The sequence below is a fragment of the Eurosta solidaginis genome, chromosome 5 (assembly GCF_040869045.1).
Source record: "Eurosta solidaginis isolate ZX-2024a chromosome 5, ASM4086904v1, whole genome shotgun sequence".
In the NCBI taxonomy this organism is placed as follows: domain Eukaryota; kingdom Metazoa; phylum Arthropoda; class Insecta; order Diptera; family Tephritidae; genus Eurosta; species Eurosta solidaginis.
In genome coordinates, this window is record NC_090323.1 from 51,697,565 (window position 1) to 51,841,743 (window position 144,179).

A 144,179-nucleotide genomic window follows, 5' to 3' on the forward strand; every position below is an offset into this window, starting at 1 on the left:
CTTGGCTTCAATTGAGGTTTCCAAATGAGACCAATTATAGTTAAGAAGAGGTAACTTATCCTGTCGAAATTTCTGTTGGGGTTTACGTTCTATTTTCGGTTTCATCTTCAGATCTGTGTTGGATCCTTTTTTTCCGATTTACATCCTATTTTCAGTTCCAGATTCAGATCCGACTTCGGTTAAGGTGTCGTTGCAGAATTCGTTTTCGCATTCGAGTTCGCTCGTTACTGATTTCGTGAAGATTTTCGGTCCGGGTTTCGGTCAGAAAATGGTAATGGTTTTGGTACCGGTTTAAAAATTATTTGCTAGCATCGGTAACTGTTTTGGTCCGATTATGATCAGGTTCCGAGGTGGGTCCTCTTCACGGTTATAAATTCGGATCCGGTTTCAGTCTTGATTTTTTCCCTATTTATTACTAGATTTCAGGACTGGTTTCTGTAATGGTTTAACTACTATTTTCGGTTCCATATATGGATCCGCCACCGCGGGGTGTGGTACCTTCCTCCACCTATCACATCGAAGTTCCTGCGCTAAATACGCGGGCAAAGCAACATCAAATATTTAGAAAAAAAAGCTTTTTAATTAGTAAAATAAAAGTCTCTAAGCGAGGTCCCAATTCGGCAGTGGTTTGACAAACGCTTCGAGTGTATTTCTGCCATGTGAAGCTATAGGTCCTGTCCCGCTAATTTTTAAGAAAAATTTGAAAGGAGCACGACGCTAATTTGAAGAGAAGCTCGGCCTAATTCTTTACGAAAGTAGATCGCGCCAAGTATTTATTTTTATACTCAGTTGAGCAGAGCTCACAGAGTATATTAACTTTGATTGGATAACGATTGGTTGTGCAGCTATAAAGGAATCGAGATAGATATAGACTTCCATATATCAAAATCATCAGTATCGAAAAAAAATTCGACTGAGCCATGTCCGTCCGTCCGTCCGTCCGTCGGCCCGTTAACACGATAACTTGAGTAAATTTTGAGGTATCTTGATGAAATTTAGTATGTAGGTTCCTGGGCACTCATCTCAGATCGCTATTTAAAATGAACGATATCGGATAATAACCACGCCCACTTTTTCGATATCGAAAATGCGATAATTCATTACCAAATACGGATTAAGCGATGAAACTTTATAGGTGAGTTGAACTTATGACACCGAATGGAAAAATAGTAAAATTTTGGACAATGGGCGTGGCACCGCCCACTTTTAAAAGAAGGTAATTTAGAATTTTTGCAAGCTGCAATTTGGCAGTCGTTGAAGATATCATGATGAAATTTGGCAGGAACGTTACTCTTATTACTATATGTCTGCTTAATAAAAATTGGCAAAATCGGAGAACGACTACGCCCACTTTTTAAAAAAATTTGTTTTTAAATTCAAATTTTAAAAGAAAAGTTACAAGATTTATATGAATTATTTCAGGCTTGGCTGATCCATTTATTTTGGTGCAAATGAAAGAATTCAATTCACCATTCTGCCCAACGTTTCGCTGACAAATTTCAGCATCATCAGGGGCAATTCTGTTTATTTTTAAAAAACAAAAGACATATATCAATTATACATTCGCACAAACAGAAGAAATAAATGCACTTGCATTTTCGCAATACTCACTACAATATTAAACAATTATATTAGAGCTTAAAACTAGTACCATCAGTACCACTTCTTGTGGTAGTCTTGTCTAAACTAAATTGCTGTTCATTTTCTTATGCATAACAAATAAGCTGAAGCTATATTATCGGTGTCCTCTTTTTTGTTTATCGTCTCCTTCCTTCTTTGTAATATTCTTAGACTCTCTAATGTGTATCGCGTTATTTCTCTCTTTTCTTTGTCGATGATTCTGGTGTTGGTAAAGTCAGCTGCGTGGCCACTACTTAAAATGTGTTGAGCTAAGGCTGTGCTTTGTTTTTGCTTCTTTATATCCGATTCATGTTCGGCTAAGCGGACGCCTAATGCTCTTTTTGTTGTTCCGATATACACTTTATCACAGTGTTCGTCGTCGTTGCCTTTGCATTTTATTTCATAAACAACGTTGCTTTGTTGTTGTTTTTCTATTGGGCTTTTCATTTTCGTATAAATGCTGGATATTGTTGCATTCGATTTGTATGCAAGCGTAATATTTTGTTGCTTTAATATTTTCTGATCAAAGTTCTCGCTGAGTTTTGGTATGTATGTGACGCTATAATATTTTTTTGACACATTAGATGTTTCTGGGTTTTGTTGCTTCGTTTTCTGTTCTCCTGTTATTATTTTCTCTTGTGTGATCAGTTCGCGTATCAATTGCACTGGGTAGTTGTTGCTTTTTAATATGTTGTATATTTTTTCTATGTTAGTTTCGTGGAATTTTCTATGGCTTATTGTCAATATTTTACTAATTAAATTTTCGCTGTGTTGATTTTATATTTCCTAGGTTGGGAAGAGAAATAGTTGATCAGACGTCCAGAGGAGGTGGGTTTAGAGTACCAGTTCAGAATTATATTGTTTTTGTCTCTATGTATACGGACATCAATAAAGGGGATGCTTTCGTTTTCCTCCATTTCTATTGTAAACTTGAGTTTTGGATGCTATTTGTTAAGTGTCTCTAGAATCTTGTTCGTGTCGCTTCGTTTTGTTATTGCAAAAATGTCGTCTACATATTTGTTGATAAATTTGATGTCAATATTGTAGTGTTGTTTCAGCTCCGAGATGGTGTTGTCAAGTAGTTCGTCCATAACAATGTCCGCAATGGTTGGGGAGAGGGGATTGCCCATTGGCATTCCAAATGTGAATTGAATTCTTTCATTTGCACCAAAATAAATGGATCAGCCAAGCCTGAAATAATTCATATAAATCTTAATTCGAACTGATCGAAAAAATTACAAAAAAAAAAAAAAAAAAAAAGTTACAATTTTTACAGTAAATTATGTCAACATTCAACTCCAGTAATGATATGGTGCAACAGAATACAAAAATAAAAGAAAATTTCAAAATGGGCGTGGCTCCGCCCTTTTTCATTTAATTTGTCTAGGATACTTTTAATGCCATAAGTTGAACAAAAATTTACCAATCCTTGTGAAATTAGGTAGAGGCTTAGATTCTAGGACGATAACTGTTTTCTGTGAAAAAGGGCGACATCGGTTGAAGCCACGCCCAGTTTTTATACACAGTCGACCGTCTGTCCTTCCGCTCGGCCGTTAACACGATAACTTGAGCAAAAATCGATATATCTTTACTAAACTCAGTTCACGTACTTATCTGAACTCTCTTTGTATTGGTGTAAAAAATGGCCGAAATCCGACTATGACCACGCCCACTTTTTCGGTATAGAAAATTACGAAAAATGAAAAAAACGCCAAAATTATTTACCAAATGCGAAAAAAGGGATGAAACATGGTAATTGTATTGGTCTATTGACGAAAAATATAACTTTAGAAAAAAACTTGGTCAAATGGGTGTGACACCTACCATATTAAGTAGAAGAAAATGAAAAAGTTTTGCAGGGCGAAATCAAAAGCCCTTGAAATCTTGGAAGGAATACTGTTCGTGGTATTACATATATAAATAAATTAGCGGTACCCGACAGATGATGTTCTGAATCACACTGGTCCACATTTTGGTCGATATCTCGAAAATGCCTTCACATATACAACTAAGGGCCACTCCCTTTTAAAACCCTCATTAATACCTTTAATTTGATACCCATATTGTACAAACACATTCTAGAGTCACGCCTGGTCCACGTTTATGGCGATATCTCGAAAAGGCGTCCACCTATTGAACTAAGGCCCAAGCTCTTTTAAGATACTTATTAACACCTTTCATTTGATACCCATATCCTACAAAAAAAGTCTAGAGTCACCCCTGGTCCACGTTTATGGCAATATCCCGAAAAGGCGTCCACCTATAGAACTAAGGCCCAAGCTCTTTTAAAATACTCATTAATACCTTTCATTTGATACCCATATTGTACAAACGCATTCTAGAGTCACCCCTGGTCCACCTTTATGGCGATATCTCGAAAAGGCGTCCACCTATTGAACTAAGGCCCACGCCCTTTTAAAATACTCATTAACACCTTTCATTTGATACTCATATCGTACAAACAAATTCTAGAGTCACGCCTGGTCCACCTTTATGGCGATATCCCTAAATGGCGTCCATCTATAGAACTATGGCCCACTTCCTCTTAAAATACTCTTTAAAACCTTCCATTTGATACACATGTCATACAAACACATTCCAGGGTTGCCCTAGGTTCTTTTTACAACATGGTGATTTTCCCTTACTTTGTCTCCACAGCTCTCAACTGAGTATGTAATGTTCGGTTACACCCGAACTTAGCCTTCCTTACTTTTTATTTTTTTATTTGGATAAGTTTACGGATTCGTCTCCGGATTCGGACTACTGTTAGTTTCAGGTTTTGGTTTCACGTTTGTTTTTAGTTCTATTTTCATTTCAGCTTTCGTTTTCGGTCTCCCGTCAATTTCCAATATGGTTTGCTTTAACTTTCTTTTTTGGTTCCAGATTTATTACAGCTTTCGTTTCTGGTTCTCCCTCCAATTTTTGGAATCAATTCGGTTTAAATTTCTCTTTTGGTTTCAGTTTCATTTCAGTATTCATTTGCGGTCTCCTTTCGATTTTCGGTACCGTTCCGGTTCGACTTTCATTACAGCATTTGCTTCCGCTCTATGTACTATTTCTAGTACCGTTTCGGTTTAGCTTTGGTTTTTGAATTCAGTTTCATTTCAGCATTCCTTTCCGGTCTCCGTACTATTTCCGGTACCATTTCTATTAAATTTCGTTATTGGTTTCAATTTCTTTTAAGGATTCATTTCCGGTCTTCACACAGATTCCGGTGCGGTTTCGGTTTCAGTCTGGGTACGAGTTTCGGCGACGGTTTGGTCTCCAGTTTCAGTACAGGTTTCTGTTGCGAATACGGCTACAGCTTCGGTCTGTATTGCATTTTCGGTTTTGGTGGATCCGGAATTCGTTTCTGGTTGTGGTTTTTGTTTGTTTTCAATTTCTATCCAGAATTCCTTGCCAATTATAATTGCGACTCCATTTGCGGTCCAGCATTCGTTTCAGGTTTCTGCACACTTTTTAACATTCTTTTCAGCGTAGGTTTCTGTGCCGGTGGCGGAAACGGAAGTCCCTGAAAGTAAAAAATAAAACCTTAAATATAATAAGGATAATTTACTGGAAGGATGTCAGCACTCGATGTGTCCCTTTGTCCCGAATCCCATGTTAAGTTGATATGGAAGTACTGACCAGAAAGCTTAACCTACCGAATCAGTGGACGATTTTTCGCTGTCAATGTGTGACATTAAGGTTTAGTTAGACCGTAATACCTTTACGCAAAAACGAAAGCATATAAAATGGGCAGAAAGGTCGAAATCTGTCTATATTCCAGGTTCAGGTGCGCCCTTACATCATGCGATCAATCTTAGAGTAGTCGATGACCATACTGAAGTCACGGTAAGCATACCGATGAGACTATAGGAAACCTACTAGTCAAATCTTCTGGCCACAATGAGACTCTGACTTCTGATTTTTCACCTCATATAGCAGCTGTTATACCAAATTTCTCAAAAATAGAATTCCGCCCTTCATATAAGGGAAAGAGCGGACCACGACCACATTTTTACTTTTCCAATTTGCTGAACAAAAAAATAAAATTTCGAAATGTAGAATTTCGAACTTCGAAAGCCGATATCTATTTTTTGGAGGCTAACTTGGTAAAACGGATATAGTACTTTGTTTACTTAAGCATCAATATCTACAAAAAAGTGGGGTTTGTCCAATACCCAGAAAAAAGTTGATTTTGTCTCATAGTGTTATTATTATAAATACTGTAACGAATATAGTGCAATTCCGCTTATTTGCAACCTTCTACTAACGTCCGAATCACTAAGCTGTTGAATAAATAACTCCACTATTCAATAATGCAAAATGGTCTTTATTAAAATACTTCACAATAACACTTATACTTCGCAACTGATAGCTTGCTTAAATCAAACTGAATTTATGATTGCTCAGCAGGCGATCTTTTATACTCTGTGCTCTGTCGCTCGCATATTTCTAGGCGTTTCTGTTTCTAGATTCTACTACTTATTTATCAGCTATAAACTTATCAGCTATAACTGCAGATGCAGGCCTATAGCCTCTCATATGCGCGTGTATATGTGAGTGATACTTGCACAAATGATTGCCTACTTTTGGGAGTATCTCAGATTTCTGCATGTGGTTGTGCGTTGTTCTCAGCTGCTTGTATGGACACATGGGTAGACATAATGGTTGATTTGTTGATGTGCATACAAGTCACTGCTTAGTATCGGCTTAGAGATGGGAGTATCACATAGTGTTACTAATATTCGTCACAATACGAAACAAAAGGTTGGACTCACTTATTTACATTGACTTCCCCTATTTGTGATATTTGGCATATCCTTATTAACTTTTCAATGCAAGCCCTAATAATAATTTTTCCTCCAAAAATATCATGAGTTTCAGGTCAAAGTATAATAAGAATCAGGTAATATAACAGTTGAAATAAATATTGAAAGTGCTAGAACTTCTTTGCTTATTGTTTTAGTAATATAGTTTAAAATCACCATTTTCTTGAATTTTTAAGTACTTTCGTTTGGTAAGGAAAAAATGATACATTAGGGGGTACAATTTTGTTAGCTGACCTAATCATGTGAAAACGACTATATAGCTTAAAAAGACATTAAACGGAAATGTGAAGCTTCTCAAGGCCAAAATAATGACATATCAATTTGAAAAATTGGACGTCAAATAACCAGGTTACAACGAAAAAACCCTTTCGGCTGTATTTCGAAGGATCAAAAAAAAATAAAAAAAATGAACTCCGAAACCCTCTCAACATAATCTTTAAATTTAGAGGCGGACATTATCAACTTTTTGTTTCGACCCAGTCTAGTGGGCATGCTGAATGGGTCGTTTCATATGAAAGCACGGCATTACTGTTCAAAGTCCCACCCACTTAGTAAATTTGTCAAAAATACACAGCCGGTTATATACCTTTCGATCTAACACCCAACCAAGAGGTTCTGATTTATATTTTTGTTGAACTAAACTACAATTTGTGTTTAGATGTGTTTGTTTTAGAATTACCATACATTGGCTCTAATGCGTGTTTATTTATTGGCCTCTAATGCGTATTTGCATAGATTTGCCGCCGGTGAGCTGCTAATATGACAAACAAAAACAAAAAAAGGAGTAAAAACTAAATAATTTCTGACCGCAAAGCATCATTTCAAATTTGAAATTTCAACGCATTTAGTTCAGCATTACCCACTTTGCTCCTCTCACTTTGCTTTAATCACTTGCAACGGTATAATTAGCTACTGCGCGTAGCACACAAGTCTGCATTGTGCTTAATGATAATCACCTCGTTAACCCTTTGAGCGCCGGTGCTACTTTTAGTAGTTTGAGTTGAAATGTCATTGTTTATTGCTTCGTATATAAATAACTTTGTTTATATTCCTTTTTTTTTCTGCACTTAGCTTGCAATTTACTTGCTAATTTTTAATTTGCATATTTTTTAAAATAGCAATATGGCAACTCTAAATAAGCGTCGGCAGACTAATTAAAGCTAATTTATTTTCAACGATTTAATTAGTTTTCAATGATGTTAGCAGAATATCAGAAACAGATAAAATTCGAACGTAAATGACACTTTGATATTTTAAATGGTAATAAAGTTTGATATTTTAACATATGTGACTTTTATTCATGTAGTATAAAAGATCTAAAAAAAATTTAAAATTTCAATTAAGGCACTACCTTATCTATATATATATAAAATAAAGTGGTGTTAGTTACACTATTTATACCTCAAGAACGGATGAAACTATTTGGCTGAAAATTGGTGAAGAGGTAGGTTAGAAGCAGGAGAGGGACATAGGATACATTTTATCCCGTTCTGGGTAGGGTCTTGAGATCAAAATGTGGGTATGTGTAATCCTGGGATGCGTTTGTACAATATGGGTATCAAATGGAAGCTGTTTATGAATCCTTTGATGTGGGGTATTTTTCGTACCCCTGGATGACTAGGGTCTCAAGATATAGGCCAAAACATGTGCCCGTGTACCCCAGACAGTGTTTATACAATATGGATATCAACTGAAAGCTGTTGATGAGTGCTTTAGTACAGGGAAGTTTCCATGCCTATTTGTGACTAGGGTCTGGAGATATAGGCCAAAACGTAGATCAGGGTAATACTAGGATGTGTTTTTACATTATGGGTATCAAATTGAAGCTGTTGATCAGTGCTTTAGAACAGCGAATTTTTCATACCTTTTGGTGACTAGGGTCTCGAGATATAGGCCAAAACGTGAACCCGGATACCCGTAGAACATGCGTGTAATATGGATATCAAATGAAAGCTGTTGCTGAGGGCTTTAAATTATATTTCATTGTGATATCCGCAAAACTGATAAATATGCATGCGAAGCCGAAATAAAGACGGGAATTAATAACACCCACATACCTATTTACATACGTCCTATTCGATTTTCCTGAAATTTGGTATATAAATTTGCCTATATTAGTACTTACGATCCTTTTTTCCGGGATGTAGACCAGAGACGGATTGGGACTGGGATTAGGGCTAGGACTGGGGCTGAGACTCGGAGTGGGACTGGGACTGGAACAAAATACATAACATCCTCCGGGTCTGGCAATGAGGGATGATGAAGAATGAGAAGAACTTGAGGGAAGAGAAAAGAGGGAAGGATAGAGTGAGACGAAGATAGAGATATATGAATCGAAAAAGACGGAGGGAGGAGTGAATAAAAGGATTAAGAAAAGGTGAAGACGGGGGGAGGGCAGAGTTAGACGGAAAAAGCTTATTAAAATGTATGCAGATAGACCAAATTTAGGGCAGAACAACGTCTGCCGGGTCTGCTAGTTAAAATTGGAAATTTTTTTTCCAAAATTGAAACGGGGTTGTCCTACGACCCGCTTAGAAAAACTTGTTTCTTATTTAAAAAACTTCCTTTTACCCTGTAATTTAACCCAGGACCTTTGGCGTCGTAGGCGGATTACCTACGGACCACAACACGGCCGCCGCCGCCCTTTCTATTTCGAATTTATGACTGTCAGTAGTGGCGTGGTTGGTACGATGCAAGGGCGCCTACCCATTGCTTCATGACAGCAGGTACATCGTTTTGTCCTCTTCATCCTATACTGTTCCAAAGTGGTTAAGTTGTGCAACTAGTATAATTTTTCCCAGCATCAAATAAGTGCACGATAGGGTATCTGAAACTTCGTTAAGTTTCGAACGGCTCGGAAAGGTGAGGCAAGTAAAAGGGAAACGAAAATCAGATATAGCGGCATATAGAAAGGAGCTTTTCGTGGTGTCCAAGTTGGCTTTAAATTGGACGCAGTTGTGATGTGTGTCATTTATTTTTTCACGCGTTCTTTCCATGATTTGGCGCAGGGTGAAAATTTGGGCGATAGTTAATTTACCAGAATTGCAGCCGCATTGATAAGATCAAATCAGTCGATTAACAAGCGGCTTCAGTTTTTCGCATAATAGAACTGACAGGACCTTATATGTGATACTAAGAAGGCTGATTCCGCAATAGTTTGAGCAGTTTGCAGGATCTCCTTCTTGTGGACTGGGCAAATCACAACTAGATTCCAATCATCAGGCATGTACTCATCCTACCGTGTTTTATATACAACCTAATGCCTTGCCAACCCTTGCCGCGGCAGGAGACGCTTAAACGCCCGTGAACTTACTATTTATCCTATACAAATATAAATGTTGTTTTAAGGCTTCTCATATTTCTATGTGGTGCACATTCTGCAACAGCAATAAAATCTGCTCCCGAGCAATCAAATCTTAAGTCATGCCAACATTAGACATACCAAATAACTGCACAATATAATAGCACTAACATTAACAAGCAAATACCAAAAGCTATACAAAAAATGCGTCCCGCTGCATTTGAACTTACATGCGTAACACTGACGCGCAAATTCCAAGAACCGAGTTTAATGAATTAAAACTCATTTCCAAAAAATGTAACAGGCCAATAAAAGGTTCAAAAGAAAGAATTAAAAAAATTTCACAAAATCATACCTAGTATCGAAGTGACAAATAAAGAAGACCTATTACTATCACGGCCACCGTGGTGTGATGGTAGCGTGCTCCGCCTGCCACACCGTATGCCCTGGGTTCGCACCCCGGGCAAAGCAACATCAAAATTTTAGAAATAAGGTTTTTAAGCAAATTTTTCTAAGCGGGGTCGCCCCTCGGCAGTGTTTGTCAAGCGCTCTGGGTGTATTTCTGCCATGAAAAGCTCTCAGTGAAAACCCATCTGCTTTGCAGATGCCGTTCGGAGTCGGCTTAAAACATGTAGGTCCTGTCCGGCCAATTTGTAGGGAAAATCAAGAGGAGCACGACGCAAATTGGAAGAGAAGAGGTTATCGGAGGTTATCGCGTCAAGTAGCTTTATTATTTTTTTTATCGGAATGGTTATAAGGAGATTCTTAAGTATGGGACATGATTTTATTTTGCCGAGAGAGTACTTTATTTTACAGTTTCCTACTAAATCCAAAGAAGCCCTTTTCGGCGTTGCATTTCTAGGTTGATATTGCTTTTCTTTCCTCCTCTACGTCCCAGTCTCACTCCCTTTATCTCTTCCCCTTCCTCTGCGTCACACTATCCCTTTCTTTTCGCTGTCTCTTTACCCATCCCGCTCTTGTCTGCCTAGCGTCCTGTACATCTTCCTTTCCATTTACCTCTCAGTATCTCTATCCCATCCCGTACATTCTGCTTAATCACGATTGCGTTCCTGGTCCACTTCTTCGTCTCTAGATCCCATTCAACCTCTTAAAGCACTCTTTCTCTCTGTGTCCGCCCGCTCTCTTAACCTCTCCCGCTCTCTGTCTCAGTCGCTCTTTCGTTACCACTTCCTCTTCCCCTTTCTCTCCTTCTTCTTAAAAACCAAATGGTACAAACACATTTAGGTCAATATTTTTAATTAACTGGAAGTGGTTCAAATATCCGGTTTCGCTTGAAGCACGATTTGACAAAAACCGATTCCATAAATACGGCTAACTATACACAACTATGCACACTGGGTTTTATCGATAGTTCCATAGCTAGTAATGGCAGTAAAAACTTCTACACCAAATGCAAGCGCAAACGATTATAACCAAACAATAAGAGAATAATTCGAATAAGAAATACATTGAATTTGAATGTATTTGGTAAGTAAGCAGGGCAAAGAGGGAGTTTAGGGCATACATACATGTATTTATTCTTCAAGTGGGTGGCACAGCAAGAAGCTTTCATTAAAATTCGTGTACTCTGATGTTGAAGCAATCAAGATTCTTACGACCATCACTACTATTCACTACCACTACTACAACTAAAACTACAACAAAGGTATTGTCAATAGTATTCATCATAGTAAGCTATTACTTTTGTACACGCTTTTTGAAATCTATTCATAAGGATATTATGGCACGATATGAGTAATTTGCTTTTGGCCTTAACGGTCAAGCGAACTGAAATGAGCTATGTTTGGCCAAACTCACATTCATCCAAAGGAGGGCGAGTGAAAGAAGACCGTGACAGTTTTGCTATGATGAGCAATTTGCAGTTGAATGTTATGCTTGAATTTTTAGGGTGATGGTTGAGCTGATGAATAGCATTTAGATATGTTAAGAGCTTGACGAGAGTTTCAAGTACACTGTTTGAAATGGAAAAGTGTAGGCATGTAAAAGGTAGTATGGCAGAAGGTAGATAGAACATGTGTAAAATAAAAATAAAATAGTATAAACCCAGTAAACATGCAATAAATGTCATAGTTTCGGAAAAAGTCATATTTTGAGCTTTAAGGAACTAGAAGTGGTTTCCAACAGATATGGCCCTTAAACTAAATACTCATTTCTGATATCGCTCATGCCAGCGCTCACACATTGTTTCACATTTCTACAATTGACTTCCCTTGTAATTAATATAGCCCCTAGGGAGTTCTGTACACATCAAAAGGTTCTCGTGGTAAAAAACTAATAATGACTTGGTGTGGTTTACCTATGCTGAGATTAAGGCCGAGCTTCTCTTCTTATTTGAGTCTTACTCCCCTTTTATTTTTCTTACAAATCAAAGGCACGGTACCTAGAGATCTTATGCCGACTCCAAACGGCAGCTGCAATGCAAATAAATTTTCACTGAGAAGCTTTTCATCTCAGAAATATACTCGGAGTGTTTGCCAAATAACTGCCGAAGGATTATGTAGCTTAGAACAACTTTTCTCTGTTTGAAAAAACGTTTATCTAAATTTTTGATTTTGCTTTGCTTGGACTTAACCCCAGGATGTTCTAGCTGACAGGCGGAGCACGCTATCACCACCACGGCGCACAGTGGCATTTTTTGCTTGGTTTAGACGCGAAATTTGAATACAGTTTCTTTTTAAAATAATCACAGTATATAACGGTAATTATCGTTTCTTATTATTATCGTTCTTCATTGAATAATCTGCTGTCAAACTGTGAGTTGTTGATGACGCGCTAAGTAGTGTAATTTACAGAAGTGATATAACGCGTGGTTTAAAATTAAATAAAACTTTGTGGTGAAACAAAAGCTGAAATATTTTTTGGTTATTTAAATTCTAAACGTAATTATATTACTTTGCAAGTGTTCAAACGTTTGTTAAGTATTTTTTACGAAATTATGAGTTTTTTATGCGTATTATTTTTGTGCTGGAAATATGTAAAACTGTGAAAAGAAAAGCCTGCCTGTTTGAACCACGCTGTACCACAATAATTTTTGAATGTCTACAATAATTCAATATTCTTGCATATAACTCAAATGATTCTTCATCCCCGTATGTCCCCCTTTTGATATAATGACGATCACAAAGACGGTGTTGTATGAGGTGTGGGTTGCAGAACGTGGCGAAAATCAAAAAGATAAAGCCGTTTTAGACCACGTGTGTACTGTTTTAGGGAGGGAGTAAATAGAGACAAGGGATTGTTTGATGAACGCTGCAGTAAAGCTAAATTTTTTTTATCAAACTCTTTATGAGATGGATTCAAGTGAATTACACCAAAGTTAATTTTCTTGGAAAGTTTGCTTCATGGTGCGAAGAAGATAAGAAATTTAAATATAGGTATGTTCAATTGTTAACAAAAGAACAAGATAAGGCTGTAAGAAAGTTTTTGTTTGGGGTAAATTCAATCTTTTTTGGAGGGGGTTCCGACCCCCCAAACTCACACCCTCCTCACTGATAGGCATACAAATATATTAATTTTTCAGTGAGTTATTAATTTTTCGCGTCTAAATCATGCAAAAATGACACTGTGCGGTAGCTTCAAACAAATAACTTCAAAAAGAATATACCGATTAATTAGATATATACTCCCAAAGTATAAATGTCGTTATTCGAGACTTCCATTCAAGTTGATTGCTGAGTGGAATATTACCCTAACTCGGCGATCAGTTCGAAAACGTCCTATCGAGAGCATTTTCCAAAAACGTGCTATCTTAAATTTTTTTTTTTCATAAATACCCCATCCCAATATGTATTGAATTAATGCTCAGATAGGGAGTAATCGGTAGGGCGTTCATCAAACGAATTCTGCCGCTTTCGCACCGGCAGCCGAGGTGTGATTATATTGCACTCAGCAGTCGATGTAGTCAGTTGGGTAAACTTTTGCTTTGACAAAGCTAATTTGACATAATCGGTTAAGGAAGTTTGGAGGAAGTTTCGGGGGCATAAGTACCAGGATTTGAAGGCATTTACCTGAAATTTCTGCATTCAGAAAAAACTTGAATGAAATGGCACTTAAGAAAGTTTTTCCTCTTCGCATGGCCAAAATAAGGAAAAATTCCTCAATTTAAAGAATTTTCCTCATGTAGAAGAAATTTGGCCATGCGAATGAGGAAAGCATTTTTTAAGTGCCATTTCATTCCCATTTTTCTGCAATCGGCAGGCATTTTTTTCTAAGTGTGGTCTCATTATGAGCAGTTTGTTGATTTCGTCTTGACTGAAAAAACTAACATCACCACCATTCATTTGAGGAAACATGGAAACAAGACTGTCAAAACGTGTGAGAAGTCTGGCAGAACAGCGCATACTCAGCATAGGTTACGTGGAGGGAAAGTGATTGACCCGCAAAGTTCTATCGAGGCTGTATTATCGGTTAACGATATTATAGCACTGGAACTTGGCGCTAACACGACTTAAGTATGCCGCTAGTATTAGTGCGCATGTATGGCAGGGATACGCTTGTGTATGCCATTGAACTCCACCTAAGCGGCTGGACAAATTTTAATGCAATTTTGTTGTATATTGAAAGGGATTTGAGAATGGTTTAGGTTTAAAATATGATTTTATTTCTTGGAAGTGGACCAGGGAACCTTTTTTACATAGCTTAATATCTGAAAAACTTTTCTTTCCAGGAAATGGAGCAAGGCCCGGCCTATTATTGTTGTTTTGAGATTTGTTTTAATGCATTACTTTTACTTTACTTTTCGAATTATTTGGAATACTTTTCATTTCTTATGTACTATGCGAAGCTCTTGAAATTCATTAAATCGATAGCGTTTTTCCTGGGTTAATATTGATAAATTTTTTTTCTGCATCAAGGATCGACCTCATTTAAAGAAAAGCAAGATGGTGAGGTAAATGGACAACTCGAGGACAGAGAGACGGAGAGGTAAAGGGAAAGGAACATATACAGGTATGGGGTAGGATCATGTTCAACGACGAAGAGAGGGACAAGCAATGTGTAGTAAGGACGCAGATGTTGTGGAGGGAAAAGCAAGGGTGGGGATAGTGACTGGGAGAGAAGAGTTTAGACGAAGGAGAAGAGGAGCTGAAGGAGAGAGGTGTAGGAAAAAATAAAGAGAAGTCTTGGGAGAAAAATGGTAGAGTACAGATAGTGGAGACAAAATTGAAAGGACAGAACTAGAGTTACAACTAAACAAAATGAACTTTTCAAATAGCAAACGATACATGAAATTGGGTTTTTTGTGGCAAAAATGCGCCTGGCAAAGCTATTAATAAGCATATGTAAGGAGAAACCCCTTCCTAAGTAAGCCTCTATTAGTTGTACACTTTCTTTGGTCGGACAGTTTTTCATGCACCAAGTTTTAAATACAATTTTTACAACAAATCCCCCTCTACTAGGCGGATACACCCTTGGCCGGACGCGAACAGTTATTTGCTATAAAATGGGATGAAAAAGTTCTACTGAGCAGACATGAACCTCTTATTTGCGGACACTATTCTCACAGGAAATCAATTAAAAAGCACTTTTGCTTTAGACAAATATGTACTCAAGTTTAAGAAGTGGCATAGTTTATCACTACTTAGTATCGATTTTATGTAAATGAAAAGTAAGGCTTCCAGATTGGCTGAAGTTATTTTAGGTTGAACTGGTCAGCCCTAAAGGACTTCACATAAATTGAACGTGTCCATGGAGCTACAAGAAGCTTATTGGACGACCAAACTGAAAAATTCTTCAAAAACCACTACCTATGTTATGAAATAAGTACGTCCTTAACAATATTAACTCATTCAATCTATGTGCGGACTGACCAATTTAACCTAACTTTGAAAAATGCTAGAAACCGCGCAGCCCCACTTGCTTTCACAACAATACTACTGGGTTGATCATGTGCAGCTATTGTCTCCATTCCCAGTTTATCCACTTTATCGTTACCATCAATGTCCTCTCGGGTCCTATAGTAAGCTTTTCCCTGTTCCAAATCTTTAAAATGCTTATTTGTGCCCTAGTTCACTTCAAGTAGTCTGGCTATGCGAGATTATCGGCCCAACAACCGCCTGGTTGTCAATACAAATGTTAAGGTGACTGAGGTTCGCGGAATTTTTTTAAAGTTTCTCTGCCAGTTTCTACAATGTTTTTTACCGGAACGACACAGTATGCCATAGACCATGTCGGTTCCATTTGTTTGGTTTCATTTTCGTATCGAGTATCGTATCTTACAACGTTTCGGAGCCCTGGCCCTAACTTTCCAACTCTATCGGAGTTCTAAATCTCAACTGAAGCAGGAGGCTAAATAATATTTAGAACAGAATAAAGTTGTGAGTACTTCATCTAGTCATTTATTAAAAGAAGTGAAATGTAGCTGCCTATTCCATTGAGCGGACACCTCTCTTCAGCAACAAAAGTTAGCTTTAACTGGGTGTACTTCAAATTTAATCTTACGACCAGACTGGTAGTTTTCCAGTATGTACTACTCTTGAAGTAATGATGTTTGCAACCACATAGGTAAAACTTTTTTAGAAGAATTCAACTTAACAAATCCTATGCAAACAAGGGCTCATCCACTTTGGAGCCAAAAACGGAAGCGAATGCGTTTATTTGTTATGCTATAAGTCGCCAAAGGATGCCTGCAATTTGTCATTGAGCCAAAGCGTAAAGTAATAAATTCCTGCACAGAAACATAAAAACATGTCGGCAGTGAGGTGGTGGGGTTGGCTTAATAAAATAAAGCTGCGTAAGACACTCTGAGTAGGAGGGTCTATCTGACCATTCATCAGTTGGCTATTATATAGTATGGTCACTATTACATTCAGCTATAATTTATTTATATATCACTCATATACGGAGAGAAATTATTTGACAGGACGACAGGAGATATGAAACATCATGTGTGCACAATAAAGGATTTTCAGTGCGCTCTTTTAGTCATGTTTAAGTACTAACTATTTTTGTGTTATTGCATTTTTGCTATGCAATACACTCATAAAGTAAATATGAATCAGCTCTAACCAATGCGTTTCAAGCTGGTCAAATGTGATTTCTCTGATCTATTTTTTTTATTTTTTTTTGGTAAATTTTTCTTTTTGCTATATTTCATAATAATATGAAATATGTGGGATTTTGTATGTATGTATATGTGCTTTTCAAACATTATGCCATGTTAAGCAATGTTGCATGCCAACAGGCTTTTAATAATAATTTAAATATCCTCCTCATATCACTTTCGCAATGAATAAATACTCTTGTGTCTATGTAATACACATGTATTAATAACACTTGCAACGCATATTAAATGATGCAACATGCAACATCATAGAAGTAGAAAAAGCAGAGCAGTAAATTCTTGTATCTAGGATTATAAGTATGGGAAAAGCACTTAGTTTTATGTTGTGAGCAGGTGGTACTCAACAGGACATTTATGCCAGGATATCAAACTCTTGCTACTAAATTTAATATTTAGCTTAGAGTGTCACAATCATAAAGGAGGTTATTCATAGACGGAAACTGATATACACTTACTTATCTACGTATCTAGCTACATATGCAGTTGCGGCCACAATTATAGTAGTGCTTATCGCTCATTTCCTTTAAATGGCCAATCATTTTTTATTACAACAGTTTTTTGGTATCCACTGTAAAATACATTAGACCTAGAAGTTGGCTGCCAAACATGCAATCACTTCAACGGATTAACCTGTTGCTTTTGTTAAATTTTTATGAAATTTTAGTTTTAACGGTTTTTAAGTCAGTCAATGTCTTAGTAGTACGTGAAAAAGTACATAAAAAATTAATATTGTAACGAATTTAGGAAATGCTGCTTATTATGCACCTTCTGGTAATGTTCGAATCGCTTAACTGTCGAATAAATAACTCCAATATTCAGTATTGCAAACTGGTCTTTATTTAGATTATTTTGGGAGTACTTCACAATTATACTTCACTTCACAACTAATAGCGTGTTTAAATCAAACTGATGCGTCATCCTCAGCTTGCGCTGCTTTTATACTCTCTGTTGCCTCGTCCGCATATTTCTCCTAAAGTCTAGACGTTTCACCTTCTAGAACTGTTGTATCTCCTGCTTGGTAATTTAGCTATATGCGTGCGTATATGTGAGTAACAGCTTCTGCTCTTCTGATGATTACATATGTGCATGTGAGATAATTTCTCTGTTCTAAGCCCCTGGTTATGTGTACGAAATATTCTTCATCGCCTTGTTTGTGTACATATACAAAAGATTTTTGAAGAATAAAGATGCTGCATGCACAAACTTCAGTGGAAAGCAGCGGAGCTTCATTAATAACAAATCTAATAGGTCTCTTTCAGCACGCCACAAACTATAACACAATTTTTAACATAACTTAAGCACACAAAATACACTGATTGTAGTTTTGAGTGTAAAAGTATACATTTTGAACACATTAGCTAAATAAAAAGTGTACAAATAATTGTTTAACACATTCTGCTATGGTGACTGGTGAATGTGACCTACTAGAGTTTTTTGTAGGTTGCTTCACACTATTTTTCGCGCATGCAACATCTTTATTCTTTAAAACTCTTTGCATGTACATAAGTTTGGATGCTTGCGGTATTTGTTGTTGTGATTACTTACTAACAGCATAGTGATGCTAATATTCGCCACAATATTATCGCGATTATCTGTGTGAACAATTTAATAGGAATGGTGAGGTTAGTTTTTTTTAGCTTTTACTATATAGCTTATGGTCTAATTCTTTTTACTCTTTATTCAGTAATTTAGAGAAATATGAGCAGCGCGCCCACACAAAAAAAACTTGATTGCCATAGAAAAACTTATGTGGAGGTGCAAAATATCATTGGTTGCTCACCAACAATGGTACTTAGTACCAACCTAGTGGAAAAAAGCGTGGAAGAAAGTCAGCAATGTAGGTAAGAGAAGTTAAGTCTGTCGTCAGATACTTAAAGAAGTTTCCATTTGCGGCTGCTACTGAGATCAAAGATGCTTTAAAAGTGTCTTCAAGCGTTGAGACTGTTCGATGTTGAAAAATACTGTTGTTGACTAAAACGCATGTAAAAAGAAAACTTTGAATTGCCAAAGAACATTCGAATTGGCCTTCGGCCAAATGACGCAACATTTAATGGTCGAAGGAGTGGCAGATTTTTTTGTGTGGTGCGATCACGCAAATATGTACGACGGCTACCTATTATCGAATACTATTCAAGGTATACGACAAAAACCGTAAAATATGGAGGTTCCAGTATTAATGTGTGGACATGCTTTTCTGGGCTACGCATGGGACCCATTCATTGGGTTGGGGAAATTATGACTGGCGCTTCATATGTTGATATTTTCAAGGACATCATGCTACCAGATGAAACGACACTTATTTGGACGTTCCAGCAAGACAGCGACCTGAAATACAGGAGCAAAATAGCAAAAATATGGCTTGAGGAAAGCCAGATCAACGTCGTAGAATGGCCGATACAGTCACCAGACATAAACCTTATTGAAAATTTGTGGGTTGATGTCAAGGAGGCACTAGCCCAATGGAAGTCAACATCAAAAAATGCACAACTATGAGAAGCTGTTGAAATCGCACGGGAGTCGATTTCAGTTAAAAGATGCCAAAAACTTTTTGACGCAATGCCAAGTCGCTGTGCTGCAATTCTAAAGAATAAGACTCAAGCCACTAAATACAAATTTAAACTTTAGCCCAAAAAAGAAAACTACTTATATATAAATGTTATGTCAAAATTTCACTTACAATTGTTACATTACTAACTTTTTGACCGCGCCAAGTTCGCTGCAGTTTTTCTAAATATTTGTTTAGTTTATTAAAAAAAATGTTTACGATTTCATTTGTTAGATGTTTGGATTATAGGAGGGAAAATAATTAATTTTTTTTTTTATTGAAGCGATACAGGTACTATTTTAATCCATTCGTTTTTAAGTATGTCCACTACTAAGATTATGACCGCAGCTGTAAATATGCACACGAACTAAAAGACATATCTTCATCACATTTGAGTGTCCAGTTATCGGTGTCAGTTTAATGTGCAGCTACTACTACATACAACCAAACTTATAACTCGATGTTTCAGTAAATTCTTGTTGTTCTTGAAATTTCGCATTTTCAAATAAATGCATGCTTTTCATGCATTATTAAAATATGTACTATTTTAGCTGTTTATGTCTATGCTCATTAATTTTGTAATTGTAAAATATCCATAGTTTCACATAAAGTTTTGGTCAAAGCTACTAGAATCGTGTCGTTGAATTAATATGAATGTATACGTACTAAGGATGACTATTTTCGGTATTTTTCACTTTTCGGGATATGAAAGTAAAAGCCAGGAATATTGGAATTGTCCCGAAAATTTGCTTTAATGGATTTCTTTATGGTTTTTGACAAAAATAGCTATACATACTATCTTTCTACATATCTAGATTAGACTGAGTCGCTTTATTAACCGATATCGCGCCATCGATTTTTCGATAGGGCTCAGGAAAAAAAAGTTCCACTACGCATACCCAAAAAATAATAATTTTCGAGCCTGCAAAATTTATTATACTCAGTTGAGCAGAGCTCAGAGAGTATATTAAGTTTGATTGGATAACGGTTGGTTGTACATATATAAAGGAATCGAGATAGATATAGACTTCCATATATCAAAATAATCAGGATCGAAAAAAAAGTTTGATTGAGCCATGTCCGTCCGTCCGTCCGTCCGTCCGTCCCTTAACACGATAACTTGAGTCAATTTTGAGGTATCTTGATGAAATTTGGTATGTAGGTTCCTGAGCCCTCATCTCAGATCGCTATTTAAAATGAACGATATCGGACTATAACCACGCCCACTTTTTAAATATCGAAAATTTCGAAAAACCGAAAAAGTGCGATAATTCATTACAAAAGACCGATAAAGCGACGAAACTTGGTAGATGAGTTGAACTTATGACGCAAAATAGAAAATTAGTAAAATTTTGGACAATGGGCGTGGCACCGCCCACTTTTAAAAGAAGGTAATTTAAAATTTTGCAAGCTGTAATTTGGCAGTCGTTGAAGATATCATGATGAAATTTAGCAGGGACGTTACTCTTATTACTATATGTACGCTTAATAAAAATTAGCAAAATCGAGGAAGGACCACGCCCACTTTTAAAAAAAAAATTTTGTTTAAAGTAAAATTTTAACAAAAAATTTAATATCTTTACAGTATATAAGTAAATTATGTCAAGATTCAACTCCAGTAATGATATGGTGCAACAAAACAGAAAAATAAAAGAAAATTTAAAAATGGGCGTGGCTCCGCCCTTTTTCATTTAATTTGTCTAGGATACTTTTAACGCCATAAGTCGAACAAAAATTAACCAATCCTTTTGAAATTTGGTAGTGGCATAGATTTTATGGCGTTAACTGTTTTCTGTGAAAATGAGCGAAATCGTTTGATGCCACACCCAGTATTTATACACAGTCGTCCGTCTGTCCTTCCGCATGGCCGTTAACACGATAACTTGAGCAAAAATCGATATATATTTACTAAACTCAGTTCACGTACTTATCTGAACCCACTTTATCTTGGTATGAAAAATGAACGAAATCCGACTATAACCACGCCCACTTTTTCGATATCGAAAATTGCGAAAAATGAAAAAAATGCCATAATTCTATACCAAATACGAAAAAAGGGATGAAACATGGTAAGGTAAGGATTGTTTTATTGACGCGAAATATAACTTTAGAAAAAACTTTATAAAATGGTTGTGACACCTACCATATTAAGTAGAAGAAAATGAAAAAGTTCTGCAGGGCGAAATAAAAAATCCTTAAAATCTTGGCAGGTATTACATATATAAATAAATTAGCGGTATCCAACAGATGATGTTCTGTGTCACCCTGGTCCACATTTTGGTCGATATCTGGAAAACGCCTTCACATATACAACTACCACCACTTTTAAAACTCACATTAATACCTTTAATTTGATACCCATATCGTACAAACTCATTCTATAGTCACCCCTGGTCCACCTTTATGGCGATATTTCGAAAAGGCGAACACCTATAGAACGAAGGCCCACTCCCTTTTAAAAATACTCATTAACACCTTTCATTTGATACCCATTTCGTACAAACAAAGTCTAAAGTCACCCCTTGTCCAGAAAGGCCCACTCCCTCTTAAAATACTCATTAACTCCTTTCATTTGATACCCATATTGCACAAACGAATTCTAGAGTCACCCCTGGTCCACCTTTATGGGGATATCTCGAAAAGGGGTCCACCTATAGAACTAAGGCCCACTCCCTCTTAAAATACTCATTAACTCCTTTCGTTTGATACCCATATTGCACAAACGAATTCTAGAGTCACCCCTGGTCCACCTTTATGGGGATATCTCGAAAAGGGGTCCACCTATAGAACTAAGCCCCACGCCCTTTTAAAATAATCATTAACACCTTTCATTTGATATCCATATCATACAAACAAATTCTAAAGTCACCCCTGGTCCCCCTTTATGGCGATATCTCGAACTGGAACTAAGGATTACTCCCTTTTAAAATATTCATTAATACCTTTCATTTGATACCCATGTCGTACAAACGCATTCTAGAGTCACACATGGTCCATCTTTATGGCGATATCTCGAAAAGGCGTCCACCTATAGAACTAAGGCCCACTCCCTCTTAAAATACTCATTAACTCCTTTCGTTTGATACCCATATTGCACAAACGAATTCTAGAGTCACCCCTGGTCCACCTTTATGGGGATATCTCGAAAAGGGGTCCACCTATAGAACTAAGCCCCACGCCCTTTTAAAATAATCATTAACACCTTTCATTTGATATCCATATCATACAAACAAATTCTAAAGTCACCCCTGGTCCACCTTTATGGCGATATCTCGAAAAGGCGAACACCTATAAAACGACGGCCCACTCCCTTTTAAAAATACTCATTAACACCTTTCATTTGATACCCATATCGTACAAACAAAGTCTAGAGTCACCCCTGGTCCACCTTTATTGCGATACCTCGAAAATGCGTCCACCTATAGAACTAAGGCCCACTCCCTCTTAAAATACTCATTAACTCCTTTCGTTTGATACCCATATTGCACAAACGAATTCTAGAGTCACCCCTGGCCCACCTTTATGGCGATATCTCGAAACGGCGTCCACCTATAGAACTAAGGCCCACTCCCTTTTAAAATACTCATTAACACCTTTCGTTTGATGCCCATATTGTGCAAACAAATTCTAGGGTCACCCATGGGCCACCGTTATGGCGATATCTCGAAACGGTGTCCACCTATCGAACTAAGGATTACTCCCTTTTAAAATGCTCATTAACACCTTTCATTTGATACCCATATCGTACAAACGCATTCTAGAGTCACCCCTAGTCCATTTTTACGGCGATATCTCGAAAAGGCGTCCATCTATAGAACTTAGGTCCACGCCCTTTTAAAATACTCATTAATACCTTTCATTTGATACCCATATCGTACAAACGCATTCTAGAGTCAACCCTGATCCACCTTTATGGCTATATCCCTAAATGGCGTCCACCTATAGAACTATGGCCCACTCCCTCATAAAATACTCTTTAATGCCTTTCATTTGATACACATGTCATACAAACACATTCCAGGGTTTCCCTCGGTTCATTTTCCTACATGGTTATTTTCCCTTATGTTGTCACCTTAGCTCTCAACTGAGTATGTAATGTTCGGTTACACCCGAACTTAACCTTCCTTACTTGTTTTTTTTTTTACTTTTTTTCGATTTTGATTTTTAAGGTTTTTTCATGACCTACTAAACAATTTTTCATTTGATTGTAAAATTTTCATGTATACCCTGTCCGACCCAAAAATATCCGCTAAAAACGTTGACGATAACGGTATTTTGAAAAAAAAAAATGAAAATTTTTTAGTAGGTCATGAAAAAAATCTTAAAAATCAAAGTCGGAAAAAGTCACAAAAATGAAATTTCGCGGGCTCGAAAATAATTTTTTTGGGTATGTTTAGTGGAACTTTTTTTCATGAGCCCAAATCCTATCGAAAAATCGATGGCGCGATATCGGTTAACTTTCGTCCGTACAACCCTAATGTATATTTAATACAAATACACAAGTCATAGTTAACATGTTTTTTTTTTCATTACAAATTAAATTTTCCGTTGAAGATAAAATCACAACAACGTTGTGAACGTTTAAAAGTAGCAATGGATAACAATAATTCTGTGGCTAAATACGAAAGCAATACCATTTTTGTCAAATTGGTTCTAGTTTTTTGAAATACTCGAACTTAAAAACGCAAACAAATCCGTTCTTTAGGTACATTTGAGGTCATGTCACTTCTAGAATTTGTTTTTAAGATAGTCGTTGTACCTGAAAGTACGCCTGATACTCTTCAAAATGCATACCTTTGTGTACAAGAGCAAGCTCTATTGTAGAATAACGATTGTACGTAATGGCATAAAGGAATCGATGTAGACATAAACTTCCTTATATCAAAACAAGTGACAACGGGACTTTCTTCGGCTGTCTCGAGGGCTTCATGATTTTCAGATTGGAGCTGAGAAACAATCTGATACCATTCTTAATAATCGTGAGTAATCGTCTGTAAAAAATTTGACATATATAGAGAACAGATTTACATACTTAAGCGACATTTTTGATAAATCTATACATTAGAGTGACCACAAATGCAAAAGTGTTGACTTTTTTTGCTCCCCGCGCATTTTCTGATAGTTTGACAATAGAAAATAAGATCTGCATAAAAATCTGACCACCTGTAGTGGGAAATAGCCACGCGCATTTGACCTAAAGTTCAAAAATTGACCTAAAAATTATGCATGGCTTTAGAGACCTATATCTCTTTAAACAATGATTTTCCGAGAAATAATGTAATAATCATTTTTATACAAAATGAAACTGGGAACATATACTCCATATGATGTTTATACCTACCGTTATCCTTTCAGGACATATTGAGTCCTTAAAATCAAATTTAAATTTTTTGTTTGTTAAAAAGGCAAAAATAAATATTTAAAAAGCAGAGAATTGCATAAGCTATACATCATTTAATAGGTTATTTAAAGTAGTTTTACACATCATAAATTTTTTTAATTTACATGCACTATTATAGTCAAGAAAATGATTTAAAATAAGAAATCCGCATTTTTTCAAACTTTTTTTTTACCAAACTGAAAATATCGTAGTAGGCTTTGCAATTAAAAAAAATGTGGTATAGTTTCATTCTTAAGGTACGTACTCACCTAGCGTCGCGGCATGTAACAGCAGCGTCGCGTCACTGTACGTCATAATTTGGTATATCGCACTAAAGCGGCAGTAGAGCGGCACGTCGCGGCAAAATAGTTCTTGTTGTTTAAGCATATAGTGGTTTAAAAACGACATAACATGCCGCGAAGTGTGATATACCAAGCAGCACCTGAGCGGCTGCAGCGCGTCAGTTTCGCCTAGTTGCTCAAATTCGTCGCTACGTGACGCGACGCGCAGTTCCGCTGCCGCTAAGTGTGACACGCTGCATAAGAATACATGCAAAGTATATTTGGTCGTGACGTGCTGCTACGCTGCTGTTACGTGACGCGACGCTAGGTGTGATCTTACCTTTAGTAGGTTATTAAAATATTTCAGCTCATTCAATAGTGTGTTGAACCTTCTTTAAAGTGAAATTGTAGCGGTAGTGCTCATAAGTGTGTTATATTCAGTTCAAAAAAGTTTTGTTAAAATTTTTTTAAAACAATTATTGTTATGGCATTAAGATCCAGATGCATTCCCTTAATTAGTAATTATTTAATAATATCTTACGAGCTAAGTGCTATGTAAGGCTTTTCTATTGTATAATGTAAGAGTATCTTTTTTAAACACAGGCTGGAAAAAATCTTTGAATGGAAATATGCTTCTAAGCAGAAGAGAACGTACAAAATAATGTTATGGCTATGTGCTTCCCCACCACTGCAAAATCGGATGAAGAATATGCCCACTTTAAAAAAAAAAAAAACTTTTTAAAAGTCAAATTTTAACAAAAAAAGAAACTTAATATCTTTACAGTATACTAGCAGACCCGGCAGACGTTGTTCTGCCCTAAATTTGGCCTATCTGCATACATTTTAATAATATTTTTCCGTCTAACTCTGCCCTACCCCCCTACACTTTTTCCTAATCTTTTTATTCACTCCTCCCTCCGTCTTTTTCGCTTCATCTCCATCTTCGTCTCATTCTATCTCTTTCTGAGTCTCCATCTCTCTTTTCTCTTCTCTCAAGTTTTCTCCTTCTTCTTCATCTCTTATTGCCAGCCCCAGAGGGTGGTATGTATTTTGTTCCAGTCCCATTCCGAGTCTCAGTCCCAGTCCCACTCCGAGTCTCAGTCTCAGTCCCAGTCCTAGTCCTAATCCCAGCCCCAGTCCGTCTCTGGTATACTTCCCGGAAAAAAGCATCGTAAATACTTATATAGGCATATGTATATACGAAATTTCAGGCAAATGGAATAGGACGTATGTAAATAGGTATGTGGGCATTATTAATTCTTCTCTTTATTTCGGCTTCGCATGCATATTTATCAGTTTTGCCAGGTTGATGTGACTAAATCGAATATCACAATGAACTTTAGAGCTCTCAGCAACAGCTTTCATTTGATATCCACAATACACACACATTCTAGGGGAATCCAGGTCCATGTTTTGGCCTATATCTCGAGACCCTAGCCTCCCAGTTGAATGAAAATTATCCTGTACTATTGCACTCATCCACAGTTTTTATTTGATATCCATATTGTATAAACACATCCTAGGGGTAATCTTTTCCACGTTTTGGGATATATCTCGAGACCCTAGCCTCCCAGTTGTATGAAAATTATCCTGTACTGTAGCACTCATCAACAGTTTTCATTTGATATCCATATTGTATAAACACATTCTAGGGGTACCCGGATCCACGTTTTGATCTCAAGACGCCAAGCACGTAGCGAAAAAAAGGTAGACGTTGGCCGATTTTCAGACCTACCCAATATGCTCACAAAATTTAATGAGAATCGGTTCAGCCGTTTCGAAGGAGTTAAGCCTCTAAAACCGTGACAGAAGCATTTTATATATTAGATATAATTCTAACATGTAATGTCTGTGCATTGACGATAATTCAGAAATTGATACAAGTGGTCCTTATTGGACCCCTGAACCCAAATCAGCAATTTTTAAAATTTTTGTTTAACAAAAGTTCAGATTCTCTATTCAAAGTATCATCCTTACAAAGTGGCGGGTATTCGCTTTAATTCATCTTTAATAAAAAAGATTCGAAACCCGTGAAGCTGCCACTAATGTTTTTATACTCAGCGTGCTTTGCACACAGAGTATATTAATTTTGATTGGATAACGGTTGGTTGTACAGGTATAAAGGAATCGAGATAGATATAGACTTCCATATATCAAAATCATCAGTATCGAAAAAAAATTTGATTGAGCCATGTCCGTCCGTCCGTCTCCCCTTACCACGATAATTTGAGTAAATTTTGAAGTATCCTGATGAAATTTGGCGCGTAGGTTCCCGGGCACTCATCTCACATAGCCATTTAAAATAAACGAAGTCGGACAATAACCACGCCCACTTTTTCGATATCGAAAATTTCGAAAAACCGAAAAAGTGCTATAATTCATTACCAATGACGGATAAAGCGATGAAACTTGGTAGGTGGGTTGACCTTATGACGCAGAACAGAAAATTAGTAAAATTTTGGACAATGGGCGTGACACCTCCCACTTTTAAAAGAAGGTAATTTAAAAGTTTTGCAAGCTGTAATTTGGCAGTCGTTGAAGATATCATGATGAAATTCGGCGGGAACGTTGCCACTATTACTGTATGTGTGCTAAATAAAAATTAGCAAAATCGGATGAAGAACATGCCCACTTTTTAAAAAAAAATTTTTTAAAGTCAACTTTTAACAAAAAATGTGCGTTGCTCCGCCCTTTTTTATTTAATTCGTCTAGAATACTTTTAATGCTATAAGTCGAACAAAAATTTACCAATCCTTGTGAAATTTGGTAGAGTCATAGACTGTATGACGATTGCTGTTTTCTGTGAAATCGGTGGAAGCCACGCCCAGTTGTTATACACAGTCGACCGTCTGTACTTCTGCTCGGCCGTTAACACGATAACTTGAGCAAAAATCGATATATCTTTACTAAACTTAGTTCACGTACTTATCTGAACTCACCATATCTTGGTATAAAAAATTTCGAAATTTCGATATCTAAAATTACGAAAAATGAAAAAAATGCTATAATTCTATACCAAATATGAAAAAAGGGATGAAACATGGTAATTGGATTGGTTTATTGACGCAAAATATAACTCTAGAAAAAACTTTGTAAAATGGGTGTGACACCTACTATATTAAGTAGAAGAAAATGAAAAAGTTGTGCAGGGCGAAGTCAAAAACCCTTGGAATCTTGGCAGGAATACTGTTCGTCGTATTACATATATAAATAAATTAGCGGTAACCGACAGATGATGTTCTGGGTGACCCTGGTCCACATTTCGGTCGATATCTCGAAAACGCCTTCACATGTGCAACTACCACCACTCCCATTTAAAAAACACTTATTCCTTTAATTTGATACCCATATCGTACAAACACATTCTAGAGTCACCCCTGGTCCAGCTTTATGACGATATCTCGAAAAGACGTCCACCTGAAGAAATAAGGCCCCCTCCCTTTTAAAATACCCATTAACACCTTTCATTTGAAACCCATATCGTACAAACACATTCTAGAGTCACCCCTGGTTCACCTTTATGGCGATATCTCGAAAAGGCGTCCACCTATTTTAAAATACTCATTAACACCTTTCATTTGAAACCCATATCGTACAAACACATTCTAGAGTCACCCCTGGTCCACCTTTATGGCGACATCTCGAAAAGGCGTCTACCTGTAAAACTATGGCCCACTCCATTTTAAAATACTCACCAACACCTTTCATTTGAAACCCATATCGTACAAACACATTCTAGAGTCACCCCTGGTCCACCTTTATGGCGATATCTCGAAAAGGCGTACACATATAGAACTAAGACCCACTCCCTTTTAAATAATCATTAACACCTTTCATTTGATCTCCATATCGTACAAACGCATTCTAGAGTCACCCCTGGTCCACCTTTATGGCGATATCTCGAAATGTCATCCACCTATAAAACTATGGCCACTCCCTTTTAAAATAATCTTTAATACCTTCCATTTGATACCTATGTCATACACATAATACACATTCCAGGGTTACCCTAGGTTCATTTTCCTATATGATGATTTTCCCTTATTTTGTCTCCAAAGCTCTCAGCTGAGTATGTAATGTTCGGTTACACCCGAACTTAGCCTCCCTTACTTGTTTCTTTTAATTAATAGACCGTTCGCGGCCGCCGCACATAGGTAGATTTTCAAGTGTTTATTGCCTATATCTTCTTAAAACTGTTTAATAAATGAAAAAGTATAATAATTTGTGTAATTAAGCGGTTATATTAAAAAAAATAGATATTACGCTGTGTAACACTAAAAAATACCTGCGCAGTAAGGCTATTTTTCTTGTTGTATATCAACAAGGGTTGTATCAAACCCTCTATCTAACCCCCTATCTGCAAGTATCTGCAGCCAAATTTAATGCAGTTGGCAAGCTAATTGTGCCAAGTACCATGTTCAAAATCAATTTTCACTTGGACGGACTTGGAAACATAACAAAACTGGTTTTGAACACCAAAAATAAAAAAATTTTTTAACATCCTAAATAAAATAGGTTCTTTATCAATTTATAACTTTTAAAAATCACAAACACAATTAGCAATGTTAGTGTTTACCTGAAATATCAGAACCCATCAGAATTACTCAATTCAATTGGCTTAAAACTTAAAATATTCACGTTAAAAAATGCGATTTCACATAGGTTAAAAAAAACTATAACATGCGTTTTAGAAATAGCTAAATTCCGATTACTTGACAGCTAACGCCAGATATGCAATGGATGGGAAGGGCTAGAATTATTGTCCCCTGTCTATTCTTAAGCTATGGGAGTGCTTTTTGTAACTTTCAGAAATTCAATTATGGCCGCCTAAATGTCTAAAATCTACCTATGTGCGTCGTGGTCTGATGTTAGTGAGCTTCGTCTATCACATCGAAGATCCTGGGTTCACGCCCCAGGCAAAGTAACATCGAAAATTTGGAAAAAAAATTTGTTCTATTAGAAAAAAGTTTTTCTAGGCGGGACCGACCCTCGGCAGTGATTTGGCAAACACTCCGAGTGTATTTCTGCCATGAAAAGATTCTCAGTGAAAACTTATCTGCCTTGTAGAGGCCGTTCGGAGTCGGTATAAAACATGTAGGTCCCAAATTTTAGGTAAAATTGATAAGAGTAGACGTTTAACGTGACTCACGTTCTATTGCTGAGATTTAAAGAATGCAAACATCTTACACGCCGTGACGCAAAACAGGATGTTGTACCTGAAGTTTAGCTTACTTTAGCTGATCCCCAAAGCTTTAAAAGCCCGAAAATCAAAAAATTATATGTTACAAATTGTACTTTTTCTTTTAGCAAATAAAAAAGCAAATAAGATACTTATTTATGTGATAAATTTTGAACGTAGTGGGAGGAAGAACAAAGGCGATGTAGCGATTTTATGGAATATTATATCTTAGAAGCACGTGTTTCCCCTTTCATATTAGCAGACATCATATAGTTGACTTCGAAATCGCTACTAATACATGATTACCCGTATGAGGTTTTTGCTCAACGCTACAATTAACATCATTAAACATGGAGAAAGTTGACTAAAATACATCGTTTGCCGCTAGTTAATGTGACTTTATTATATTTTTTACTATTTTTGCTGCTTCCAGAGCCAAAGTGTTATGGCCTTTTTGGCCTTCAATATAGAAGTACGCATGCAAACATTAAAACATGCGAACTATGTGTACAAATAGAATGTGTGATATGCGAGTTCCCAAATATTAAGTACTTAATACAATGAGTAAGAAGCGACCAACCAAATTACACATCATATGTCTACAGTCCTCTCTTTTTAATGATAGGAGTAACTTTGATAGTATAAGGTTGTAAGAGCCACGCATGATCTTCGACACTCTGCAGCCCTGTGCTTGACTCCACGCCTTTTTGCTTGCTCGATCATGTGCACCTCTCGCCTTCTCTTAATTTCATCCTATCTAATTAGCACATCTACAGAGAAAGCTTCTAGGGATGCACCATTTTTAGCTTTCCAGGGATTGCTTACACTCTAACACACTTTTAGATGCTGTGTTTGGCGAGATTATTACCTTAATTGCTGCTTGGATGTCAATATATAATCTGACACAGCTGCAGTTGAAGTTATTTTCATCCAGTGTCACTACTACTTTGGTGACGGTTACTACTTCCACCTGAAAAACGCTAAAGTGATCTCGCAGGTTGTATGATCTTAACCGACGTTGCACACGTGGCTATCCTCTTTGCCACCAAGTCTAGAGGTGGAATGCGCAGAATGGCATACAGTGCAATCATCGGGGTTGTTTTCAGGGCTCCCGTAATGCTAAGTATTGATAGCGCATGCAAACCCGTGAATTAGGTTCATTTTTGTGTGGCTGTCAACCCAACAAGGATTCCATAGTATAGGATAGGCTCTAAAATCGCTGTAAAAATCCAATAATATAGAGAGAGCAATAAACAACACGTACACTCCAGCATTATTTTTCTTCCAAAGTACCTTCGGGGTGATCTTAAGGCCGCAATAGAGGTGTACGGTTGGCGCAAGGGTGCTGAAATGGCGGACGAAGCGATACATGTGTACACAGATGGTTCCAGAGTAGTAGAAGGAGTAGGGTCTGCGATATACTGTGATTAAATAGATCCTACAGGCTCCCAGATTACTGTAGCGTTTTTCAAGCGGAAATAGTAGCAATAACCAAAGCGGTAGAAACCCTGGTAAAGAATAGCTTAAGCTGCAACCGTGTTAACTTTTATATTGACAGTCAAGCAGCAATTAAGGCAATAATCTCGCATAGCACAGCATATAAATTCGTGTTAGAGTGTAAGCAGTCCTTGGAGAGAATTGGGACAGGGAGAAGCATACATCTATATTGGGTCCCAGGACATATGGGAATAGATGGGAATGAAAAAGCGGATGAACTAGCTAAAAGGGGCGCATCCCTTGAAGCTTGCTCTGTAGACGTCCCAATTAGACTGGGTGAGATTTAGAGAAGGCGAGAGGTACACATGTTAACCAAGCAGAAAAGGCGTGGGTTCAAGCGCGGGGCTGTAAAATGTCGAAGATTATGTGTAGGTCTTACAACCTTAGACTAACAAAGTTGCTTCTATCATTAAAAAGAGAGGACTGTAGAGTCATGAATGGTATTCTGGCTGGACACTGCCTTCTGGCGTCACATGCTTTAAATTAGACTTGGTCAGTGATATCAGATGTAGGAAGTGCGTGTTGGAGGAGGAAACGATCGAGCACGTTCTGTGCTCGTGTACTGCACTTGCCAGGCTAAGACTCCAGCTATTAGTAGTGATACAGCTGTCAGATCTAGAAGCAGCAAGTGGATTAAGTCCTAGGAAGCTTCTAGTGTTTGCCAAGAGGACGGAGTTATTTTATAACAAAGGTCCTGGTTTTTGATAGGGTTTTTAAGTTTGGTCGTTAAAACAAACTTCTGGTAAAACCGTGGACTAATTCAGTCTATGTGAGGTCCTCATGCACCGGCCAGTTCAACCTAACCTAACCTAACCGTCGAGGTCTTCTTCACTCTCTCCTCCACTTTGAGCTTCCATGACAACGTACTGTCTAGAATAGTTCTTAGATTGTGCAAGGTTTCTCCAATTTAGTTTATCGAAATTATCAGAATAATAAGCTAAAGCATTTAATAAAAGAAGTAGTGTAAATTTTTATAGTTATGTTAGGTTTAAGTTACTAGCCAATGAAGTTCATACATCGACTGAATGCGCTCATATTCATCAGATAATATTTGAAACCCAAATGGGAGAATCCAATTATGTGCCAGATCTTATAAAATAAAATAACTTAACCTTTCTTCTGACTTTCTATTCGATAAAACTTTTGCAAAACGACTTTTTCAGATATTTGTTAAGTTCAAAACATTTCGACTTTAGCTAGGGGGTTTATGAAAAAGAAATATATATGGGACATTCTTTAATCGAATTCTGAGAAAAAAATATTAGAACTCAAAACCGAAGTTAGAACCGAAACCGGCAGGTGTGTTAACATTTTGTTATAGGAGTGGTAACGTTTTGTTATGGATATATTATCGTTTGTAACAGGCGGAATAAATGCGTGTTATCTTTTTTCATGGACGATATATCAATTTCTTATGGGCGATAGAAAAGTTGAGGATATTTCAACGGAAAGTTATCGATTTGTTGTTGATTCGTCATCGGCGTATTATCGATTCGTCGACGAAAATTTGTAGATTTTTTCCGAAAAGTTATAATTTTTTATCAAAAGGTTATCGGTTTGCTATCGATTTGTTATCGGAGAAATACAATCTTGTTATCTGCTGCTTATCTGTTTATATGAAACAGATACCGATAAAACTTCAATATAAAATATATGACACATCTGTAGCCTGTTGATAAGAAGCCAATAATAAACCAATAAGGAGCCGATAGCTCGAAGATAAAAAGCTGCCAATAAACCGATAATTTCGACGATAATTTTGCTAACGATATTAAGCCGGTATCGGTTAATACCGATAAGAAGCAGATGCAGCTCTTCTCAAATAGCACCAAACTATTTGTTTGTGGTAAAGTTGCTTTTGTTGCGGTTTAACTCCATCCCTGGGTGAGCTCTAATAAACTAAGTTATCTAGAAAAAAACTGTATGTTTGCACATCGAAACTCCAGCAATGTGCTTGGAAAGGATTTTTTTATGCATGCGAAATCTTTAAATATATAATGTAATGCATCCAGATGTGGTATAACACCTTCATCCAACTCGTTTTTATATTACAAAATAGTTTTCTTCATTTCTTCACTTTCGTTTATTTCTCAATTCGTTTTAATTGTGTCGTAGTATTAATAGTGTCAATAACTAAATTTATATTTAATTATGTATATGGCACAATGACTGCGCTTGACATTTTAGTAGTTTGTGTTTGATCCCATTAACATCATCATCCGCGATACTATTCAGTTGCCATAATAAATGTATTACGTAAATTTGACTCGCCTGTTTTGGTTGATGTTTCGCAAATCATGTTATTGTTTTCTTATTTTGCAATTTTCGGTTTATTGATTTTGTAGTTAGCAATAATGCAAAATCGAAGTTCCGTTAAAATATTTTTTGGATATATTATGTGTTTGCTTAGTGAGATACTTTACTGATATATAAATTCTTAATGTTGCAATTTGAAATGGTCACTTTAATAATACCTACATCACAGCAAGACTGAAACACCAGCATTTTTTTTTTTCGAAATCACGCTTATGAAAATAATACCGGAAGATCATTCCCAAAACATCTTACCCAAAAGAACCAGAGAAAACCAAGAGGAGCTAAATTGGCTGATCTCACTCAATGTTTAAAAAATGGTTTTATTGAACCCTTTATAAGGACGGTTGTGATTACTGGCTGAAGCTTTCCTGTCCCCGATTTTCGGGTATTGGACTATGAGACTTAACCGTGCGTGTGTTTTTTTATAGTGGTTAAGGAGATGTGCCCTTATATTACTGAGAAGCGAGTTCGCAAGATTCAGTTGTCTGTAAGGATATCCAGGTCTCCAGGTAGAAACTGTTTGTTCAGGATTTCATTTACCTATTTACATTTATCATGTTTGGGTACATGATAAATGCTAGCATAGTGCCATAGACGTGGATGTCCAATAGTACCGTAATACTGGCATTTGCTTCGTCCACGTCGTAAAAAAAATATCTGTGTACTTAAAAAAACATTAACAAATATTCCATACTTATTGGTGGCAGGGACCTACATATGTTTCATGCCGACTCCGAACGGAAGCTGCATATCAGATGCATTTTCAGTGAGAAGCTGTTCATGGCAGAAATACACTCACAGTGTTAGCTAAACAATTGCAGATAGGCGCCCGCTTAAAAAACTTGTATCTAATGGTAACCAATTCTTTCTAAATTTGTGATACTGCTCTATCCGGGACTTCACCCCAGAACCTTCGGTGTGATTAATAATGACATTTACAAAATTTGATTTAATATTTGAGTGAAAACGTGATTTCGATACGAATCGTAACACACGGACCCTGTGCTATTTCAAGCAGTGTTGGCGCTGAAAATTTTTAAAAAGCCGTACAGAAAAGGGGCCTACTGAAAAAAGGGGCCTCTAGTTTTTTTTCATTTGCAATGTTATCGCATATCCTTTAACTCATATTTTGTCAAGGAAGGGCAGTTTATCTTTTTTTATTCGATAAAATAGAAATACATACAAGAAGTTCAGTAAGAATGCATTTAGTAACATATTTTTGGTAAAACTAATGCTATCATCTATTATTCACTGGCTAAACATTTTTTCATTTCCATTTTCTGAGCTTCACATACATATATCCTTTATGTTTCTTACATGCTTTTTTGTTTTCTCGTGGCATTTTAATTGATTTTTTTGATTCATGAGGAGCTGATTGCATACCATACAAATCGGCCGCCTCGTGTCTGCATGCAATTTGAGCCAACTAAACGTAGATTCCCACTCCTTTAAAAATGTTCGCTCTTTTTCTTTTGGTTTATTTGAAGATGAACATGGTTCCACATCTGAATCATTCCATTCTGAACAAGTGCCCGCGGCTACGTCCGAAGAGGAATCCAAGTTCTCTGTACGCTTTCTGTTTATAACGTACCTGAAAGTAATAATAAGGGTTAAGTCCAAATTCGTTTATTATATTGATTAGTTAAGTACCTGCTGTCATCGAGCAAAGAGTCAGCGCATATGCGCCTTGGCAACCACGCTACTGTTGGCAGCCATAATTTCGAAATAGTAAAAGACTTCGTTTATTTGGGAACCAGCATCAACACTAGCAACAACATCAGCACTGAAATCCAGCGAAGAATCAATCTTGCCAATAAATGCTACTTTGGACTAGGTAGGCAATTGAAAAGTAAAGTCCTCTCTCGGCGAACGAAAATCATACTCTACAAGTCACTTATCGTACCCGTCCTGCTATATGGGGCAGAAGCATGGACCATGACAACAGCAGATGAAGCGGCTTTGGGAGTGTTCGAGAGAAAAGTTCTTCGAAAGATTTATGGACCTCTACGCGTTGGCGATGGCGAGTACCGAAGAAGATTTAATGATGAGCTGTACGAGCTATACGCAGATATCAACATAGTCCAGCGAATTAAAACGCAGCGGCTGCGCTGGCTTGGCCATGTTATGCGAATGAAAGATGATGCTCCGGCCAAGAAAGTGTTTCTATCGGAACCCGCCTATGGAAGCAGAGGTAGAGGGCGGCCCCCACTCCGTTGGAAGGACCAGGTGGAAAACGATTTAAACTCCCTTGGTGTGACCAATTGGCGCCGGTTGGCGGAGCGAAGGAGCGACTGGCGCGCCTTGTTGGACGGCCATAACCGTTTAGACGGTTAAGCGCCAATTAAGTAAGTAAGTAAGTTAATTAAAAGAATACTTAAACACACCTATCTATGCGAAATGCTTAGCAAACGATTTCGAAAGGCGAAAGTAAATCAATATTTTCTATACTAACGCCGTATGTCAAAGTGATCAAATTTTACAGGGTTGCAGTTACAGTGATGACGAGAGTGATAATTTGGATTCCTTAAGTGTTGCCGATGCAATAGTTAAGTAATGAGAAGGAGTATTACAAAAGCTTTACTTAAAAACTTAAAAATAATGCATCATAGTTTTGAAAGGGAAAAGGGGTCAAAAAGGTTCAAATATTGCATATTTTAAAAAAGTCCGTGTTCGGGGGATTGGCTTTCAGAAAGGGTCAAATTGCGATTAAAGTCGGCCCAACGGCAACACTGATTTCAAGGTCTCAAATGCTCTTACTTTACTTACTTGCCATTTGCTCATCTCTCTGAAATTTTGCTCAAAACAAAAACACTCAAAAGTTAAGTTCTGCAATTGATTTGACACTCACTTTCAATTTCATTGAGCATGAGTAGATACATGCAATGGGGAAATGATTACCCAATTACAGCAAACAAAATAGTCAACAAAACGAAAACAAAACAAGTAAGGAAGGCTAAGTTCGGGTGTAACGAATATTACATACTCAGCTGAGAGCTTTGGAGACAAAATAAGGGAAAATCACTTTGTAGTAAAATGAACCTACGGAAAACCTGGAATATATTTGTATGACATGGGTATCAAATGGAAGGTATTAAAGAGTATTTTAAAAGGGAGTGAGCCTTAGTTCTATAGGTGGACGCCTTTTCGAGATATCGCTATAAGGGTTAACCAGGGGTGACTCTATAATGTATTTGTACGATATGGGTATCAAATTAAAGGTATTAATGAGGGTTTTTAAAGGGGGTGTTGTAGTTGTTTATGTGAAGGCGTTTCGTTTTCGAGATATCGAACAAAATGTGGGCCAGGGTGACCCAGAACATCATCTGTCGGATACCGCTAGTTTATTTATATATGTAATACCACGAACAGTATTCCTGCCAAGATTCCAACGACTTTTGATTTCGCCCTGCAAAACTTTTTCATTTTCTTCTACTTAATATGGTAGGAGTCACACCCATTTAACAAAGTTTTTTCTAAAGTTATATTTTTTGCGTCAATAAACCAATCCAATTACCGTGTTTCATCCCTTTTTTAATATTTGTTATAGAATTATAGCATTTTTTTAATTTTTCGTAATTTTCGATATCGAAAAAGTGGGTGTGGTCATAGTCGGATTGCGGCCATTTTTTATACCAAGATAAAGTGAGTTCTGATAAGTACGTGAACTAAGTTTAGTAAAGATATATCGATTTTTGCTCAAGTTGTCATGTTAAAAGCCGAGCGGAAGGACAGGCCGTCGACTGTGTATAAAAACTGGGCGCGACTTCAACCGATTTCCCATTTGCCCATTTTCACAGAAAACAGTTATCGTCATAGAATCTATGCCCCTACAAAATTTCACAAGTATTGGTAAATTTTTGTTCGACCTATGGCATTTAAAGTATTCTAGACAAATTCTATTCTATTCTAGACGCCTATTTTGAAATTTTCTTTTATTTTTGTATTTTGTTGCACCATATCATAACTGGAGTTGAATGTTGACATAATTTACTTATATACTGTAAAGATATTAAATTTTTTGTTAAAACTTGACTTTTAAAACATTTTTTTTTTTAAAGTTGTAGTATTCGTCAACCGATTTTGCTAATTTTTATTTAGCACACATATAGTAATAGGAATAACGTGCCTGCCAAATTTGATCATGATATCTTCAACGACTGCCAAATTACAGCTTGCAAAACTTTTAAATTATCTTCTTTTAAAAGTGGGAGGTGCCACGCCCATTGTCCAAAATTAATTTTATATTCTGCGTCATAAGTTCAACCCACCTACCAAATTTCAGCGCTTTATCCGTCTTTGGTAATGAATTATCGCACTTTTTCCGTTCTTCGAAATTTTCGGTATCGAAAAAGTGGGCGTGATTTTAGTCCGATCTCGGCCATTTTAAATAGCGATCTGAGATGAGTGCCCAGGGACCTACGTACCGAATTTCATCAAGATACCTCAAAATTTCCTCAAGTTATCGTGTTAACGAACAGACGGACAGACGGGCATGGCTCAATCAACTTTTTTTCGATACTAATGATTTTGATATATGGAAGTCTATATTTATCTCGATTCCTTTATACCTGTACAATCAACCGTTATCCAATCAATGTTAATATACTCTGTGTGCAAAGCACGCTGAGTATAAAAATAATAACAAAAATTGAGTGAGCCGTGAAAAAAGTCCACGAGCACCAAAAAAGTGGCAACAACCTCGAATCAACAAGCCAAGCAAGCCAACAAATCTAAAACAACCGTGAACCGGCGCGGACGTATACGACTTGAAAGAGCGCGTGCGCAACAGCCAACGATCGGTTATAACCAAAAAGAAAAAAAAGCAACACCAGAAATGTAGAGACGAAACAAGCGTGAAGTGAAACTTGAAAAGTAAACCACAATGAAATGAAAGCAAAAGTGAAATATTGTTTAAAAAGCTGTAGCAACAATAATCGCATTGTCTGTGCAGAAGTTACGTGAACAACGCTTACCAGGCGCGCTCCGGCAAACGCTGGTTTTCGATGTAAATACGAGTATACAAAAGCATTTGTGGTACGTTTTAATAAAAAAAATGTAGTAAATAAAGTGTGTGAGTAAATGAAATATAATTGAATAGAAGAACTGTGTGTGAAAATTTATTAGGAGTTATAACTTTGGTTGCATATGGTTCATTAGTTGGTGATACATTGAAAATTATATGGAGGACCATAAATGTCATAACATACGAGATACAATTTCCCATAGGAAATTTGTACAAGAATTGAAAAATATGTATAGAAAAATGCAAAATTTTTTTTGTAGGTATTAAAACCATTTGATGCGGCAAACCGTTGCTCGGTTTACATCATTTATCTAAATAATTATAAAAGATCAACGAGGCTCGAAGGTGCTAGGTCAGCGTCATGTCCGTTCCTTCAATATACACAAGTCGCACATTGTCATGAATGAAACCAACCTTGATGTATCTATGCATTAAACGTAATCAACCTTAAAATATGATCAACAGGCGCACAAATTTCCTTAGACCCATACCAGCGCTAGAATTTCCCAAGACCAAAATCGTGGTTAATAGTAAAATAACGTATTCTTTGGAAAAATCGGATAAAAAGCTCGCCCAATGAGTTCTTTCCCAAATAAGAAATATTCATTCAACTAAAAGTTTAGAAAAATTTTAATAAAAATCGGGCGAATTTTGGCTTAAAATTTTTCGGAGTGGCACTTCTTGTCCTACATTCCGGTCTCAGTTTAAGTAACAAATTAGATTTAAAACTGCCCAGCGTGAAGTTCTAACACTTTAAAATAAGAAGAAGGAATTCTAGTAAATGTCCTATCAATCCTGCAGAAGGTTCCTGCTTTTCTGCTAATCAGAAATTGCTGTAACGATATTTTTGCTGCTTTTCAAATGGCCATAAAGTCAAATAAAGTAAGGTTACAAAGTTAATTGACCTTATGACCATTTTTGGTGGCCATAACGTCAAATGAACACTTGACCCTTTGTCATCCCACCGAGTAAGCTTTCCATAGCAAGCATAAAACTGAGGGTTAACTTTTGTTTTAAATTAATGCGTTCCTCTAGAGTTTTGAAACTCTTCAAAAAATTAACGCGATTCCAAATTTTGAAAAAAAAAACACCCAAGTTTGTGTGATCCCGTGCCTGAGCTGTGAAAGAGTATTATACACCTGTATGCCGATGGTTCAAAATTAACGGAAGGGGTCGGGTCTTCTTTTTACTGTGTCGATCCAAAAATATGTAGATCCTACAGGCTACCAGATTACTGCAGGGTCTTTCAGTCGAAAAATATAACCGCGAAGAAAGTGGCAGAAATTCTGGGGAGCGACCGAAACTCAAACGGTCGCGTCAATATATGTTACCCGGCCTATGAAAAGGTGGCTTATGACTAAAAAAAAAAAGAAGAGCACAAACGTCTTGAAGAAATGCATTGTTTATCTTTAACAGCTGTTTCTTACAATTTCTTTTTGAGCCATAAGCCACCTTTTCATAGGCCGGGTCACATATATATTGACACTGCCTACTGCCATAACATGTTTATAAGTTAGGCCTCGCCTGTAAGAGCAAGTGTAGAAAGTCCGAGATGCAGGAAGAAACGGTTGAGCACGTTCTGTGTTCATTTCCTGTTCTCTCCCGTTCAAGGCTACAGTTATTAGGGGCGGCAGAGTTTCTAGGTCTTGAGGCAGCAATTAGGCTAGAAAACTTCTAGTATTTACTAACATGATATAAAATAAGTCTTGGAAACTGATTGGGCTTCTACCGTTTGGAGATCAAATAAATGCTGGTAACACTATGGACACATTCAATTTATGTGAGGTCTTATTGACTGGCCAGTTCAACCTTACCTTGTCCATATCAATGAAAGCCACCTCCAATACAACTTCAGATGAGTTTGCCCTTCGTTCTGATTACAATGTAGCAATTCTGGTTAAAAAGTAAGCACGACAATTGCCAACAGTACGACATATATGACATTAAAACTTCATTTGCAACCCATTAGGTCTGACTACATTCACGACGGCGATGTAGCCGCCACATCTGTCATATTATTTTTGCACTTGTTCGTATGAGCGTCGCTATTTTCAGCGCGACAGAGCAGCACGGCAATCAATCACGACAGCTGTTGTAGCCAGATTAAACCTAATTCTATTTTTGGGAAGCGACAGTGAGTGGCGTCCTTTTTATTTTATTAATAAAAACTAAAATAGAAGTAAATAACAGATAATAAAAACTAAAATCATTCTTTTGGGTGTTTTTTAAACATAATTAATATTTTTTAATAAATTTTTCGCTACTATTTGCTGTAATTTATATTAGTGGCTGCCGCCAATGCTTGGCCACGGTTGTCGTCAAGCTTTGCTTTATTGTGGTTATGAACTCTAGACGCCGTGTTGAATGTAATCAGCCCTATTGACAATATATTTTCGTTTGTCAACTGGCATGCCATTTAAAAATATTGACATACTGCCACAGGGTGTATAATAACACGAAATATTGAAACTGTAACTAATGATTGGCTTTCACTATCCAAATTTGACCACAAACTTGACTTTATCCATGAAAATGACCTGCCATACAACATCAAATGTGTTTGTCGTCCGGTTTGACAGCAAAAAGTCAAATAAATTTAACCAAGAAGTGAAAACGGCAGTTTCCCAACTGTATTTGACATAAAAATTTCATTTCCTAACATGTTGGCAATTTTTTTTCTTTGCCAGCTGGCGTCCCAACAATAAATAAAGCCCCAGCATGTGAAAAAACACGGAATAGTGTAACAACTTCGCACAGCTAGTCAGTAATGTCACACAATGGAAACGCCTTTGGTCCCAACTGACCACAGCGTCAGCTTAAGGCAATTCTTGATGTCTGTAAATTTGACCTTATGAAACCAAGCATACCACGCCCTGCTTTATCGACTTCGAGTCAGTAATGTATCATAATGAAGCGCCTTTGATCCCAACTGACCACAGGGTCAGCTTGAGGCAGTTTCTGATGTCAGTAAATTTGACCTTATGAAACCAATCATACCTGCTTTATCGACTTCGAGTCAGTAATATGTCATAATGGAAACGCCTTTGACCCCAACTAGCCAGTGGGTAAGCTTGAGGCAGTTTTTGATGTCACTAAATTTGACCTTATGAAACCAAGCATACTACCCCCTGCTTCATCAACTTCGAGTCAGTAATGTTACATAACGGAAACGCCTTTGATCCCAAATAGCCAGTGGGTCAGCTTGAAACAGTTTTTGATGGCAGCCATTTGAATCTTATAAAAAGCATAAGGGATCTGCATGACAAATAATTTTTATAATATTTTTTTTTTTCTTTTTCAATTTTGTAAATGTTGAATTTTGGTGTGCACCTCCACATGTAAGTTAGTATTGAGCGGCAACAGAAAATCACTTAGTGTAATTACTTTAACACTTTAAATTTATACCGGCCGTGGCGCACGCTTCATGGTTACAGCGACCAAAAATTGGCATCCCTAATGTGAAGCTCATCGAACACCAAGGCTTTCAGTTTTTCTGAAATGCATAACTCTTCCCTCTTAGCTACACGCAATATAGTCAAATAAGCAGTGTCTTTCCTTTTATAGTACAGTCACACTCCTCAATTTGCTTAATATACCAAAATTGTTATTGCATAAACATTAGTCACGCTCGTAACAGCGTAAAATTGCTGTAAAATACCGCCAAAGTCTTTTTAAGTCATTTCATACGAAAAGTCACAACTTGCACCACAAAATTGAACTTGAGTAGCTAAACTTACATTGCCTTGAGCCGCACAACTGCATACTACAACAATAAATACAAGCACGTTCCTAATAAAAGCACACGCGTGGTAAAAATGAGTGATATTAGCGGCATTTTGTAATCGAAAGCAACGATACGCGTAACGAGTAGTGGAGATTTGCTCATTTGGAGAGTTGTGGCGACAGAGTGAGCAACAAACGCGTATCAAATTTCATTACAGGTGGCAACGCCACTCAGCGTAAGCTGTAAAGTAGAATCACGTCTTCTAGTGGATGTAATACAATTTTAAATGTCCCTGTGCATTGGTACTTCTTAACGGTAAATTGGGAAGTAGTAATTGCAAGCAAGCAAACAAGCAAACTAGCAATTGATGCATGAACCGTCAGTGAGATGTGACATTAGCCATTGACATAGAAGTGGGGCAACAACACTACCACTTTGACATGCGACACACGTACAGTATTCACATTAACCCTTTCGCGAAATTGATGCCATATGGCAACAGTCAACTTTGAGGCGCTGTGGAACCAAGACCGACTCAAATATTAAATATTTTTATTGAAAATTCATTTTATTAAACCCTTAGGATTATTCAGTTTTCTTAGTTTTATTTTTTTGAGCAGTTTAGAGCAAAAAAAATTTTTTTTCGGTGATGCCCACCACATCACTAAAATCTTTCGTGGAAACATCCTTGTAGAAATTCCCCTTTTTTTCCAAACGTCAAATATTTTCCGACGCAATTAAATGCAATAATATAACTAAGGAATTGTGGAAACTTTTTGCATAATTAATATTTTTTTAAAAAAATTCTGTAGCCTTGTAAAATTTTTCAAACTTTACTTGATGCCATATGGCATCAATTTCGTTTAGAGGTACACAAAAATGTAACATTGGCATGCACAAGAATGACGCATTTAGTTCGGCAGAAACATTTGTCGTTATAAGTTGAACTGTTGATGGTAAAGATTACTTTTGCGAAAATGGCAAGAAAAATTAAAGATTCCGAAATAGAAAAAATTCTAAATAACTTTGATGAGTCTGATATCTCTGATTTAGAAGAAGAACCTGATTTGTTATTAGATTTGTTTGATGCTCTTGAAGGAAATCAAAGCTTCGTAGAAGAAGAGTTATCTCGACCAGGGCCTTACGAAATAAATGTCGGAAATCTTGAAGAAGATAATCTGGAAGCTTGTACAGCAAGTGTAGATTATCACGATTCTGACGGGCCTTTCAAAAAAATTGATGTGTTCCGTTGGAAAAAAGAGACATGGCATGTTCCAGATGTAAGTTTTACGGAATATATTCCCAAAAAAATGCCTAAAACACCTGTAGAATATTTTTTGGAGTATTTCACAGAGGACTTCGTTGAAAAAGTGGTTGACACAACGAACCAGGTCTTGCTTTTAAACAATGGGAAATCAGTTAATTTAAAAAAAGAAGAGTTTTATAAATTTTTAGCGCTCGAAATTATGATTGGTACAATTAGCTACCCTCGATTAGAGATGTATTGGTCAAAAACGACGGAGATTCCCTGTTTTCGTGAAAGTATGTCAAGAGTAAGATTTCATTTTCTGCGTCACAACCTCAAATTTGTTCCCGATCAGACTTCAGATGATAAATTGCACAGAATTCGCCCCCTATTAGAAGTGTTCTATAAAAAATTGTATGCGATTCCTAAAGATGAAAATGTTTGCGTTGATGAGATGATGGTTCCATTCAAAGGAAAAACTATGCTTCGACAATATATGCCAAAGAAACCCATTAAATGGGGAATAAAAATTTTTTGTCTTTGTAGCTCAAAAGGTGTGATCTATGATTTGGAGATTTATCAAGGGAAAAATACAATTGTAGGAGACTTAAAACTGGGCTTTTGTTCAGACATAGTTATTCATTTATCAACGATTCCTAAAAACAAAAATTTTAAAATTTACTTTGATAATTATTTCACAACTCTGAATTTGATCAAATTTTTGCAGCAACAGGGAATTTGGGCAACTGGCACAATTCGGGGTAATAGGATGTGCAAAGCTCCTCTTTCTTCCGAAAAAGATCTTAAAAAAATAGGCCGTGGCGGTTGTGACTACAGAATAGAACGAAATAACAACATTTTTGTTTTAAAATGGCTTGATGGAGGAGTTGTTACACTTGCCTCAGCTATTTATGGAACGGAATGTATAAATAAAGTTCCAAGATTTTGTAGTGAAGAAAAAAAAAAAAATTGAGATACAGCAGCCAAACATCGTTGCTATGTACAACAAAATCATGGGTGGCGTAGATAAGATGGACTTTCTAGTCTCGCTATACCGAATTTCTATTCGTTCTAGAAAATGGACTCTCAAAGTTTTTGATCATTTTATTGACCTTGCGGTTTGTAATGCCTGGTTAGAATACAAAATGGACTGTGAAAACAACCATATCGCATCGAAAGAGTGGATGGATCTTTTGGCATTCCGAAATGACATCGCAGATGGTCTCCTGGCGCTATCAGCTCAGCAAACGTATCAACGAAAGCGCGGGCGTCCCAAATCAACTGTTATAGAGGATAATGAATTTAGTCCATCTTTATCAGCAACAAGCAGTCCAACGACTTCCAGACAACAATATGAAACAGCTCCATCTCTTTCTCTACGATATGATGGATTTCATCATTGGCCGGAGCATACCGTGGAAAAGCGGAGGTGTAAAATCAAGGAGTGTACAGGATATTCGAGATTTATGTGTTCAAAATGCAACGTTCACTTATGCATGCCCAACGGAACACGAAACTGCTTTAAAACGTTTCACAGTTGTTAAGTTAAGTAATAGAATAGGAAAGTAAGTATCTAGTACCAGTAGCAGTTTTTCAATAATATGTTTTTTAGTTCTGAATGAATTTTTCTTATTTATTTACTTTTTATGTATGTATGTATACATATTTTATATATTATTTATGTATATACATATGTTTCTAAATTGAATTTTTATATAATTCCATTTTTTTTTAAGTTTGTTAATGTAAAAACTGAAATGTAAACTTAAAAAATACTTTTTGAAAAAATAAAAACACTTCCCAAAAAAATTTATTTATTTTTATGTATATATACATATTTTATATATTATTTATGTATGTACCTATGTTTTTAAATTGAATTTTTATATAATTGCATTTTACTTTAAGTTTGTTAATGTAAAAACTGAAATGTAAACATAGAAAATATTTTTTGAATAAATATAAACACTTGTAAAAAAATATTTACTGTGGAACTTTTTTCTCCCCTTAAGGAAATTGATGCCATATGGCATCATGCTCAAAAACCTATTTCGAAAAAAAAAAAATTTAACTTGCGATTGCTTATGACTATTGAGGTCAAATAAGGCAGTTATTTGATTAAATTGGATTTTTAGAACCAAAAACAAAAAAGATGAAGTGAAAGGGTTAACAAACGAAATGCATTCCGTTACAAGCCAATTTCCGCTTGTCAAATGTACGATTGCTGGCAATGCAATTGATGCTTTTGCTGGCTTGTAGTGTAGCTCAAAGGGCTGCAGGGATCGCCGTAATACTACTTGGATCCTTGTTGCATCCTTTTTAACGATTATTGTCTAAGGAAGCATGGTGTGCGTATGTGTGTGTGTGTTCAAAGTGTGCATATTTAAGTTGAATTTCATGTGGCTGTGACACTCCTTTGCACTCTAAAATCGCTTGCATTTCGATGTTTGCCAAAGCTGTAATTGCAAACAGAAACAACACCAAAAGTATTTGTGTCACCACAGCTGGCCAAGCAATAAAAACTATTGCTACTCTTATTTAGTGCTGCACTTTTTAATGCACGCTGCAACTACACTTCTCATACACGCCCCACTTTTGGATTGTGCAACCAATATCAGCAAAAACAAAAAGTGCCACAGCAAGTTCAATAACAAGTGTCTTGTTGTGGGACGTGCCAAGTTTCATCTGCCTTTTATCAAACTCTAAAATACTTGCACATAATCATAGGCACCGAATGGGGTGTGGAGTTTTGATAAATGGGGCAAGACGTCGCTGGTATTTCTGGATATCGACGAGGCCTTCAGTGATGATTTCTTGTCAGTAAACGCATGTTGAGAGGATTAGCTGTAGGTTTATTTTTAAATGCCCACCTTTTCGATATGGAAAATTTCCATAAACGGAAAAAATGCTATAATTCGCTACCAAACACCGGTAAATTTATTCTTGACACGTGGGTTGACCTTATGAGAAAGAGATATATTAAAAAAAATTGAAAAATGGGCGTGGCACCAACCACCTCTAGAAAAAGGATACTTGAAAGTTTTCAAGCCGTAAATCAAAAGCGGTTGAAGATATCGTTTTGAAATTTAACTGGAGGCTGCCCTTGATATTATGCACACTATTAAGGAAAATGAACAAAGTTGTGGGACTAAGCCCACTTTAAAACAAAATCGACACTGAAATTTCGACAAATAGAAAAATGCGATAAAATATGGCCAAAGACCGATAAAGCTGTGAAATTTGATACGTGGGTTGACTTTATGACGAAAAATGGAAGTGTGGTAAAATTTTGGAAATTGGGCGTGGCTCCGTAAATCAAAAGCCGTTGAAGGTATCATGTTGAAAGTTGGCATGCATTTTATTCTTCCTTCTATATAGAGTGTAAAAGTTGATATGTGGATTCAATTTGTTACAAAAAACAAAAAATTAAGTAAAACCTTAGAAATCGGACACAAGCGAGATTTTCGAGACCCGAGAAATCAATAACTCGACTTCTCGCGAGATCCTCGTGTCTCGAAGTACTCGTAATTCTCGCGAGCTTCTCGACATAAACTTAATTGCTGTATGGACAGTATTTATACACTTGGTTTTTTTACTTGTGATTTATTTTTTTTTATTATATTACTTTCCAATGAGATTTAACTCAAAACATATTTATTATAAATATAATTTTGTTCACAATATTTTATTTTTTTAACGAGGCATCGAAAACACGACTTCTCGCGAGATTCTCGAATCTCGAAATACTCGTAATACTCGCGAGCTTCTCGACTTTCAATTCTCGAAAGATTCTCGAATCTCGATGTACTCGTAATACTCGCGAGCTTCTCGACTTTCAACTCAGTCGCTGCATTGGCAGTACTCTATATACATACATATTTCGGTGTTTTTTGGTTGTGGTTTTGTAGAAATTTTCGCTTGTGCTCCAGAAGAAATCGTAAGCTCTATATAAAACTGCCAATGAATCGAGTAAATTGAATGTCGAGAAGTTCGCGAGCCTTATGAGTAATTCGAGATTCGAGAATCTCGCGAGAAGGCGAGACTCACGAAAAATCTCTTCTCGAACAAGTTAGAGAAATCGTAAGCTCTAATCGGGCGTGAAAAGACCCACATTTAAAAGAAGAAAAATTTAATATTTTGCAAATTATATTGTTAAAATTTAGCATTGATGTTGTTCTTGGTAATATATAAACACTGTGTGGAGATAAAAAAAAATGATATCAAAACTTCGAAAAATTGAAAATATGCGATAATTTCATACCAAACACCGATAAAAAGGTTAAACTTGAAATTTGGTTTGACTTTATGGCGCAAAATAGAAATTTGGTAAAATCGAACAAAAATCGACTTTTCCTAACGAATATCAATATAAGGACTGTTTTGATGAAAAAGACTGCCTTCCATTCCAGCCTTCCGTCTGTCCTTCCGTTCTTTTGTTAACACGACAAGCAAAAATGTAGATATCTTCACAAAATTCGGTACACGGACTTTTATGAACTCAAAACATATTTGTTTTGAAAATGTTTGCAATCACATAATAACCACGGCTAGTACCTCGGTATTGAAAATTTCAAATAGACGGATAGAAAAATTATTTTACAAAAATTGATGAAACTTTTCGAGCGCATTAACTTTATTTATTTATTTATTTATAACAATTTAGTAAAATTTTGGACAATTTGCGTGGCACTGCCCACAATTCGGATAGGAAAATTTAAAAGTTTTTTCCAGTCGTACATCGGAAGCCATTAGTATCAGTTTTAATTTTGCAGAGTTGTGTGTTATATTTGTACTATATGGATGCTAACGACTACGTCAACATTTTTTTAAAAAGTTTCTTAAACCTTAAACCGAAGAATGAAGAAAATCTGTTATCTGAAAAATCGGTTGTATGCGAGATATATGCTATAGCGGTTCCATCCAGCCGTTTCCGATAAATGTTTTATCGGCCACCAAAATATATCCGCTCACAAAATTTCATTGAGATATCTCAATAATAAAGTTACTGTTGAAAAGGAGTAAGGGTAGACTTATTATCAATTCAAAAGCCATAACAGTGGTTCATGGTACGGACTTAGGAACAATAATAGCATCCATAGTTTCAACTGAATCATTGGCAATAGGATAAAAACTTATCGAAATCTAGATGGAACGGTTTCCGATAGACAGCCTTTTTGCTATGAAAACATTTTTAAAAGCGATTTTTAAAATTCATTTAATGATTTCGAATGGAATGCGGGTTCAATACCCAGTCCCTGGAAATAAGCTGCGGCGAATTTTACATGCTATAATTGAAACAGCTTTCACCTTGTCCGTCCACATGTTTGTTTTTTTTTTGGCTGCGCGTATATGTATCTATACTACGACCCTATACCTGATCGAAATGTATCTACGCCCATGCAATAAAGTCTAATGCTCTCCAATGTAAGAGTTCCTAACTCAAATTACGTTTGTGATTTTACGATTGTTGTAAGTTTTGTTACTTTGCCACCTGCTGTTGCAGCTAATAATTCTGTTGTTGCTTCTCCAACGCCGACTACAGTTAAGTAGTGCTTATATAGTTCATCCATGTAATTGAATAATCGTTGTTGAGGAAAGTACTGTGAAGTTACGAGTATGGTACAGTTTCATACGATATACGTTAAGGTTGTTGTTAGTGTAAATATCATTGCAATTATTGCAAGTTGTAGCTATTTTTATACTCAGTGCGCTTTGCAAACTTTGATTGGATAACGGTTGGTTGTATAGGTATAAAGGAATAGAGATAGATATAGACTTCCATATATCAAAATCATCAGTATCGAAAAAAAATTTGATTGAGACATGTCCGTCCGTCTGTCTGTCTGTCCGTTAACAAGATAACTTAAGAAATATTGAGATATCTTCACCATATTTGATACACGATCTTACCTGGACCCATAATAGATTGGTATTTAAAATGAGTGAAATCGGATGATAACCACGCCCACTTTTTATGTATATAACATTTTGGAAAACACAAAAAGCCTGATTATTTAGTAAATATTACACCTAGAATATTGAAATTTTACGTGCGGACTGATATTGAGACTCTTGATAAAAATTTGAAAAAAATCTTAAAATGGGCGTGGCACCGCCCACTTGTGATAAAATCAATTTTACAAATATTATTAATCATAAATCAAAAATCGTTAAACCTATCGTAACAAAATTCGGCAGAGAGTTTTCCTTTACTATCAGGAATGCTTTGAAGAAAAATTAAAAGGGTTGCGGACGAATAAAATGAGCTATATCTTTGCAAAAAGAGCTTTAATCAATGGTATTTAATTTCCCAAGTGGATTTATAACAATAAATAGGAAAAAATTCAGATTTAAAAAAATGGGCGTCGCACCGCCTCTTTTAAGACTAAGCAATTTTCTATGTTTCGGGAGCCATAACGCGAAAAAATATTTACATATCGTAACAAAATTGAGTCCACATATTTTCCTTATAGCAGAAAATATTTCTAGTAAAAATGGACGGGATCAGTTAAAAACCACGTCAACTTTTATATAAAACAAGTTTAAAAGGGTCGTAGACTAGAATAATAAGCTATGATTTAGCAAAAAATAGTTTTGAATCAATGATATTTCACTTATCAAGTTTTACTGTAAGAGGAAATGGGGAGACATTTTTCTTTTAAACGGGCGGTGCCACGTGTTATGTAGAAAAGTAATTTATCTGAAATGAAATGTACAATTGAAGCTCACGCTGAGTATATAATGTTCGGTTACACCCGAAATTAGACACCTTTACTTGTTAAGCTTGCAGAGTTTTACATATAAGTTTTTCGAATCGGCTTGTTTTGCACTGATCGGATTTTCTAAGAAATTATAAAGGAGTTCAGAATTTAATGATTTATTTTCTTGTAATCTGCGATCTAGTATTATTTGCTAGGATATATAATTGGGCGGGTCGATTTACAAATCGCTCATTGCTCTGTGAAAATCGTATTCTAGGGATCAAAGTAAGAAACTTTGCCGAAGGAACCATACCTATAAAACGAATTCTGATGTCCCCCCCCCCCCCCCCCCCTTGGGTCGAACTTTTGGGTAGGGGCAATTTCAATTCTACCTGCTTTGCCTTGTGGTGGCTTAAAAAAACAACACAAGCAATTTTACGATCTGCAATTGTGTCCAGTGATACCTTCATTTTTTAAAACGGTTGAATAAAAAACCCACACAACTATGTTTCCGACATGCAAATGCATCACAGTGATGCCTTGGTTTTAAAAGGGGGTTGTAAAAACGCTAATTTCTAATAATTTTTTTAAATTTATTTTCAATTACTAATTTAAATTCATTTTTTCATTTACATATGTTCTGACTAAATAAATTTCTAAAGAGAAAAATAAACTCCACAAAGAAAAAACATAGGCATTTCAAAGTGGGATTTTACAAAATTTGCCCCTACGACCCAAAGAGGGGACATCAGAATTCGTTTTCCTTCGGCAAGGTTTCTTATTTTGATCCCTAGAATATGATTTTCATAGAGCAATGGGCGATTTTTTGCCTCCCCACAAATCGACCTGGCCTAATATATAAGGTCCCTGTTTGGACAAAGCCTAAGCTGTGAGGGGTAACCCTACCAGAAAAATGTAGCACAAAATATCTAGGAATCATCCTAGACAGTAAATGGTCGTGGAAACTCCATGCGGAAGAGAGAGCGGAGAATGTCTCCGCGATACTGTATGCATGCAAAAGGATGCTATTATATAAGTGGGATCTATCACCCAAACTCTCTCATTGTGTATTTATGGTAATTGTGAAACCCATACTTTGCTATGGGGTCCTTGTTTGGAGGACAGCCACACAAAAAATTGCGTATACCAAAAAACTAGAGAAGTTATGAAGGTTATCAATGATTAGCATAACAGGAGCCCTAAAAACTATCCCGACAACAGCATTGCATGCCATTCTGCAAATCCCGCCTACCGACATAATGGCCAAAAATAACGCGTTTGCCACTGCAATAACGCTTGAAGCCTCGGGGCAGCTTGAGTGCATGCGGTATGGCCATAGCAGTATAGCGCTATCTAATATCGGGCAAACGGCATATATGGCCCCGTGCCTGAGCTCCGAAAGAGTTTTGGGGCCACAATTGAATCGGAGGGTTGGAGCCAGTGTGCGAAACTACAGAACATACAATTCACGTATACACAGATGGCTCCAAGTTAACGGAAGAAGTCGGGTCTGCAGTTTACTGTGGTGATCCAGAAATAAGAAGGTCCTTCAGGCTGCCAGATTACTGCAGCGTATTTCAGGGGAAATTATAGCCATGAAGAAGGAAGCAAAAGTCCTGGAGGAAGCGTGCTTAAGCTGCAGTCGCGTCAATATATATATTGATAGTGGGGCGGCGATTAAGGCAATAATCTCACAAAGTACTTCATTAAAAAAGGGTTCTGGAATGCAAAGAAGCAATGGAACAACTTCGCTCAGGTTAAATCATGGATCTGTACTGGGTTCCCGGTAATAAAGGAATAGAAGGTAGCAAAAATACAGATGTGTTGGCAAAGGATGGTGCAACACTCGCTGAAATGACAAAGTTGTCCCAAACCGTCTGGGAGAAATCTCGAGGCAGCAATAAAGCTAGGTCCTAGAAAACTTTTATGGTTATTACGTACAAATGGCTACCACCAGGAGATATACAAAGCTGAACTTATATCATCAGTTCATGCTTGCTCAAAACCAGAATACAATGGACAACTATGCTGCAGCATACGGTAGACCGACGCAGACAAGCCCTTACTTTACACGGACCGACTTACGAGCCATGCATCGTGAATCGTAGAGTGAAATTAACCGTCCCGTCTTAATTTAAAATACTGCATCATCACTGTTACAACGTAGAGATCACAGATTAATCGTATTCATAACTTGACACAATGTGCGCATTGCTGTGATCCAAGACACAAAACGGAGTGCCAAATTGGATTTCCTAACTTCTCTCTTCCAAGCTTCCTGTGGACTTAAAATATACCAGATGAGATAACTTCACTTTCAGTACACCAGACGATCAAGCGGTCGTAATTGGTTACGTCAGATCTCATCGCGGTGTTTTAGAATATGTTACTTAATCACATGGGAAGTGGGTTCATATCAAACAGTGGTCTGAGCAAGAAATACCGTTGCATGCCATTGCACTCTTTGTGCCAAAGTGTCTCTGGAAATAGCCGGCAAATGTCCTGATCGCCATACGGAGGATAAGTGCCGCCACTACAATCAAGTGACCGTTAAAGCCATAGTCGTACATAGTACAGCAATTTGTTTAAGTGTAAGTATTAGAACAGGAAGAAACTGACATTTATATTGCGTTCCTGGTCATACGAGCATAGCAGGCTCTGCTAACCAGCTGATGAAGTGTTTGTTCAGACATTCAAAACGTGGCCTGGCTAAAACCACGAATTTGTAGAGGAAATGTTCAACACTTTCTATACCCTCATTCCTTCGACAGTATCTCGTTAATATCTAGATCAAAAGATCTAAGTTGATACGATTGCGATTGCTATGTGACCTAGTTCGGTTCTAATTTATGTTTTACCGCTTTCAGTTCGGTAGTTTTTTTCGCTAGTTCATCGGCAAGACAGTTACCAGGAAGACCACTGTGAACTGGGTCCCATATCACCATTGTGGATAGTTTGTTTAGCAACTGTCTGCAATCTGTTGATACCTTTGACGAAGTTTGACTTCCTTGAAGAGCTTTGATTGCTGCTTGACTGTCGGTGTAAATTGCAACAGACGTAAGACTCTTATAAAGGTGTAGTCAATGACAGCAAACTTGGTAAATGCTGACTGAAGGATAAATCGATTGAGCATATTTTAAGTTCCTGTATAGCGCTCGTCAGATTTTGTAATACAATTTTCAGATATAGAAGTAGCAAGTGTGTTCTATATAATTTTTGGTGGTGGGTCCAATTTTTGGTAGTGGGTCCTATATAATTTTTGGTACGCTTTTTCGACCAAGTTATTGGTTTGTTCGTTGAAAAAGCTCCTAGTAACACAATGGAGACTCTTTGGATCATCAAGTTCAATGAAACCTAGCAATGTTCCGCCTTTGTGAAGAGATAATTGCAAGCAATACCAAAACAGTACTCATGAATCATGACTAGCTAACATACCCTAAATTGCATCACTTTAATTACTCATACGCCATGGCTACTACGTAGATAGTATTTTCAGCTTCAAACGCTCATAGCGAAGTATAAAAAAAATTGTTCTGAATATTTAGTTGCTAACATTAAAAATATCCTAGCAATACTTTTTCACACTTCTCCATTTTCATTCAAATACCTCACGTACAATCAGTCATCACAGCACTCATAAGGCAACTCAATCAACATAATTTGAATAATTTGCATGCAATAATTTCTATGCCACTAGACGCATTCAACACTCAGCTTACACTTCTTTAGGCTCCACAATTTTCATTATTCAACATCTTAACTATTAAACTGACTTTTTCCATTTATTATGCTGCCAACTTTGCAGGCAAATCACACCAAAGTCTTCGCCAGCATAAACAAATACAAATACAAAATCATCATAATCCACTAAAGACGCACCAAAGCAGTCAAGGAATGTTGTGACGTTGCATAATCAGGGAAAATTTAATTTGCGCTAAAGTAGTAGCGGTAAAAGAGGATAAAAGAACCAAAGCGCAAATACGCAGCAGAGAAAGCAGAAAAATAAAACTTCAAGCAAATACGACGAAGCCGGTGGGTGAATCGACTGAAGTATTTATTGTCCCCGATGAGCACGTGAGAATTGTCAAGAAAGTGCGCTAAAGGTGATATAGGAAAAAGGTAGAGATAGGGAGGACAGAATATAAATAAAGAGGCAGAGAAAACGGCAGTATATGGTAGCGCAAACTAAATCCAACGCAAAGGCGGCGCTGCTGCTGCGATTCCCTAAGGAACAGCCGAGGATAACAAGAAAAATTGCAATTTTTCTGCATTTCAAGATATGTAAAAGCAAAATCGTATATAAATAAAAGAGAAAAAGCGGCAGCAAGGTGACAAGGGTGACAACGCGTCGCAGACGCATAACCTGTATTCAACACAGTTTTCATTTATTCCACTCCACACTTCGGCAATACCAGCCCGCTTGTTGGTAGCTTATAAGCACATTAGTTAAAGACACCGCTTGTCTCAGTGCAATTGCTGTTGGCTTATGTTTATGAATTGCTAACGTCGGCAAAGTTGACATTTGCTGCAAACATATTGTACACAACAACAACAAATATACTAAACTACTCAACTAAATAAAAGTGTTTGGCAACATAAGCAAGTCGGTGGATGACAAGTGCGAATTACTTTGGCGCGTGCTTCTAAATGTGAGTATATGTTTTCTAAATGTTGCAGGAGGTGAAAAGGGCAAAGAGTTGCTGCTATCTGATTGCCTGGAATAATTCAAATACAAATGTTTGCAAGTGCTGCATGAGTCCACCCCTCAAGCATTCTCGGAGCGATCATAATTTAGGAATCCGATATGAGTCCAAAATATCGGAAAAATAAGAGCCTAAGAAATATGATCATTTAAGAGTCTTTTGTGACTCTAATATAGTGAAAATTATGAGCTATATGCCAAGAGTGTTTAGCAAACAAAGCAACTTTGGAACAAATACATATTCATATTTTATTTTGGAAAAATTTTCTTTCATATTCAGTTTGAATAAAATTATTTCTTATAATATGTCTTGCTGCTCCCGTTTTAAATTGGCATGGATGCTTCTATTCAATAATTTCCTTTATGATGGGCATTTTCCTAACCTTTAACTTACGAGGTGAAATTTGTCAACATATACGTGGAGGTGGTGGTAGTAAACCTAACACCACTTCATTTATTTAAAATAATTATCGGTTACTATAGTGGTTGCATATTGAAGAAAACCTATATGAATTGCTTCGAGCTATAGTATTTTGAAAGAAAAATGCATAACTTTTTAGTGATGTTAGAAAAATTGGTAGTTCATTATAATCTCCTTTTCTACACAAGCAAAATATATAGTTATTTTTAACATGTCCAAAGGAAAATAAATAAAAACTTAACGAAAAATTAAATGGCATTTTTTCACAAACCAAAACATATAATTTAATAAAAAAATTCTTTTTGCACTTGTAATAATTGAATGTATGAGAACCAATTATCGGCAGTAATGTTCCTGTTACTCCCTTCTATAACACTGCATAATTTCAATACCGATTGAGTAGGAACTGCAAGCCTTTTTTCGGAGTTTGAAATGTTTAAGCCATCTGAGTTCTTTCCAAAATAAATATAGGCATTTAAAAGGTAGTGTGTACGTGCATCTGTTAAAGCCGTTATTTTTATTCCATACTTTGCCGGCTTTTGTGGCATATAAACTTAAACTTACATCTGCCACGGAATGGTACTAGCATTTCGTCAATACAGGAGTGACTGCCTATGCAATAACTCTTTTAACAATTCTCAGTAATTTTTTTAAGGACTTCTGAAATTGCTGCTAATGGATCGTTTGGCAATATTTCTTTTTGATTAAAAGAAATGTCAAAATGTAAGCACAGAAGAAATCGAAGACGTTACATGATAACCCTAAAAATACCTCTGCCTAAAAATGCCCGGAATTCAATTTTATCCAAAGGTTTCATTTCAAGTGAATTTGTAGACTCAAACTTTGATGCCAGTTTTCTTTGGTGCCTTCAATGATTCTATTTTCGACATCTTCATAAAAAAACTGCGACCAGTATTGAAACATCATATTCTCTTGTCCATCTAGACAGCGTGTACCACCCACTGAATTTGGAAACCTTACAATGTTATCTAAAGGAGTCCTATTACATCATTGTGGTTCTTTGGCGGACTAACTAAAGCAATTTTTTTCGTAATAGTAAGCACGTTCAGAATTATTATTACTTCCTTTAACTTCAATCAGTTCAATGCCATCAACATTTTGCACTTCTCCTTCTGAAGAGGCTTCCTCTATTTCTTCCTCATTATCCATTTCGGATACTTCTGAGTCACCATCACTGCATATCTCAGATACAAAATTTTGATCAACAGCGCCGTCATCAAAGTCGCTTGCATCATCATAAATTTCGTCATCGTAAAACTCGTCATCCTCTAACAGTCTAGTAACATCATGTATGCTCAAATTTTTTGAACTCGCCATTTTTAACTTATTAATTAAAGTTTACCTAGAAATTACCAAAATACTAAGAGCTGTTTTTTGATTTTCTGTTTTTTTCTTACCAAAAATAACGCTAACGCAGACGTGTAGTGATTTGGTTTCTATGAATAACTTACGATAACTCCGACGTGGTAGTAAAAAATTGTCTATGAAAAGATTCCACTAATGATGATGCGTGGTTAATTTTACACCGCCACTATAACTTCTACGCGTTACTCTTCCTCACCACAAGCGAAACAACACTGACTATAAAAGTGTAATAAAATATGAGGGTACTGAGAATATAAAGTTATGCTAGCGAAAAAGAGAGCGTTTATGAGAGAAAGAAAAGAGAGAGTGTAACATTTACTACCACGTCGTTAGTTAAAGGCTAATATAAGTATTTCGAGCAAAAATGCCGCCATGGAATGCCCTGGTTAGGCTGTCTAACCTGTCTTAAATTAGAGCTGACGTCGGTATGCCATACATGGGTTTCCTGTGAAATTCTTGTTTTCAACAAATATTGAGGATATGCTTTCCCATTTTGATGTCATGTGTCCAAAATCCGTCACGATCTAGCCAATCTAATCCTTTATATGAAGCACATAAATGACTCCAAAAAGAGTCATATAAAAAACAAATTATGAGCGATTTATGAGCCTATTATGAGTCGTATCGGACTTTTATTTGGGCTCATATAATGTATGAAATTAAGCTCATATCGGTCAACCATCGCAAGAAGGGAAATATGTACATTCATTCCGCACTCATAAACGATCAGAATTATGGCTCCTTTCTGACTCCTCTTTGACTCCGAATGTTTGCTGTGCAACGATTTTTTTCTCAATATACTATATTTCTTTTTTCTTTCTTTTTTCAATAATTTTTTGCCTTAGCAATTTTACTCGCCTCTGAAGCAAATAAGCAAGGTTTTTTTCAAAAATGTTATTCATCCCGCCAAAATGTATGCAACAAATTGCAACTCTAATTATAACATTTGCCGTATACGTGTCGGGCATACGTAATGCGGGCAACAATGGTGGCGGCAGCAACGTTGGTGCAATTGCTGATTATGAGAGGTAAGTTTTTTTCTTAAGGAGTATGGTTGATGGTGTACGTACATAATGACTAATGAGAAAACTTGTTTGAGGAAATTATTGCAGATACTTATGCTGATTAAAGTTCAAGAGCATGTGGGATCAATGAACGTATACGTGCTCTTGAAAACACTATTTCAAATGAGGTAGATCACAGAATATTTCCGTTGGCATAGCGTAAGGGTCCATAAAGTTTTGCTTTAACTGGCAGGTCAGTGAGGGGACCGCACATAGATTGAAAATGTGCACAGTGTTTCCGGTGGTTTCCTATCCTATCAAAAACCATAACCTTAGGCTTTCACAGAAACTTTATTCCAAATGCTCTAGTAGTCTCAGCTTGTATTGACAACATCCATAATTTGGAGCTATGTATGAGACAGGACATAACAAGACACAGATTTAGGCGGAGCTTCTTTTCCAATTTGCGTCGTGCCGCTCTTAAATTTTTCCACCAAATGGTGGGACGATACCTACAAGCTTTATGTTGGGAAACTTTTCACACAACTTTTCAACAAGCAACTACTCCCCTTGTCCCCATTCACCACATGTCCTAAGTTTTTTGTTTTTATCCAATCCAGAGAAGAATGAACTTACGTTGAACTTGCTAGCGCCAACGATATCAATATCATCAGAATACACCAGAAATTTTGGGCTCATATAATAGGTTGAACCATCGTGGTTTAAATAGGTAGCCAAAATAAACTTCTCCAGCATTAAGAAAAAAAAGACGCACACTTGGAAACCAATTTACCTGAAGCCTCGTTCGGGTGCTAATGGGTCGGGCTAACCGTTTTTTGTGGGATAGCTATTTTACAGGTTTGCTTATTTCGGGAATTATAGGGTAGTTGAGGTCTTGCATTAAATAGATCACTTCAACACAAACAAGTTTTGAATGACATTCTTAACTTCTCAGACGAGAAAAATAAGATATAAGGTATTAGCTTTTTATTGTTCTGCCTGAAGCAATAAGAACTGTCGACAAAAAGAGCTTGCGTTTACTTTCAGTTCAGGCTCCAACTTTTTAAGAAAAATTATTCATAATTTTTTGTTTTATTGTGTCGCGTTAGACAGCCTTCATGGTTTATAACTTGTCTATACCGACAGCGCACTTGTAGGTCGTTGAATGCTCTTCCCAACTGTTCTGCTTATTGTCATCAATCACTCTATTAATTAGCAAAAGAGTCCTTGATTTTTCCCAAAGATGGCTCCCTCAGCAGAAATTTTAGTGGTATTATTTTTATCGGTATAAATCAGAAGCCAACCCGATGACCACAATGATAAATGTAGTATTTAAGTTCTTTACTAGATATTTTTTTAAAGGCTTGAGGCTTCCTAAAATTCAGCTTTCATATATCACCTTTCGCACTACCGGTGTTTAAGTCTAGAGCTTAATTTTGTAGGTGATTTATTCCGCTTCTTGTAATTGGTAATCATTTTAACTTTATTGGACAATCCGGTCCTCGACTGATGGAAGTGGGAGCCAGGTGGAAGCATTATGATAGATGCCACACGGCAAAACTCACATGGCCGGAATGGAATGAGAAGAGATCGCGAGAGCTTCTCACCCTCCGTAAGAGGGATATTTCCTAAGTTGTAGGTCTTCTCACTGGCCACGTTTGTATTGGACCGCATGCGGAAAGGATTGACGCTCCATTTAATGATTATTGTAGAAGCTGCAGCAACGAAGAAGAAGACACTGAAACTGTCAGGCATCTGCTCTGTGAATATCCAGCGCTCGGTAGAAGAAGGCAACGTTTTATGGGCAAGATGTTTCTCGTAGATCTGACTGATATAGCTGAGGTCAATACACGATGCTTAGTTAGCTTCACAAAATCAACGAAGTGGTTTGGTTAGGAGAGCAGGAACAAATCCGTGTGGTTTCACCATGGACTAATAAAGGCCTAGGTGTGCCGCTCCGATGCGGACGGCAGCCATTTAAACCTAACCTAACCTAATGCAGCTAGCTGTACTATTTCTAACCTCAATGGGGATGTTAACGTCACTTTGGTTAGTTGGTTGGATGCTGTGCTACCCATTCAGAGGACCAAATAGGGCTCTAGTTACTATTTGATGCACTTTTTTCTGCTATGTATAATTAATTTAACTACCCTTGCACATGCTCTTACACAAACTATTTCATTCCATCACTAAACGTAAAAACTGCCTAACGTTCGGTGCCCTTTAGTCGTGAGGGCTGGACCGTCGCAGAGGAAATAGGGGAAATTTTCCTTGTGTCCTGTTATGGTGGCCGCGATCCTTAATATTTCTTTCCTATAATTTTTTTCTTCTATCAGGCCAGGATTGTTTTTTAATCCCATAGAAGTCCGTAGAAAACAATTTCAAATATCGTATAGGTTAATTTATCTCTTTTAATTGATTTAATTGGCTGATGCCCCGGTCAAGATCCATATCGGCTGTAGTAGCGTTATCTTAAAGTTCTTGCCAATGTTTAATGTGGGTGGAAGATAATCTGCTGTTGTATCCACAACCGTGGCAATGTTCTAAGAAGATAACCGTTCCCATACTCTCGTACCAGCAGATTTTTTCTTCGTATAGCGATAAGTAGACTCCTTGAAGTTTTTTTCCAGTTTCATTAGTTTTCATGGTTCTTTGCCTGATAGTAATCCGATACGTTCCCGAAAACAACAATATTAAAGTACTAGCACAACCATCTCGGGAACTATTTGATATGACCACGTTCAACCTTCAAGGTCATCAAGCCCCCTCCTTTAGTGAGGAACTTGGGATTACCAGAGCATCGCCTGATAAACGAACAACTCTCGCCATGGGTAGATGAGATCGGCAATTGTGTTGGAGAATACTGCATCATAAAGCCCCTTCAATTTCAATTAATCCCCGTGAGTGGAATGAATGTGCCAGTGGCAACTGGTTAATGATAAAACTTTACGCGTCCGTTGGACATGACCTAAATATTAAACCTTCATGGGCTCTCCGCTATATATAGTTAAGTTTTTTAATGTTGTATTTCTTATTAACTACTGGCCATCATGCTATAGCTCGGTACGCTAGGATCGGCTTTCATTAATGGCGGTGTAAAATTACATCACAAGATTTGGTCTCAGGCCCCAGTTTCTGCGCAGTATTCTCTTTCGCGAGTAGTTTGAAATGTATGCCTTCTCTACTCCCCATAGAATATTGCTTTCGAGACTACCTTGTTGTCTATTTCGACGCCGAGGTGTTAAAATCTCTTTGGTAGCGAGAGTTCTATGCCACATAGTGAAAGCATTTGAAATTTAGGTATTGTGTTCAATTACTGTAGAATATCTATCAATTCTGTGTTATTTGAGTTTACATTAAGGCAACTCGATGTGGCCAAGCTAAGTGCACTTTGTGGGATTTCGTTTAACATTGAGGTAAAAGGTCCTAAAACTGCGTTAACAACGTATTCCGCATATGCTACTACCTTTATTATCCACTGCTGCGTATGCCTGAGGAAGAATTGCTGCACTTATGGTTAAAAGGAATGTGAGTTTTTCAGCATGTTGAGCCCATTTCGAGTAGTTCTATTTTTGTTGATAGACAGCACTGAAGAGACTTTCATTCGAGGCGTTCGTCTTTCTTGTATGACGATGAGATCAACTACTCATACAGGTTCAACGATTTCCAGGTGTATATTCTCAAATTTTAATCATTCGATTTGTCGCTATTTTTAACAGAAGAGTCTGCCTCGTGAGGCCGTTCAAAATAGATAAGAGTACCATAATCGGGAATACAATCAATTTTTTTTAGCTCTAGCTCCGAAAAATATAGGACAATTCAATGTCTTTCTCGCGCCTTAAATTGTTTTTATTAACTAGAATATTTTTATTTTTCAGCTACTCAACTCCTTATAACGGACCAAATTTTCGTCCTTCCCAACTACTCTCCGAATCAATAGAATTAGTTTCAACTGACAGCAGCACTGATGAACATCAACAAAATTTCAATAGTAGCAGAGATTTTCAACCATCACATATCGTATCCTTCACAAACTCAGATGCACAATCAGCACTCAAACAATATCCCCCTAGTTATCTTGAGTCATACCGTCATACACAGCATATCAGTAAAGCTGGACCGTATGGTTTAGTTTCCTATAATAAGGATGAGAAACAATTTGTCTTCCCCCACGAAACACAACAACAAGCAACAATACTGCCAGCTTTAGTTAGTACGGACACTAACCTAGAAAAGTATCTCTTCAACAGCGCGCAACAACAACAAACCTCCACACAGCAAACATTTGTACCGTCGCAGCTACATACAACGCCAATACATATTTATCGCGATACTTACACTAATAAGATCAATACAAGTCAACACAAACAAAACTATCGTCCAGTAGCAGGACCAGCACCAGAACCAATTTATCAAGCACAATATGCTGAAGGAAGCGGACCGCAGGAATATACAGTGCAATCTATGTTGGTTGTGGGTGCACACACACATCCGGCCAGTACATATAATCAACAAAGGCCACAATATGCTAGTGGGGTCGGAGGACATACCAAGCGGCCGGGGTATGTGTTTGATGAGCAATTTAAGCCTTCTTACAATCGGACACTTACACACACGAACACAAAACCAAACTACGTCGACTATAAGCGACGTGCTGGTGACACACAAACTGAACGTCCTTATCAAGGTAAATTGGGTGTAACACCTACAACAACCATGGCGACAACAAAGATTTCTTACGATTCGCATGATTACCCCCCGCCTACGTATTACAAACAGCAAACATCGAATTTCCAATCACCACAACTACAAGACAACACACCAAATTACCAGCAATCAGCATATGCAACAACATCAACAAATATAGCAACGGCGACAGCTATTAACTCTGGTAGACCAGAGTTGACGTCTTCTAATTATATAAACAAGTTTGGTAATTATTTGAAGGATGGCGGTGGTAGTAACGGTGGTAAGTCGGGCCATGATGGCTATTACAAACGTCCATCTCCCAACTACAGCAATTACATTTTATATGTAACACCAGCGCCGCTGACGGCACCTACACGTCCATCTACATTTTACTACACGGAAGCCAATGAAGCGATAAGACGTCCACCAACTTACAACAATAATTACTATCAATATCAAATTGGAGAAATACCACCTCCTGCACAACCATCTCGATTTGCTGAAGGTGCAGCGCAAAGACAGCCTCCTGAAGAATATTACACGACACCGCAGCGTTACCCACAATCAGAAATTTACTCACCTTCACACAATTATGCAGCTCCACCGAGCTACACATCTTCACAGCACTTCCCACCGCCACCCAGCTATCCACCATCAGCGAGTTACGCACCTTCATCAAGTTACCCTCCTTTCCAATATTACCCATCTTCTCAATATTATCCATCTTCACAAAATTACAGACCACCACCACCTAACTATCGTCCACCATATCCGCAACACCAAGTACAGCAACCAACAGGTCCAAGTGGTGGTGGTGGCATGAGCGGTTTAGCTACCTTGGCTTCTCTTTTTACCGGCACACAACAATATGCACCACAATTCGCCAATCTTCTCTTGGGCGGCAATGGCGTTGGAGGTGGTGGTGGTGGCCTATTACAAGCATTAACTGGTACACGTCCTTCTACCGCCAGCAGCAGTGGACGTCCCCCAAATATGCAACTCATAAAAGCTTTAGAGAATATTGCACGTAATGATGATTTGGAATGTGTGCCGAAGGTGCTATGCAATATGATTGCTAGTCAAACACAACGTGGACAATTGCCTAACTTTATCACATCACCGGCGATAACGAAGTAAGTATTTAAATGTACAGTGATGTACAATAGAATTAAGTTATTCCATCCTGATTTTACATCATCATTATCAATTCACGCCATCTAGTTCTGTTTTGTGATAACTGACGCCAATTGGGAGCACCAAGGTAAGACAAGTGTTTCTTCACATGAGTCTCTGAACTCTGCATCTAAATGCTGGTATCGATTGAAACTTTCTTGCACGGAGCATCTTCGTCCAATCACATAACAAAACTTAACCAGAGAAGCCTTTAAAGTTTTTATTCGTAGCACTATTTTCGTATCTGTGTAAAGCTCATAAAGCTAAACACTATACCTCCTTCGCTTCTCGCCATCGGCGTTAAGGACAGGAAAAATAATATTCCGGAAAAACTTTTTATCGAGCACTCCAAGAGTCATATTATTTTCTTTCGATGCCGTCCATGATTTTGAGTTATAAATCAAGATTGGTACGAGTATGAAGAGCGACTTTTAGATCATGAATTTTGTTGGTCGAGAGAGGATTTTACTTTTCAATGGCCTACTCAGTCTATAATAGCACCTATTGGCAAGAGTTATCCTCCATTGGTTCCCAGATAGATGTAGTCCTTCACAGCCTCGAACTTGTATCCGTCAGCTGTAACGGAGCTGCCAAGGCACGAGTATGCCAACTCTTTCTTGAATGACAACAAGAATTTTGTGTTGTTCTCATTTACTGCAAAAGCGACCTCTTGTCTCTTTAGTATAGATATACTTTTCGTTTTCCAGAGAATAAAAGATGGTGTGTCGTATGAGTATGAGCAAGCTTAAGACTTTCCTTCAATTACTGCGAAAACGAACGAGCAAACAACCTAACTTAAATCGGATTAACATAAACCCTTTTGTCGCGTTGCTTTACTTTGAAGCTTTCACAACGACATAAGTTAACAACGAAACGCTCTTCAGGTTGCTTCCCTTTGAAGCTGCCAAAGCATTAATGTAAATGCGCCTTTAGTCATTGATTCATTCCAATTCCGGTACCGCTTATGTGGAAGCCAAAGTCGTTCCGTTGAAAAGTTTATATTAATAGTTAGCTCGAATAAAATATTTTTTAACAAATTTTTCCCCACAACATCAACGTGATTCACATCTGGGTCATTAATTCGTTAGCCTGTCGCTTTTAGATTTTTAATATTTTTTTTTAAGGTCGTGAGGTACAAATTTTGCGTTGGAGGCTCATCTAGAAGACTAGCACGATTTTACTGCTTCTAACACCATCATCGTGACGTATTCGTCCTCGTCCTCATCCTGCCCCTTGTGCAGTATTGTGACCATTTTGGCTTATATTCCTAATTCTTAGATAAGTTCTAAACTTGTCCCAGACAATTTTCCGAGCTAAATGTGCAACATACCCTCTGCCTGCTTTTTCGTTTGGAAGATGTAGTGCTGACTCTCCTCCGTAGGTCGGGACATATTAAGTATCTGCATGTTAGGAGCAACTGTCTCTAGCCACTTCAAATTTCCTTTAGCCACTTCTTGACACTTGTCTTGCCAAGACAGCCCTGGGACTGTACTCATTCTGGTACTGGATTATTTATGATTCTTGGAAGTAGGTTCGTCGCTTTCAGCAGCACACTGCCTCTTTATACTCACGCCCGAAGCTTCTTCCTCCTCATACTGGTTGCAATACCGATGGTTTCTCGCAGCAAACCTCTTAAACTGCCTTCGACATAATTTTATCGCCTCACGAACCCATTCAAAGTACCCACTCCACAGGCCAATTGGGTCGACCACTGCTCCAAAGCTTTGGAAAATTCTTTGTGCTGCGGGGTACTGTGAGGGGGCTCCGGTACGCTCTTTGCTCCCTACGTATTCATCAGTCGCTCCGTCATGGATCTCTTTGACTCTCTGCTGCTTTCGCTCTCCTAGTGCGATGCATTGCTTGCAGCGCTTTTTGTCTTCCTTCACTTGCGACACGCTTCTCCCTCTCTCTTCCCCGTTATCAACATACGATTTTGAGCTATTCATCTTGGTCGTACGACCTCTCCTTGACAAAGCGGACTCAGCACTCTAATATTAAATGTACGCACGCAACCTGCCTACCATAGCAGCGCCCGTTACTACATTAAAACCAACGTTACTTCCCGAGGTGTTCCGGTATCGGGAAGGCTTCGTTGAAATAGAGCCGAATATAAGCTCTGGCTGCAAATCTTAAAAAAGGCAATGAGGTTTAAACCTTGGATAAGGGCGTTGGTAGTTCTTGGTCACCAATATCTCGCTGCCCTCCTATGAAGTGGAACGACGGAGATGCAAGCCTATGAACCACATATAGAGTTCGACTAAGCCCTTCCAAAATATTTGTTTCCTTACAGCGTTAGTTAGCTCATAGGCTCCTTAAAAGCAAAGTAGATTTCACCACCCACAATGCCCGCGAACAAATCCTGATCCCTCTGCAATCCACACTTATTATAACTGCTTTTACTCACGAGATGCCAGAAGGTCGTATCAAGTCAGAATACTCAAGGTCGTAAGATTTGCACATCATTTGAGATTCTTTGCAGTCCAGCGCTTAGTCGGATGCTTTTTCTGCCTGGTGGATCATATGAAACTCTTACCTAACTTTAATCTCACCCAACTTGATTGGGATGTCTACAATACAAGCTTGGAGGAATGTGCCATTTTTAGCTGTCTCATGCTCTTTTTCATTTCACTTTCCAGAAAACTATGAAAATTCATTGACAGTGTTAAGCTCTACTATTTTATTGCACAGTATTGTACTTTTGTAGACACATACTTATACTAAGAAATAGATGATACCTACGAATACGGAATACTTACTTGTAAGATATTCAAATACTAAATATGTGGAGTATGAGTAATTCAATTTTAATGTTGTTGGGTATTAAATAGTAATGCCGAACAGAGATTGCTTTTGTATGCTGCAGTAGGTACACACATAGATACGCACATACAATCGAATATAAATTTTGCAACCTCATAAGAAATACTGCAATTCGTTCAAAAATCGCATTAAATACTTACTGTGTCAGATATTCTATTGAGCCATAAACTTGCGTATTTAATACACCGTTTCGGTTTTTGTATTTTACAGCTTTCTAGCTGGCTTTCCAGCTCAGTCTCCAGCGCTCATTTATGGACGTGCTGCTTTACTGGGTATTAGCGGTGGCGAACGAAGCTGTACGCAGACGTATGCAAAATGTCCGAAGAATGAGGTATGCATTTAAGTTTGAAATTAATATTGGACTTGAATTGATATTGAAAGCAGTAAAATTATGTTGCAATGAAGTGGGAGTGAAAGCTTATTAATGGCTGTACTTGTCTTTTATGAAGCTCATAATAGTGTTTAGGGAAAAGCGGGGGATTCTTCATAATCGTAATATCTGTATAGATATTGTGGCGAATATTAGCATCACTATGCTGTTAGTAAATAATCAAAACAACAGCAAGCAGCCACACTTATGAACAATGCAACGAAGAATATTCCACACACATGACTAGCAGCTCGAAGTGAAGAGATATCTCAAACACACACATGTAGTTATCAGCTAAGGGCAGAAATTCCCTGCACAAAATTCGATTAGTCTAGGCTGAATCCGGGATGAATCACAAAAGATTATGTGACCAATGCCAGTTTTGATCTCTTTGTATGAGTTGAACTGTCCCCTTTTGTTTGAGCATGTCCTATGAAGAGACTAATTGTACCCATTTATACCAAAAAGGCATCGATAAGACCAATCACATATGAAAACATAACAAGACTAGTCTCCTTTCGATTCAGTAAGGACTCAAATAGGGTCCAGTCGAATTTTTCATCAAATCTACTTGATGTACGTTGTTCCGCCTACTTTTCAAAATGGAATAAAAAAGATTATTCGAAAATTTAACCCTAACTCCGGCGAAGTCGTTAATTCCTAGTAATTTTGGTTCGGTATAGTGCTCCGCATTTTTCTTAAATAATTCGTTTCAATCACCTGTAATCTTTTTTATTTTAATCATTTCGTTGCAGTTTTTTATATTATTTAAAATGGGCTTCATAGATATCAAACTGACTAATCCCAACTGTCCCCGAAAGGGACTAAATTGGGCCAATTAAGACCAGATGTAGGCAAAAGAGAGCAATCGGGGACCAGTCTCTTTAAGGATTAATCGCACAATTTTTCGCAGGGTTATTACTCAAACATACACACACATATAGCTAAATAACCAAGTATGCGATACAACTGTTCCATGTTCGTGAAAAGTCTAGACCTTAGGATAAATATGCGAACGAGGCAACAGAGAGTATAAAAGCAGCGCAAGCTGAGGAATAACTAATAAGTTTTGATTTAAACACGAAGTATAATTGTGAAGTACTACTCCCAAAGTAGTCTAAATAAAAACCATTTCACAATACTGAATATTGGAGGTATTTATTCGACAGTTCAGCGATTCGAACGTTAGCAGAAGGAGTATAATTATCAGGAGTTCCCCAAAATTCGTTAAAATATGTAATAGGACACAAGAATGCGTTTGAAAAAGTGCATGACTCAAATAGGCTACAAGACGATATCGCTTTCAAGTTGCCATTCTAATCTGCATTCCAGATAGTAACACTGAAGTGTGTACTCTCTTATTATTTTGTTGAAGGGGCAGCAAACATTTATTTCACAAAATATAAATAATACGAATGCAAAAATAGTAATGAAGGTTGAACTCTGCGATTCAAACACCGTCTCTTCAACTGCGATTCCTTAGATAGGGCCACGTAAGAAAGTCGTAGATGTATAAAAAAGGGAGTGAACCCTGAAAACAACCCGGACGGCTGCACTGTATGCGATTCTTCACATCACACCTGTAGACTTGGCGGGGAAGAACATAGCGTTCACAGCCTCAACGAGACTCAATGCTTCAAGGCAATAATCTCCCATAATACAACATCTAAATGTGTGTTCGAGTGTAAGCAATACCTAGAAAGAATAAGGATACGGAAAAATGTACATCTATATTGTGCCCTGGGCATATGGGAATAGACGGAAATGAAATAGACGTCGACCGAAGAAGCAAGATAGGCGCAGAACCAACTGTGGGGCTGCAAAACATCGAAGATGATGTGCAGGTCTTAAAACCTGAGACCGACAAAGTTTTCCTATAACTTAAAGAGAGGACTGTAGGCCCATGGCGGGGTTTCTCACCGTTAACTGCCTGTCGCTGTTACTTGTTTTCAATTTGGGCCCCTTCCGTATTAGCTCATGTAGAAAGTTGCAGGAGGAAACGATCGAGCATGTTCTGTACTCATTTCCTGCGCTCCAGCTATTAGGAGTAACACAGATATCAGATAGAAGCAAGGGTCCAGAAAGCTTCTTAAATTTGCCAAGAAGACGGAGTAATTTTGCTATTTGACAGGGTTTTTAAGTTTGGTCGTTGAACAAACTTCTGTTAACGGTATGATTTCACTCGGTTTAGGTGAAGTCTTTACAGACCAGCCGTTTTATAGTAAAGCAACGAGGCGTCGAGCAACATCAAAATTTTAGAAATAAGGTTTTTCAATTAGAAGAAAAAATTTTTCAAGCGAAGTCGCCCCTCGGCAGTGTTTGGCAAGCGCTCCGAGTGTATTTCTGCCGTGAAAAGGTCTCAGTGAAAACTCGTCTTCCTTGCAGATGCCGTTCGGAGCCGGAATAAAACATGTAGGTCACGTGCAGCCAATTTGTAGGGAAAATCAAGAGGAGCACGACGCAAATTGGAGGAGAAGCTCGGCCTTAGATCTCTTCGGAGGTTATCGCGCGTCGATGATTTATTATAACTCGCCAAAAACAAACTGGTAACACACCGATAACAAGTCGATAGCTACCACGTCGTTGATTTTTTATAATATGTATCGAAAATTCTCGATAGCTTATCGATAACACGCCTAAATCGATAGATAGTTTACTATACTTCGAAAATACATCGGTAACTCGTATATCCTGTTATCTTGTCAATAACATATCCATACTCAATGATAAGAAATGGATAATACGACCATATCCCCGCGATATTAAACCGATAACTCACTGGTGACAAACCTTTAACACTTCGGAAAAAAATTGTTGGAGCTTCGAAAATGCTGAAGGATGTTTTATGGATAGCTGTTTGAGTCCAGAAGCTTCACTCATTGTATCATACTACGTGTGTGAAAAAGGCGCTTCAAAATCACAAGTAAACAAAACTTTAGTGAAGTGTTTTACTTCACTCCCAAAGATTTTGAAGAGTGCTGCGGGGGTCACATTCCTTGGCCGCAAATGAATCGGGAGTAGATGCATTGTTTAGACCCTGCTTTCAAGGAATGGGGATTTTTCATGACAGCTGTTGGAGTTAATTTTTTTGATAAACATATCAATTATAGTCCAATTTAAGAAAAATAAAGTTATCTTAGCCGACGAATCAACTTATCTTTTTTACTATATATTCCTCAGTATGAAATACTATATTACTTGAACAATCACCGCGGCGGTTTCTTCAAGTTCTTCAGCGAGTCGGAGGAGCAAAAACCTACCCCAGCACCACAACCGCAACAAAGCTCAAGCAGTTCCGGTGGTACCTCACTATTTAGCCTATTTTCCGCTCTTACAGATGCCGACGATACACCAATGACGACCACAACACCACGCCCTACGCCACCACCCACCATTGCCAGCTTTGATATTACGCAAGTCATTGGTAATTTCTTTACGAATATACTTTCGGAATATATAAGTGGTGTTGAGTATCAGCGAAGAAGTGGAAGAGAAAAACGCGCTGTAACATTCGAGGATGATGGCGCTGGAAAAGAAAAGTTACACGAAGAAGAAAACGCGACGGAAAAGGAAGAAATGCATGAAAGCGAAAAAGCGCCAGCAAAAGATGTAGCGCGCATAAAATTTGCAGAAGATACAGATTCTATAGACTTTCACGACGAAGAAGATGAAGAGGATACTGCACTGGGTGAAGAGGACTTCGAGTATGAGCGTTCAGGTGAGTTGCATAAAAGCGCAGACTATGGTGAGACACAAGGACGTGTGGTATTTAAAACTGGCGAGCACAATTTACATTTTTTTCCCAGTGATGATGGGAAGGAAATCGATGATAATTTGAAAGATTACTATTTGACGGAGGTGATTAGAAAATTCAATGCGGCAAAGTCGGAAAGAAAACTAAAATTTCCAGCGGTGAAAGATATTGAAAAAGAAGTGAGCTTGAATCATAATAATGGCAAATTAGTGCATTTTAGAGAAGAGAATGACAGTTTTGGTAGTGGCAAGGCAGAAGGAGCTATCAACTTTCGGGATGAGGATAGACCAAGCCGCTTTTCTAAGTTCAAAATTGATAGTGTTAAGAAACAGCGTCGCGGTAAAACTTTGAAATTTCAAGCAGTGCCTACTGGCTTAGCGCGTGAAGAGAATGATATAGGATCTGGGCCACAAACCGGTGAACGCGTCGTCTTTCCTGATCACTACGAAAAGCATATACGCAAAGGTAAAATTTTAAATAGGCCCATACTTTATGCTTCCAATTATGATGAATATATGCAAAATGCAGACTCGGGCAGTTTTGTAATATCAAACGATCATAGGCCAGAGAATAATAACATTGATAATAATGAAGATAATAACATTGATGCTGTTGACAAACAGTTGGGTCCGTTTTACTACAGTGAATCTTCCTCAAACCAGCATCACGATACGCAGATTACAAACATAAAAGTATATAACGATAATAGATTGCATTATAATCGTGGCGCTGAGACGCAAACGGTTGGCGTTAGCAGCAATCGTTATACACCTGCAAGCTCATCCTTATTCCCAACCTCCAATGCAGCTAATTACAATGTCAACCGTTATTCCTCTGGAAGCACATCCTCTAATTATAATAGACGTCCTAATTATACATCTTCTTCCTCTTCCTCTAATAATCGCTATAATTATCCTAGCACGAATTATGTGAGTAATAATCGTTACGGCAATCGTTATCAGACGACAACAATACGCCCGCCTGAAGATAATCACAATATTTATGTCACAAATGCTCAAGGTGCCACAACGCATTATATTACACCAAATGGGCGCAAGGTGTATTTATAAAAATGGTAAAGAGAATTCAGCATAAGCATAAGTTAAATTAGCTAATAAGAGGCATGATATAAGATTTAAGAAAATAAAATTTCAATTACACATGTGGTCTTAGCTGATAATTTCTAATTTATTTCAATAAACATTTTGTAAAAATATAAATAAATGTATTAGGATAAAAAGTATGTGTGTGAGTATGAGTTTGCACAAAAAGGGCTTGCGAAATTTCTGTTATTGTACTAACTTATTTAATAGACCGTTTAAACGGTTATGGTTATCCAAAAAGGCGCGCCAGTCACTTCTTCGCTGGGCTAACTGTCGTCGATTGGTCACACCAAGTGTATCTAAATCGTTTTCCTCCTGGTCCTGCCAGTGGAGTGGAGGCCACACTCTGCTCCTGCTTCCATAAGCGGGTTCCGATAAAACAAACCTTCTTGGCCGGAGCGTCATCTTTCATTCGCATAACATGGCCTAGACAGCGTAGCCGCTGCGTTTTTAATTCGCTGCACTATGTTGATGGCCGCGTAAAGCTTGTACAGCTAATCGTTCAATCTTCTTCATACTCGCGATCGCCAACATGTAGAGGTCCATAAATCTTTCGAAGATTTTTTTTTGAAACACTGCCAAAGCCGTTTCATCTGATGTTGTCATGTTCCATGCTTCAGCACCATATACCAGGACGATTACCAAAAGTAACTTGTATAGCATGATTTTCGTTTGTTGACAGGACCAAACCTGTTGTAAGGCATGCACTCGTCCGACCGTATTTCGCATAGAAGCTGATGCATGCGCCTTACGAACTCCTCGCCGCCGTATTTGAATAGCTCCGCAGGCTATCCATCAGCGTCCGCGGCCTTATTGTTTTTATACTCAGTTGAGCAGAGCTCACAGCGTATATTAACTTTGATTGGCTAACGGTTGGTTGTACAGGTATAAAGGAATCGAGATAGATATAGACTTCCATATATCAAAATCATCAGTATCGAAAAAAATTTGATTGAGCCATGTCCGTCCGTCCGTCTGTCCGTTAAACGATAACTTGAGTATATTTTGAGGTATCTAGATGAAATTTGGTATGTAGGTTCCTGGGCACTCATCTCAGATCGCTATTTAAAATGAACGATATCGGACTATAACCACGCCCACTTTTTCGATATCGAAAATTTCGAAAAACAGAAAAAATGCGATAATTCTTTGCCAAAGACAGACAAGGCGATAAAACTAGGTAGGTGTGTTGACCTTATGACGCAGAATAGAAAATTAGTAAAATTTTGAACAATGGGTGTGGCACTGCCCACTTTTAAAAGAAGGTAATTTAAAAGTTTTGAAAGCTGTAATTTGGCAGTCGTTGAAGATATCATGATTAAATTTGGCAGGAACTTTACTCCTATTACTATATGTATGCTTAATAAAAATTAGCAAAATCGGAGAACGACCACGCCCACTTAAAAAAAATTTTTTTTTAAGTGAAATTTTAACAAAAAATTCAATATCTTTACAGTATATAAGTAAATTATGTCAACATTCGACTCCAGTAATGATATTGTGCAATAAAATACAAAAAAAAAAAGAAAATTTCAAAATGGGCGTGGCTCCGCCCTTTTTCATTTAATTTGTCTAGGATACTTTTAATGCCATAAGTCGAAAAAAAATTTACCAATCCTTGTGAAATTTGGTGGGGGCTTAGATTCTAGGACGACAACTGTTTTCTGTGAAAAAGGGCGAAATCGGTTGAAGCCACGCTTTAACACAGTCGTCCGTCTGTCCTTCCGCTCGGCCGTTAATACGATAACTTGAGCAAAAATCGATATATCTTTACTAAACTCAGTTCTCGTAATTATCTGAACTCACTTTGTATTGGTGTAAAAAAAGGACGAAATCCGACTATGACCACGCCCACCTTTTCGATATCGAAAGTTACGAAAAATTAAAAAAATGCCATAATTCTATACCAAATACGAAAAAGGATGAAAAAAACTTTGTAAAATGGGTGTGACACCTACCATATTAAGTAGAAATAAATGAAAAATTTCTGCAGGGCGAAATCAAGGGCTTTGAATCTTGGCAGGAATACCGTTCGTGGTATTACATATATAAATAAATTAGCGGTACCCGACAGATGATGTTCTGGGTTACCATGGTCCACATTTTGGTCGATATCTCGAAAACGCCTCAACATATACAACTACCACCACTCCCTTTTAAAACCCTCATTAATACCTTTAATTTGATACCCATATCGTACAAATAAATTCTAGGGTCACCCCTGGTCCACCTTTATGGCGATATCTCAAAAAGGCGTCCAACAATAGAACTAAGGCACACTCCCTTTTAAAATACTCATTAAAACCTTTCATTTGATACCCATATCGTACAAACAAATTCTAGGGTCAGCCCTGGTCCACCTTAATGGCGATATCCCTAAATGGCGTTTACCTATAGAACTATTACCCACTCCCTCTTAAAATAATACTCTTTAATACCTTGCATTTGATACACATGTCATACAAACACATTCCAGGGTTACCCGAGGTTCATTTTCCTACATGGTGATTTCCCTTATTATGTCTCCATAGCTCTCAACTGAGTATGTAATGTTCGTTTACACCCGAACTTAGCCTTCCTTACTTGTTTAATTTGGTTATTGCTATTCCGACTTCGTCCTAATGTCCCCCTTATTAATTTCATCGTCATTGATTTCGGGATCGGGTTCATCATCCCTGTGCGGTACATCGCTGCCTCCATTTAGGAGAGCAAAGACGTGTCCACTCAGTACTCTCTAGTCGCCGTTTTAGTCCTTAGAGGAGATTACCCTGGGCTTTTTTGTTAAAATTGGAGGGCGTTATTCCTGTTGGCTAGCAGCTCCAGCTTTTCTGCCTCTGGAGGTTTCTGTCTCGCTTTCTTTTTCAACTGGCGGTAGCGTTCACACACCTTTCTTGTCGCGTTCGCTTTTAAGGAAGCCATTCATCGTACCAGTAGTTTTTTCGAGATCGCCGTTAAATAATTCTTTCCCGGCTCCGGTACGAAGTGCTGTGGAGAAATGCTCCCACTGCTCCTGCATTTCGTCGGGTTAACTTGTGCCCTCAGATTACAGGTGTGAGGGTCGACTTGCGATATCATTGGCAGTGTGTTGCGATTGCAGCTTTTGGACGTCTGGCTTTCTTTGTGTTTTTTGTTCCTTGGTTTGTTGAAGCATGTATGAATAAAAAAGTATTAAAAATGATTGAAAGTAATATGGTATTTCGCGAGAGATTTGTTTTTTTGTAAAAAAAAATGTGTTTGATTTGATGTAATCAGTGTTCGGCTCCAAAGATTTTTATTCATAATTGCTAACAATAAAAAGATCAAACAAGTCGTACACAAAAAGTACCATTTCAGTTTTACATCCAACTAAGTGGCAACAGTGATGACAAACATCATTATCAATAGGCCTAAAAGTATGCAACATTAATTTGAACATTCACGCAGCTCGATCGTGCTGATCTTGATGACATACTTTTAGGCATTTTGATAATTACATGAAAGAAAAATGATAGGTAAAGTAACCGAAGGTTTTAAAAAAATTGGAACTAAGGAAATACCTCAAAATGTGTGTCATCTTATCGCTTTCTGTTTTTAATAAACTATTTCCAACCGCAAATAACTCTTTCGAATTATCGTTTTTTTTTATAACATAAATACAATAATTTTATTTGTTGTTATCTATAAGCAAGCTTAGCTTTTAACATAAATAACACACTAAAAGAACATTAACATTTTAAAAATTAACAATAACTTGTAATTATTATGTATGTATGAAACATGATTTTATGTTTGAGCAAAAAAAATAATTTATTTGTAGAAATACCGCTGAAACTATGTAATTTTTGTTTACTATTTTTGTTAATTTTGCTGAAACAAATTATGCAAAAAAAACTGTCCCCTTTTAATATTAAAGTATTATAAATTAGTTCACAAGGTCTCCTATTCGCCGTATGTGCCTTGCATTAACAAAATTTTACATTGGAAACCATGGAAATAACTGAAATCATATAATTTTACATGAATACGACATTCTTGTGGATTGCCCAAATATGAAGTCGAAACAGTGATCCTTTATTATTGATAATTTGAAACTGTTCACATATATTCATACTCATTGTGTATTTGTACAGGGTTTCAGAACTTAAGCTGGATAACGGCATTAAGTAGTGACATAAAGGAATCGAAATAGATACGGACTTCTTTATATCAAAGTTATATCATGATCGGAAAAGATTTTTACTAAGCCATGTGCGTCCGCCCTTCCGTAAACACAATAACCTGAGAAAAAATTGAGATATCGTAACGAATTTTGATACACTGTGACATCTGGACTTAGACTAGATTGATTTTAAACATAGGCGAAATCGAGCGACAACTACGCCCACTTTTTTCGATAAAGAAAGTTTCGAAAAAATGAAAACATTGATAAAGTGAAACTTATTAAGTGGGTTTACCCTATGACTAAAAATAAACATTTTGGAAAAAGGCGTGGCACCGCCCACATTTTGAGGAAGAATTTTTGAAGGTTTTAAGCTGTAATCCAACCCGGTTGAAGATATCATGTTGAAATTTTGCATGGAGGCTGTCCTATTTATACATCTTGTAAAATTTATTATACATGTATGCACCTTGGGAAATTTGACAGAATCTTTTGGCGACCACGTTCATTAAACAAAATCGACACAGTAGACGCTCACGAATTAGAACTACTATGTTTTTAGGGTGATTCGACAAAAAATAACAAAAACGACTACCGAGCGTAACATTAATAAATTGGGGATTCCCCTTTTTATATCTATTTTGCAGCAAAAAAAAGAAAAAGATGCGCTCAGAAATTAGAATTTTCGATTCGATTTTTTCAGATCGTGTAATGTATTGAAAAAGTTAATTCTAATTTCTAGACATTCTAATTACTGAAGACTCTAATTTGGGAGCGACTACTGTATCGAAATTTCGAAAAATGGAAGAAATACAATGATTTATTATCCAAGACCGATTAATTGGTGCAACTAAATATTTGCGTCAACTTGTTTACGGAAAATGGAAATTTGGTAAAATCTTAGAAAATGGGCGTGGCACCGCCTACAATAATTCCCATCGTAACAGAAGAACAAATTCTCAAGTTATGCAAGCTCAAAATAAAAAGCCATTGAATTCATCCTGTTGAAAGCAGGCATGGAGGTTGTGCTTGCTATTATATGAACTCTTTGTGACAAACAAAATCGGTTGGCGGACACGCCCACTTTAAAAATTTTATATCGATATTTCTAAGAATAGAAGTAAAGCGATAATTCACTAACAAAAAATAGATAAAGTAATGAGACTTTATATGTGGGTTGGTTTTATGACCAAAAATATAAATTTGGTGAAATTTTGGAAACAATTATCAACCACGCACACAAAAAAATCGATATCGAAACTTCCAAAAATGAAAGAAATACGGTGATTCATTACCAAAGACTGATTATGTGCTTAAACAAGATATTTGCGTTTACTTTTTGATGGAAAAGAGAAATTTGGCAAAATCTAGGAAAATGGGTGTGGCACACCGCCTACACTAAGAGTAAGAAAATTTAAAAGTTTTGCAAGCCGTAAATGAAAATCCATGAAGATATCATTTTGAAATGTGGGTGGGAGGTAATCCTTGCTATTATACATACACAAATCTTGTGAAATTTAATTGAATCCATGAGCGAACAAGCCCACTGAAAAAATCTATATCGAAATTTCGGAATATGGAAGAAATACCATGATTCCATAGCAAAGACCGATTATGTGAGGAAGCCGCAAAAAATTTTAAATGCCCAATTTTAGGTAATCTCTTTTATAACACTATTTGTGCCTTACATCGGGTAAACATCGACCCATCCCAACGAAATTTTGTATGACAACTGTTTTTTAATAAAATATATCATGGGCGAACTCGGTTGGAGCCATGGCTGCTTTTTATACCAAGCCGTACGTTTTTCCTTTCACACTTCCGTTAACACAATAAGCGAAAACTGGGATTTCTTCACCAAATTTAGTACACGGGCTTTTCGGAACTGAGTATTGAAAAAGGCCGAAATCAGATAACCTCGCGTGTGGATTAACTTTAAAAAATCATAAATTTGGTAAATGGGCCTACATTGAGTGGAAAAAATGCAAAAGATGCGCAAGCGGTACATCAGTCTCCGTTAATATCACTTTGCGATTTTGCAGAATTAGGATTCATGATACTAAATTTAGATCTGATGAAAATTCCTTATAAATCCCGCCCACTTTGTTTAAAAAAGTCGCTTTTCAAAGACACGTCTGCTATTTCAATGTGTTGGAATGATTCAAACGAAATTATTCAAACGAAACGCTGATATTGCATAGAGATATGTATGTAGAATATATACATATAAACGTTAAGATATGAGTATATATAAATATATGTACATTGTGTCTTTATTCAATGATCGTACCAACAGCTCAGACACCGAAACCTATTCTGTTAACTACGTTACACCATCACAGAACCATTTAGCTGATTTCATATTACTTTGGCTTGTTTTAACTAAATGACGTTGATTTAACGTGGCTGCGGTGGCGGCAATGGTCCTATAACTGGACATGGCATACGCTTGGCCAGGTGCCGACACAGTGGCACATCGCGTACTGCATCGCCAATGAAGAGTGAGAGCAGGTACCATTGTTTCATGCCGGTTGATTGAACTCTGTAGTTTCTGGAAAAAAAGAAAAATGGAAAATTAAAAAAAAAATATTAGATATCAACATTGGCAACCTCAGTTGCACAGAAGTAAATTGCTACAGCATGACAATGAGCATAAAAGCAAATAAATGTTGAAACAAAAGGAAATTAAGCTTTGCATAGCTTTATGAGCCAAAGTACACAAGCACAAAAAAATGTAAACAAATATAGTGCACACACACAAATAAACGTATAGGTATGTACAGAAGAATTGTTATAAAAAAGTCTCCATTTAAATGGTAAACATTCATTTGGTAAACATAATGAAATGGCAATGAAAATGTACAACGCGGATTCTTAAAAGCACACAAAAACTGAAGAGATTAAAATATAATAACTTCTGAGTGGCAGCTAAAACAACAACAATAGCAAAGAGTAGCAAATATTAGCGTATACTACTTAAATACAAAAAGGGAAAAAGATTTTAGCCTTTTTCATGCAAAGGATGAATGCTAAAATTTGCAATAATAAATGAAGCATAATTTCAGGCGTTTAAAAACAAGAGAGGGATTTTAACTAGCTAATGGTATAAAATAAAGGCTATTATTTTCTTGGTAGCCCTATAGCTACTCATTAGAAAAGGTAACAAGTAGGATGCAATCGGGAAATTCGTCTACCCATCTGTGTTTTAAAAATGAAAGAATTATACAGATAGATAATTCAGAAGATCGCTTCTTCGTTGAAACTCTATCTTTGGACTCATAAAATGCTGAAAATAGAAAAGGAATACGAAAAGACAAAAGAAATAGCAAACGTAAGCGGAGAGGGCGAAAAAAGGAGACATAAAAATATGGGAAAAAGCAGGGAGAGAGATAATAAGTGGAATACAGTGAGAGTGAGAGTTAGAGAGGCAGCTAGAAATTGAAATAGCAGAATGCTCGGAAAATTTCGTAAAGTAAAAGGGTGTTACAAATAAATGCTATAGATTTATACGTTCAGACAGAGCGAAGATGATGTTAAGAAGCCCATCAGCGGATCAGGGGCTTAAATATACTCGCGGCAGGTATGTCTGTCGTAAGAAATTACTAAAATATCCAACTGATTCAAGGGGTTGTGAAGCGCATCCCTTTCAAAGGATTTCTAGCGCAATTAATAGCTCCTACAACCCAATTTTCAACCTCACCTACCCGTGGCGAATCATTTTTCTTTAACAGCCGAAGCTCTGGTGACCCCAAGTTCCTTATGGAAGTAGGGGTGAGGGCGGGCGGATCGTTCTCGAGATAGTCGGGCTTGTACCTTAATGGTGCTTGTTACCAGAACATACCGGATCTATATCCGGCAAAGGACCATGAACATTGATAACACTCCCCAAAAACCTTTCGAGAGTGTTTTATCGCTACAAAAATAATATGATGTAAATAAGCATATAAAACGCTTCCCACGTGTTTATGTAGCGGAGCGAACTCGATTTTTTCCCGATCAAGGGCTTCCATTTTAATATAACTCCATTTAATTAGTTGCACTCCTCCCACAAATGTTCATCACATCCCAGCAGCTGGATGAGGCGGTCACACTCTTGTCAGTGCATCACGTCTGCTAGATCTGCATTCGATGACAACGTAAATTTTATAAATGGTATGGGGCACCTTGCTGTCCCCGCCCTAGGGCGTACCCTCCAATACCATCTATCAGCACTGTTGCTCAGTAAGCTCTATCGATTTCCCGATGATGCTCTCGCCCAACGCCGCCTCAAGCTCAAAAGGCTGCATTCATAGATATTATCTACGTAGCTTATCTAGGAGCAATGCCAACCCCTGTTTCGATCTGTTTCCGAAACCAGCAAACGAGTAGGCTAGAGAATAGATACATTGTAATGGTACGCTCTTAGAAGAGATTAAGTCGCCACGGTTTAGTAATGCCGCTAGAATTATATCTTGCACTATTAGTTTAAAGAATTTGTTTGAAAGGGTTTAGTCTTACTGAAACCTCGTTTCGAATGACTCGGAGAGGTCCATCTTAAACCTCATGCAGCTGGGGTGGTTGCTCAACGTCATTTGGTATAGCCTTAGGGGGATTAAGTTCAGACAAAGCAGCATACAAGCATCTTTTTTTCTTGAGGTCTATCCCAGCTGGTGTGGTTTTTGAACGTCATTTCGTAGAGCTGCAGGGAGCTTAAATTCATACAAAGCAGCATACAAGCATCTTTTTTTTCTGCGCTTTCGAAGGCTGCTTTTAAGTCGACAAAAAGATAGTGAGTGTTGATTCTCTTGTAGTATGTCTTCTGCAGGATCTGGCGCAACGTGAAAATCTGACCGATAGTAGGTTTAAGGTGAAATCAGTGAGCCAACTTCTCGCTTCAGTCTTTCGCACAAAACGGTAAAGAACTTTATACGCGATTTTAGCTGGACTGATTCCGTGTAATTTGTGTGGTTTGAGGGATTACTTATTATGTGGCGGAGCACACTTAAATCTTAATCTGGATGCATGCGCTCATCCGATCATATTTTGCATATGAATTGAATCAGTCCCTTTCCAAACTGTTCGCTTCCGTGTTTGAATAGCTAGGTGGGTAGTCCGTAATTACCCGGCGCCTTGTTATTCAAGCATGCTTTCTGTCATTGGCATTTGAGATTCGGTTTCCTCTTCTTCCTCGTTAGCTAGCAATCAGGAGTAGCCTTCCCTCCATAACCTAAGCACACTTTGTACGTCAGTTACCTGATCGCCATTATCATTTCTGCTCCTGCTGATTATGGGGCTTAGGTTATACCCGTAAGGGGTAAAAATATGACTAAAATTCAAATGACGTTATTGGGTTGAGCGGTAGGCTGCCACGTAAAAATGCTTTAAAATGAAACAGAGCAGTCTTAAATTCTTCGGAGTAAAATTGCGTCGAAATTTCTATTAGTACAATGTGTAGCTGACGAATACTCTAGCAATTTTTACACTTCTGTACAACAGTTAGTCGTATTCCCCTCAAAAAATATATGCCTGACTGCGCTTAACATTTTTATACTCAGCTGAGCAGAGCTCACAGAGTATATTAATTTTGTTCGCATAACGGAACCCCGTAACGGAATAAAATAATCGAGATAGATATAGACTTCTATATATCAAAATGATCTGAGCGAAAAAAGAAATTTTATTAGCCATGTCCGTCCGTCCGTCCGTCCGTCTGTCCGTAAACACGATAACTTGATTAAATTTTGGGGTATCTTAATTAAATTTGGTATGTAAGTTCATGGGAACTCTCTATTTAAAATGAAAGAAATCGGACTATAACCACGCGCACTTTTTCGATATCGAGAATTTCTAAAAGCGAAAAAGTGCGATAATTCATTACCAGGTGGGTTGACCATATGATGCAGAATAGAAAATTAGTAAAATTTAGGACACTGGGCGTGGCAAACTCTAATTTGGCAGATGAGTATGTAATGTTCGGTTACACCCGAACTTAGCCTTCCTTACTTGTTATTAACTGCATTTGTAGTTTTTGACTTCTTCCGTATTATGTGCCCAGAGATTCTAGTGAATAAACTTATCAAGGTCAAAGGGTTGCAATATAGCGCAATCTTTTTGCACACAAATTAAGCAAAAAGTGGCGAAAATAAAAAAATTCAAAATGAAATACTAAATTATTTTACCAAATTACACAATTTTGCCATAATGTGCACAACTCTCTTAATATACATACATAGCAACAACAGCATTTGTATGTATGTTAGTGCAGAAACAGACGACTAGTCTAACGCTTTAATTTCACTGGTCAAATGGAATTTATTTCCTCTAACTTTAGCAATCACAAAATTTGCTACAATAGAATTATGCAAAGATTTGTGTGCTACCGCATATTTGTAGTAGTGTGTGTGTGTGTGTAAGTAAGTTATTCTAATGCAAGACAAATTGCAAAAGTTGAAGAGAAGTTTTTAAAATACAATTTGTTAGTGAATGTACGTTGGACAAATTTTGAATGAATGAGTGGTGTGAAGAGCTTAAGAACTTTCATTTCATACAATTGAAATGGAAAAAATCTTAATTCAGAAAAAAAGTATTAGCGCAGTGTTTTTGGAGTAGCCTGTGTGCTGTTTTGGAGACACGTCCGTTTAATTAAAACATAGAATGCAAGAAATGAGCCATAGCTCGGTTCGGAGCACTGAAGTTTCACCTACAGAACGCAAATATCTCCAATCCCCAGAAAAGTCAATTTCGTGCCGAACGTGATTAATTTCTACAACGTCTGAAATGCTCATGGGGATGGCTTTGTAGTTTATTTTAACCTAACATCTCAGCCTTTGAAGAGTTTTACATCGTTGTTAAGAAATGGGCAAATGAAATTCCGAAAAGGGAAAGGAAAATGATAAATTTATTTGATAGATAGGTAGATAGATTGTTGTGAGTAATGGATTGCGACCTATAGGTCAATTATTCCCTCGTTGTCTTCACATCACCTGATTCAAAGCAAGCTCCTTGACGAAATCCAGGATGGTGCTCGTCTTAAGAGAGTGTATATGCTTATTTTCCAGTTCAAGCGATACAAGAATTCTTCTCACGACGACGTTACATTTGAGACGGGTGGGTTCGCTGTCGCAGAAGCGACAAAAAGTATTACACCATATGCTCAGTTTGCGCATGTGGCTATTTAGTGTACAATGACCTGTAAGTATCAGAAAAACGGACGGCGCTGCTTGCTATCAGCAGCGCTCTTAGTACAACATCTACCTTGGTATTGAAGGTCAAGCTGAAAATATATCTGGTAGATATTTCGGAAAAGGCGGTCACGGCCTAGTCGTTGCTCAGGCTTCGTGATATGGGCTATGGGATTTCTGACTTCGGACACTCTAGCATTCTTAAAAGGTTTGACTTTATCTCTGACAGAACGGACTAATGTGTGCCGATAACTGCTCCCTGTGCAACCTTAAGCTTAGTCATTGCCCCTAGAGAGGAATGGGGAAGGGGATTCATCTGGGACAGGGGACTGCGGATGGGATCACGGATGGGTCGAAGCACGACGGAAAGGTTAGTGGGGGGTCTTTTGTCAAGAGCTAAATTTAAGCCGCAAGTTTTTGTTGGCTGATCACTGCAGCGTCTTCATAGCGGAAATTGCTGCGATTAAGAATGCAGTGGATGAAATCCTATTCAGTGCTACTGCGGTTAGGAAATTCAACATCTACTCTGAAAGCCAAGTGACTATCAAGGTCATGTGTTTGATGGTATTGCGATCGAGGGTGATCTGAGAGTGTAGACCGCGATTGCGTTGAACTATTTTATGATTAAGATTATATGTACTCGGCTGCATATGTATGATGAGGTGGAATGCTCGAGTTTCTTTATACTTGGTTACTCAGATTTTGCTTGAACTAGGCGAAAGTATTTCGGTCACGACTCACTTCGATCTCCTGAGGATTTATCCAAGGCTGAGATCGGTCTCATTAGATAGATTTTTGTTGCTACGCAACAATGCCCTAAGTAGCTATAGCTACTTCACCGTTATTTTATGTGGTATCACAACAGACCTTCATTCTGTCCAAGTGAGTTTCCCCTACCAGGGCGGCCACCACCTAACCTAACCTAATCTGATCTGCGAGTAGTACTGTCAAAATTCTATGGCTACATTTTGTTAGCTTAATCATGGCTTTGTTTTCTCTGAGGCGTGCCTCCTTCTGCCTAAATTATTGACTTATTTTATCAAAGGTCTTTCGGCCGCTTGCTCTTATCTCAACTCACGATATTGCCTTGAGCTCGACCTGACTGTCGCTGAGTATAACGATCCTCTCATTTTTGTAGCCTCGTTGCAGGTTGATCTCCACACACCAGTTTATAGCAAAAACGTCGGCTTGAAAAAAAAACTCCGATAATGCCCGAGTGGTAATGTTTAGTGGTTAGTCTTTTGGGTCACTGGGGCCATCGATCCCCCCTGCGATGCCCTCTGGTGCCATGTAGCCGTTGTTGTACCATATAGGAGTGAGTTTCCGGTGGAGATCTTCTGGTTTGGAAGTGTCCCATGTAACTTTCTGCCCCAGCTCTATAGTAAGTGTATTTGAGACCAGGCCAAAGGTATTTGAGAAATTGGAGAAATTAAATTGAGAAAAGGACAAACGTTTTATTGGAAACGGGCATTTTGGGAAAAGGGTTAGTACATTTGAGAAAGGCGTAAATGTAATTGAGAAAAAGGTAAAAATATTTGAGAAAAGGTCAATTGTATTTGAGAAAAGTCTTTTTTTAATGTTTTTTGTTTATTCTCTTAAAACCTTTGCCCATTTCTGATACACATTTGTCCATTTCTTAAACTTTGGCTCTTCTCTCAAATACATTTGCCCGTTTCTCAAGTAAATTTGTTCTTTTCTCAAATACAGTAGGAAAAGATGTAGGGAAAGTATCTTCATAAGCTATTGGGTAGATATTTATTAGACTTATTGGTTAAACATTTTTTAACGGAACTTCAATAACATCTTGCAGGGTATCTTTAGCCCAATCAAGGCCAATAAAGTTTTCTAACAAAAAGTTATGCATTCGCTTGCAGGGAATACTTTAAAAAAGGCTCTTAAGGCAACACGTCAATCAATGCTCCGAAAAAGAAAAACTTATTCTATGTCAAAGAATATATTTTGTTATTATTTTTCCTTTTTCTGAAATATCACTTTATTCTTTTGTAAACAATGCCCGCATTTGAACTTTTACTGCAATTTTTTCTTAGTCACTGTCGTTCTGTTATTGTTTGGTTATTTTATTACCTCATTCGCTTGTTTATCGAATGGGAAAATCTCGAGGGAAAAGTTACTAATTTATTCTGTATGTATGCACACGCGCATGAACACACCAACACACACACATTCCAACACGCGTATACGCATTGCACTACACCAATATTGAACGTGTTGACAAAGGTCAGTGCCGCTGCTATTATTGTCCACAACGGAAGCATACTTTTAGGATAATAAAAGCAACAATGCGACGTGGTGTTTGTATTGCAACGCTGCAACAACTTGGCGTATGAGTAACGCATATTTTTTTCCGTTAACAACGCGTCTGACAAATTTTACGACCAATGGCGTCATTAATACAACAGACAACGGTCGAGAACAAAAATATAACAAAAATCGAATGAGTTTCTTCACAGAATATTTTCGTATTCTTAATTTGTACGTGGAACTGAATATTTTTTATTTTTTCTGTTGCTGCTGCAACAACTTGAAACATTATGAAAACTCATTCAGCTTTTCTTCACCATTTTTATTTGCGAATTTTCAATGACTTGAACTTGCAGTTTTTAACATTATTTGCTCTTTCACTTGTAAATGAATTGAATGAGTTGTAATGAAATATAGTAAAACTTCATTTTAGCAGCGCACTTTTACAAAAGTCAATTACCGGAAAGTTGAAATTTCGCGAAACGTAGGGCTGCCAAATTTTGGGAAAAATAGGAAGTAGAATGTAGAACGGATGAAAGAAAGAAATGAAGTAAATATATAAGAACTTATTTTACAAACCAGTTTGCTTTTGCTTTTTGATAAATTACTAACGGTTTTGGCCTTTTCATTAACGTTTCACATAAGTTCTACAATTTGCTCCTGTTCTTCCCTGGGCTCATTATATGTAATGGATAAAGTTTATTTATTTTGCTTATGAGCGTTTGGTTGTGCTATACCACACAGCCATCGATTATAAGGAATAAATCTCTCCCTGGTCTAAAGGCCTACGCATCCTGAAGAAAGGTGGAACAACAATAGAGGATCCAGCGATGGATGAACTATTAGCAACTTGAACAAACCTCCATGCCCTGGACGAAGATGGAGGAGACGGAAATTAAGATACGCTTCGGAACCTAAAACATCTCTTAGTTAACTGTAGTTGATAGTGATCCCGCAGTAAGCAAATCGAGTGAGTCTGGAGAGAGTGTCCCATTGGTAGGTTATGGAACAAAAACCTCCGAAAGCTGCCTCGAGTTTTCGGAAGCAGCCTTGGGTAAAATGTGTAATATAAACACAAAAGAAATTCAACTATGTAACATATTGGAAGAATTTACGGTTATAGTCCTAGAGCGTCAAGAAGGGAACGTTTTCTCTGCTTAAGACCATCTTTACGGAAGGCTTCAAGGTTAAGTACATAACCCAAAGGTGTTTCACTTTCCTTAATTATATGTCTGCAGAGCCATTGTAGCAGTCTTAACGAAGCGCGATCAAAGCACCAATATAGGAACATATCAATAAAGGTAGCAATAAAATGTCGCTTATCGAAGTGGCAACATGTTTCGTGAGAGCTAGAAAGGTCACTGAAGAAACCAAGTTAAAATTACATTCATCCTAATCCAGCTTCATTTATATACTGGCTCGTGTATGTTTTCTTTGAGAAAGTTAAAGGCAAATGGACACTAAAGCTTATATGATGACAAACTTATTCCCTCAGTCAAACACAGTCAACCACGGCACGTTACTCCAAGATATAGTAGGTTCGCTCCTTCCGCCTTGTATAAAAAAAATGGACAGCAAACTATCTGAATGGTTGACAAGCATCGGTTCAACTGAGAATCAAAACCTCAAATCCTAGGGAAACTAAAACAGGGTGTATCACAGGATGACATGTCCTCGCTTCTCTTTAATTTCTACATGTCAAAGCTCCCTTCCTCACCAGAAAAAGCTACAATCATTTCCTATGCCAACAATTGCTCGATAATGGCAACGGGTTCTGACCCTCAAATAGATGAATTAGTTTCTAAAATAAACAGCTATCTCCCCGGTCTTTTTAGTTTCTTCACCTCGCGCAACCTGGCATTATCACCATCAAAATCCATAGCCATTCTGTTTACGACGTGGAAGGAACAGATTAGGCACATATTAGACGTTCATGTCGATGGTGTTACGCTACCGACTGTCTCCCAACGACCTTAGAGGCAACGTGCGGTAATACTCTCACCTTCAAAGCTCATGCCATCGAAACTGTATCTAAAGTACAAAGATGCAACAAAACCCTCAAGTCACTTGCCGGCTGCACTTTAGGAAAAGATGAAGAAACGTTGCTAACCACGTACAAAGTAATTGGTCGGCCGCTCGTGTGCTACTCGTCACCACTTTTGGTAGCCTTATCTTAAAACACACAAACTGGAAAAGCTGCAGTTCTGACAAAATGCTGCAATCAGAACAGACACGGGATGTCTCCTTATGACGCCTGAACATCGTATACATAGTGAGGCCAAAGAGCTCAACATTACAGAGCATAATGAAATGATGAGCAAACAGTTTTTGCTTAACTGTCACAAACCTGGACACCGTAGCATTCAACTGCTTTATCCATTCCCGCCTCTCCATCAAACTATTATGAAATGCGGCAGGTGCCAACACAGTCGTCTAATCCATGAGAATATAAGGAAGCTCTAGGAACGCATTTGCCAAGACCCGTCCAATGAACCCCGTTATCAATATACACTAAAAGAAGGAAGGCACACTACCAAGGAGACACGAGTTAACCAGGCCCAACTTCGTTTTGGATACTGTAACAGGTTAAACTCTTACTTGTCCAGAATCAACCACGACATATATACGTAAGGTATGTTCTGCATGCGATGTGTCCCCACATGGCCATCTTTTCAGTTGCAATGTAGATCCTACCCCTTTAACACCAACCCCCCTATGGTACACCTCTGTTGAAACTGCCAGTTTCCTTGGACTTCCCTTAGAGGACTTTATGACAGTTTGTGAGTGGTCGCACTCATTAATTGAGGCGAAGCATTGTTAACAAAACAGAACAACAAGGTGAGAATATGACAACAACAACATGTCACTTTGAAGAGCATCGCTCACATACATTTATTATGTTAAAAATTTTTTAGAACTTTCTCTCTTAAACAATGTCACTTCCATAATCACCGTGGTAACTCTTAATTCCACGCAAACATCTTCTAAACAAATTTTACACATTCATGCTCTTCCGTGCCACAGCCACTCCAATTTGGCGTAAGAAAAATCTTCCCATTTGTAGTTCAATCAAGTTTGCACAAATTGAAATAACCGATTTCGGTTAGTGACTCAATGACATGCACTTTGCCAATTTATAGCATTTTTCATTTAAGTCTTATTCATTCCTTCATCTAAGTTTTTTGTGCTTTTTGTTTTTTTTTTTTTTTTTGATACGTACATGGTTCCAATGGCATTCAAAAAAAAGGTAATGATAACGATTACGGTTTTGTGAACAAGACATTAAATTATGCACAGATGAGTTAGCAATTCGCAAATAAAAATTGATTTCAAGTCTGATTGGAAAACATGGAAAACATTCGATTCAGATGGCGATGAGCTAACAATGCTATTTGTACGATATGACAAATCCAGAAAACTTAATTTGTTAAAAAAAATATCAAACATTGTGAGATTTACCAGTATCTACAAATATTTTAACCTTTACGTTTGTGAGGAAAGCGTTGTAAAGTGATTCCCCTGCTCCATGACGCAGTAAAACCAGGCAGGTAATTTTTGGTACTATTTTGCTACGTTTTTAGTAATTTAGCAATTTAATTTCCGGAAAATAGTCAAAATCGGTATATCTCACACATTGGAAAAAGGTGTATGACAGAAAAGTGATGAGAAAACAGAGGTATTGGGAAGAAAAAGGAGAGGAAGGTGAAGGGAAGTGGGAAAAGTAAAGAGACCAAGAGGAAGAGGAACAAAAAAAGTAAAAGTAAGAATAAGGCGCGGTTTTTCAGTAGTTGATTAAGCTAAGCGTAAACTAAGTTTGCTTGAGCTCTAGTCAAATTTAAACTCCAGTTAAACTACTCAGCAGTTTTTCAGTCACGGTTTAAGGCCGCTTTTGGGGCAAGCTTTTATGTACGGTAACCTTGGTTTTTCTTATATATATATCTAGTTTCGGAGGTGATATCCAACATCATTATCTAGTTATTCTTAAACCAGATAGCTTTCAAGTTGATATCAAACTTCATTCTCCAATCACTATCCAATCTTTGAGAAATTGTGTAAAATTTATAGTTCTCGAGTTGATCTCCAACGTCATTAGCAGTTTCAAATTATTATCCAACCTTTGAGAGATTTTGAGAAATGTACAGTTCTCAAATGAATATTCAACACGTTTCTCCAGTTGATATCCTACATCGGATTCCAGTTGACATGAAGTTGAAAAAATCTCCAAGGTGGTACCACCAAAGCCAACAGCTATTTATTGTGAAAAAAGTTATTGATAGCAGTAATGAAGCGTAGTTTATCAAAAATAAATAATATATGTGACCCGGTCTATGAAAAGGTGGCTTATGACTAAAAAAATGATCCACTTTTTTTCTGTTTTCGATAGTCTTTGAGACGCTCTTTCACGTGGTGAAAACTGAAAGTCCTAATTTGCTTAGAAGTGTAATAAAAACGTAGAGAAATAAGAGCACAAATGAAAGGCGACGAAGCCTTTGGTTCCTTCGATGCCACTTTGGTGGCTGGTGAAGCATTCTCAGATTTTTTTGATGGCATTTTTTTCGATGGCAATGGAGCCAAAATATCGGTCAGAAACTGATTTGTGCTTTGCCTTTTGGGCATGACTGTTCATAATGCAAAAGAAAAACTACTAAGAAACTAAAGAAATGCATTGTTTATCTTTAACAGCTGTTTCTTGAAATTTCTTTTTTGCGTCATAAGCCACCTTTTCATAGACCAGGTCACATATATTTTATTTTATTTTCGTGAAAATACTGTAGTATGGAATCCTACATTCGAGTCCCTTTAGAGGAACACAAGTTGGGAATTAAATTTTTTCAACTTAAGTAATAGCATTTTTGTTTTTATAAAAAATTCCCTCTTTTGCTGAGTACGCTATGCCTCTCAAGTTGAGCCACTATTTTGTAGCAACCCTTGAGATTTTAGAGGTGTGCTAGTTATCAACATCAGCTCTAATGGTACTCAAACCCAAATGCTTGTTGTGTATATTCCACGCCATTACGAACGAACGCAATTCATCGATAGGTTAACTAGCGTTTAACCCTGCCAGATCGGCCACTTAAGCTCAGCTTAAACTTCAGTTCAAGTAGACTGAAAAACTGCAGAATAAGTTAAAGATTAGTTTAAGTGACAAACTCAGTTGAACTTGTACTGAAAACCGAGCCTAAGGGTAATGGTTTGAGAGAAATTAGTTAAAAGAGGTTTACAGGGAGAGTAAGAATAATATAAGGATAAGATTAATAAGAGAAATAGTGACAGTGATAATTAACTTGGGTAAGAGCAAGAGCAGGAAAAGTAAGACAAAAAGCGGAAAGATTTACGGAAGTATGAAAGGGATAAGGAAGTTGAATGGGCCGATTAAGCTAAACTAGAAAAAGCTGAGTGGAGAGGAAATAAGAAAGGATGAAAATGATTAGCCAGAGGAGAGGCCGGTGGATATGTGGAGGAAGTCGAAACTATGTCGTCGGGTTTGATCATACGTGTATTTCATGTTTGTCTAAACGTTGCCAAGGTTAACCAAATCTGTTTTAAATACAGTTTTGATAGCCCAAATATTTCTTTTTTTGCCAACAATGAATTTCTATGACCTCTAATTTTTTGAAATATTGTTGCTGTTAAACCTCTGCTGCTTTTTATTTTACGCCAGCCACCATTTTCTGCTCAATGAACCTACCTTTTAATGCTTGGTTTACATAGATAAGTGTTGGGTCTCGGGACCGTGTACCGCCGATCCCTGGATTTTGTATTACAAGCCTCCCAGATATTCTTCCGCGATTTCGTGACATTGTTCCAGTTCGTCAATCATCTCTGTTTCCATTTTCTTTAGTTGTGGAAAATGGGATAATCTGAAGATCCAGCTATTCAGTTGCGTTGACTGAAACTTTCCACAAAAGGAAATATAGACCGCTAGCTAGCTAGATAGTATATTCCCTGCCATGCTCCAAATCTCGAGTAAAGCGATCGTGCAATGGCTTAAAACAATATCGGACGGGTGAAAAAGCCTGAATCATGCACCCAAATCTAGGAGAACTGCTCATGTCATTTTACAACCAAAGTCGGGAAAGGACAGTGGTATGTATCCCAAAGACTACAGATACATTAGCCTGACATCATTTCGGCTCAAAATCTTTGAAAGGCTGATAGACGTACATATTGTAACGAATTTAAGGAATTCCGATTTTTATGCACCTTCGCCTATTGTAAACTGGTCTTTATTTAGATTACTTTGGAAGTACTAACTTCACAATTATACTTCGCAACCAGTAGCGTGTTTAAATCAAAACTGATTAATCATTTCTCAGCTTGCGCTGCTTTTATACTCTACGTTGCGTCGTCCCAACATTTCTACTAAGGTCTAGACGTTTCGCCTTTTAGAACTGCTGCATCTCCTGCTTGGTAATTGAGCTATATATAGGCATGTGAATGTGTGAGTAACAACTTCGGCTGATTACTACATCTGTGTGTGTGTGGCTGCTTCATGTTTTTGTTGTCGCGTGATTATTAACTAGGCTAGTGATATCAACATTCGCCACAATATAAATTCCAACATGGATGAAAAACCAAGCTCCAAAACAAAACATGCGTACACCAAAGGCAAGCCGGTAGACACGGCCTTGCATAGGGTGGTTATAAACATAGAGAAATCCTGGAATATAAGGATTACTCCTAAGGAGTCTTCGTGGACATTATATGGGCTTTCAACAATATCTCTTAACAAGCGATCGTGGAGGTTCTGAGGTATATTGAAGTACACCCGAGCCTAATCAAATCGGGTACATGCTTAAGAACAAAGATTACTTCGCAGTGGGGCTGCATGAGGTGACAAAATCGTTGGAAAGAGACATGTCGCAGGTTAGGGTATTGTCGCCTCCGACCGCTCAAGCGGCTAAATGTGGGACTTACCGCGTATGCAAATGACGTTGCGGCTGTCATATGCAGAAAGTGCCTTCCAATAATGAGCTCTATGATGGATCGGCGCTTAGGGATGTACATACCCAGGCATCTAATGTCGGGTTGAGCGTCAATGCGAAGAAGACCTGTAAGGTTTGTTTGCAGTAGGTATAATGTCACGAAATTGTCTATGCCTAAGCTAGGAGGTGTGACCATGCAGGATACACCTTTTATCTAATACCTAGGAATCATTTTAGAGAGGGAGTTGAAGCGGAAACTCAACGTGGAGGAGCTAATGAAGAAGGCCTTGACCGCGCTTTATGTATGTAAAAGAATGCTCGGATGTGCGGGGTGTCTATCTTCCTCTCTCTTTCATCGCATATTTACAGCAATGCTCGCTATTTTGGCGGTCGCGTGGTGTGATGGAAGCGTGCTCCGTCTACCACACCGACGATCATAGGTTCATGCCCTGGGCAAAGCAACATCAAAATTTCAGAAAACAAGTTTTTTCAATTAAGAGAAAATTTATGTAAGCGGGGACGCCCTCGCAGTGTTTGGCAAGCACTCCGAGTATATTTCCGCCATGAAAAGCTCTCCGTAAAAACTCGTCTGCCTTGCCGATGCCGTTCGGAGTCGGCATAAAACAAGTAGGTCCCATACCTCCAATTTCTAGGAAAGAATAGAGGAGCATGACGCAAATTGGAAGAGAAGCTAGGTCTTAAATCTCTTTGGTGGTTATCGCGCCTTACATTTATTTATTTATTTTTTTTTAATTTCTATTTGTAGGGCATCACAATATTAAAAGTATAAATTGAAAAAATTTCGATGGGAAAGAATTAAAGCTAGTTCGGTTTACTGAAGAGAATCCACAGCTAATTTTGGAAAAAAATTTAAGTAAAAATGAATTCGTTGGAATGATTCTGGAACATTCTTGGACTTGTTTTACTTAGAAGGGCCCTCTAAGAAAGAAAAAAGTACACTTACAGGCAAATTTTCAGGCTACTGTATTCGAGAAAATATAAGTTGTACTTATATCAAACGTAAGATAATTCTGCTAACTTAATATTGTATTATGACCTATGGCCCGGTTGTGTACAAAAATATCCGCGAGTACGGTGAAGATTTAAATGAGGCTTTACAAGTTTTATTAAGAAAAGAAAATCATCCCTAATGTAACTTACCTGAATACTTCATTCCACGCTGGGCGCTCTTGAAGGCCAAAACGGCTAGGTCGTGATGCATGCAATCGGCAGGGTTCTTCTTGTATGCAAGCACGAGGTCCAAACTCACGCAAGATCTCCTTTTGTGCCAATTCAGCATCGTAGGCAGCCGATGTAGTTGCGTAACGTTTGCTGCGTGTGCGATAGGTTTCTAAAAGAGAGTGTTTTTTGTATGTTATATAATATTTTTTAAAGTGAATTTTAATATGCTGAGGAATAGATAATTTGACTATATTATACTTTAAATTATTGTAAATTTCAGCTAGATAAATATAATATATTGTGTCAACGAACTCGTAATTAGGTAATATTACCAACAATTGAAAAAATAGGGTCATCTTTTGTACCGTCTGCCGATACCAAATACGATTGCCGGTGTTTGGCTCTAAAATTACCAAATCAGATGAGCAAACACGCACAGTAAGTCAGTAACTCATTTGGCCAGTCATGCACTGTGGAGCACAACCTTGGCCTCATTATGTGTACGAACGAGCAAGTATTACTGAGAATCTTACCAAACAAGTTGCGCATGCTTACAAATAGAGATTATCAGCCAGCATTTAAAGCGGAATACAGCTGAAAATGTCAATTGCAATGACTATAAAAATATAAATAAGTATGCATGAAAGTTGTGTCAATTTTTTTACTTAATTCCTTATGGGCAATTTGATTTAAATAAATCAACGTGGAATAAATAGCTTTAATAGTTTGTTTTTGGTAAAGTAGTTATTTTGTAGATTAATTTAGCTATAATGAGATCAATGGGAGCGGAACAGATAGTCGTGAAAAATTGCAAATCATAAAAGCGTCAGCTATTTCTTTTGAAGGTCCCAGTAAGAAGAGGCCGAAATAACTTCCCCTACACACAGTAGTGAAGAACCCCTTGAGGCACTACTTAACACACACTTCCCGTCGGGAGAAGATGCGGTAGACTTATGTTACCATACCTGCAATCGTTATGCGGAGCGAGAGGATTGGTGACAAATACCTAAATTGTATGGGCAATAAAAACTTTTGCCAAATTTAAATCGCTATGCTGCAGATGGGAGGATGGGAGGTGGAACGATTATAGAATGGCTAAGAATAATATATGAGGGTTGCATAGAACTGAACCAACTCCCGCAATCTTGGAGAATGGGTCGAGTAGTCTTCATACCGAAAACGGAAAAGGCTAATCGTCTGCACCCGAAATACTATAGGCCTATTAGTTTGACATCTTTTCTATTCAAAACTCTAGGGAGATTAATAGATGTGTATATAAAAACAAATATTAATGAGGAGTTTTTCTATTCAGCACAACATGCTTACACCAAAGGCAAGTAATTCGATACAGCATTGCATAGGGTGATCATGAAAATAGAGAAAGCCCTGGAACACCAGGAATATGTTCTAGGTGTATTTCTGAACATAGCAGGAACTTTCAACAATGTTTCGAAAAAATCATTAGTCTCACCTCGATTGAAGTTCGTCCAGCTTTAGCAAACTGGATCGGCTCCATGTTAATCTGCAGAATGACCACATCGCGTTGAGGTCTATGCAAAGCAACAAAATCTGTAAACAGAGCAACGTCGCAGGGTAGGGTTCTATCACCAATGATGTGGACGCTGGTTATAAACCAATATCTTAGGTGATTCAACGGAGGACCTGTCCCGCTTAAGGCATATGCATATGACGTTTCAGTCATCATAAGAGGCAGATGCCTAACAACAATAAGCTCTCTGATGGGCCAGGCACTTCGGGATGTACAACATGTAACCCAATCACGAGGGATGAAAGAATCTAGGTATACCGCTTCCGGTCAGATATATCTCGGTACATTAAAAACTACACTCAAAACAAATTATAAATATTTTGTTTTTGTCCGTTCGTATAAAGAACTGTTCCATCTTGTTGAGCTCCAGAGCCGGTTTTTAAATAAAACACTTCGAAATTTTATTATTATAACCTTAACTGATTTCGTTATTTCGACTTCAGCCTGAAGTAATATTCTTGAACCTTAGGCAATCTTCTTAGCCCAGTTTTATGGGATATTGCTATGGGTTTGGAACTAGTTTATCATATTCTTAAATTAGGTGGACGCAATCGCAAGCGAGGTTGGACACTCCTAGATCACTGTCGATCGTACCACAGTCTAGCTAAGGCATTCATTGTCCCTTGACCGCCTGAGTATATTTAATTAAAGCAGCACTGGATATTACCACATCTACTGGGACCGTAATCGCGGCATCTCCCGCTTACCAGACACTGCAGATTTTGGAACGCTTTTCTTGTTCCAGGTAATGATAAACCATTTAATGCGTTGAACATATGTATTAACTGCCAAAGTCATTTGTGGTATGTTCATTTTGCATCTACGCAAATAGCTTACTATTTGAAAAGGCAAGCAAATTTCCAATAAAATTATGTTAGAAGTTTTCTTGATCAACTTGTGTTTGGAAAGTGAATCCAAAGAACCTTTGAAAATGGAGGTTGAACAAGAGACTGACAGAAAGTGACGAGATATACGCCGGCCTATTTCACCATATAAGAAACGAGTTGTTAAAGTACATTCAAAGAACTTTTTCGTACGAAAGCCGTCCTCCAAATCTGAATTAAAACATCCTCGGCGTACGCCATAAGAAAAATAATAAAATAGCTTAAGGGACCATTTAAATAAAAAAAATTACATTAAATTACATTAAATTAAATAGATTCAAGCCAAACTTCCCTTCCAAATTGGGTCGTTTTTTTAATTTTAATTCTTCCCACAAATTAGCGGGACGGGACCCAAATAACTTATCCTGAATGCGAACGGTACCTTTGATGGCAGGCATACACACGGAGTATGTTATAATTGAAAAAAAAAAAACTTTTTTACTTTTCGTGTTGCTTTGCTTTATTTGAAAAATTATCCGCGCTTTCTGCTGTGTTACATGAGAGCCAGCTTCAAATACTTTTCAGAACAGATGAGCAAAATAAGTTTAGCACGACTTGAATGTTCCAGCGTAGTTAGCGGTAGTACCATAAGAAGTTGATAACAGAGCTGAATCTTCTTAGAGGGTAAGCTCTGTTATACGCAGTCATAAGAGTCTTTGATAGGAACTCATTTGATTCCTCGAGTTTCTTCAAATTGGTGAATTTTTGGAATTTGGGGCAGTCCGTTCACCTAGGCTTTCTTAAGGTTCCTACCATCTTTAGCCTCTTTGGGGGGGACGCCGAAGCTGATAAAGGCATGCCAGGAGAAGGATGGTCCAGCTAGAACCATGCAATCATACCTTGATATATCACGTTCAGAGCACAATGTAATATCAAGAATGTTAATGACCAACATATATAGGGGCACTACCTCTGAAGGCTATCTGTCATTTCCTTTGGCTACCTGCAAACTTCTTTGCCATATATAACAAAATAGAGACCCATCTCTATCATTTGTATCTCCTTCTCCCCACGCATTGTGGTGAGCATTTATATCTACGCCTATAAACAACCGCCCGTCATCTTCCACTAGTCTCTTGCACTCCCTAGGTCGCATCTCCGCACGATATGCCATATTGTAAGATGCCAGCATAAACACCTGCTTATTCGAGGCGAGGCGGCCACCACTGTGAGGTGCTCAGTATTGTAATTAAGCAGCATATATGAGTGCAGCTGCTTCCTTGCCATTATTACAGCTCGCACCCTTCCTTGCCTTCTGAAGCCTTTCCTCCGGATGAGAGCCATGGCTCTTGGCACAACACCACGTCAAACAAACCCTTCTAAATTATTAGTAGGTGTTCGCTCGATGCCATATTATTGTTCCAAGAGTTGCAATATGCGATTTGCTATGAATTTTCATTACTTGTATATGCCCTTTCAGGTTTGCGATATTTAACTCTATATATTTTTTCTGTGGCTTAGTTCGAGTGTTGCCTTTGTATATTAGAATAGGAAAAAGTGTTATTCCAACTAAGGCACTAAGTGCGTCAGCAGAAAACGTTCCCATCGCACCCGTTATGTCATCATAACGGTCTTCGGCACCCAAAGTAAGGAAGCATAAGTTGCTATTGGCTTCCAACAGTATTAAGTGTCCAGTACACCGTTTTGGGAGATAGTTTCCATGCTTTGTCAAGGATTCCAGTGTAGGCGAAAGCTGCTTTTGTTGTTCTGTTTAAGATAGCCGACAGTGCGCTTAGTAAATTCGAAATCCGTGCGCGCTGAGTTCAGAAACCTTTCCTCACCATAAGGGACATTGTTTATGGATCAGTAAAATCACTTTTCCACTTTATTTTTTAAAATTTCATCTTTGAGTTTGAAGCAAATTGCACTGTTAATAATTTTTTTTTTCTGGAAACATTGTAAAACTAACTGTTATGTAATTTGAATCAGCACACTTACTTGGATTTAATGAATAGGCCAATTTTTTAGCGAACTGTGACAAACGCACTGATAACACAATAACCGGAAATCCTACCAATTGCACTGGCAACTGAAAAAGTGGGTCAGGATTTTGTGCAACCGCATCTTCAACGAATTCCAACAATAGCACCAACAACACATATAACGTCGGTATTAATGTAAGTGAAAAAATTTGTCGAAGGTTCATTTTTTTTTTTCCTTTTCTCTTAATATCAGTAAAAAAATACACTTCCGTTGCCGGAACTTAAAACAAAAATTTTGCAAATACACAAAGTCACAAAGCGGAACTGGGTTTATATATCACTGACTCAGTGTGAAAAGCAGAAGAAAATCGGAATGTCGAAGCTTCCGCGTTCATCTATCAACGCGAATCAGCAGCAAATGTTGAACAACGCAAAATTATAGTGTAAATTTGCAAAAAACGCACGGCAATGACAAACAAATGCGGGTTTAATAACTTTGAGGATCGTATGCCTTATAAAGAGACTAACAAAGCGTGCCCAACTTCTTTGGATATAGCCAACTGACTGACTGACTTAAACATGAGTAGGCTAAGCACACACCGGCATAAAAGCCAAATGCAAGCCAAATCTGCAGCGAAATATCAAAGAAAAAAATATGTAAAAGTCAAAACGAAAGACTTAAGCGGAAAACCCGAAATATATTAATTTGTATGTTTAATACTTACACAGTTTTGAAAAATAAAAAAAAACAAGTAAAGGTGTCAAAGTTCGGGTGTAACCGAATATTATATACTCACCTATATACTTTTATACATAACACGTGGCACCGCCCGTTTAAAAAAAAAAGTCTCCCCATTTCCTATTAAAATAAAACTTGACAAGTAAAATATCATTGATTCAAAACTATTTTTTCCCAAGTTATAACTTATTATTCTAATCTACGACCCCTTTAAACTTGTTTTATATCTAAGTTGCCGTGGTCTTTAACCGATCACATCCATTTTTTCTAGAAATATTTTCTTATATAGGGAAAATCTGTGTACCCAATTTTATTACGATCCCTTAATTATACCTTTCATGAACATCAAATGGTATATTAACTTTGGTCCAATGTTTGTAACGTTGATAAATATAGAAGATAGACTCACCATTAAGTATACCGAATTGATCAGGGCGACGAACTGAGTTGAGATAGCCATGTCCGTCTGTCCGTCTGTCCGTCTGTCGGTCTGTCTGTTTGAACGCAAACTAGTCCCTCATATTTTGAGATATCTCAATGAAATTTGGACCAGGTAGGATCGGACCACTATAACATATATCTCCCATACAACCGATCGTTCAGATAAGACGATTTTGGTCATTCCTGCGGCAATTTAAAAAGTATAAACGTGAAACTCGGTGATATATATTCTAATATATCATAGAAGATATCCTGAAAAAATCACTTTGATCGGAGCTATATATAGTATATATCCTATACAACCGATCGTTCAGAGAGAAAGATTTTTGGCAATTTCTACCTTAATTTCCAATATAAAACGTTAAACTTGGTGATATTTATTCTAATATATCATAGAAGATTGCATGAAAAAATAATTTCGATCGGATCTATATATAATATATATCCCATATACCGATCGTTCATATAAGGGGGTTTTTTGCCATTTTTTATTTTATATTTATCTTAAAAATTGTTTAGGTATGTATATCTATATATTTCTTATCTTATACATCCGATTATTTGGAGACTACGAACGGGATAAGATTATTGTTCAGCCCCATTCATGAAAGGTATGAAGTCTTCGGCACAGCCGAAAACAGTACCGTCCTTACTTGTTTTTCTTGGAGTTATGGCTCCCGAAGCATAGAAAATTGCTTAGTCATAAAAGAGGCGGTGCCACGCCCATTTTTTAAAATTTGAAGTTTTTCCTATTTATTGTTATAAATCCACTTGGGAAATTAAATACCATTGATATAAAGCCCTTTTTTGCAAAGATATAGCTTAATTTATTCGTCCACGACCCTTTTAAAAATCTTTTATATAAAAGTGGGTCTGGTCCTAAACCGATTTCTTTAATTTTTCTTCAAAGCATTCCTTTTAGTAAGGGCAACCTCTCTGCCGAATTTTGTTACGATAGGTTTAACGATTTTTGATTTACGATTAATAATATTTGTAAAATTGATTTTACCACAAGTGGGCGGTGCCACGCCCATGTTAAAAAAAAATTTCAAATTTTTATTAGGAGCCTCAATACTAGACCACACGTCAAATTTCGAAATTCTAGGTGTATTATTTACTAAATAATCAGGTTTTTTGTGTTTTCCAAAATATGTGCAAAGCACGCTGAGTATAAAAACACATTACAAGTAGCGCGCGGAGTAAAACGTATACTTAAAACAACAAAGTTGTATGAAAAATGTTATGCAATATGACAAACAGCTTGCACTATTATTCAGTAATAACAACAGCAAAAAAGCTTGTATGGTATTAACAATGAATAGTTGGCCATAAGCGCCAAAACGTAGTTTGCTATCATCTGGCACAAGAAATAATGCTTGGCAAAGCACGACGATGGCAGAGGCGCTACTTTAGACCGAAAAATATCACAAACAAAAAGTTGGCAAGTTTAAAATTTTAGCTCACGTAAGATTTCGTGTTATAGTATACCCAGCTGTGGGTCATTAAAGGGTATAGATGACAGATGGTCTCCTCTAAAACATTTTGGATAAAGGAAATCAGTTCAGAAGGCAAAATAAATTTGTAATTTATAACGGAGACGACGAAGGAAAAGAACCAAAGAAGATGAAACAAAAGAAGAGGAGGAAATAAAATGAAACGATGTTTTTGGGTATCGTTAATATTGTAAGGCAAAGCAAGAAAAAGCCATTAATTGAAAGGAAAGGTAAGGAAAGAAACCGAAGGAAAGGAAAAGAAGGGAAAAGAAAGGATATGAAAGTTAAAGAGCAGAAGGGAAAGAAAAGTATAAAACTAAAGTAAGGGAAAAGAAGGGAAATATCAGAAGTCAAAATCGAAGCACGAACCTCAACCAGGGCGCGAGTTATCAATTTACTATCAAAGAGTTAGCGATTTGTTATAGATCAGTTATCGACGGGATATAAGCGTTTTATCCATTTCTTATCGACGACTTACAGTATTTTATCAATGAAATATGGACAAATTATCGATATGTTATCGAAGTAATAATTTTTTTTCTTATTGCCGAGTCGTTGATGGGCAGCAGTTGCAGATGTGATATTATTAGCTAAGTAATATACGGGGTAAATTATTTCAACCGTTCCACTTAAAAAGCTTCATCGCTTCGATTAGAATGAAATTTGGTAAAATTACTGTGCTGTATAGTAGTGTTAATTTCACTTAAGTTCGCTCCTAAATTTTGGATGGTTACAGAGATATAAGCGGAGATATAAGATAGTAAAAATTTTATTAAAAAAATTTTTTTTTTAATATTTTTCAAAGAAAGGGCATTTTTCATATTTTTATTTTTATTTTTAAATAAAACCTTGATATTTTTCCTTTAACATGATACCTATTTTAGTTTGGCACGCGAAAATTTCTTTAATACAATAATTTTTAAAATGTCTTTAAAATCAATTCTTGAAGATAAATATATAGAAAAATCTTCAAGAACTGATTTTAAAGACATTTTAAAAATTATTGTTGTAAGAAATTTTCGCGTGCCAAAATAAAATAGGTATCATTTTAAAGGAAAAATATCAAGCTTATATTTAAAAACAAAAAAAAAATATGAAAAATGCCCGTCTTTGAAAAAAATTTTCTGACATTTTTTATACTCAGTTGAGCAGAGCTCACAGAGTATATTAAGTTTGATTGGATAACGGTTGGTTGTACATATATAAAGGAATCGAGATAGATATAGACTTCCATATATCAAAATAATCAGGATCCTAAAAAAAATTTGATTGAGCCATGTCCGTCCGTCCGTCCGTCCGTCCGTCCGTTAACACGATAACTTGAGTACATTTTGAGGTATCTTGATGAAATTTGGTATGTAGGTTCCTGAGCACTCATCTCAGATCGCTATTTAAAATGAACGATATCGGACTATAACCACGCCCACTTTTTCGATATCGAAAATTTCGAAAAACCGAAAAAATGCGATAATTCATTGCCAAAGGCGGTTAAAGCGATGAAACTTAGTAGATGGGTTGACGTTATGACGCAGAATAGAAAATTAGTAAGATTTTGGACAATAGGCGTGGCACCGCCCACTTTTACAAGAAGGTAATTTAAAAGTTTTGCAAGCTGTAATTTGGCAGTCGTTGAAGATATCATGATGAAATTTGGCAGGAACGTTATTACTATTACTATATATGTGCTAAATAAAAATTAGCAAAATTGGATGAAGAACACGCCCACTTTTTAAAAAAAAATTTTTTTTAATTCAAATTTTAACAAAAAATTTAATATCTTTACTGTATATAAGTAAATTAAGTCAAAATTCAACTCCAGTAATGATATGATGCAACAAAATACAAAAATAAAAGAAAATTTCAAAATGGGCGTGGCTCCGCCCATTTTCATTTAGTATGTCTAGAATACTTTTAATGCCATAAGTCGAACAAAAATTTACCAATCCTTTTGAAATTTGGTAGGAGCATAGATTCTAAGACGATAACTGTTCTCTGTGAAAATGGGCGAAATCGGTTGAAGCCACGCCCAGTTTTTATACACAGTCCACCGTCTGTCCTTCCGCTCGGCCGTTAACACAATAACTTGAGCAAAAACCGATATATCTTTACTAAACTTAGCCCACGCACTTATCTGAACTCACTTTATCTTGGTGTAAAAAATGGCCGAAATCCGACCATAACCACGCCCACTTTATCGCTATCGAAAATTACGAAAAATTAAAAAAATGCCATAATTCTATACCAAATACGAAAAAACGGATGAAACATGGTAACTGTTAGTGTTATTGAATATATAAATAAATTAGCAGTACCAGACAGATGATTTTCTCGATCACCTGATCCACATTTGGTCGATATCGCGAGAACGCCTTCACATATACATCTAAGGGCCACTCGCTTTAAAACCCTCATTAATACCTTTAATTTGATATCCATATCGTACAATCACATTCTAGAGTCAACCCTGGCCCACCCTAATGGCGATATCTCGAAAAGGCGTGCACCTATAGACCTAATGTCCACTCCCTCTTAAAATGCTCAGTAACACCTTTCGTTTGATACCCATATCGTAAAAACATTCTAGAGTCACCCCTGGCCCACCCTAATGGCGATATCTCGAAAAGGCGTCCACCTATAGACCTAATGTCCACTCCCTCTTAAAATGCTCAGTAACACTTTTCGTTTGATACCCATATCGTACAAACATTCTAGAGTCACCCCTGGCCCACCCTAATGGCGATATCTCGAAAAGGCGTCCACCTATAGACCTAATGTCCACTCCCTCTTAAAATGCTCAGTAACACCTTTCCTTTGATACCCATATCGTACAAACATTCTAGAGTCACCCCTGGCCCACCCTAATGGCGATATCTAGAAAAGGCGTCCACCTATAGACCTAATGCCCACTCCCTCTTAAAATGCTCAGTAACACCTTTCGTTTGATACCCATATCGTACAAACATTCTAGAGTCACCCCTGGCCCACCCTAATGGCGATATCTCGAAAAGGCGTCCACCTATAGACCTAATGCCCACTCCCTCTTAAAATGCTCAGTAACACCTTTCGTTTGATACCCATATCGTACAAACATTCTAGAGTCACCCTTGGTCAACCTTTATGGCGATATCTCGAAAAGGGTCCACCTATAGAACTGAGGATTACTCGCTTTTAAAATACTCATTACCACCTTTCATTTGATACCCATATCGTACAAACACATTCTAGAGTCACCCTGGCCCACCCTAATGGCGATATCTCGAAAAGGCGCCCACCTATATACCTAATGCCCACTTTCTCTTAAAATGCTCAGTAACACCTTTCGTTTGATACCCATATCGTACAAACATTCTAGAGTCACCCCTGGCCCACCCTAATGGCGATATCTCGAAGAGGCGTCCACCTATAGACCTAGTGCCCACTCCCTCTTAAAATGCTCAGTAACACCTTTGGTTTGATACCCATATCGTACAAACATTCTAGAGTCACCCTTGGTCCACCTTTATGGCGATATCTCGAAAAGGCGTCCACCTATAGAACTGAGGATTACTCGCTTTTAAAATACTCATTACCACCTTTCATTTGATACCCATATCGTACAAACACATTCTAGAGTCACCCTGGCCCACCCTAATGGCGATATCTCGAAAAGGCGCCCACCTATAGACCTAATGCCCACTTTCTCTTAAAATGCTCAGTAACACCTTTCGTTTGATACCCATATCGTAAAAACATTCTAGAGTCACCCCTGGCCCATCCTAATGGCGATATCTCGAAAGGCGTCCACCTATGGACCTAATGCCCACTCCCTCTTAAAATGCTCAGTAACACCTTTCGTTTGATACCCATATCGTACAAACACATTCTAGAGTCACCCCTGGCCCACCCTAATGGCGACATTTCGAAAAGGCGTCCACCTATAGACCTAATGCCCACTCCCTCTTAAAACGCTCAGTAACACCTTTCATTTGATTCCCATATCGTACAACTAGAGACACCCCTGGTCCACCTTTATGGCGATATCTCGAAACGGCGTCCACCTAGGGAACTAAGGATCACTCCTTTTCAAAATAGTCATTAACAGCTTTCATTTGATACCCATATCGTACAAACATATTCTAGAGTCACCCCTGGTCCACCTTTACGGGGATTTCTCGAAAAGGTGTTCACCTATAGAACTAAAGCCCACTCCCTTTTAAAATACTCATTATCACCTTTCATTTGATACCCATATCGTACAAACACATTCTAGAGTCAGCCCTGGTCCACCTTTATGGCGATATCCCTAAATGGCGTCCATCCATAGAACTATGGCCTACTCTCTCTTAAAATACTCTTTAATACCTTCCATTTGATACACATGTCATACAACCACATTCCAGGGTTACCCTAGGTTCATTTTCCTACATGGTGATTTTCCTTATTTTGTCTCCATAGCTCTCAACTGAGTATGTAATGTTCGGTTACACCCGAACTTAGCCTTCCTTACTTGTTTTATATTTATATTCGAAAAGAATGGAAAAAATACTTTAGAAACCGTTTTATTCATTTCTTCTTAGGATTTATAGAAAAAAGGCTTCCACAAAAAAAAATTTAGAATTCAGATGCTTATATCTCCGTAACCATCCAAAATTTAGAGCGAACTTCAGTGAAATTAACATTACTATATAGCACAGCAATTTCACCAAGTTTCATTCAAATCGAAGCGATGAAGATTTTTAAGTGGAACGGTTGATATACTTTACCTCATACTTAAATTAATAAAACAGAAGGGAGGTAGGAACATACCTTTTTATAGAAAAAAGGGAGTCCGAGCTATCAAATTTGTTTAAGTGGGAGTTATAATCTTGGTACAAACACCGAAGAGGTTAGTTCAGTTCGAAATTAGTTCAAATTTGTTTCAGAATAAGAGGTTTGAAATGTCTCATATTTCGAGAGGGGGCACAAAAGTTAACTTCGTTCAGAAGGAATGGGCTTGAAATCGATCCATTTAGCAATTTTGTAATAAATATTACACCAAGCATTTCCCTTCGACCAGCAAGAGTTGGAAGATTGATAAGCTTTAATCGGTTAATGTAAGGTAGAAGATTATGTAAGGAGTCTCATTCAAAATCTCTTAATGCAAATAGTAAAGCGGCCGCCGAGGTGTGGTGGCAGCGCACTCCGCCTACCACATCGAAGATCCTGGATTCGCGTCATGGGCAAAGCAACACCAAAATCTTAGAAGATCGTTTTTTTTTTTCAATTAAAAGAAAGTTTTTTTTGAACAGCTGCTCCGTAAAAACTCATCTGCTTTGCAGATACTGTTTGGGGCCAGCATAAAACATTTAGTCCCCGTCCTGCCAATTTGTGGGAAAAATAAACAGAAACAGAGGAACTCGGCCTAAACTCTTGTGGGAGGTTATCGCGCTTTACATTTATATTTTATAAGTAAAATTTATTTTTGTATTGATTAGAGCCTGTCTGTGTGAACTTGATAAGGCAGGTTCCAGACTACTGAGCCGTATTCTAATATTGACATTACTAATGATGTAAAAAGAGCTTTGGTTACGTTGAAGTCGTTAAACCCTTTTGACCACCATTTAACATATGCAAAATCGTCAATTTTATCATTTGATTATGGGAGTGCTAACATTTTTTATGTTTTGAATTTGTTATCGAAATTTAACGATTTACTATAGTTATCGGAGTGTTACCAATTTGTTATCGGGTTTTCATCGAAAATTTGTTTGATTTGTTATAAAAAAGTTATCGAATTTTTACCGAAAATCTGTCAGTTTGTATCGGCGTGATAGCAATTTATCATCGGCTCATCGGTTTGTTATGAAACGAAATCAATGACATGTTTGTTGACCTTCGAAACAAGCCAAGCCGTCAATCCCAAGTCAAAAAGCCAAAGGGAAGCTGATGACACGTCGAAAACAAACCGATAATTTGCCGATAATTTCACTTGCGATAATAAACCATTAATAAAACAATAGCTCGACGGCATCGGTTTTATATACTATAAGCCAACGAAGCTTTTCTCAAATAGCTGAAAATTATTTGTTTCTGGTAATGTTGCCTCAGTTGCGGTTAAACATCAACTCCTGGTATGTATAGCTAACGCAAAATGACTAGTTTTCTAGACATCACCTGTATGTTAACACATCGAACTTCACGAGTATTTGGCACTCACGCATTTTTTTCCCCAATGCGATGTATGATGTGTGGCTTTTTTATTGATTAAGACAATTTCCATGTTTAAAAGAGGTTTCCCTGTATTTAAAAAAAAAAAAGATATTTATTTTAAGGAAAATATTCCTATGGCAAAAAATCACTCTCATTTTTGAAAAAAAAAAAAAATTGGTGTATATGACAGTGGGGTATAAAAACAACATTTAAACCAACATAAACAACATAAATTGGAAGGACGTTAAATGACACTACAAAGAGAGTAAACGAATGAATAGTTGACAACATGCGAGCAGTGTAAAATCATCTGAATGCTCACAACCGATTGACCAACATTTTTTGCAGGCCAACAGGTAGCATTTTTTTACATTTCTTGTAGTGTTTATTATGTATAACCAATAAACTAGTAACTGGTTTTTATACTCAGTTGAGCAGAGCTCACAGAGTATATTAAGTTTGATTGGATAACGGTTGGTTGTACATATATAAAGGAATCGAGATAGATATAGACTTCCATATATCAAAATAATCAGGATCCAAAAAAAATTTGATTGAGCCATGTCCGTCCGTCCGTCCGTCCGTCCGTTAACACGATAACTTGAGTAAATTTTGAGGTATCTTGATGAAATTTGGTATGTAGGTTCCTGAGCACTCATCTCAGATTGCTATTTAAAATGAACGATATCGGACTATAACCACGCCCACTTTTTCGATATCGAAAATTTCGAAAAACCGAAAAAATGCGATAATTCATTGCCAAAGGCGGTTAAAGCGATGAAACTTGGTAGATGGGTTGACGTTATGACGCAGAATAGAAAATTAGTAAGATTTTGGACAGTAGGCGTGGCACCGCCCACTTTTACAAGAAGGTAATTTAAAAGTTTTGCAAGCTGTAATTTGGCAGTCGTTGAAGATATCATGATGAAATTTGGCAGGAACGTTACTACTATTACTATATATGTGCTAAATAAAAATTTGCAAAATTGGATGAAGAACACGCCCACTTTTTAAAAAAAAATTTTTTTTAATTCAAATTTTAACAAAAAATTTAATATCTTTACTGTATATAAGTAAATTAAGTCAAAATTCAACTCCAGTAATGATATGATGCAACAAAATCTAAAAATAAAAGAAAATTTCAAAATGGGCGTGGCTCCGCCCATTTTCATTTAGTATGTCTAGAATACTTTTAATGCCATAAGTCGAACAAAAATTTACCAATCCTTTTGAAATTTAGTAGGAGCATAGACTCTATGACATTAACTGTCCTCTGTGAAAATGGGCGAAATCGGTTGAAGCCACGCCCAGTTTTTATACACAGTCCACCGTCTGTCCTTCCGCTCGGCCTTTAACACAATAACTTGAGCAAAAACTGATATATCTTTACTAAACTTAGCCCACGTACTTATCTGAACTCACTTTATCTTGGTATAAAAAATGGCCGAAATCCGACCATAACCACGCCCACTTTATCGCTATCGAAAATTACGAAAAATTAAAAAAATGCCATAATTCTATACCAAATACGAAAAAACGGATGAAACATGGTAACTGTTAGTGTTATTGAATATATAAATAAATTAGCAGTACCCGACAGATGATTTTCTCGATCACCTGATCCACATTTGGTCGATATCGCGAGAACGCCTTCACATATACATCTAAGGGCCACTCGCTTTTAAAACCCTCATTAATACCTTTAATTTGATATCCATATCGTACAATCACATTCTAGAGTCAACCCTGGCCCACCCTAATGGCGATATCTCGAAAAGGCGTGCACCTATAGACCTAATGTCCACTCCCTCTTAAAATGCTCAGTAACACCTTTCGTTTGATACCCATATCGTAAAAACATTCTAGAGTCACCCCTGGCCCACCCTAATGGCGATATCTCGAAAAGGCGTCCACCTATAGACCTAATGTCCACTCCCTCTTAAAATGCTCAGTAACACCTTTCCTTTGATACCCATATCGTACAAACATTCTAGAGTCACCCCTGGCCCACCCTAATGGCGATATCTAGAAAAGGCGTCCACCTATAGACCTAATGCCCACTCCCTCTTAAAATGCTCAGTAACACCTTTCGTTTGATACCCATATCGTACAAACATTCTAGAGTCACCCCTGGCCCACCCTAATGGCGATATCTCGAAAAGGCCTCCACCTATAGACCTAATGCCCACTCCCTCTTAAAATGCTCAGTAACACCTTTCGTTTGATACCCATATCGTACAAACATTCTAGAGTCACCCTTGGTCAACCTTTATGGCGATATCTCGAAAAGGCGTCCACCTATAGAACTGAGGATTACTCGCTTTTAAAATACTCATTACCACCTTTCATTTGATACCCATATCGTACAAACACATTCTAGAGTCACCCTGGCCCACCCTAATGGCGATATCTCGAAAAGGCGCCCACCTATAGATCTAATGCCCACTTTCTCTTAAAATGCTCAGTAACACCTTTCGTTTGATACCCATATCGTACAAACATTCTAGAGTCACCCCTGGCCCACCCTAATGGCGATATCTCGAAAAGGCGTCCACCTATAGACCTAGTGCCCACTCCCTCTTAAAATGCTCAGTAACACCTTTCGTTTGATACCCATACCGTACAAACATTCTAGAGTCACCCTTGGTCCACCTTTATGGCGATATCTCGAAAGGGCGTACACCTATAGAACTAAGGATTACTCCCTTTTAAAATACACATTACCACCTTTCATTTGATATCGTACAAACACATTCTAGAGTCACCCTGGCCCACCCTAATGGCGATATCTCGAAAAGGCGCCCACCTATAGACCTAATGCCCACTTTCTCTTAAAATGCTCAGTAACACCTTTCGTTTGATACCCATATCGTACAAACATTCTAGAGTCACCCCTGGCCCACCCTAATGGCGATATCTCGAAAAGGCGTCCACCTATAGACCTAATGCCCACTCCCTCTTAAAATGCTCAGTAACACCTTTCGTTTGATACCCATATCGTACAAACATTCTAGAGTCACCCTTGGTCAACCTTTATGGCGATATCTCGAAAAGGCGTCCACCTATAGAACTGAGGATTACTCGCTTTTAAAATACTCATTACCACCTTTCATTTGATACCCATATCGTACAAACACATTCTAGAGTCACCCTGGCCCACCCTAATGGCGATATCTCGAAAAGGCGCCCACCTATAGACCTAATGCCCACTTTCTCTTAAAATGCTCAGTAACACCTTTCGTTTGATACCCATATCGTACAAACATTCTAGAGTCACCCCTGGCCCACCCTAATGGCGATATCTCGAAAGGCGTCCACCTATGGACCTAATGCCCACTCCCTCTTAAAATGCTCAGTAACACCTTTCGTTTGATACCCATATCGTACAAACACATTCTAGAGTCACCCCTGGCCCACCCTAATGGCGACATTTCGAAAAGGCGTCCACCTATAGACCTAATGCCCACTCCCTCTTAAAACGCTCAGTAACACCTTTCATTTGATTCCCATATCGTACAACTAGAGACACCCCTGGTCCACCTTTATGGCGATATCTCGAAACGGCGTCCACCTAGGGAACTAAGGATCACTCCTTTTCAAAATAGTCATTAACAGCTTTCATTTGATACCCATATCGTACAAACATATTCTAGAGTCACCCCTGGTCCACCTTTACGGGGATTTCTCGAAAAGGCGTTCACCTATAGAACTAAAGCCCATTCCCTTTTAAAATACTCATTATCACCTTTCATTTGATACCCATATCGTACAAACACATTCTAGAGTCAGCCCTGGTCCACCTTTATGGCGATATCCCTAAATGGCGTCCATCCATAGAACTATGGCCTACTCTCTCTTAAAATACTCTTTAATACCTTCCATTTGATACACATGTCATACAACCACATTCCAGGGTTACCCTAGGTTCATTTTCCTACATGGTGGTTTTCCTTATTTTGTCTCCATAGCTCTCAACTGAGTATGTAATGTTCGGTTACACCCGAACTTAGCCTTCCTTACTTGTTGTAATTGTTGTTATACTTCGCACTATATATGCCTTGGCACTCGTAGTCCATCGCAAAAGAAGTCAGTGGCAAAGTAAAAATCAAAAACGTCGACTACAAATCAAATAAATTAAGAGTCATCGCGGAAGCTATCGGTTCCTAATGCAACGTCGCAAAGAAGAATGACAGATATGGCTGCACTAATGAAACGAGAAGTAAGTAAAAGCAATCATAACAATTCAGCTAGTCGTAAAGCAAAAAAAAAGCTTAACTAAGCTACTTGAACAGAAAGCAAAAAAGTCTTAATTTGGTGGCCGTCTTAAGAGTGAAAGTAATGCTAATGGTTTTGCCTTCGAGCTATTTACACGCAAATTTTATTCGAATAAATGTACATTTGCATTTTAGTAACTTATGCAGTTTTTTATTATGTTTCTTTCCTTACTTTCCTACTCGGCTTTTTTTTTAATTTTTAAATGTTCGCTTTCAACTTATTTCTATTCATATGTCTTATACCGAACCTACCTTAAACGTATGCCAATTGACTACCAGTTGCAATAAAAGGAAACTCGCCAATCATAGAAACTTGGATCGCAATGCCTAAATACAGGGTGCTGCAAGCGATTTTTTTTTTGTAATTTAAAACGATTTTGTAAAAATATTTTTCAAAACCGCTTAACTTATAAGTTTAGATTATTACTGGCTATTCTACACCTGAACACACGAGTCCTTAACAAGTACTTAAACCCAATATATAGAAGTATCGAGCAACAATTCAGCTTACATTCCGCCATTTTTCACTTGCTGCAATATTTTTGCCAGAAAAAGCAGTTCCTTTAGTGCACATCAAAATCAGAAAGGTTTGTATGAGCCCCAGGGTGAACATAAAAGCAGAAAGTGGGAGGTATTCAATAAAACCGCTTCTTAATCTGATATGGGCTGCCTCCATATGACATTGAAACTTCATTTTCATAGTGAACTATGACCGCTTCCCAAGGCAGCCGGTTCTATTAACCAGAGCGATTTGGGATTTTTCCCGACCAAGGGCATTTCAGTGTAAACTGCTAGAACAACAACAACAACCACACCAACCCTTTGCAACAGACATGGCTCTAGCGTAGATCCCAGTTGATCGGCTCCTTACGCGATCTTTTGCTCAACTGTTGCCGACCAATGATCATTCCACTGAAGTAGTAGTATCCGATAGCGTCCGCCATATACTAATAAGCCTGACTACCAGGGGCTGTGTAGCGCAACCATTTCAAGGGATTTGTAGAGCAATTCACAGCATCTTGAATCCAGTTTTTAACCTTACTTACCCGTGGCGATTTGTTTTTATTTAGTAGTCGAAGCTTTCACAACACTAAGTTCCTCACAGAAGAAAGCTGTTGGTTATTCTAAAAGGTTCAACATGGACAAAAAAACTGTTCTATAGTTGGTCGGGCTAGTACCTTATTAGTGCTATTTTACGGAACGTATCGAATCAATTTTAGATGAAGGATCATCAACATCTATAAACAATCAAAAAACTACGGGGAGTCTCCTTGTTGTTTCCAGAACAAGAAGCAGTGGCTACATTTCCCTCTAATTCCCCCCACACTCTTGGTATAAGATGCTCATGCCATCTCATGACCTCGCGTATGTATTACGAGGAGTATGCATGCAAATTAGGCGGCCACCGTTGTGTGATGGTAGGTGCCCCCCATAATTACAGAAAACAGAAATTCAGAAACACACTTTTTCAAATAACTTTGGTCAGAACCCTTTTTTCAGAAAAACAAAATTCTGAAATCAAAACTCAGAAGTCAAATTTCAGAAATTATTATTCAGAAGTGAAGTTTCAGAAATCAAAATTAATAAGTCAAATTTCAGAAGCCAAATTTCAGAAGTCAAAATTCAGAAGTCAAAATTCAGAAAGTAATCAGAATACAGAAAAAACATTAAATTTTCTCAAAATTCAGAAACGTTTATTTATTTGGAAGGTATTATGTATAAAGAAAAAGTAGTACAATCTAAAATTTTAAATTGTGTGCAATGGCAAGCATGTAATTAATTAAATCATTTTCGCGTTCATCTTTTTCAAATGAATTTACAATACTAAACAAACGCTGGTCGAAGTCTTTGTATATTTTCTTGCGTTTTCGATATGGCTCACCTCCAGCTGAAGATTGCTGTAGTTTTGTTTCTGTTATTGCCTGTTCGTTTTTTATTTAATTTATGAAATTAAATATGTTAGAGTGTGTCCCAAATGCACTTCGAATGGCGTTGTGCCACCCTTCGATAGAATTATTTGTTTGGGCTTCACCCAAGCGACTTCTTCCGACGTTGCTGTGTTCCAGGAAGTGGCAATCCAATATAAGTTACCTCGAAATAATTTAATAAGTTTTGCATTTCGGAATTGTATTCCTTCGTTATCCACATAAAATTCCAGTTCAGATGTCAATCCGAATGCATCGATCACCATTTCCTCTAGAACAAATGCAAGTGCTAATAAATATTTCAAATTCATCGCGAAAATTGAAAAAATTTGTATAACTCTTTTGCAGCCCTAATGATTGGATATGTCTCGAAATGTTTTTGGAAAAGTGGAAAAAATATCTATGAACCAATGCTTCGGGAAACGAGTTTTTTACTGAATTAATTGCCACCTTCTCGAAATCCAACATCACATATTTAGGTTATAATGAGTTTCTTTGTTCTAATAAAGTCTTCATTATGATATTATATGTTTCTTGTTTTTTGTTACATGCTAGTACATATACCAAGGGAATTAGTAAGCCATTTAAACCTCCTGCAAATAATAGAATTTCAATAGAATCGAGAACTGTATTCAAATATATACATATAAAGGAAACACTTCCCATGCAATGTATATAATTGGGGAAAAACGTGGAGGAACAACAGAAAATGTGCCGTCCATATGAATCGAGGAGCAACTTGCTAAAAATTTCAAATTTTCTTCTGTGGAAAAAATGATTAGCCTTTGATAATTTGGCCCACTATCATATAGCAAAAATTGTTTTCCATCTATTGTTTTGATAAACTCATTTTCAAGAATGAGTTCTTTGAGATTATTAGGATTTTTCGGAACGAAATTTAGAGCACGTGTTCGCCTGACGGTGCGCATCATTTGATCGACTGAAGGGAGAATCGGTCTAACAGCTATATTTGCATTTGATATAATCTGTCCTACAATGTCTCTCGAGGTACAACACTCTTCAGTAGCCTTTCGTTTTAAGTCTTTTGCCAATCGATAACATTCCAATTTCCTAGCATCTGGTTCATGTAAATGTATGCCTGTTATCTTCATGTTGTCATTATTTTCACCTGGTTCCACGTTTTTATATCGAATTAATCTGGCACCACAATCCGATTCACTTTTTTTACTAAAACATATTCACGAAAGTGAAAAAACTTCCAATTTTGTGAATTAGAATTAAGTTCTTACTTTCTACAGAAAAAATAATCTGTTTCATTATACGACCTATCAAATGTATATTCAAATCCATCTAAGAAAATTTACAATAACACGAAAAAGTGATGATAAAAAATAAAGTCAGTGATCATACATTAAAAATGGATTAGTAGTTTATACTTAAAATATATCAAAACTGAAAAACCAAACATTTAAGTAATCAGAAGGCAGAAAGACATTTATAACTTAAAATTTGGAAAATAACCAGATGGCTGAAAAAAAAATTCAGAAGTCAAATTTCAGAAGTCAAAATTCAGAAAGTAATCAGACAGCAAAAAAATATTAAATTTAGCGCAAAATTTAATGTTTTTTGCTGTCTGATTACTTTCTGAATTTTGACTTCTGAAATTTGACTTCTGAATATTGACTTCTGAATTTTGACTTCTGAAATTTTACTTCTGAAATTTGACTTCTGAAAATTGACTTCTGCAATTTTGATTTCTGAATTTTTGTTTCTGAGTTTTGACTTCTGAATTTTTGCTTTCTGAAAAAAGACTTCTGACTAATGTTTTCTGAAAAAATGTGTTTCTGAATTTTTGTTTTCTGAATTAATGGGGGGAACCGTGATGGTAGCGTGCTCCGCCTACCACTCCGAAGATCCAGGGTTCACGCCTCGGGCAAAAGCAACACCAAAATTTTAGAAATAAGGTTTTTCAATTAGAAGAACATTTTTCTAAGTGGGGTTGCCCCTCGGCAGTATTTGGCAAGCACTCCGAGTGTATTTCTGCCATGAAAATATCTCAGTGAAAACTCATCTGTCTTGTAGATGCCGTTCGGAGTATAAAACAAGTAGGTCCCTTCCCGCCAATTTGTAGGAAAAATTAAAAAAAAGGAGCACGACGCAAATTGGAAGAGAAGTTCGGCCTAAAATCTTTTCGGAGGTTACCGCGCCTTACATTTATGTGCAAGTTATAAGTTTCGTACATTTTTTTTTTTGAAAAAGTATTTCATATAAGGCCAAATGTACTTCGGAATAGCTCAAAAGTATTTCCGAAAATCCCAAAAATTTTTTTGTGTTATTCGTGCTGTGAAAAAATCAATATTTTTTATTAAAATTTGAGTGGGGGCGCTAACATTTTGAAACTCGGGCTTCTATCCTATCGACGGAAAAGCGTTGTGGCTCAAAAAGAAGAGTGCGGCAGAAAAGTTTCAAGAACTTTTAATGAAGTGGACGACTTAGGCAACGTTTTGACACACAAAGCGTCGTGTCATGTCTGAATTTTAGGAGATCCGTTATAAGTAATCAGCAACTATTTTAGGTCTGAGACCGTAATTCTTGATTCTCAATCCAATTGAAAATTCATAGCAAAAATAAAATTATTCGTAAAAACGAGTAGAGTACTTCCTAACATGAATGCATCAGGAGTTATTAAAGACGTTTGTAAAATAGGTAAAAGGGGCTATTCGATAGAGAAAAAAGACTGTTATAACAATTTACTGTGTGCGCGCTATACAGCACTCAAATACTTTTTTTTAGATGCGTACGTGAAATGTCAGCCGGAATGTGAGCTAAATCATTTTTCTCTAACTTATTTTGTTCGTTGCATTTCTAATTCTTTTATCTTGATAAGCCTCTTTTTTTAAATAAAATGTCTTATGAAGTTTCTGCAACTTTCTGAAACACACTTCACTACTCTGAAATATGTTTTCAATCTTCTGAAATAAATTTGTGATTTTCTAAAATACATTTGTGGTTTTATGGAATACATTTAAAAAATCTGAAATACAGTAAAATTTCTATGAAATACATATGAGCTCTTCTGAAATAAAATATATGTTTTCCAAATTACAACTTGAATATATGAAATATAGCTATTTTTAAATTTTTTCGATATTCTTTTAAGCTTTTCTGAGACTCAGTTGATATTTCTGAAACATATTTGATTTGATTACACCTTTTCTACATTAAAATCAGAATGGGGCAATTATATTTGAGAATAGATACCTGGATTTGGAAATTCCGTGGATTGAAGATTAGATATCCGGATTTCAGAATGTGCTAATAAGAATTACGAAAAGCAACTTAAAATTCCAAATTGGATTTCAGAATTGGTTATTTAATTTCAGAATGTGTTAATTGGATTTCAGAAATAGGCAACTTATTTTCGGAGATCGGCAATAATATTTCAGATGTGTTAAAAATGTATTTGATATACTTGTTAAGAATTTTATAAGTACAATTCATGTTATTAATTCATTTAAATGATATTTATATGAAGAATATTTTTATACTCAGTTGAGCAGAGCTCACAGAGTATATTAAGTTTGATTGGATAACGGTTGGTTGTACATATATAAAGGAATCGAGATAGATATAGACTTCCATATATCAAAATAATCAGGATCCAGAAAAAATTTGACTGAGCCATGTCCGTCCGTCCGTCCGTCCGTCCGTCCGTTAACACGATAACTTGAGTAAATTTTGAGGTATCTTGATGAAATTTGGTATGTAGGTTCCTGAGCACTCATCTCAGATCGCTATTTAAAATGAACGATATCGGACTATAACCACGCCCACTTTTTCGATATCGAAAATTTCGAAAAACCGAAAAAATGCGATAATTCATTGCCAAAGGCGGTTAAAGCGATGCAACTTGGTAGATGGGTTGACGTTATGACGCAGAATAGAAAATTAGTAAGATTTTGGACAATGGGCGTGGAACCGTCCACTTTTACAAGAAGGTAATTTAAAAGTTTTGCAAGCTGTAATTTGGCAGTCGTTGAAGATATCATGATGAAATTTGGCAGGAACGTTACTACTATTACTATATATATGCTAAATAAAAATTAGCAAAATTGGATGAAGAACACGCCCACTTTTTAAAAAAAATTTTTTTTAAATTCAAATTTTAACAAAAAATTTAATATCTTTACTGTATATAAGTAAATTAAGTCAAAATTCAACTCCAGTAATGATATAATGCAACAAAATACGAAAATAAAAGAAAATTTCAAAATGGGCGTGGCTTCGCCCATTTTCATTTAGTGTGTCTAGAATACCTTTAATGCCATAAGTCGAACAAAAATTTACCAATCCTTTTGAAATTTGGTAGGAGCATAGATTCTATGACGTTAACTGTTCTCTGTGAAAATGGGCGAAATCGGTGGAAGCCACGCCCAGTTTTTATACACAGTCCACCGTCTGTCCTTCCGCTCGGCCGTTAACACAATAACTTGAGCAAAAACTGATATATCTTTACTAAACTTAGCCCACGTACTTATCTGAACTCACTTTATCTTGGTATAAAAAATGGCCGAAATCTGACCATAACCACTTTATCGATATCGAAAATTACGAAAAATTAAAAAAATGCCATAATTCTATACCAAATACGAAAAAAGGGATGAAACATGGTAACTGGATTGGTTTATTGACGCAAAATATAACTTTGGAAAAAACTTTGTAAAATGGGTGTGACACCTACCATATTAAGTAGAAGAAAATGAAAAAGTTCTACAAGGCGAAATCAACAGCCCTTGGAATCTTGGCAGGAATACTGTTAGTGTTATTGAATATATAAATAAATTAGCAGTACCCGACAGATGACTTTCTGGATCACCTGATCCACATTTGGTCGATATCGCGAGAACGCCTTCACATATACATCTAAGGGCCACTCGCTTTTAAAACCCTCATCAATACCTTTAATTTGATATCCATATCGTACAAACACATTCTAGAGTCAACCCTGGTCCACCCTAATGGCGATATCTCGAAAAGGCGTGCACCTATAGACCTAATGCCCACTCCCTCTTAAAATGCTCAGTAACACCTTTCGTTTGATACCCATATCGTAAAAACATTCTAGAGTCACCCCTGGCCCACCCTAATGGCGATATCTCGAAAAGGCGTCCACCTATAGACCTAATGTCCACTCCCTCTTAAAATGCTCAGTAACACCTTTCCTTTGATACCCATATCGTACAAACATTCTAGAGTCACCCCTGGCCCACCCTAATGGCGATATCTCGAAAAGGCGTCCACCTATAGACCTAATGCCCACTCCCTCTTAAAATGCTCAGTAACACCTTTCGTTTGATACCCATATCGTACAAACATTCTAGAGTCACCCCTGGCCCACCCTAATGGCGATATCTCGAAAAGGCGTCCACCTATAGACCTAATGCCCACTCCCTCTTAAAATGCTCAGTAACACCTTTTGTTTGATACCCATATCGTACAAACATTCTAGAGTCACCCTTGGTCAACCTTTATGGCGATATCTCGAAAAGGCGTCCACCTATAGAACTGAGGATTACTCCCTTTTAAAATACTCATTACCACATTTCATTTGATACCCATATCGTACAAACACATTCTAGAGTCACCCTGGCCCACCCTAATGGCGATATCTCGAAAAGGCGCCCACCTATAGACCTAATGCCCACTTTCTCTTAAAATGCTCAGTAACACCTTTCGTTTGATACCCATATCGTACAAACATTCTAGAGTCACCCCTGGCCCACCCTAATGGCGATATCTCGAAAAGGCGTCCACCTATAGAACTAAGGATTGCGCCCTTTTAAAATACTCATTACCACCTTTCATTTGATACCCATATCGTACAAACACATTCCAGAGTCACCCCTGGCCCACCCTAATGGCGATATCTCGAAAAGGCGTCCACCTATGGACCTAATGCCCACTCGTACAAACACATTCTAGAGTCACCCCTGGCCCACCCTAATGGCGACATTTCGAAAAGGCGTCCACCTATACCCCTAATGCCCACTCCCTCTTAAAACGCTCAGTAACACCTTTCATTTGATTCCCATATCGTACAACTAGAGACACCCCTGGTCCACCTTTATGGCGATATCTCGAAACGGCGTCCACCTAGGGAACTAAGGATCACTCCTTTTCAAAATACTCATTAACAGCTTTCATTTGATACCCATATCGTACAAACACATTCTAGAGTCAGCCCTGGTCCACCTTTATGGCGATATCCCTAAATGGCGTCCATCCATAGAACTATGGCCTACTCTCTCTTAAAATACTCTTTAATACCTTCCATTTGATACACATGTCATACAACCACATTCCAGGGTTACCCCAGGTTCATTTTCCTACATGGTGATTTTCCTTATTTTGTCTCCATAGCTCTCAACTGAGTATGTAATGTTCGGTTACACCCGAACTTAGCCTTCCTTACTTGTTAAAAACAATTATTAATCGCATCGCTATTATGTCTGTATAGAAGGCTGTAGCGTGTTATGCTGTCCGATCGCAACCAACATCTGGTAGGTATCGTTTCGTCCAATTATCTGGAACCGTCGCTCCAAAACATTGAGGCATTGCACCTTCAGGACAAGGAAGTTAGCTTTTTTAGACAATATTGTATCAAATATGTGCAATTTTCATGGACCACTTTAAAACTATCCAAGACTTCAAAGGGAAAAAACGTGTACAAAGCATTTTCGAAAAAACAACCTGAATTTTTTAGAAATTCGCTTTGTATATTCTGATATCCAATTTTCACGTTCTGGAATTCGATCACCTGTACCCAAAATCAATAGGAGTTTTATGAAATCCAATACCTTTTCTGAAATGAAAATTACCATACCTAAAATCCAGTTATCTATTCTGAACTCCAAAAAACTTTTCTGAAATTCAATCGAAATTTTCAGAAATTATACTGCCATTTTCCGATTTCAATCTCGAAAAGGTGTATTGCCATGCCACCTCAGTACAGTTAATACCATACAGCACATATATATTTTTGTATTACGTAAAATTTCGCAGCACAAATATCTGTGAACATATATATGTTCCTATCAAATAATTAAAACCAAAACAAGCGACGTAAAATTATGTAAAAGTACAAACCTACTAAACGTACAACGCTGCGTATGAGGAATAATAATTTATTAATTTGATAGAAAAAAATTTTAGTAAGATTTTGTAAGTTTTAATATAACCTAATTTGTAAAAAGAAATTATTTTTAAAAATGTTTTATTTGTAAAAATATTGACCTATGGTAAGGTGCGTGAAATTTAACATAAATAAAGTGAAGCCTATTTACGTTTAGGAATTACGCACATTTGTAGCTACGTATGTATGTACACGTGCCATGGACTTTAATTTCTTTATTTTGCAATAAATAACGCAAATTTAGCATACTAACATTTACAACTATATTACGCCTAATAATAATTCATTTGTTATTTGTAAATGTATTAGGGTGTGTCGTTTTTAGGATAACTGACATCATACATCATAAAGAATGGAGATAATATATTTGGCGATGATTTATTCGTAGAATGGCTCTACACAATAGAGGGACTCAGTTAACCTGACAAATGTCTTACAAAGTGTGTAAACGTAGAAATGTATCTAGTGTGTAAACGAACTGTCAAATTTTGTATGATATCATTTACACAATTTGAATAAATTTAGGCACACATTTCATGGTCACTCAAAGGAATGGAACCTTGCAAACATACAGCCGTCATTTTTATAAAAATCTCCACCATCAGCAAGTCATTTACAAGAATATCTTAGTAAAGACGTTTTAGTTTAGATTTTTCTCTAAATCTTGGCATTTTTTAATTTGTAAATAAACATATTTTTTTTTTTTTTTGCAATAAAACGGCTGATCAACTATTAAATTTATCAAGAATATTACTAGGTGCGATCATTTAACAGCGTGTATAAATTTATATAATTTTATACCTTATAAATTTATATGCTTTATTGAGTCCTTGCAAATAAGATCCGAATATGGCATTAAGACTGTCTCTAGTGGGTCATACTGACTGGCTTGCCCAGGTTTTTCACTACCTTCGCTTAGTTGCCCTCCTTCATTAAAATCTTATTCTCCTAAAAAAAAATTGATCAGGCACACCCTCATCTACTAGTTCATCTGCCATGCACTTTCCTTTGAACAGGGCTTCAGGCGGGTTAAAGTCTGTTCTGTTGAGCCGTCTGCCACCGATAATACAATATTAACAGCTCAGAGATATCCGAAAGTAAGGTTATGGTAACACAGATACTACACCAAAAGAAATTAAGCTTCTAAAATCAACAAATCAGGATTGTTGTTCTTGAGTTAACAGTTACTCAAACAACCTTATTTTTTAACGATTTTTTAATATCAGAGGACAAACTTGTCTAGTCATTTCAACGGGGTGAAAAGCTTTTGGTCTCAATTTAACAATTATCTGTAAAAATTACAGATTCTCAATCAATATAAACTGATTTTTTGTTAAAAGAACTGATTTTCAAAACGAACAACTGTCAATATTATACAAATGCATCACCTAATTTTAAAAAGTAAGCTCACGGCCCTCACTACTTTGTTCCTATGACTATCGTGCCACAGAATTATCCGCAATATCAACAGTTTCTGCGATATTTTAAAAGTTTTCATTGGTATGCTTAAAGTGACATTAATAATTTTTAGCTAAAACATCAGATATAAACGTTCCGCGTGGTGTGAAGGTAGTGTGCTTCGCTTACCACACTTAAAATCTATGGATCAAGGCCTTGAAAAAGATAAAAATCTTTAGAAAATAGCTTCAGTTCATATATTTTTTAGCAGAATTGTGGCTTAAATTTGTTGATTTGACTGTTAAAACAGCTAATTCTGAATCAGCAATCTGTGTCAAGTTGATTTAGCAAGTATTTACAATGGATAAAAATTGGCATAAATATCGATTGAATTGAACCGTAATTCGGTTGATTATACCATGTTTTTTCTATCAGTGTGAACTAAGTTAGAATCAAAAATATTTTTGCTCATACATCCCGAGGGGGCATGCTCTTATGCACTTCACTCGTATTCGCTTGTGGAAATCAATGCATCACACTTTCAGCTACCTAGGCTAGTTGCGTCATTACAACTTGTAGATAAAGACACGCCTTTTTAGTATGCACGAATGTCCTCTGTAGCCCATATCCCATTGCGCCGACAATTCTAAACACAGAATTGCGATCTGCTAACCAGCTAAGTCAAGGAGCTAAAGTTATATAATAGCATTGAACACTTCGCTCAATGTTGTTCTAAGAGCTACACTAATTCATGTTTTACTGCATGGCTGAAGGGCGGTGGGGTGCATTTCCTTTGTTTTGCCATTTCTTTATGATAAAGGTCAAGTAAAGTGTTACCTAAACATTGCACACCCTAATATGTAAAATACATACATATAACCCGATAGACAAAGCCGCACGTAATATCTTGTAATCATTTGCCCTTTTTAGCAAAGCGACATTAAATTATACTGCCATCCAAAATATAAAGGCAGTAAAGTGTAAAAAGTAAAATCGGAGAAAATTTAGTCTTTATTTGGGAAGTTTAAGATTTTTCACGAAAACTTCAAATTGAAAACCTTGTTTTATCTCTCATTTCGAATATCAAAGGAGTATTAATTTAGTTAATTATTAAATTGTAATCGCAGAAATTTATTGGTATTAAAATTCTCAAAACGCCGTAAGTGCATTTTCGTACCTTTTTGCTATGGACGCTGTATAAGCGTTCATACATATATATGTAAGCTAACAACTCGTTAACGAAATCTTAAAAGAAATAATATAAATAACAAAAGCTTCCAAAAGCAATAGCAAAGTTTACCACTTATGCTCGGGTTTTCAGTAGTTAGTTAAGCTAAGTTTAAACTAGGTTTGCTTAAACTATATTAAAATTTAAACTCCCGTTAAAGTACTGAGCAGTTTTTAGTCAAAGTTTAAGGTAGCTTTACGGTAGGCTTTTTTGTACGGCAACACTGTTTATTTATTATCTAGATATTTGTAGATACGGCAAAAGCTGGAATTTGTTTACCCAACAAACATGAAAAAAAAAAGATTTTTCCAGCCTAAGAGAAATATATACCTATTTACGGACCTGATATCCAACATCATGCTCTAATTATTCTTAAACCAGGTAGTTATCGAGTTGATACCCAACTTCGTTCTCAAATCACTCTCCAAGCTTTGAAAAATGTTGTAAACTGTATAGTTCTAGAGTTGATCTCCAACGTTATTCTCAAATTATTTTCCAACCTTTGAGAGATTTTGAGAAATGTACAGCTTTCAAATACATATCTAACACATTTCTCCGGTTTTTATCCTTCTTTGAATATCGAGTTGAGGTGGGTTGAAAAGAAATCTTCCCCGAAGTGGTACCACCAAAGCCAACAGCTGTTTATTGTGAGAAACAAAGACCCGTTTGATAGCAGTAAAGAAGCGCTATAAATTAGAAATATGTTATACATATTTTTTCTTTTTTTTGAAAATACTGTAGCATTGTAATCTTACATTTGAGTCCAGCAAGAGAACCACACATAAATACAAGTTGGGAAACTATCTTTTTTTCAACTTCAGTATTAGCATTTTTTGCTTAATAAAAAAATTCGTTTTTTTGCTCAGAATGTTATGATTCTCAAGTTGAGTCACTGACTCGAAACAACTTTTGAGATTTAACTCTGTCAGATCGGCTGCTTAAAGTCAGCTTAAACTTTAGTTAAAATAGACTGAAAAACTGCAGAATAAGTTTAAGCGAAGTTTAACTGACAAACTGCGTTGAACTTGTACTGAAAACCGGGCCTTAGTAAACCGCATAAACAAAAGCTCCAAACAGTGGATCACGCTTTTCTGAAGCGATCGATCACTTCAAAGCTTTCACGTCTATTTACTCAAAAGCTGTCTCTCCTTTAACTTTTGATTTTGTTTTTAAGTTTTACTAAGCTTTCTGTTGAATATTTATATTTAAATACTTAATATCTATGCACATCAAAAAATGTATTTGAGTACGTACTTTTTATACTCAGAGTGCTTTGCACACACAGTATATTAACTTTGAATTGGTAACGGTTGGTTGTACAGGTATAAAGGAATCGAGATAGATATAGACTTCCCATATATCAAAATCATCAGTATCGAAGAAAAATTTGATTGAGCCATGTCCTTCCTTCCGTCCGTACGTCCGTCTGTCCGTTAACACGATAACTTGAGTAAATATTGAGATATCTTCACCAAATTTGGTACACGAGCTTATCTTGAACCAGAATAGATTGGTATTGAAAATTAGCGAAATTGGATGATAACCACACCCACTTTTTATATATATAACATTTTGGAAAACACAAAAAATCTAATTATTTAGTAAATAATACACCTAGAATGTTGAAATTTGACGTGTGGACTGATATTGAGACTCTTGATAAAAGTTTGAAAAAAATTTTTAAAATGGGCGTAGCACCGCCCACTTGTGATAAAATCAATTTTACAAATGCTATTAATCAAAAATCAAAGATCGTAACAATATTCGGCAGAGAGGTTGCATTTACTATAAGGAATGCTTTGAAGAAATCGGTTAAGGACCACGCCCACTTTTATATAAAAGATTTTAAAAAGGGTCGTGGACGAATAAAATAAGCTATATCTTTGCAAAAAAGAGCTTTATAAAAATAAAAAATAAATGTAAGGCGCGATAACCTCCGAAGAGATCTAAGGCCGAGCTTCTCTTCCAATTTGCGTCGTGCTCCTCTTGATTTTCCCTACAAATTGGCCGGACGGGACCTACATGTTTTATGCCGACTCCGAACGGCATCTGCAAAGCAGATGAGTTTTCACTGAGAGCTTTTCATGGCAGAAATACACCCGGAGTGCTTGTCAAACACTGCCGAGGGGCGACCCCGCTTAGAAAAATTTTCTTCTAATTGAAAAATCTTATTTCTAAAATTTTGATGTTGCTTTGCCCGGGAGTTGAACCCAGGGCATACGGTGTGATAGGCGGAGCACGCTACCCATCACACCACGGTGGCCGCAAAAGAGCTTTATATCAATGGTATTTCATCTCCCAAGTGCATTTATTGCAATAAATAGGAAAAACTTCAAATTTTAAAAAATGGGCAATGCACATTGGGCATGGCACCACCCCTTTTTTAACTAAGCAATTTTCTGTGTTTCAGGAGCCATAACTCGAGGAAAAATTAAGGGATCTTAATAAGATTTGGTACACAAATTTTCACTGTAGCAGGAAATATTTCTAGTAAAAATGGACGAGAACGGTTAAAGACCAAGCCCACTTTTATATAAAAGATTTTTAAAAGGGCGTAGACGAAAATAATAAGCTATATCTTAGCGAAAAAGAGCTTTGTATCAATAGAATTTTACTTTCTAAATTGAGTTATACATTAAATTGCAAAACACTAAAACTTTGAAAGTGGGTGTGGCACCGCCCCTTTTATGATTAAGCAATTTTCTATGTTTCGGGAGCCATAACCCGAAGAAAAATTAACATATCGTAATGAAATTATGTACACAAATTTTCCCTATAGCAAGAAATGTTTCTAGTAAAAATGGACGGGATCGGTTAAAGACCACGGCAACTTAGATATAAAACAAATTAAAAAGGGTCGTAGACTAGAATAATAAGCTATAACTTAGCGAACAATTTTTTCTTGAACGACGTTATTTCACTTATTAAGTTTTATTGTAAGAGGAAATGGGGAGACATTTTTTTTAAACGGGCGGTGCCACGTTTTTGTAGAAAAGTAATTTATCTGAAATGAAATGGACAATTGAAGCTCACGCCGAATATATCATGTTCGGTTACACCCGAACTTAGACACCTTTACTTGTTATGTATCGCTATTCCTATGTATGTATTTCCATATATAAAATAAGTGCGATTATTATCTTTATGACATCTCGCACTTCAATACCGATCAGTCCGGTCAACTTTACATGTATGTAATTTATTGATGATAAATCAATGAATCGTTTGCTGTTCAAAAAGTTCCTAAAATCTTAACGAATTTAGGATCTTTATTATCTTACGTTTTTGGCATATAACTTTGGTATGAAAAAATTAACTGTGCGTTTTGTAAAAAGTGGCAAAACCACCCATCATGTTTTTGGGCCGAGTATAAAATGTTAACACTTTGGATAATTCGTTTCATGAATTTTTAATTAAAGTACAATAACACCAAACAATGATGGGCCATATTAAGAAAATAAGGAACTAATACAATTGCTAATTTTTTTTACGAAATCATAAATCTGCCGTCAAATAGTTCTAGAAAATTCTTGCGATTTTAGCTTTGGGCACGTTTTTATAGTTTCACCAATGCAAGCAGTTGTAGAAGAATTTGGTGCGGCTCATTATGATTTTTTGGAAATGATTTCGTGTAATTAAGTAATTCGGTAAACAACCAAGTCGATAATATTCTCTAGAGTTGTGCTACTATTATTGAATTTCGAGGCACAGAGTATTCTTTAAACCTCTTAAGAAGAAGAAAAACAAGCAGAAATGCCTTCGTTTTGTAAAGCTTTTAGGTTTCAGTTTTCGATTTCTTTCTTTAAATTTAAACACCAAGTTATGAAATTTAGACAACAAAGTAATTAAAGTTTAATTGATGAATAAACATCTTTATTCACGGTATATGGGAATTCAGAATGAAAGAGTAAGGTAAGCGTAAACGTGAGCATAGTCCTTGGAAGTGGCATGCTCTATGGGAGAACACAGAATGTAGACGTACGGTAAGTGCAGGCGTAGTGTATGGGATTTACAAGCTGTGTAGAACGGCTGCCGTGGTGTGGTGGTAGCGTACTCTGCTTACCATACCGAAGGACCTCAGGCCTCAAGTTTCGTGCAAATCAACATCCAAAAATTAAGGCGAAAGTTTTTTCAATTAGAAAATGGCTTTTCTAAACGGGGTCGCCCCTCGCACAGTAGTTTAGCAAACAACCCGTGTGTGAAAAATAAACGACCTTGCGGCTACCATTCACATTCTGCATAATACTAGAAGAGCACGGCACAAACTGGAAGAGAAGCTCGGTAGCAATCTCCTCGGAGGTAAATTTTGCCAAGTAATTATTATACTCAGCGTGCTTTGCACACAGAGTGTATTAATTTTGATTGGATAACGGTTGTTTGTACAGGTATAAAGGAATCGAAATAGATAGAGACTTCCATATATCAAAATCATCATTATCGAAAAAAATTTGATTGACCATGTCCGTCCTTCCGTCTGACCGTTAACACGATAAATTGAGTAAATTTTGAGGTATCTTGATGAAATTGGTACATAGGTTCGTGGGCACTCATATCAGATCGCTATTTAAAATGAACGATATCGGACTATAGCCACGCCCACTTTTTCGATATCGAAAATTTCGAAAAACCGAAAAAATGCGATAATTCATTGCCAAAGACGGATAAAGCGATGAAACTTGGTAGGTGGGTTCACTTTATGAGGCAGAATAGAAAATTAGTAACATTTTGGAAAATGGGCGTGGCAACGCCTACTTTGAAAAGAAGGTATTTTAAAAGTTTTGCAAGCTGTAATTTGGCAGAAGTTGAAGATAACATGATCAAATTTGTAGGGACGTTTCTATTTTACTATGTATGTGCTAAATAAAAATTAGCAAAATCGGATGAAGAACACGCCTACTTTAAAAAAAATATCTTTAAGTCAAATTTTAACAAAAAGTTGAATATCTTTACAGTATATAAGTAAATTATATCAACATTCAACTCCAGTAATGATATGGTGCAACAAAATACAAAAATAAAAGAAAATTTCAAAATAGGCGTGGCTTCGTCCTTTCTCATTTAATTAGTCTTGAATACTTTTAATGCCATAAGTCGAACAAAAATTTACCAATCCTTCTGAAATTCGGTAGGGCCATAGATTCTATGACGATAACTGTTTTCTGTGAAAAGGGGCGAAATCAGTTTGAAGTCACGTCCAGTTTTTATACACAGTCGACCTTCTCTCCTGCCGCTCGGCCGTCTACATGATAACTTGAGCAAAACTCGATATATCTTTACTAAACTTAGTTCACGTACTTGTCTGAACTCACTTTATATTGGCATAAAAAATGACCGAAATCCAACTATGACCGCCGCACTTTTTCTATATCGAAAATTACGAAAATAAAAAAAATGCCATAATTCTATACTAAATACGAAAAAATGGATGAAGCATGGTAATTGGATTGGTTTATTGACGCAAAATATAACTTTAGAAAAAACTTTGTGAAATGGGTGTGACACCTACCATATTAAGTAGAAGAAAATGAAAAAGTTCTGCAGGGCGAAATCAAAAGCCCTTGAAATCTCGGCAGGAATACTTTTCGTGGTACTACATATATAAATAAATTAGCGGTACCCGGTAGATGATGTTCTGGGTCATCCTGGTCCACATTTTGGTCGATATCTCGAAAACGCCTTCACATATACAACTAAGCGCCACTCCCTTTTAAAACCCTCATAATACCCTCATTAATATCCATATCGTACAATCACATTTTAGAGTCACCCATGGTCCACCTTCATGGCGATATCCCGAAATGGCGTCCACCTATATAATTATGGCCCACTCCCTTTTAAAATACTCTTTAATACCTTCTATTTGATACCCATGTCATACAAACACATTCCGGTGTTACCCTAGGTTCATTTTCCTACCTAGTGATTTTCCCTTATTTTGTCTCCAAAGCTCCCAGCTGAGTATGTAATGTTCGGTTACACCCGGACTTAGCCTTCCTTACTGGTTTTTTTAATACAGAATATAAGCACTAATGTAGTCACTACACTCTAGGGGAAACAATGTCGGTTTGTTATAAACGTGTTATGGGCGTGTTATCTATTCCTTGTCGTAAGTCATCGGTTTTTTATGGGTGTCTTAGACAGTCATAAAAGAGTCATCGATGTGCTATCGTGTTATAATTTTGCTGTCGATAGCAGTTGTTGTCGAAGTGTAACCGAATAGTTGTCGCCGGTCGAATTTTTTTTTTTCGAAAAGTTAGCGATATTTTATAATAAATCTATCTATATCTATCTATAAATCTTTTAAAATAAAGTCGCTAAATGCCATGTATGCACATAACTTCACACAGAATGCTCCGATTTTAAAACGTTTTTGCATTTGAAAGCTTAGCTACGTGAGATGGTACAGTTAATATAATTTGAAGATATATATTATAGGGGCGTGGCAAATTACCAAACTGTAGTAAAAAATCATAAAATTTTTGTTTACACAGCTATAACTCATAAACGGATGAAAGGATTTAAAAAATTCTACTTTTCGGTAAAACTCTGAAATATTTGCCTTCGATCTGCATCAAAAAAATACTTGATTAATTTCTAATATCAGCCAAATTGTTTAAATAAAAGTAAGATTTTTACCAAAAAATGTGTTTGTGTGGTTGTTCGCTGTGAACTGTGCGCGCTAATTGCTTTTGAGTGAGGCATGATGCGACACATGCATATCTAGCATTCGCTGCGTTATTTAACTTCGGGCGTAGGCTTATAGGTATGTATGGCTGTACATCACTACATAGTATAAAACAAAGTCGCTTTTTCTGTCTCTATGTCCCTTTGAATGCTTAAACCTATAAAAATACGCAATGGATTTTGATGCGCTTTTTTTAATACATAAAGAGTGATTGAAGAGGAAGGAATGGATGCACATATTTGGCTGAAAATTGGCGGAGGGGTAGCTTAGAACCAGGAGACCTGGGTAATCCTCGGATATGTTTGCACAATTTGGGTATCAAATGGAAGCTGTTTATGAGTACTTTGATACGGGGTATTTTTCGTACCCGCGGGTAACTAGGGTCTCGATATATGTATAAGCGAAAACGTGGACGCGGGTACCCCTAGAATGTGTTTATACAAAATGGATATCAAATGAAAGCTGTTGATGAGTGCTTTAGTACAGGGAAGTTTTCATACCTATTAGTGACTAGGGTTTCGACATTGAGGCCAAAACGGGGACTCGGGTACCCCTAGAAAGTGTTTATACAATATGGATAACAAATGAAAGCTGTTGATGAGTGCTTTAGTACCTATTTGTGAAGGGTCTTGAGATATAGGCCAAAACGTGGATCACGGTAACACTAGGATGTGTTTTTACATTATGGTTATCAAATTGAAGCTGTTGATGAATGCTTCAGTACAGAGTAATTTTATACCGCTTGGTGACTAGGGTCTCAAGATATACAAGATATAGGCCAAAACATGGACCAGGATACCCATAGAATGTGTGTGTAATAGGGATATCAAATGGAAGCTGTTGCTGAAAGCTTTAAAGTAATTTTCATTGTGATATTCGATTTAGTCGCATCAACCTGGCAAAACTGAAAGCGGAAAAAGCTTATTAAAATTTATGTAGATAGACTAAATTTAGAGCGGAACAACGTCTGACCGTCTGCTTGTTTATATATATAATAAAAAATATATCGGCGGCCACCGTGGTGTGATGGTAGCGTGCTCCGCCTACCACACCGGATGCCCTGGGTTCAAACCCCGGGCAAAGCAACATCAAAAATTTTAGAAATAAGGTTTTTCAATTAGAAGAAAATTTTTCTAAGCGGGGTGGCCCCTCGGCAGTGTTTGGCAAGCGCTCCGGGTGTATTTCTGCCATGAAAAGCTCTCAGTGAAAACTCATCTGCATTGCAGATGCCGTTCGGAGTCGGCATAAAATCATGTAGGTCCCGTCCGGCCAATTTGTAGGGAAAATCAAGAGGAGCACGACGCAAATTGGAAGAGAAGCTCGGCCTTAGATCTCTTCGGAGGTTATCGCGCCTTACATTTATTTTTTTTTTTTTTTTTTTTTAAATATATCGATATATCATTAAAAGTTTATCGGTAGATCGGTCCTTGGTCCACTTTCCTGAAAGAAACTACACGAAATGTACATGTATTTATTTTTATTATACTCAGTTGAGCAGAGCTAACAGATTATATTAACTTTGATTGGATAACGGTTGGTTGTACAGGTATAAAGGAATCGAGATAGATATAGACTTCCATATATCAAAATCATCAGTATCGAAAAGAAATTCGATTGAGCCATGTGCGTCCGTCCGTCCCTCCGTCCGTCCGTCTGCCCGTTAACACGATAACTTGAGTAAATTTTGAGGTATCTTGATGAAATTTGGCACGTAGGTTCCTGGGCACTCATCTCAGAGCGCTATTTAAAATGAGCGATATCGGACAATAACCACGCACACTTTTTCGATATCGAAAATTTCAAAAAATCGAAAAAGTGCGATAATTCATTACCAAATACGGATTAAGCGGTGAAAGTTGGCAGGTGAGTTGAACTTGTGACGCAGAATAGAAAACTAGTAAAATTTTGGACAATGGGCGTGGCACCGTCCACTTTTAAAAGAAGGTAATTTAGACGTTTTTTAAGCTGTAATTTGGCAGTCGTTGAAGATATCATGATGAAATTTGCAGGAACATTACCCCTATTACTATATGTTTGGTTAATAAAAAATTAGCAAAATCGTATAACGACACGCCCACTTTCTAAAAAAAAATTTTTTTTAAATTCCAAATTTTAAAAGAAAAGTTAATATCTTTACAGTATATAAGTAAATTATGTCAACATTCAACTCCAGTAATGGTATGGTGCAACAAAATACAAAATTAAAAGAAAATTTCAAAATGGGCGTGGCTCCGCCCTTTTTCATTTAATTTGTCTAGGATACTTTTAATGCCATAAGTCGAACAAAAATTTACCAATCCTTGTGAAATTTGGTAGAGGCTTAGCCCCTCGGACGATAACTGTTTTCTGTGAAAAACGGCGAAATCGGTTGAAGCCCACGCCCAGTTTTTGTACACAGTCGACCGTCTGTCCTTCCGCTCGGCCGTTAACAGGATAACTTCAGCAAAAATCGATATATCTTTCCTAAACTTAGTTCACGTACTTATCTGAACTCACTTTGTATTGGTGTAAAAATGACCGAAATCAGACCATGACCACGCCCACTTTTTCGATATCGAAAATTACGAAAAATGAAAAAAATGCCATAATTATATACCAAATACGAAAAAAAGGGATGAAACATCGTAATTGTATTGGTCTATTGACGCAAAATATAACTTTAGAAAAAAACTTGTTAAAATGGGTGTGACACCTACCATATTAAGTAGAAGAAAATGAAAAAGTTTTGCAGGGGCGAAATCAAAAGCCCTTGGAATCTTGGAAGGAAATACTTTTCGTGGTATTATATATATAAATAAATTAGCGGTACCCGACAGATGATGTTCTGGATCTCCCTGGTCCACATTTTCGGCGATAACTCGAAAACGCCTTCACATATACAACTAAGGGCCACTCCCTTTTAAAACCCTCATTAATACCTTTAATTTGATACCCATATCGTACAAACACATTCTAGAGTCACCCCTGGCCCACGTTTATGGCGATATCTCGAAAAGGCGTCCACATATAGAACTAAAGCCCACTCCTTTTTAAAATACTCATTAATACCTTTCATTTGATACCCACATAGTAAAACCAAATTCTAGAGTCACCCCTGGTTCACGTTTATGGCGATATCCCGAAAAGGCGTCCACCCGTAGAACTAAGGCCCACTCCCTTTTAAAACACTTATTAACACCTTTCGTTTGATACCCATATTGTACAAACGCATTCTAGAGTCAACCCTGGTCCACTTTTATAACGATATTTCGAAAAGGCGTCCACCTATAGAACTAAGGCCCATTCCCTTTTAAAATACTCATTAACACCTTTCATTTGATACCCATATAGTACAAACAAATTCTAGAGTCACTCCTGGTCCATCTTTATGGCGATATCTCGAAAAGGCGTCCATCTATAGAACTTAGGCCCACGCCCTTTTAAAATACTCATTAACACCTTTCATTTCATACCCTTATCGTACACACAAATTCTAAAGTCACCCCTGGTCCACCTTTATGGCGATATCTCGAAAAGGCGTCCACCTATAGAACTAAGGCCCACGCCCTCTTAAAATACTCATTAACACCTTTCAGTTGATACTCATATCGTACAAACAAATTCTAGAGTCACCCCTGGTCCACCTTTATGGCGATATCTCGAAAAGGGGTCCACCTATAGAACTAAGGCCCACGCCCTTTTAAAATACTCACTAACACCTTTCATTTGATACCCATATTGTACAAACGCATTCTAGAGTCACCCCTGGTCCACCTTTAAGGCGATATCTCGAAAAGGCATCCACCTATAGAACTAAGGCCCACTCCCTTTTAAAATACTCATTAACACCTTTCATTTCATACCCTTATCGTACACACAAATTCTAAAGTCACCCCTGGTCCACCTTTATGGCGATATCTCGAAAAGGCGTCCACCTATAGAACTAAGGCCCACGCCCTCTTAAAATACTCATTAACACCTTTCAGTTGATACTCATATCGTACAAACAAATTCTAGAGTCACCCCTGGTCCACCTTTATGGCGATATCTCGAAAAGGGGTCCACCTATAGAACTTAGGCCCACGCCCTTTTAAAATACTCATTAATACCTTTCATTTGATACCCATATCGTACAAAAAATAATAAAATACTCACTAACACCTTTCATTTGATACCCTTATTGTACAAACGCATTCTAGAGTCACCCCTGGTCCACGTTTATGGCGATATCCCGAAAAGGCGTCCACTCATAGAACTAAGACCCACTCCCTCTTAAAATACTTATTAACACCTTTCATTTGATACCCATATTGTACAAACGCATTCTAGAGTCAACCCTGGTCCACTTTTATAACCATATTCCGAAAAGGCGACCATCTATAGAACTTAGGCCCACTCCCTTTTAAAATACTCATTAACACCTTTCATTTGATACCCATATAGTACAAACAAATTCTAGAGTCACCCCTGGTCCACCTTTATGGCGATATCTCGAAAAGGCGTCCACATATAGAACTAAGACCCACGCCCTCTTAAAATACTCATTAACTCCTTTCATTTGATACTTATATCGTACAAACAAATTCTAGAGTCACTCCTGGTCCATATTTATGGCGATATCTCGAAAAGGCGTCCATCTATAGAACTTAGGCCCACTCCCTTTTAAAATACTCATTAATACTTTTCATTTGATACCCATATCGTACAAAATAAATTCCAAAGTCACCCCTGGTCCACCTTTATGGCGATATCTCGAAAAGGCGTCCACCTATAGAACTTAGGCCCACTCCCTTTTAAAACACTTATTAACACCTTTCGTTTGACACCCATATTGTACAAACTCATTCTAGAGTCACCCCTGGTCCACCTTTATAACGATGTCCCGAAAAGGCGTCCACCAATAGAGCTAAGGCCCACTCCCTTTTAAAATACTCATTAACACCTTTCATTTGATACACGTATCGTACAAACAAATTCTAGAGTCAGGCCTGGTCCACCTTTATGGCGATATCCCAAAATGGCGTCCATCTATAGAACTATGGCCCACTTCCCCTTAAAACACTCTTTAATACCTTCCATTTGATACCCATGTCAAACAAACACATTCCAGGGTTACCCTAGGTTCTTTTTACAACATGGTGATTTTCCCTTACTTTGTCTCCACAGCTCTCAACTGAGTATGTAATGTTCGGTTACACCCGAACTTAGCCTTCCTTACTTGTTTTTATACTCAGTAGAGCAGAACTCACAGAGTATATTAACTTTGATTGGATAACGGTTAGTTGTACAGGTATAAAGGAATCGAGATAGATATAGACTTCCATATATCAAAATCAGCAGGATCGAAAAAAAATTTGATTGAGCCAGGTCCGTCCGTCCGTCCGTCTGTCCGTTAACACGATAACTTGAGTAAATTTTGAGGTATCTTGATGAACTTTGGTATGTGGGTTCCTGAGCACTCATCTCAGATCGCTATTTAAAATGAATAATATCGGACTATAACCACGCCCACTTTTTCGATATCGAAAATTTCGAAAAACCGAAAAAGTGCGATAATTCATTACCAAAGACGGATAAAGCGATGAAACTTGGTAGGTGGGTTGAACTGATGACGGAGAATAGAAAATTAGTAAAATTTTGGACAATGGACGTGGCACCGCCCACTTTTAAAAGAAGGTAATTTAAAATTTTGCAAGCTGTAATTTGGCAGTCGTTGAAGATATCATGATGAAATTTAGCAGAAACGTTACTCCTATTACTATATGTACGCTTAATAAAAATTAGCAAAATCGGAGCAGGACCACGCCCACTTTTAAAAAATAATTTTTTTTAAGTCAAATTTTAACAAAAAATTTAACATCTTTACAGTATATAAGTAAATTATGTCAACATTCAACTACAGTAATGATATGGTGCAACAAAATGCAAAAATAAAAGAAAATTTCAAAATGGGCGCGGCTCCGCCCTTTTTCATTTAATTTGTCTAGGATACTTTTAATGCCATAAGTCGAACAAAAATTTACCAATCCTTGTGAAATTTGGTAGGGACTTAGATTCTGGGACCATAAATTAATTCTGTGAAAAAGGGCGAAATCGGTTGAAGCCACGCCCATTTTTTATACACAGTCGACCGTCTGTCCTTCCGCTCGGCCGTTAACACGATAACTTGAGCAAAAATCGATATATCTTTACTAAACTCAGTTCACGTATTTATCTGAACTCACTTTGTATTGGTATAAAAAAGGCCGAAATCCGACTACGACCACGCCCACTTTTTCGATATCGAAAATTACCAAAAACGAAAAAAATGCCATAATTCTATACCAAATATGAAAAAAGGGATAAAACATGGTATTTGGATTGGTTTATTGACGCACAATATAACTTTAGAAAAAACTTTGCAAAATGGGTGTGACACCTTCCATATTAATTAGAATAAAATGAACAAGTAAAAAGGTTAAGTTCGGGTGTAACCGAACATTACATACTCAGTTGAGAGCTATGGTGACAACATAAGGGAAAATAACCATGTAGGAAAATGAAACGAGGGAAACCCTGGAATGTGTTTGTATGACATGTGTATCAAATGAAAGGCATTAAAGAGTATTTTATGAGGGAGTGGGGGTAGTTCTATAGGTGGACGCCATTTAGGGATATCGCCATAATGGTGGATCAGGGTTGACTCTAGAATTTGTTTGCACGATATGGGTATCAAATGAAAGCTGTTAATGAGTATTTTAAAAGGAAGTAATCCTTATTTCCATACGTGGACGTCGTTTCGAGATATCGCCATAAAGGTGGACCAGGGGTGACTGTAGAATGTGATTGTACGATATGGGTATCAAATTAAAGGTATTGATGAGGGTATTAAGGGAGCGGCCCTTAGTTGTATATGTGAAGGCGTTTTCGAGATATCGACCAAAATGTGGATCAGGGTGATCCAGAACTTCATCTGTCGGGTACCGCTAATTTATTTATATATGTAATACCACGAACAGTGTTCCTTCCAAGATTCCAAGGGCTTTTGATTTCGTCCTGCAAAACTTTTTCATTTTCTTCTACTTAATATGGTAGGTGTCACACCCATTTTACCAAGTTTTTTTCTAAGGTTATATTTTGCGTCAGTAGACCAATCCAGTTACCATGTTTCATCCCTTTTTTCGTATTTGGTATATAATTATGGCATTTTTTTCATTTTTCGTAATTTTCGATATCGAAAACTTGGGCGTGGTCATAGTCAGATTTCGGCCTTTTTCTGCACCAATATAAAGTGAGTTCAGATAAGTACGTGAACTGAGTTTAGTAAAGATATATCGATTTTTGCTCAAGTTATCGTGTTAAAGGCCGAGCGGCAGGACAGACGGTTGACTGTGTATAAAAACTGGGCGCGGCTTCAACCGATTTCGCCCTTTTTCACAGAAAACAGTTATCGTCCTAGAATCTAAGCCACTACCAAATTTCACAAGGATTGGTAAATTTTTGTTCGACTTATGGCATTAAAATTATCCTAGACAAATTAAATGAAAAAGGGCGGAGCCACGCCCATTTTGAAATTTTCTTTTATTTTTGTATCTTGTTGCACCATCTCATTACTGGAGTTGAATATAGGCATAATTTACTTATATACTGTAAAGATATTAACTTTTCTTTTAAAATTTGAATTAAAAAATTTTTTTTTTTTAAAAGTGGGCGTGGTCGTTCCCCGATTTTGCTAATTTTTAGTAAGCAGACATATAGTAATAGGAGTAACGTTGCTGCCAAATTTCATCATGATATCTTCAACGACTGCCAAATAAAAGCTTGCAAAACTTCTAAATTACCTTCTTTTAAAAGTGGGCGGTGCCACGTCCATTGTCCAAAATTTTACTAATTTTCTATTCTCCGTCATCAGTTCAACCCACCTACCAAGTTTCATCGCTTAATCCGTATTTGGTAATGAATTATCGCACTTTTTCGAATTTTCGAAATTTTCGATATCGAAAAAGTGGGCGTGGTTATTGTCCGATATCGTTCATTTTAAATAACGATCTGAGATGAGGGCCCAGGAACCTACATACCAAATTTCATCGAGATACCTCAAAATTTACTCAAGTTATCGTGTTAACGGACAGACGAACGGGCGGACGGACGGACGGACGGACATGGCTCAATCGAATTTTTTTTCGATACTGATGATTTTGATATATGGAAGTCTATATCTATCTCGATTCCTTTATACCCGTACAACCAACCGTTATCCAATCAAAGTTAATATACTCTGTGAGCTCTGCTCAACTGAGTATAAAAATTGAATTAATATAAATGAGGAACAGTACCGGGCCAAGGACAGAGCCTTGGGGCACGCACAGATTAACTTACTGCAGGCTACTGTAGTAACTACCCACTTTAACTTTTTGTATTCTATTAGAAAGATAAGATGTAAACCATTTGTACATAAAGCAACGAAAACCTGCACGATGTATTTTTTCCAGAATTATATTCCTGTCTACCATATCAAAAGCTTTTGTTATGTCGACAAATAAACCAGCACAGTTACTTTTACTATCTAGAGCTTTGTACACCTTTGAGCAGAAATCTAGCAGAGCGTCCTCGGTTGAGAGTCTGTATCGAAATCCGAATTGAATGGGGCTGAAAAAGTTCGATTTATCTAGAAAGTTCACAACTCTATTTTTAACCGCCTTTTCAAATACTTTGGAAATCGATGGGAGTAGAGATATGGGCCTGTAGTTACGTGCGTTCCTCTTATCCTTTTTTTGAAGATCGGGATTACAATGGCACATTTAAGATCATTAGGAAAAACACCCTGAGTCATACTTTTATTGAATAAATGTTCCAGTATATCTGCTATATTGAGCGATATTTTTTTAATAAACTATTTGAAATACCGTCATCGCCGCTAGAGTTAGAGTTGGTCAATGTTTTTATAATTTTAGCGATTTCGAAGCTGGATATGGGGTTAAAAAATTAGTTGCAACTTGGCATAAGGGTAGATTGGCTGCAAACTGACAATCACAAAGGGTTGAACTTGAATTACCAATCGAGGTAAAGTATGTATTAAATTTGTTAGCAACTTCTTCTGGGTCTGTAGTCAGCTGACTTTCATCACGTAGGGTAACTGGCTCGTGGCTCCCTACACTGTCGCGGTTTAGAAAACTGTGGATGACGCCCCATTCTTTTCTGGTATTGCCCAAAGCTGAGTTAAACTTGTTTTTAAAAAAGGTATCGCGCGTAGTACGTATTGCTTTATTGGACTGATTGCTAATTTCGTTGTAGCAAGAGCGAAGCTTCCTACAATTTGGATGCTTAGCACATTTTTTGCCTAATTATTTTTGAACTTTATTTTCCTTAATAGATCTCGGGTAATCCAAGGTTTAAATCGCAGAACTTGTTTACGCTGACTCACATTAAGAGTGCAGTTATTGACATGCACTTTTAAAGTGTTTAAAAATATACCATAAGCTGCCGATACGTTACTTTCCGCGTACACGTCTGACCAATTTTCGAGAAGAAGCTTGTTATTCAGCATCGTAACGTTTACATTACAAATCGATTTACGAGCGCGGTTGATACTTGGTTTGCCTGACGTAATACCAGTTAGCTTTATACCAGTCATCGTGTGATCGGTTACTTGCAAGTCCATATTAAGACTTGTACAATTTCTATTAGGAAGCGAGTTGAAACGACAAAACACGTGGTCAATGCAAGTGCCTGAACTTGTTCGTGTTGGTTCATTTATGTAGGATTCCAAACCATTTACCGCCATTAAATTCGTCGGTAATACTGGAACGATACAAAATATCCAAATTATGTCACCAAGAATAAAAAAATTAACCTAGATATGTACAGACTGAAGTCTGTATACCCCCAAGAAAACAAATAGTTAATATTAAGACAGAAAGTGTTATATTCAGTTCGAGTGCTAGATGGTGTTCTATCCCGGAAACTAAATGTAGAGACAAAAGTGAAGCTAACGGGTGCATTGGACAATTGCTGATACACTGGCCTCACAGAGAGCAGCAGTAAATGCGTGTACAACCTAAAAAGTGAGCCCAACTGAATAGACGGAATCTTTTGGGAACGCTGCATAAAGATATAACGTGAACGAATATTAAGATGCTGGCCTGTCTTTGTAAGTATTTTGTAAGTATTTTTTCTATTTTGACGTAGAGCTGCAAAAGTATCGATATTCGGCTTACTCGATATTTTAGATATTTAAGAGGGAGGGTATCGATATATCGCGATATATATCGATTTTTTTATAGTGAAAAGCGCTTACTCATTTTAAAAGTAATATCAGGTATATATCAGACATTTATGTAAATACAATATGTTCATGCATATATATACTAGCCTTTACCCGCGGCCCCGTCCGCAAATAGAAAATGAAATATATGGGCTATTCACTGGCTAAAAATTTTTTTCTGTGTAATGCATTTTATTTTTGTAATTGAGTAAAAAAAAGATCTAAATGAGCTGATAATCTGATAGGATCTTCAAATGATCCCGAAATTATCCAGAAAAAGCCACGAAATGATCCCGAAGATATCGCGGATGAATCCCGAAAACCACCCAGAAATGCCCCGGAAGGGTCTTCAAAAGTTTCCGGAATAGTCCCAAAAACCCGAAATGACAACGACACGATTCTAGACTTATCCAGAGAACCACACAGAAATGATCTCTAAAGGGTAGCAAAATGATCCCGAAATAGTACCGGAAATGTTCCGAAATGACCCTGGGCTCCCGGACGGATCTCAAAAATCATCCAGAAAATATCCAGGAAGGGTTCCTAAAATATCCCGACATAGTCTAGAAAAAGTTCCGAAATGACCCCGAGGGGACCGACGACGGATCGCGAAAGCCATACAGAAATGATTCCAGAAGGGTTCCGAAATAGTAAGGAAATTACACCAATAGGATCCCGCAGGGATCCACAAATGATCCCGGAAGGGTCCCAAAATTATCCTGGAAAAGTAACAAAAAAATCTCGAAATGACTCCTACGGCATCACGGACGGATCCAGAAATGACCTAGGAAGAGTCCCCAAATGATCCCAAAATGGTCCCGAAATGAGCCTGATGGATCCGGCAAACCATCAAGAAATGATGCCGGAAGCGTCCCCACATGAGCCCAAAATAATACAGAAAAAGCCATGAAATGAACCCTAAAGGGTCCCCAAATGATCCCTAAATAGTGCCGAAAAAGTCCCCAAATGATCCCTTATCAGTCAAGAAAAAGTCCCGAAATGACTCCGACGGTATCCCGGACGGATCCTGAAAACCATCTAGAAATGATGCCGGAAGGTACCCCAAATCATCACGAAATAGTCCAGAAATTACCCCGACGGGATGACGGACGGATCCCAAAACCCATCCAGAAATGATGCCGGAAAGGTCCCCAAATGATCGCGAAATAGTCCCGAAATGATCCCGGAATAGTTCCGAAAATATCTCAAAATAACGCCGACGGGATCTCGGACGGATTCCGAAAACTATACAGAAATGATCCCGGAAGGGTCCCAAAATGATCCCGAAAAAGCCCGTAGGGGCGAGAAGAGGGGAGAGGGGACGGAGGGTGTCACTGCTCATTTTGTAAGCCCTCGACTTATTTGACCTATTGAGTTGTAATATTGGTGAAGGTCAGTACAGTTATAATGTGTAAAAATTATTAAAAAGCAATTTTTCGAAGGGGTCGTGGGACCCCCACACCCCTTCCATATTCGAAAAAAATTTCGCTAGTAGACTATTGTCTGTGTCCCAAATTTCATCAAAATCCGTGTAGCCGTTCTGGCGTGATTCAGTCACAAAGACGAAAAAAATATAATAATTAAATTATAACTGTTCCTAGAAAAATATATAGCTAGTAGATCTTCCTAGACTATTCGCTATACGTGTGCCAAATTTCATCCAAATCTGTCCAGCCGTTCTTGCGTGATTGAGGTACAAAGACAAACGTCTGGACATCCAAACATCCAAACATACAAACATCCAAACTTTCCCATTTATAATATACTAGCCTTTACCCGGGGCCCCGTCCGCAAGGGGAAAATGAAATATATGGGCTATTCACGTTAGCCTGCTTATCAAGTTATCTGTATAAAAATTAGTTTCTGTCTAATGCTTCCTATATTTGTACTTGAGTAAAAAAGAGCTGATAACCTGATAGGATCCCCAAATGATCCCGAAATTATCCAGAAAAAGCGACGAAATGACCCCGACGATATCGCGAACGGATCCCGAAAACCATCCGGAAATTCCCGGAATAGTCCCAAAAAACCCGAAACGGCAACGCACGATTATATACTTATCGAGGAAAACACACAGAAATGATCCCTGAAGGGTACCAAAATGATCCCGAAATAGTACCGAAAAAGTTCCGAAATGACCCTGACGGGATCCCGGACGTATCTCGAAAACCATCCAGAAATGATGCCGAAAGGGTCTCCAAATGTTACCGTATTAGTAGCGAAAACCACGAAATACCGAAAAAGTTCCGAAATGACCCTGACGGGCTCCCGGACGTATCTCGAAAACCATTCAGAAATGATACCGAAAGGGTCCCCTAATGATCCCGTATTAGTCGAGAAAAAGTCCCGTAATGGCCCCAACGGGATCCCGGACAAATCCCGAAAACCATCTAGAAATGATGCCGGAAGGTACACCAAATAATCCACTAATAGACCCGAAATGATCCCGACGGGATCCCGCACGGATCCCGAAAACCTTCAGAAATGATGCCGCAAGGGTCCCCAAATGATACCTCATTAGTGGCGAAAAGTCGCGAAATGACACCGACGGGATCACGGACGGATCGCGTAAACCATGTAGAAATGATGGTGGAAGGTACCCCAAATGATCCCCAAAAACTCCTGAAATGACCGCGACGGGATCCCGGAGGAATCCCAAAAACCATCCACAAATGATGCCGGAAGGGACCCCAAATGATCTTAAAACAGTTCCGAAATGACCCCGACGGGATCGCGGACGGATCCCGAAAACTGCGCAGAAATGATGCCCTAAATGTCCTCAAATGATTCCCTAATAGTCCTGAGATGACCCTGACGGGATCCCCGACGGTTCCCGGAATCTATCCAGAAATGATGCCGGAAAGGTTCCCAAATGATCCCCAAATTGTCCCGAAATTACCCCGACGGGATGTCGGACGGATCCCGTAAACCATCAGGAAATGATGCCGGAAAGTACCCCAAATGATCCCGAAAAACTCCTGAAATGACCCAGACGGGATCCCGAACGGATCCCAAAAACCATCCAGAAATGATGCCGGTAGGTACCCCCAATGGCCAAGTCCGGAACGCGGACGGATCCCAAAAACTATCCAGAATTGATGTCGGAAAGGTCCTCAGATGATCCCTTATACCAAAAATTATTGATTTAGGAGAACATTTATATTGATTTATAACAATTTACAGATTTTACACCAGAGGATTGAGAAGGCGGGAGGGGGGGCGGAGGGTGTCACTGCTCATTTTGTAAGCCCTCGACTTATTTGACCTATTGAGTTGTAATATTGGTGAAGGTCAGTAAAGTTATAATGTGTAAAAATTATTAAAAAGTAATTTTTCGAAGGGGTCGTGGGACCCCCACCCCCCCTTCCACGATCGAAAAAAATTTTGCTGGTAGACTATTGTCTATCTGTGTCCCAAATTTCATCAAAATCCGTGTAGCCGTTCTGGCGTGATTCAGTCACAAAGACGAAAAAATATAATAATTAAATTATAACTGTTCCTAGGGGGCGGGGACCTCCTCCATTTTGAAAAATATATAGCTAGTAGATCATTCTATACTATTATATATATGTGCCAAATTTTATCCAAATCTGTCCAGCCGTTCTTGCGTGATTGAGGCACAAAGATAAAAGTGTGGACATCCAAACATCCAAACTTTCCCCATTTATAATATATTGTAACGAATTTGCTTGCAAATCCTCTTATTTGCAATTCTCTGCTAAGTTCGAATCACTAAACTGTTGAATAAATAACTCCAATATTGAATAATGGAAAAATGGCCTTTATTAAAGTACTTCACAATAACACTTATACTTTGCTACTCGCTGGCTTAATAACCAAACTGATTGATAACTCAAATGAAACTCTACTATTGGCCGCCAGATCGCGTGCTTAATCAAACTGATTGATAGCTCAACTCAAACTGAATTACAGCGCCTCTACATCTGTCGCCTTTTATACTCTTTGGTTTCCTCGTTCGCATTTTTCTAGAATCTACTAGCATTGTCCATGAGCTCTCGAACTTCTTAGCTATAACTAAAATTGCACAATTTTATACATCTTTTAGGCGCTTTCAGAATCTACTAGTCCAGTAGCTCTCAAACTTCTCAGATATATGCATGTGTTAGTGTATTGACTCTCCGCTGCTCGTATACGTACATGGTACGTACATATATGTAGACGCAGTTATTGTTTCGTTTATGTAGATACATAATGATTGAATTATTGATGTGCATTCACGTCACTGCTTAGCATCGGCTTAGAGACGATAGCATCGCTCAGTGCTGCTAACATTCGTTAC

The 144,179-nt window shown here is 37.3% G+C and overlaps 2 protein-coding genes across 3 annotated transcripts; one reads left to right on the forward strand and one right to left on the reverse strand.

The window, feature by feature from the left end:
* Positions 1-38,759: 38,759 nt before the first annotated feature.
* Positions 38,760-72,250, forward strand: LOC137252203 (uncharacterized). Of its 2 annotated transcripts, XM_067787595.1 has the most exons (6): positions 38,760-39,048; positions 54,514-55,357; positions 58,063-58,245; positions 62,100-64,043; positions 67,114-67,234; positions 70,454-72,250. In XM_067787595.1, the coding sequence occupies exons 3-6, from the start codon at positions 58,109-58,111 to the stop codon at positions 72,095-72,097; spliced, it is 3,846 nt and encodes a 1,281-aa protein (XP_067643696.1). In that variant the 5' UTR covers positions 38,760-39,048; positions 54,514-55,357; positions 58,063-58,108; the 3' UTR covers positions 72,098-72,250. The 2 variants fall into 2 exon arrangements, with proteins under 2 accessions (XP_067643696.1, XP_067643697.1); XM_067787596.1 differs by lacking the exon at positions 54,514-55,357.
* Positions 72,251-75,501: 3,251 nt separating this feature from the next.
* Positions 75,502-98,694, reverse strand: LOC137233690 (uncharacterized). Its single transcript, XM_067756954.1, has 3 exons — positions 98,170-98,694; positions 93,778-93,967; positions 75,502-78,819 (listed from the first exon to the last, which is right to left on the reverse strand). The coding sequence occupies exons 1-3, from the start codon at positions 98,375-98,377 to the stop codon at positions 78,666-78,668; spliced, it is 552 nt and encodes a 183-aa protein (XP_067613055.1). The 5' UTR covers positions 98,378-98,694; the 3' UTR covers positions 75,502-78,665.
* Between the last annotated feature and the right edge of the window lie 45,485 nt (positions 98,695-144,179).

Bases quoted from the DNA above. Each gene is read 5' to 3' on its own strand.
- LOC137252203 (XM_067787595.1), top strand. From the start codon at position 58,109: ATGTTATTCATCCCGCCAAAATGTATGCAACAAATTGCAACTCTAATT. The intron at 58,246-62,099 runs GTAAGTTTTTTT...TTTATTTTTCAG, and splicing joins GCAATTGCTGATTATGAGAG to CTACTCAACTCCTTATAACG. The intron at 64,044-67,113 runs GTAAGTATTTAA...TGTATTTTACAG, and splicing joins ACATCACCGGCGATAACGAA to CTTTCTAGCTGGCTTTCCAG.
- LOC137233690 (XM_067756954.1), bottom strand. From the start codon at position 98,377: ATGAACCTTCGACAAATTTTTTCACTTACATTAATACCGACGTTATAT. The intron at 93,968-98,169 runs GTAAGTGTGCTG...ACTCTCTTTTAG, and splicing joins GGCCTATTCATTAAATCCAA to AAACCTATCGCACACGCAGC. The intron at 78,820-93,777 runs GTAAGTTACATT...CTTTTTTTCCAG, and splicing joins GCGTGGAATGAAGTATTCAG to AAACTACAGAGTTCAATCAA.